Genomic DNA, 144,179 nt, shown 5'->3' on the forward strand with positions numbered 1-144,179 from the left:
AGCTTTCTTTTCTACTAATACACCATCTTGATTTGACCATGATTTCTCAATGTTTCGACTTTGTCCGGTATTGGGTGCTGTCCGGCACTGGGGGATCTCCCCCTATATTACCAATTTTGTAAACTGCTTGTCGTGCTTTGAAACAGAATTAATAACTGCTCTATTTTTTATATATATTACGTTGAGAAAATTTCAAATGGTAAACACAACTACTATGAAAACGCAACCATAGTCAGAGACTGTTCTGTATTATTCGTGATTTTATGAAAATATTGTAGTTCTTAGAGCAAATAGCCATTATAATTGTTGAGAAAGTTTGTTTTTTTTTTCAAAACTTAATAACGGTTTTGAAAAATAAAATCAATTAGCGATCTTGATAAATATGAAACAAGAGCAGAAATAGTATATTTTTAACTTACATGGTATTTTGTGAAAATATTGAAGTTTTCTAACGAAACTTCATCGGTTAATTCACACAAGCTTGCCAACTCTAAATGATAACATTTTATTTACCATTTTCAAATAATAAAATCCATGGAACATTGTGATCAATTTCAGGCTGTTATTACGATCTAACTTTTCTGGTATTTTCTACAGTTTTGTGTAGATGTTTTAGTTCTTTAGAAATCTCCAAAAATGTTCTGTAGATATACTTACTTTTATATATGAGTTTGCTCCAAACCCTTAAAATGATATGGTCTGGAGGCAATCAGTGATTTGCAGTTGGCTGACAAAACGTCGAAGGGACAAAACGTCGAAAGGTGGGAATTGGAAAAGAACGAAATGATCTTGGAAGAATTATTCTCTTCCAAAAGAATAAATAATTCGAATTTTTTTTTCAATGTGGTAATCCTTTGACGTTTTGTCATTCAACGTTTGTTGTGTTTTGATACATTCTGTCAATTTATATGTGAAAACCGTGGAGATTGTAAGCCAATGCGGCAATACAAATTTTAAATGTTTCTGTATTATACATAATTTTGAGCACACTTATTTTTCTTGAAAATTTACAACAATTTAGAAAATTATACAGATGATAAATTGTTCAAACTTCGGTAGCAACAGAATATTTTTGTATTATACGGTAATTTGTGAAAATATTGTAATTCTTTCAATAAAATTTCATCGATTATGTTGTGCAAACTTGACAACCCTAAATATGGGAATATTTTTAAATCACAAAACCCATGGATCATTGCAAAAAAAAAATCAAACTGTTGTTAGGATCGTATTTCTCCTGTATTATTCACAGTTTTGTAAAAATGTTGAGTTCTTTGAAAAACATATAAATGTTTTAAAATATTTTTATATTTATATCTAACAATTGAAGCATTGTCTTTAAATTGATAAGGTCTAGAGACAATCAATAAAATGCAAAAGAAATTTCAGAATTTTCTGTATTATACAAAATTTTGTGAATATATTGTAGTTCTTTGAACAAACAGCGATCAACGATGTTCAGGAAATTTGTTTCTCATGAACATGCGAAGAGTATAAATTTATAAAATTGATGAGTCATTGCGATAAATATGAAATTACTGTAGAAAACCTGTATTTTCCTGAATTTTTCACTATTTTGTGAAAATATTGTAGTTTTTCCAACAGAAATTCATTATCAGTGTTCTGCAAATTTGATGGCCTTAAATATGAGTCTTTTTTAGGATCATAAAATGTTTGGGTTATCGCGATAAATTTCAAGTTATAGTTGAAAATGCATTTTTTCTGTATTCTACGCAGTTTTGTGCATATATTGTAGTTCTTTGAACAAACAGCAATCAACGATGTTCAGGAAACTTGTTTCTCATGAACATACAAAGAGTTTAAAATTATAAAACTGATGAGTCATTGCGATAAATAAGAAATTACTGTAGAAAACCTGTATTTTCCTGTATTTTTCAATATTTTGTGAAAATATTGCAGTTTTTTCAACAGAAATTTATTATCAGTGTTCTGCAAATTTGATGGCCTTAAATATGAGTCTATTTTAGGATCATAAAATGTTTGGGTCATCGCGATAAATTTCAAGTTATTAGTGAAAATGTATTTTTTCTGTATTCTACGCAGTTTTGTGAATATATTATAGTTCTTTGAACAAACAGCAATCAACGATGTTCAGGAAATTTGTTTCTCATGAACATACAAAGAGTTTAAAATTATAAAACTGATGAGTCATTGCGATAAATAAGAAATTACTGTAGAAAACCTGTATTTTCCTGTATTTTTCAATATTTTGTGAAAATATTGTAGTTTTTCCAACAGAAATTTATTACCAGTGTTCTGCAAATTTGATGGCCTAAAATATGAGTATATTTTAAGATCATGAAATGTTTGGGTCATCGCGATAAATTTCAAGTTATAGTTGAAAATGCATTTTTTCTGTATTCTACGTAGTTTTGTGAATATATTGTAGTTCTTTGAACGGCTAACAATCAAAAATTCAATGCCAATTGTTTGGTTACACTAATACGATCATCAAACATTAAAAAAATCTATAGGTTATCGCGATAAATTCTAAGTTATCTACAAATTACTGCCGGTTAGAAATTTTTGTAGGACTTGCTCCGGTGTTTTAAGTACTACAAATCAAACGGTAGTTCCCAAAAATATTTCGAAAATCTGACATGAATCTAGAAGCCCATACATTTCTGTAGGTGCCAAAATTTTACAAATCGGGCTTAGGACAGCTGAGATACAGTGGGTTGAATTTAGCGTTCCAACTGATTTTGAGGCTTCGTCCTCGGTGTGTTAAGCAAACTTTTATCGAATTTAATCGCGAGATCCCATCATTAGTCGCCAAAAATGTTGGGAATCAAACACTACACGTGTGAACTTTACCAGTACGTTTTTATTACTCCAGATCCCTTCCCCTACATGTTGGTAGTCCCGCATCCAGTGCTGCCAGGATTCAGTTTTACACCACAACACTATCAATAAAACTTGCATCTTTGGCCGGAGCCCACAGTATCTACTTATATAATTACCCCATGTTTGGGATTGGTTCTACCCCGTTAGGCCGAATGCCGTTAGACCAAAATGTCGTTAGGCCAAAAATGGCCGATAGTTCTAATGAATCATAAGGTCGCATGGGTAACTAACAAGGGTAGGTCAGGATAATTTGCATTAGAGGAAGTCCTCTATGCCCGGAAACTTTTTGGTTGTGGATAATATTTCAAGTTTTACCGTTATTTTTTGTAAAGTATTAAAAATTCACATTAGTTTAAGTAAAAACTCACATGAGAACAACAATAAACCTTTACAATTCATTTCTATGGTGGATTACATTATGTACCAATAATTGTGTGCACTGAAATGCATCCTCTATGGCCGGACACTATGTCCTCTATGCTTGGACACTATGATTTTCACCATCAAAGTTTACACCAAACCCACAGAAAGGCCGAGGGATGCTTCGTATGTCAGCACATGCCTTGTGGGTTCAATCTTTACATGATGTACATCGTACGAAGCATATTAGCGAGATCATAGGCCAGTTTCCTAAACTCCTTCTTGATCAGCGCCATAGATCGATTCGCCATATGTATTAGTCTATGTTGCGCTAGTGGTTGCTCGTATTCAGATGAAAATGTCTTCGGGAATTCAACGCGTTCATATTTCTTTACAATTTCTTTGTCAGCTCGAAGGTGGAAGTGTGCTCTTAGGTACAGTCAACTCTCCCTTACTCGACCTCCGTATCTCAATATCTAGTTAGAGATCAATAGTAAACTTTGGTGTTCATGGCTACCTCGATGGTCGCTTGAATCGCATATTTGCACTGGTTCAGTTCTGTAACACGATATCTCCCTAACTCGATGGTCCCTTCACTATCGAGTTATGGAGAGATGACTGTACATCATATCCTGTGGCTGCTTCTCGTGCGCTCATTTGCCTTAAAAGCATCATGTTTACAGCACTTTATAAGGCCTCTTAGGACCGAAAGTTTTGTTGTTTATGGTTTATTTCTGTTGCTGTTTGTTTTTTGTACCCTACATTTACGAAAAAAGCGAATTATAAATTAGATCTCAGTTATTAGGCTAACGTTTTCACTGTCCGGTCATAGAGAACAAAAGGTGTCCGGCCATAGAGGTTGCTTTTCTTTAAAAATCTGCATTTGGCTGTCGGGCCATAGAGGACTTCCCCCTACCTACAAGCCACCGAATGAATTCCGGCCTAACGGCATTCGGCCCAATGGCCTTCAGCCAAATGACCTTCTCCCTACGAGATTGTCAAATTTTGAATGTATAATACTTTTATGCACCTTCAGGTATACTATCATTTCTCGCATAATCTGAGATAACGCCCTAAAAGCCATTGGTAACACCCTGTGTAGCTCGTTGTTTCTGAGTAAATGAATGGATAAGCAACCAAACCAACACCACTAGCAGATCGAGAATGATCCTTTCTTCAGTATAACGTTGTTAAATAATGTGAAAATCCATTCAAATGCTCGAAAACACCAAGCTACACACGTGGTTACCAATGGCTTTTAGGGCGAGATCATAAGTTATGCGAGAGTTGTTAAATAACTTGTAAATCCATTCAAATACTCAGAAATAACGAGCTACACACATGGTTACCAATGGCTTTTAGGGCGAGATCATAAGTTATGCGAGATTTCTTACTTACTTACTTCTACAAGACATAGCCTGCGCCACAATGTTACGCCAACAAACTCGGTCCATGGCTGCTTGCCTCCGGGATGCTTCGGTCTACCGGGATAGAACCGGGTCAACCACCTAGCTCGTTGTGCCCCTCTTCGTCTTGTACCGGACGGATTCGATTTGAACACCATTTTTGCAGGATTGTTGTCCGGCATTCTCACAACGTACCCAGCCCATCGTACCCTTCCAGCTTTGGCGACTTTCTGGATTCTAGGTTCACCATTGAGTTGCGCAATCTCATTGTTCAGTCTTCTTCATACGCAGTTCTCACATACTTCGCCAAAGGTCGTCCTAAGCACACGTCGTTCAAGAACTCCTAGCGCTTGCAGGTCCTCTTCGAGCATTGTCCTCATCTCATGCCCGTGAAGGACTACCAGTCTTATCAGCGTCTTGTACATGATACACTTAGTACAGTGATGAAGTTTACCAGAACACAAGGTCTTGTGGAGAACCCAGACAACCAAAATGTACGTATAACGAAATCACCTGGAGGCTTTGTATGTGCAAAATTTCTCTTATAAGATGTCGCGAAAAGGCCTTCTACGTACAAAAGTGGAGGCGATATGCGTACATATATTATGTGATGAACAATAGCATACAATGCGAGTGTATACATTTTCTACCGAACTAACCTGTAATCTTATGCGACTTAACTTATGATAACAAATGCTGATTTGACAGCTGCTACGGATTGATTCGACTTACTTTGTACGACTGTACGGGACGCAACAAAATGTACAAATGTACTCAGAAAAAAGCGTTTTATGCGAGGAAACTCATCAATCTGACGATTTTATCCACAGTATTTTGCGGGTTTGATGTAATTTGTATGAATTAACGAGTTATTACGTGAACTTTGATGCGACTTCTGGTTGTCTGGGAATCGCTGTAAGCTCGATTTACGGCTATTATACTGCCGTGAATCGCAAGTCAGTCCCATCTGTAAAAAGTAGGCATTGAGAAAATGGGGTGTGAAGTTTCCAAACTCGTTTTTCATACGAATATTCCAAAAATTCCAGAGGATTGGAATATGATCAAATCTTAATGATACTTTCACAATTGGCTTTCCACTACGATGAAAATGATGAAAAAATGATCGAAACACGGTCCATTTTTGTATTACACGGTGCGGAAATCTGTAATGGGACTGATATGCGGATACTTTTCATTATGGGACAATTTGACTTGCTATTTTTTCCTACTTTTTCCGAACCAATCTTATTATCTCATTAGGGTAGCTGAAAGAGCAGTGGAAGATATATTAAAAACTGAACTCAACTCAATTTTGACGAAAATGCAGATGGGACTGACTTGCGATTCACGGCAGTATACGTCTTCGAATTTCTCTGCTGCAGTTGTTATCCGACGTTACCAATGATCTGGTATAGACAAATTCATCCATAACATCGAACTCTTCTCCGTCGACCATCACACGTCTGCCAATGCGTGCTCTATCGTGCTCGGTTCCACCAACCAGCAGATATTTCGTCTTCGACTTATGCTTCACGTTTCAGCCTGGTATAGGGTAACCAATATATTTTGGACCCCCTGGCCCATTTTCCTGCAAATTTACCAGTTTAAATCGAAGCACCAACTCAATTCGCATGCCATTTGGAAAGATAGGACTATTCCGCACTTGCATCAACCGTTTGTACATAGAAAATGTGTTTATTTTATCTGGAATTAATTGAAATTGAAGCCGTCAGAAATTTTCCAAATGTAAACAAAAACTTTTTTCAAATTTCTGAACTAAAGGCGTATAATTTCTTCGGTTTTCCATTGTCGATCGATTGATTAGACTATGGGCAAGCATATTATACAACCAGTGTGGTGGACATTGCAGCCAAACGATAAAAAATGCAGAAGGTCCAAAATATATACTTTGAGGGTCCAACATGTATTGGTGTGTCCAAAATAATGAAAAGCAGTGCTTCACAATTCAATTATTTTCGACGTTATTTGAATCCTTTTTTTTTTTTTTGTTTTTTACAAGGGGGAAATCTGCAAACAGATCCCCTGAGAAGATAACTCAGGGAATGCGGGGATGACGCACCAACGACGACCCGCTAAAACCAGCCTATGCACTGTGCATGAGCAATTCATTTAGAATTGCTCAAGTGGTGAACAGTGCATCGACATGACCCTTGGACTCAGACCCTCATCTCCCCGGAACCACCTTACGGTATTTCTTCGGGAAGGGACCAGTGCATATAGCACAACACGTGTAGCAGAAGTAGCCTAGGCAAACTGCTTCTCCTAGCCGACTTAAACAATGTTACAAGGGACCAGCCTCGGCAGGGCTAATCCTCTGCAGTCAACTCTTGGTCGGCGCGCCATAGACGCTGCAATTCTAACATAATGTGAGTGACAGCCGTAGTTACTGCATTCCAGCACTCGGCATCCGCACACATTCTCTCTATAATATTGTCGGGGGACGTGTCCCCTCCGCATGTAGTGAGCATGCGACCTCTCACAACAATGAAACGGGGGCAATCGAACACGACATGCTCCGCTGTTTCCTCTACACCAGCACAATTGGGGCACGCAGGAGATTCTGAGTGCCCGAACCTATGCAGGTACTGTCTATAGCAACCATGTCCTGACAGAAACTGCGTCAGGTGGAAGTTCACTTCCCCATGGCTTCTACCATACCAATCTGACACATTTGGTATTAGCCGATGGGTCCATCTACCCTTAGTGGAGTTATCCCATTCCTGCTGCCAGCTTCTGAGCGTTTCCTCTTTACACGTGTCGCGGACTCCTCTGGTACCCCTTTGGTTGAAGCATTGAGCATCTTCCTTGATGATGAGCCCGATGGGCGTCATCCCGGCTATGATGCACACGGCCTCTTTAGATACCGTCCGGTATGCACTTGCTACTCTTAAGCACATTATCCTGTACGTGCTTTCCAACCGCTTTAGGTTTCTGTTCGTTCTAAGCGCTTTTGACCAGATTGGTCCTCCATACCTTAGTATGGATAGCGCCACGCTTGCCAGCAGCTTGCGTTTGCTGGCAATTACAGCAGAGCTGTTAGACATCATCCTCGAAAGCGCCGCTATAGCCGTAGATGCCCTTTTACAGGCATATTCAACGTGGCTAGCGAAGCTCAGCTTGTCATCAATCATTACCCCAAGATGCCTAAGGGATCGTTTGGACTCTATGGTGCAATCACCTACCGAGATAAGCGCCCGTTGCTCGGACTTGCGGTTGTTGACCACCACCACCTCAGTCTTGTGACGGGCCAGTCCTAGTTTCCTAGACTTCATCCATTCCTCAACCAGGGAAATAGAGTGCGCTGCTGTCAACTCTACTTCCTCCATCGATTCACCATAGACCACTAGGGTGATATCGTCGGCGAAGCCAACAATCTTAACACCCGTCGGAAGGGGCAGCCTCAGTACGTCATCGTACATCGCATTCCATAACAGCGGGCCCAGGATTGAACCTTGAGGTACTCCCGCGGTAATTCGAACGCTTTTCTGCCCCTCCTCTGTGTCATACAGTAGAATCCTACCATCAAAATAGCTTTCTAGAAGCTTACACAACTGCACCGGTACCTTGAGGCGGTGAAGCGCGTGTGCTATTGCTTCCCAGCTTGCGCTGTTGAACGCATTCTTCACATCCAGAGTGACAACCGCGCAGTAACGGATGCCGCTCCTTTTATGCTCGATTGCCACCTCAGCTGTTTGAACGACCGACTGGATGGCGTCCAGAGTAGATTTACCTTTTCTGAATCCAAACTGGTTGTTGGACAGGCCGTCCGCACTCTCCGTATACGGTACTAGTCTGTTGAGAATCAACCTCTCCAATAACTTGCCCGTCGTATCTAGTAGACAGATAGGTCTATACGCCGACGGGTCACCTGGTGGTTTCCCCGCCTTTGGTAGTAGCACCAATTTCTGTCGCTTCCATACATCCGGGAAGATTCCTTGATCAATGCAGCGTTGCATCGTGGTTCTGAACATGTCCGGATCCGTGTTCACTGCCGCTTTTAAGGCAACATTCGGGATACCATCGGGTCCCGGTGCCTTGTTTGACGCGAATGATTTCACGACTTCTGCCAGCTCTTCGTTCGTCACTCTCGCCACTTCTTCTTCTTCATCTGCCGCATACGGCGCTGGGGGCCATGGGCTTATGGGATGGTGCGGGAAAAGTACATCGATTATCGATCGCAGCAACTCGGGCGATTTCTCTTGGGGCGCTATGGCTCCTTTGGTCTTAGCCATTACCACTCTGTAGGCGTCACCCCATGGACTAGAATTGGCACTCTCGCATAGGCTTTCAAAGCATGCCCGTTTCCGACTCTTGATTTCCTTTTTGAGAACCAACTTTGCCTCTCTGAATGCTGCACCGCGTTCCTCTCTTTGTGCTTCTGTGCGTGCGCGTTGCATTCTTCGTCTAGCCCGAAGGCAGATTGCTCGAAGATTTGCAATTGATTCGCACCACCAATACACCGGCGGCCTGTTCTCTCTAGGAGGGGCTTTTCTCGGCATGGAAGCATCACACGCTCGTGATATCACAGCAACTAGCTCTTCACCGTTTAGGTCCAGAGTGTTCCGTTCGCGCCTCAGGGCTTCAGTGAATACTTCGCCGTCGAAGCGCGCTGTTTTCCATCCTCGGGCTTGGGTCGAGTTACATCGCGCTGCCTTCCGCCCGCCTGGTATTATACTATAGCGAATCGATTGATGATCGCTATGAGTATAACCGTCATCAACGCGCCAGTTCATGGTACCTAAAAGGTTAGGACTACAAAACGTCACGTCGATAATCGATTCTGCACCATTTCTGCGGAAGGTACTCACTGTACCCACATTTGCCAGCTCTACATTTAAAGCGGCCAGGGATTCCAACAATAGCTGGCCTCTTTGATTGGTGCAGCGGCTACCCCACTCCACTGCCCATGCATTAAAGTCGCCAGCTATCACTACTGGCTGCCGATTAGCTAGTTCGGCTATCATCCTGTCGACCATGTGTGAAAATTCCTCAATCGACCACCTAGGGGGCGCGTAACAACTGCAATAGAATACGCCGTTGATTTTTGCTATCGCAAAACCGTCATTTGAGCTAGAGACTACTTCTTGGATTGGGTATCGTCCTGTCGTCCCTATAGCTGCTAACTGTTGAGACCTATCCGCCACCCAGTTCCCGTTGTTGGCTGGTATGCGGTATGGGTCCGATAGTAACACCACGTCAGTCTTGGTTTCCGAGACTGACTGCCAAAGCAGCTGCTGGGCTGCATCACAGTGGTTTAAATTTAACTGTGTTACTTCCGTTTTGGCTGCTTTGATACTCCGCTTGTGCCCGGACATTTGGGTCCGCCCGTTAAGTGTCCGTTGTCTGCTCTGTCGACACATATTAGGCACTTAGCGATTTGCTTACAATCGCTTGCCCTATGGCCTTCAGCGCCGCATTTTCTGCACATCTTACTTCTGTCGGGACCATTGCAATTCCACGACTTATGGCCCTTCCCGAAACACTTGAAGCAAACTTCAGGAGGCTGTTGTATGCTCAGCCGGCAAACCGACCAGCCTACCTTGAGTATGCCCAAGTTCTTCGCTTTGTTGGCCTCTGCGACCGGCAGCCTGATCGCCGCCACCTGGGTGCCCTGCGGGCCCTTTCTAAGGTGGATGGCCTTACTGGCTATGTCGATGTCACACTGCTCTTTGAGGGCAGCCGAGACCTCCGCTGCATCGGTGACCTCATCCAGATTTTTACACTGGAGAGTCGCTTCAGCAGTAAGGGATCTTACATCAACCTCGTCGCCAAGTACTTCTTGTGCCAGTTGCTTATAGACTGCACCCTTTTCCTTGGCGTCCTTCTTTAAGACTAGAATCATTTCACCAATCCTAGTTCGCCTTATGCTTCGCACGTCTGCGCCCAATGGCGATAGCTTCTCTGTGCTTCGCATCGCCTTCAGAACCTCGGCGTATTTTGCTTCCTCCGTTTTGATAACGAGGGCTTCGCCTAAATTCCTACGTTTCGCTGTTTTCGGTTTAGCGCTCTCCTTGGGCTCCGTTTTCGGTTTCCTCTGTTTTTTTCTTATTTCCAACTCGTATCCACGGGTTGCTGTTGCCTTGCGCCCGTGGTTCCTGTGGATGCACTGCCTGGTTCCGGTTAACCCGTGGCTCCTTTTTCTTGGCTTTCTTGGCCTTAGGCTTGGTGTTGGCCTCTCCTTTGTTGCCATGTCCTCTTGATTGCGGTGCTTGGCTCGTGCCAGCTTTTCCGCTCTGGAGGACGGCCGCGTAGGTCACTTTTCCCTTAGCAACCATACGTCTTTTCGCCACGTAATCATCCCCGGAAGCTTCCCTCTTCCGCATCGCATATCGAATAATATCATCAGATATATTCGCGTTGCCTGTGAAGGAAAACACTTCGGTCTGACACGACCTAGTGTCTTTTTGGCCTTCTACCTTGCCAAGTTGTTCCTTGGCTTTCTCGTAGTCCTGCTTTGCAGCTAGGACTGATTGTCGCAATTTCAGTAGACTTGTTTTCAAGTCTTTGCTGATATTTGTTTTGCTCTTAACATACTCGATGATGACATCAAGTTGCTCAGCAGCTACCTGCATTTTAGGGAGGTACTCCCTATTGCAATCCATGGCCTCGATTAGTCCCGGGCCATCGGTCACCACACATGTTGCACTGGAGCGGCCAGTGCCTGCCGTCGTCACAGTATCTAGGCTTTTGCCCACACTGTTTTCAATAAAGTTGGTCGCCTCCTTCCTTGGCGGGAACCTTAGACGGTTACTGATAGGTCCAGAAGCCTCTCCTTCACATTCCGCTGGTTGTTTGTTTTGGTTGATCATCTCTTATGGGTCCCCCTAAGAGCCGCTATCCATCTCCGCTGGAATAGTCGCCTTTATGATCCCATGGTTATCTATGCAAGCAGGGAGGCCATGCTAGGGTTGACATAGTCCTTTATGAGGTACTATGTTCAGAGCCAGATCGGCGCAGGTCAGGTAATGGCATCTGAGCCTACTCCCGCCCAGTTGGAACAACCAGGCGACGGATTTGGAACGTACTCTAAGGCCTGCCACGGTTTTACGGGACGGGGGCAGCCTGCGCCATTAACCCACTCGCCGTTTCGGGCCAGTGTCACCCGACCCTACTAAGGGAGTAGAATGTCGCCGCTGTCAGCCTCAAAGCATATTATCCAGTACATATACCGTTACTTGTCCTTTATCGTGCGCTGCCAGTATACATAATTGGGGCCGTACTGGCGTTGGTCCCAATGTGCTCGAAGCACTCCTACTCGTAATTCCATGCCTTGTCCGTTTGTATCGCGACCAGTATGCCATAATCAGGATCTCACTGGCATCAATCCTGATGTGCCGGTTGGCACTCCTGTTAGTTTGGGCTAGGGTACTTTAAGCGGCACCGGTCGCTGTGACAGAGTTGCATTCGGATTTTTGTGGTTTTTATGAAGGTTCATCAGAGCCCACTGCGAACTTCACCACATCCTGGGCAACTCCCCAACTCGCAGAGGTCCTGGGGGGGGTCCGTTAAGCCCCTGGACTTTCGTCCCTGCTGCCCCAACAAAAAAAAAACGCATAATGCGAAGCCATAAGGGTGAAAAATTTAAACTAATTTACAACATCCTTATAATCCCACCCTTATTTAGCCTCAGGTTTGAGACTGAAGAAGAGAAGCCGATTGTCTCGGAGAAGCACAAGGTCACCTGCACCATTGCTCCGGGTAGCACAGGAAGGGCACAATACTGTAGAGGGCGCCCTGGTACTCCACAGGCTCCGTTTGCGGTTAGGTTTTTTTAGACCCCCCTAACCATTCATTCTTAGGCACGGTAAGCTTAAAGCGACATGAATTAGGGGTCACCTGTGAGATGGACTTTTACCACCGGAACAGGCAGTCCGTAGTGTTAATTCTTAGCCAATTGAAACAACCGCTACCGACACTACACGGCTATCTAGGCTGTTCGGGAAAAGGAAGTTAACATTGATGATTAACTCCTGACGTGCCCAAACAGCCGACTTATTTGAATCCTACATGACCGTATGGGCATTTTTATCTCGTAGAGGAAGTATTTCTCTACAGTTTGGCATGTTCTTTGACTCGGTTACGCTGTGCAATGAATTAATTGGGACAAAAAACTAAAATCACTTCCTTAGGGGGTCCAAAATACGACCGTTACCCTACTGCTCAGAAACCGCTTGAAACGTTCTTCCGTCAATGTCCACATCGTCAGCGTAACAGATGAACTGGCCTGTTAGTTAGTTAACATCTAAACAGATAACACTGAATCAACAATTTCACGCCACAATAGTCGGTTCATGGCCGCATCTTCCCATCCTCGGTTCTGCCTCGTCGTCACACACCCGACCCGAGGTTCAACATAGAACGAAACACGGTGGCGATTGCTTTTGGTGAGTACTTCAGCGTAGAAGGTGTGGTCCACGGAATGATAAGCGATCCCGATCTTTGGAATATGATGACTAACTAACATGGTGGTGCAAATAATGTCTGGCCTACAGCGCAACTGGCGAGAAGAGCAACGAAACGAGACGCAGAGAGCAGCGCTTGACGTCGGGACGTCAAACCGGACCGGAAGCCAAGCTCCCACCGGAATTGTCGGACTAACCTCGGCACTCGATAAGTCAGTCTGTTGATGAGAGGAGACCTTCGGGAGCGTTCGGAGTAGGCTAGATCCTCCGTCGGGGACTAGACCGAGTAGAACGAGCGTAACGTGTTATCGGTAATAAGTCGTCGAGACGCCTGTGAACCGGAAGTTTCCCTCCACCGGAATCGCAGGACCGATCTCGGCATCTGCCTGGCCAGCTTCGGAGTAAGTCCACCGTCGGGAACTAGCTGAGTAGATCGCGGAACATCACCGGCGAATGATCGTCGGGCGCCAGTGAACCGGAAGTTTCCTTCCACCAGAATTGCAGGATCGACCTCGGCATCTGCCGGATAGCATCGGTCCGGAAGGTTATCCGCCGCCGGGGAAATCTTTGTCGGAGTAGGATAGATCCACCGTCGGGGGGTATTCTGAGTAGTGCGAGCGTATGACCGGCTTGAGTCGTCGGAGCGCCAGTGAACCGAAAGCCATCCTCCATCCGGAATCTCTGGGCCAACTTCTGCACTCTACCGACCAACAACGGAGTATGAACAACGCGTAACGTTACCGGGTTCAGCAAATATTCCTCCGTCGAGGTACTTTCCATCGGAGTAGGCTAGCTGCACCGTCGGGAACTAAGCCGAGTAGTATCGATCACGACGAACCGCCGGCTTTGGATCGTCAGGGCGCTTGCGAACCAGAAGTCACTCCTCAACCGTAATCGCAAGACCGACCTCGGCATCCAACTGGTCCGCCCGTAGAGCATGACGAGCAGATTCATTTATTCAAGCGCACCTACAAAACACAGCAGCATTCATCGAAAAATTCTCACATGGCCCAGGCGCGTGGTCGGCCCCAAAATGTGAATGACGTTGAGGAGACAAATTGCAGCCATATCGAATAGAGCAAGAGGTGACGAAAAAGTGTAGAGTTATCAACAAGCCCTCTGCCTCCTGAAACAATACCATGAGGTAGTTCCAGGAGGACATCGGACTTGTAGCCCAAGCCAAAGAAAAGTGGCGTGGTACAGAGTTGATTTCCCCTTTTGACGTTGGATAACGTCTTACGGCAACATACTGGGGTACAATTTCGAAAAACGAAAAATCGCTCGCGTCACGAAAAGTGGTTAGATTTTGACTGTTAATAACTTAATAACGCCCGGATAGATTTTCAAGATTCTTGCACCAATCGATTGGAAACCTTTCTACGAATCTACTCCAACAATGAAAACTATTGATTCTCATGACTAAACTATTGAAAAATTGATAACCGGTTCGCGAGAGCCGCAACCCCTTCTTGTATCGATGTTCTTCGATCAGGCTGAAATTTTCAGGGAAAATTCTTCTATATAAAAGAAAATGTTTTGCACAATTTTAGATTTTTATATTAGGGGAAAGTGGGTCAAAATGACCCCCAATGATTTCATGTCACTAAGCATGCAAAAACCGATATAACTTTACAAAAAGTGCAAGGATTATGTTGAAATTTGGCATGATTACTCTACGCTATATAAACTTTAAGATAAGCATAGTATATGAATTTTGAAAGTGCTCCAAATCGAAAAAAAAAGTTTTTCATAAAAAAAAATAGTGATTTTAAAATCGATTTTTTTCTTGCCAACCGAACTAGGTCAAAAAACTACATATGACGTTTTGTAGGGCAACTCTCATGGGCTTTTATTTGAGGTGTAATCCAGATATGCCGTTTCACAAATTTTCGAAAAAAACATTTTTTTCGGCGTAGTGTTTGAACTACCGTAAAATCGGGTGTAATTGATCAGAAGGGTGAAATTGATCATCGTATCACACGGTTTTATTTATTCGTAATGGACCAAAAATATCAATGTAAGCTGCAGTAAATGAACGTTGCTTGTCCTAACTATTGTCGAATTGTGTGTTGTGAAGTGTTTTGCGTTATAGAATGTTTATTACTATGAAAATAACGTAAAATTTCAAAATCATGCACGGTGCAGTATTGACAAACACCTATGATCTTCTATTTATAAGCAAGGATTTGAACATGGTATAATCCTGAAAGTTTGTGAGGATGCTTGAGATATAACCCCAAACCAGATTTCATCACCAAAACTCGTACCAATTAGCTCATATGGTTGAAATAATTGAATTGCTGTTAGATATCATTGAATTCCTTAGAAAATTGCATACATTTAGGCGTTTTCCGCGTAATTCTTGAAATTTAACTATTCGTTATTTATATAAATATTGCATTGTTAAGAATTTTAAAAGCATATTCGGATTCAGGGAGCACAAATTTATCATATAGAGTTGTTTTGGAAACTAACAATAATGGCATTGACAAGTGATCAATTTCACCCCGAAATGAGATCCTCTGATTTTTTACTTTAGAGGTATTTGTGAACACTAAAATGACATTTGTAAGAAAAATTCGGTACAAAAGTCGATGAGGCTCACCTTCGTACTTGTTTTCCTGCATTTAGTTGTTTGGCATTGTTAACATTATAGAAAACAGACTAGAAAAACCGTGAAAAATTATCAATTTCACCCGAAATTACGGTATCTTTGTACTTACATTCCAGTACTATCGCGTTCGAAACATTTTTAAAAAATTGTCCACAGTAATTATATATATAAACCTACATCGTCTTTGGGCCACCTTTAAATCACCACCTAGAAAGCTGAAAATTTCACAGAACACTATTTTTATGGAAAGGATGGTAAGGAAGATATGGGAAATTGAATTTTCAAACATTTTTAAAATATGAACCACCCTAGTGCACATAAATGAGTGAACAAACTTTGGGCGAGAGGAAAATGGAAGTGCAAAGGTGTGTAACTCTAACATAAGATAAGATCGTTTTTTTGCGCTACGCAAAAAAAAAACGATTTGGAAAAAACGGAGAGGCCCTAAACAACGAGAACTAACAAATTTCTGGTATATTTGCTTGACAACGAATTGCACTCTTTACGAACAGTATGATACTGATCTAACATAATTTCTTCACTTTCAGAACCGCTTTTCAGTTTACAAAGTTCTCTGGGAGCGAGAAGCATCTAGACCCGGTTTACTGCTTCCCAAAATAAGCTCTGTAAAGCAGCATGTAGACACTTGTTTTTTTTTTAATTATGAATCGTGGTTTACGGCTAACCAGCCGAGTGGAAGTTTAACAACTACCGAAAAGCTAAACATTACATATAATTTGCAATTGTATTAAATGGACAAATTGATGTGAAGATTTGCGAAAAAGTTACATGTCTTCTCAGTGAGAATCGAACTCATGACTCCCTGATCTCTAGTTAGGGCGCATTACCCCTACGCCATGAGAGGACTCATGAACGCGGAAGTTAACCTGAATTCGATTTCAGCTCAATTATCACGTAGTCCTTTTTCGCAAAGTGCACCTCTTTCGAAAGAATTAGATGCCCATCCAAACACAACGCTTTCTATTTATATCCAATGCCTAGCCCGAGAGCGGTAATGAAGAAGACGTGTAACTTTTTCGCAAATCTTCACATCAATTTGTCCATTTAATCCAATTGCAAATTATATGTAATGTTTAGCTTTTCGGTAGCATGTAGACAACCACGTCACTATGAACGTTGTTACTGACAACTACAATTGGATTTATTCTACAACTGTCGTGAGGTGAGAATTGTCGGTGTCGTATAGCGAGGTGACAATTCTCGTCTCGAGTGAAGTGACTCTCCGTTTGATTTGGGCCCATTCACAAAATTCATAACGCTTTAGGGGGTGGGTGGTTTAGTCCTAACGTTGTTACGGCTCGTACAAAAAAAATGTAGAATATCAATACAAAAAGCGTCACGAGGGGGTGGGTGGGTGTTCAAAATGGCCAAATTTTAGCGTTATGAAATATATGAACAAGCCCTTTACGCGGCGAGTCACTTCACTCTCATCGACAATTGTCACCTCGTCATACAAGACCGACAATTGTCACCTCACGCCACTCGTAGAATAAACCCAAATAATAATCAAAATAAAAAGAAAGTCGGTAGGCATAGGCACAGATCACCGATCAGCACATATGACAATTTCGGGGGATCTACCAAGTGCCATTTTAGTCATTTCTAATTACATACGACACAGAGTAAAAACAAGTAAGCTTATATTCATGAATTTATTAGAACTTTATAGACCGTTGAAAGCAAACCAAAAATATAACGGCGGAAACACAAAAATAAAACTGAATCATCAATATAATAATATAATTAAAGAGCTATTTTCAATAAGAACAAAGAATAATTGTACATAACCTACAATACGATAATGAACATTGTAAAAGCTGCAAATATATTGACGTTAACCAAAAACTGCACAGATTATATATATTAAAACCTTATTTACATTTGCTATACATTTGTTTACCTATAACCTAATAACCAAAAAATGCTCAAGTACCCTTCAAACAGTCGTTGTGACGTCTAAAACCGCACATGATAAAATAATACATCCAAATTAGCGTTCCCATTATCCTGCTATTAGAAGGTCTATAGAAACTTTTTACATAGACTTGCGGAAAACTCAAATCAACTGCAACTATAATACGAGCGAAGTCACAAAAAAGAGAACAGATAAATAGATAATAACAATGAAACCATGTAATTCATTTTAAATGGATCCGCAAGTCTATGATTAAGTGTCCGTAGTGACTACGTCTCTAAAATTTAAGCATAATACGACGGAGGAATCGTTAAGTCACTCAGCACAGCCAACTGGTCTTCGGTAAACTTGAGCTGATGGATCTCCCAGTTATCGTGATGCGTTCGCTTGAAGTCACCCATAGTCTTCCTTATCGTTGCCTGGAAGAGAATGATAGATTAGAATCGTACAACGCTACTGTAGGAAGATAGAACGTACTGGAATAGGCTGCGGATCGTTCAAATGCGCTCCTAAGTGTTCGAACACATTCGGTACAAACTCATGCACTTCATATGGATACGCAGATATAAAGGCACATAAACCGAGAACGCCAGAATGGCGAGCACGGACGGCATTCGCTTCTCTGTAAAAAAAAAATAAATATTACTATGATCACTGTAATGGAAATTGAGACATCAGATAAATACCCTTCGATTTTGGCAACTTCGTTGGAGCAGCTCGCAGCCACCTTTAATCGCTTAGCTTTGATCATCTTCGTGCGACACTTTTCCTTGAACAATTCCAACAGCTCGTCTGTCGCCGTAAGGAATGAACAGTGAAGCAATCCGCAGAGCACTTCGGCAGCTTTCTCACGAACTTCTACGACATTGTCTTCCAGTAATCGCAGAACGATTTCCTGCGTTTTCATTTTCCACTTTTCGTTGCTCAAAATTATTGTCATGTTATAGAATACCAACACCTGGAGCACGTCAATGACTGATCGTCGCGCAGACCACGAGGTCATTTTGGAGATTTCGTCTATTTTAGTCAATGCGGCGTCCATACAGGGAACCAATGTGAGCGCCTGAGAGATCATGGCCAGTAGAGTGGTGCAAATTTCCGCCAGTTCTTGATCCTGTTCCGAACGTTCCAATCGACAAGCGATCGGCAACAGCTCGAAGTATTCTATCTCGTTGCCATTGGAACACCGATTGATTGCGCATGTTAGCCATTGACCCACTGAAATCAGTAAATGCGTGTTCAAACAGTATGCTAATTATTATTAGGGAACATGGGAGGAAGTGTACCAGCGAGGTGGATCATTTGATGTATGATTGAAAAATTAAACCAAATTTGTTTACATTTTTGACGCGGCTATTTGAATAAGTTTTCGAAAATTTACATTATTCACATGATCTAAACACCAATATGAAGTTATCTACTTATTTTTCTGAATCCATTTACCTCGTCGTACTTTATCTTTACTAAGGCGATTTTCAACCCGTGACCGGTTCTTTTACAAAACAATATGCTTTTTTGAACGATATTTAACTTACCAGTTTTAAACAAACGAACAGCCACGTCGTACTCGCTTTCTTCCTTTTTAGAATTCTCACCGGAATCTTCAGCCACTTCCATTTTGTCACCCATCGACTCAGTGGGACAGTCTTCCTTCAGCAAAACAAGCAGCTTAGGCTTTACGTATCCAATCATATCGCTGATCTTTGGCGACAGTTCTAGTCCTTGGACCCCTGCGAATCGCAAGTCCGATTCGAAAATGTTGATCAGCGTGCTACCAAGACGTTCCCGTACATTCTGGAACGAGTGATTCAGGTACGGTCGTAGATACTCTAGCAAGCGCTTCGCCACACTTGTCATTCGCCAGACATGCTGGTTGAATGCCCCTTGCAAACAGTACAATCGATTGCAGTCGATGAAGCTGGTCGTTTCTTGGAGAGGATCCTCCAAAAGTGCCTCGTGGAGCCAATATTGCTTCGAGGGGTCCATAAATTCGGCAGCTGTGGCAAAACACGTTCCCCAGTACACGTCGGTATCAACGGTAACGTTGTTTAACGCTAACCGAACCAAAGGGACCAAATCGTTGTACATGTTGGCAGTTTTGTCATACGGCCAATGCTTGGCTCCTCTCATAATGCCGGCCATTATTTCTGCGGCGCAACGGTGACTGCTTTCTGAAGCTTTGTCCTCAATAAGAGGACGCAAATGGGTTACAAATTTGTCAATGAAGAGATCACCAAACGCATTCATCAATCCCTTTACTAGGCAGAACCGATTCCGGTTGAACTTGTCACGTCCTTTTTTCTCTTCCAGAGCCCAAAATTTGATAAGTTTATCTACATTTTCCTGCTGAATAAAGAAAGTGTAAATGATCTTCTCACACTCATTCATTTCCTCGGGTGTTCGATCAAGCTTTGGTTGATCTGCACTAGGTGCATAAACGGAAAAGTTGGTGCTCCAGCCAAAGTAACCATCCGTTTTGTACATGTAACGAGGCTGGTCCCAATCTTGTTGATTTTTCGGTACTTTCTCAACATCATACTGTAACCAGAGATTATCTTCCCGATAACCAGGCTGAACACTTGATCCATTTGGTGGTGCTTTATCCGGAATACCAGCAATTTCATAGGGATTTACGACGATTTTCATATGCTCTCTTTTTTGTTGGCGCAATATGTGATTCAGCAAACAATTCGCCATCTTTCGCTCATGCAGCGAATCGTGAATCAAATTGTTAACTGCAAACTGCGCTACAGTGGGTGGAAAAGCGGTCAGTGGGTGTACAAGATTATACAACATCGACGTGGCCAGATAGTGGTACCTCCAATGGAGTTTGTCATTCTCAACCGAGGCAAGGATTTGTGCAATCAGTTCGTAGTAAATATCGAGATTTCGTTTGTTTTTGGCCAATCTGGCTTCACGACCAGCCTCCAGATCCAAAGTATCATTTCTGGTTCGCAGAGCTAAGCCATATTCAACGCATGTATCCGGAACGACCAATTCGGTTGTGGTCGTTGGATACTCATTGTTGATTACGTCCGTTACAGCGTCCAGCAGTTTCACGACCGATGGTTTTTCTGAAAGTTTGGACTGCAGCAAAGCTATCCATATTCGCTGCAGGAACTCCCAGTCGTGCTTGATGACGAGACGAGATCGTCGATTCGCTACCAGGATGTAGAGGATACCTGCGAAGGAGACGATTAAAAATATTATTAAAAATCTTTAGCTTTTCGGTAGTTGTCACATTATGATAATTATCAGAATTTTCAAATGACAGAAACTTCCTTATTTGAATGAGAGCGCAGCTCGAATTTTTTTTTTTTTTTTGTATGGTATTCAGTTGGAGCTGCCTGACAGCTTAACTTGTCAAGGCTGAACCCTCGGTCTGGCTTTTGCCAAGTTTCCCCTCTACCAGGACCAATACTCAGACGGACTAGGCAATGGCGCCCACATGAACACTGTTTTTATTAGTATTGTGACGTGGTAGTTTTTGAAAAGTACCCATATTCCCTTGCTTCTGAGAAAAGGAAGCATTATGAAAATCAGCAGCTCCATTAGAATTTGTTTGAAATAGTAGTGTAGAATTTGTTTGAAATAGTAGTGCATTACTAATACTGTCTAGTCGAAATGGTTTTGAATAATTTGTCATTCAAGTGCTATTCTGATTACTATTGTCTTTTACGTAAGATTAGAGTCTTAAATGTCAAGTGTCGTCAAGTCTTAACAAAATTAGGCTATTTAGTAGTAGTTCTAGTTAATTTCATTTTTTGTTGTTAAAAGTATTTATTGGTCATTACGTTCATATATCCTTAAAGAAAAAAGTCGCTTTCCTTGTCTGTTCAACAATTTTTTGAAACTAGCAAGTGTACCCTAATGATCGATCTCAGCGTCTTACTTTCCATAGTCATTTTTATAGTGAATATTGAAGAGTAAAGTTACCTTAGGCTTCTATTCCAGTCTCCTACAAGATTCACTTTTCGGTGGCAAATGCAATGCTTCACAACGCCTACTTTCTACTTGTAAATTTTGCGAAAATGAAGCTGGAATTATATTATTTATACCGCTGTTACAAAAGAGGTATTTCTTATTATGGCAATGTAAAAACCATATTAAAATAAGATTGTCGCCACTTATTTCTACTCAGTGAATCTACTAGTCATTTTCCTAAGAGTTCCTAAGTATTCCCTACGTCGTATATGATAACGATGTATCTAGCTAGCTAATAGTAAGAGTGGCTACGGATCATTCTGGTTAGCAAAAGGCAAACTGAACGTCACCAATAGTATTAATGTCCACTTCGAATAGATTAATTATTTGAAATGGGCATCAATTCTATCAATGACGCAGAATGTCCGTTGGATCACATCCGAGATATTATTGCGTCTATGCCATATGAATTATGACGCGGCTTTAAGCAAAAAATGCCAAAATGTGATACCACCACTACAGGTTACGCCTTTGGTTTCCATCATATGGGCTAATGGATTATGCCCTCCCATCGCGGCAAGGTCGCATAACCAAGGGGAGGGAATGCGAGCGCAGCTCGAATTTCAAGCAATAAAATGTCTCTTCTTATGATACCAGAAAAAGGTTATGGTTATGATTATTGCAATACTTCTAAATGGTCTATTACTGATAAACTGAAAAAATACTCACCTTTAAACTGCTCATGCTTCTCGTTGGCGTCCATCTGAAGGTGCTCTACAATTTTGTCCGCCAAGAACCGATAGCTGAACGAAAAGGTAGACAGCATTGTGAAGAGCTTATTTTGAGCGGTAGCGCGGACACTGCTGTAGTGTGACGTTGACAGTTCGAACAGATTCATCATCACCTCCAAATGGGTGGCAGTGAACAGCGGTTGATCGACCTCATCTCGACAATCCTGCTGCATGATGACCCTGGTTGCGACAACCGCACGAACATCCCGCTTATACCGGGTCAGCTTGTACGTTTGGAACTTTTTGGTATTGTTGAAATTTTTCACTTGCACGTCGAAGGCACTGTTGGAGTGCTTCCGTATGAAAATCTTTTCGTACACAAGGAGAATCGCTTTGAGAGATTTGATGTCATCTTCCGATTTGAGCAGGATATGGCGTTGCAAAGCGCTCAGAGATTTTATAATAGCTTTTCGAACATTTCCACCATCTGGCATTCTGATAATCAGATCGTCGAAGCCTCTTGTCACGTTGTACTTCATTTCTGAGCGATCCAGGCAAGTTTCAAGCATCTTCAATGGCTCCTCATCATCCCAGTTCGGTAGGAAGTTTGAGCACCTGATCAAAGATTGAATTATGGTCACGTCCCTATTGATATCATCACGGCTCATCTCTATTTCACCAGCGCAATGCTTTTGGAAGTTGTCCAGAATTGGGATCAAATACCTATGCATGAGCTTCTCACAGACCTTGCGCGATTCTTCTCCTGGGAAACACCAATCGATTTTCCCATCACAACCCATCTTCTCGCCCCAATTTCTTATGGGTAAAAATTCCGAAAGTGGCTTCTCAAAGCTATCCGGGCTATTTTTTACATCCAAGGTCTGCATGGTGGATAAGTTGCTCATCATGTTTGCAACCATTGTCGAGCCGTATTTATTCGCTTGCTTGCATTTAAACTTAAGTATTTGATCGATAATCGGCAGAGAATCGTCCACATATTTTACAATCTCCCCTGGATCTCCACGCATCATATTGGTGAGCAGCAGTAAGTAGTACAGCATTTCATCGCTCATCTTTTCCACTTCGGCAATATCGTCGTGATCTTCGATATATCGTTCTATCGTTTGCAGCACGTACGGCACCAAAGCCCGAAGTACTTCTTTACCATGGATCCTAGCGAAAACTCTGACCAAGCAACCAACCAGCTGCCCAGCCACTTTAGGTTCTAACAAGCGCGTCTTAACAAAATCGATCAGCTTCTTGGATGAGGAATTCAAAATGTCCTTCGAGCACTGTCCCAAGATACCGTGTGTACAAGCCTGAACCAATGCTTCGGAAATTGATTCCATTTTGGAGCGCATAGAATCGGCATCGGATTGCTCCATGCGAACGTTATCCACCGAACTGCTTTCGATTAGTAAGAAAATCCTATCCATGTACTGCAGTACAAAATCCTCAAAGTCTGCCGTCTGCTCGCACAACAAACGCTCGTCGTCCGTTAGGTCGTGATAGAGACCCGCCTTTGAGCAGTCCGTAATCGGTATCAAGAACGAGATCGAGGTCAAGAAATGGAATGTAATGGATGTCTTTTTGAAGTCATTTGGATCAATTCCTGGAAGGGTTGCAAAGAAAATCGGTATCACATGATTTCGTCCTTCAGTGTAGCCGTTGTGCCCGGAAACCAGTGCTCTCGATACGCTAATCAAACTTTGCAGTGCGGCAGTCATTTTGTGTGGCTCCGTCAGCGAATCTAAACTAGTGTAAACACGATCGATGATCGAAGGAATGATCAACTCCGGTCGCAAATCAGCCAAGTGTTGGAAGATTTTGCCCACTTCCTGAGGGTTTATTCGGGAATACATCGCCTGGAACGCCACTGGTTTCATGCACTCTACAAAAGCGGTTATGCATTCCTCTGTTAGTTTGTGACTCTCCGGAATAGGTCTCCTGTAGGGATGCTTTCGATATCTCTCCAGAATCAAACGATCGAAGAAATATTTAGGCAGCTGAATCAGAATCTCACCCAGCATAGAAACCCACTTCCCCATATTAGCCGGATGCAAGTATGACTCAATAGTAGCCATAAACTTGTTCAGATACTGCTGAGCGGAGCTCTTCGGGCCCAGTACCGCCACAATCCAAATGGCGATAGACTGCGGCGTCAAACCTTGAAGTTTAGAGCTCTTCGTGCTCTTGTAGCTGACTGGGAAATCGATTGACCGTATAATTCTGGCGAACATAGTCGGAATATAAGGTTCCCAGTCAATGTAGCCAATGTTTTTGAATCCGACCGTCGCGAAAATGATCATCATGTCGATACTCCACGGTGGATTGTGATACGCATCCCAAATGGTCATGAACTTGTCGAACCACAGATCGTAATCGTGTTCACAGCTCAAGAAGGTGTGCAGCAGTCCAAACGTGTCGAAACTTTTGCCCGTGTCCAGTGGCTGTAGCTTGGGTAGCAACTCATCGAGGATTTCTTGCGTAGCAGACCGGGGAAAGTAGCTGTCGAGGATAGAAATATTTTTTGTAAGAAATACGTTTTGAATATCACCAATGTAAATGAAATCTACTCACGGAGCGCAGTACTGGATAACAAACTGCAAGTTGGTCTCCAAGGATCTGTAATATAGGATAAAACAAGTGAATTGATTCTTTAGTGCTTTGTGTTCGCTCTGACAATATGGAACAAGCTTTCCCAAGGTGTATCTGCCTTTGCCTTGTCTATAAAATGAATCAAAATTATTCATGTAGAACGTAATGGTTGGCGCTATTAATGAAATCATTTGAAATTTCTTAAATTACTAATCCATCTCCATATATTTAGTTACGGTGAGCCACTTTAGATCTTTTTAAAACTGCTGTGAATTAACTGTACGTTTCTTGAGCAAATTTTTAATATCAACCAGGAGAATTCTGGTATAGGTACATATGAAGTTCTACAGAAAATCTCGGAATTTGAGGAACTCTGGGCGAGAAAAGCTGTAATCTGCATCAAACCAATAATTCAAGTTGCAACTAACTGGAAACAAAAGAACTTTGAAGAGCTCATGCCCCAAAAAAGAGATCAAAAGGCCCGCGGCTTCATTTTGTGCGGCCCGCGAAGAGTTTGAAGACAGCTGGCGCGGAGTTCGTTCTACCAAAGTAAGTGAGATTAATCTATTCAATTCTCACGTTATGCTCAATAATAATACATGAATAATTCGAAAATGTTTAATATCAAATAATATCGGAAATTTCATAACGATTATGTCTAATTTTATAAGGATCTAAAATTGTTTCCACTATTTGAATAAACTTCTGGAAACGTGAAACTTGAGCAAATGTTATTGATAGGAATCTGAAATGGTCAAACACAATCCCCCTGAATATTTCGCTAAATTTTCAAAGAACTTGAAACGGAACATGAACTTTATACAACTCTAGGAGACGCCCACCCATAGTTTTGGGCAGAGTTATGACAAATATTAGACGGAATAATTTCATACAAAACTTTTCGCACAATTCTGACATAATCCTAGGCATGATTTTCGTAGAAAACTTGGGAAGGATTCTCACAAAATAGTTTTCAAGAATCTTCAGCCTAGCAAGGATTACAATCAAATTCGAAACACAATTCTAACAGACTTCTAAGCAGAGTTTTTGCAAAAACCTTGGTAAATTTCTGACAGAGTTATAAGCAAGATTTCAATGAAATTCTGGACATTATGCTCAAGAGCTCAGGGCAGGATTCTCAACACTTAATACCTTTTTGTATTTTGTATACCACTGATGATGAAATCTCGCTTGTTGTAAACAGCATCACCGTGCACAACTAAAAGAATCCTGGGCCTTCTGACGTTATCCAGAGCAAAGTTTTCACAGTCTCCAGGACAAGATTATCACATAATCTTATTAGAGATTCTTTTAGAAGCCTAAGCAAGATGCTTCGCAAAAATTATTAATAAATGCTCGGTGGATGAACTTCGAATTGTTCGTGCCCGCCAAAAGTCTTTGTTGTTGTTGTTGTTGTTGTTGTTGTTGGAGTTTCGTTTTCCGTTTGGCCCGAGGGACTATGCCTCATAAATGCCAGTTGCTGTTACGGTTAGACGTTACCGTCTAAACCTTCAGTCTTGACATTCGAATAAATTTCAGTATATTTTCCAACTCGTCGATTTTCACTCCTTCTTTGTCACGTACTAGATCTTGTAGGCGTCTGTGGTTTTCCCAATCGAAGTGATTCCGGATGTGGGTGTATTTTATGCAGTGCAGTAACATATGTTCCGTCGTGATGATTACATTGCAAAGTTCACATTCTTCCGAATGAGCCAGTTGCATTTTAGCCAACCAGAATTGTGAATAATCGTGCCCGGCTAGTATTCTGTTCAGAGTTCGGACCTCCTCCCCATTGAATTTGGTGGCCCAGTACCACGGCTTTTCCGGGAAGCTGGGAAACAGTTCGTGGAACTTCTTCCCTTTATTTTGGAACATTACGATACCGTTGTACCATTCGTCCGTTGTTTCTGCAAGCTGTTTCTTGCATCGTAATACTACGTCGTTCCAGAGGAGCTTATTGACGATAACTGCATTGTTATTTACTCCTGCTTTGGCCAAAGCATCCGCTGCTTCGTTGCCGTCCAGTCCTACATGCCCAGGAATCCATTGGAGCACGGTGCCTGTAGATTGTAATTCCTTACAAATTTCTTCAGTCAGACTGTCCCATGTTTTGGATTCCTGGTGGTTCTCCAAAAGAAAACATGCTGATTGGGAGTCGGTGAGTATTACTGTGTTCTCCTTGGTTAATTTTGCGATTTCTTCCAGACCGATCCGTATGGCTATGAGTTCCGCCGTCATGATGCTGAAATGGTGTTCCATTTTGAGACTGATGGCTATGTTGTTTTCTGATTCGTAGACCCCGATTCCGCAGGCGTCCGCTGTTCTTGAGGCATCTGTATAAACCCTTCTCCATAGAGGATATTCCTTGTTCAGGTATTCCAGAGTTATTTGTCGCATTGTAGATTGGGCCATGTTTGTTTTGTTGATTGGCATGCCTTCAATTTGGTGCCGGATTGTGATGTCGAACGTCCTTAATTTTGTGTTTGAGCTCCCTTACGTGCGTACCATAGTTCAGATTGCTGTCTACGTAGATTCCTAGATGTTTGTAATACCTGACAAACTCTATTGGTACGTTTTTGATTTTGAGATCTAGCGTAGTCTCCCTTTGTTGAAAAACAATAGCTTTCGTCATACTTTCGTTGATTTGTAATCTCAAGCGGTCGCTGCATTCCACAAAACTATTTATGGCTTGTTGAGCCCTCACCCTGACCTCTTCAAGGTTTTTTCCGCTAATAATCTTTACGAAATCGTCTGCATATTGGACAGTTACGACATTTCCTTCGTTTGGTTCAGTTTCGTGTAACTCCGTGGTGTAAAGGTTGAATAGGGTGGGCGATAAAACGTCCCCCTGCGGTAGTCCTCTTGAGATTATAGTTGATACTAGCCCCTGCTCTGTACGCATTACCAACTTTCGATTTTTCAGGAAGTTCTCGACCCATATTTTGATTTCTTCTGCAAACTGCATTCTGGTCAGGATATCAACAAGGATGTCTACGTCCACAGTGTTGAATGCGTTTGAGAAGTCGAAGAATACAGCTATGCTTATCATGTTGTTCCTTTTGGCAGCCATTATGTGATTAGTCACGAACTCCAGGCAATCCTCGGTTGATTTTCCTGGCCTGAACCCAAACGACAACTCCGGTAGGAGCTGTCTCTCCTTTTCATGTTGTTGTATGCGATGAAGTACTGCGGTGTTGGCTGATTTAACGATCGTTGATAGACATGCAATCGGTCTGTATGATGATACCTCTGCTGAATCACGGCCGGGTTTTTTGATAGGAACTATTTTGATCTCTTTTAGCCTTTCTGGGATGTTGCCCGCGGCAAAGTAGGCGTTTATTTCCTGGACGATTTTTTGTTTTGTTTGCGTGTTTAGGTTCCTCAGAATTTCATATGTCAGGCGGTCGGTTCCAGGCGCAGAGTTGGCCTTCTTTTTCTGAATGATGTTGTTCCATTGTTCCAGGTTGAGCAGCTCTTCTGCAGGTGGCGCGTTTGTTGGTCTCTCTTGGTGTGTTGTTGGTTGTGTTGGCCCGAAGTGTCCCTCTAGGAACTCCGCTGCTTTCTCCCTCGCTGTAAGTATGATGTTATTCTTGTCCTTCTTGTCGTGATTGTAACGCAATCTCCTCACTAGACCCCAGTTTGCCTTCGTGTCCCTAGGATCAATATATTTTGTGATGGAGGCAAGATTTTCCTTCATGAGTTGTTTCTTCTTGCGTAGAAAGATCGCTTTGGCCTTTTGTAACTTCAAGAGATTCTCCTCGTTGGAAAGCCTGTTGAAACTTCGACGGCACTCTTCCTTTTCCTTGTAAAGCTGGGAGAGTTCATCGCTCCAGTAGTATTTTGGGACGAAATCGCTAAATCCGCTATTCCTATTGATAGTGTCGGTGACTATACGTTCCAGATCCGTGATTGACTCCAGTTGCTCTGCGCTGATGTGCGATACCTCCTGGTTAATCTTTTTGCGATTGTATATTGGTCGTTGCTTTTTGGATTGCGTCTTTGTTAGCTCAATAGCTATAATTAGATGCCCTGAGCCTCCAAATGTGGAATCCTTCACATTCCAGACCAGCTCGTTGAACAGATCCGGTGTGCATAGAGTTAGATCGATTGCGCTGGGGGTACCTCTTAAGGACGTAGGCCTGTACGTCTTTTCGCCATTGTTTAAGATCAGCAGTTCGGTACGTGTTATGGCCTCCAGTATAAGTTTACCTTTGCTATTCGTCGATACACAACCCCAAGCCTCATTGTGGGCATTAAAATCTCCTCCTATCAGCAAGTTCTTAAGTGCCTGTGTTTCAGCTAACAGTTTTTCTACACCTAACATCAGTTCTGATACTGTTATTCTAGGGTTTATATAGACCGAGACTATATTTAGGTTTTTACTAGGAATGTTAATGCCGATAACCTCGAACATTTCGCTAGTGGTCAATTCTAGTGGTATATAATTGTAAACCTCGCGAAGGTATATACCGACACCTCCGCCTGTTCCTAGGCCTGTTACTACCAATCGTGATTTGAGAATTTTATGATAACCTGTTATATTTGTTGAAGCTATAGTATTTTCGTTAGTCCATATCTCTGATAATAAAGCTACATCTACTATCTTCGCATGTAACTCATGCGCTAGTTCATTTTTATTCTTCGTTAGACTTTGGATGTTACTCTGCAATATCTTGAATGTCGCCATCTTCGATAGTGGCATTGGGTAAACCCTCGGCGGCACACCCCATGAGAACTGATAGTTGTCTGACTACTTCAAGAACTTTCCGGCTGTTTGGGCACGTCAGGACTTAATCATCAATGTTAACTTCCTTTTCCCGATCAGCCTAGATAGCCGTGTAGTGTCGGTAGCGGTTGTTTCAACTGGCTAAGAATTAACACTACGGACTGCCTGTTCCGGTGGTAAAAGTCCACCTCACAGGTGACCTCTAATTCATGCGGCTTTAAGCTTACCGTGCCTAAGAATCAGGGTGACCAGCATACCGGGAAATCGGGAAAACCGGGAAAAAGCCGGGAATTTCGAATCACCGGGAGAAAACCGGGAAATATACGGGAATTTCAATAGGCATCGGGAAAATTTTGCATACCAAGTAATGTTTTAACCAGCACGATCTATACTTTAGTGAATTTTTACAAAAGCTTCTTAATTCGAATTCTAAGTTAGTCAATAAAGTCAAGAATATATCTATATAAATAAAAATGGAATTGTGTCTGTATGTCACGAAATGGCTTACGAACGGGTCAACGGATTTGAATGATTATATCTTCGTTTTGTTTGTCAAGGGTTCCGACGTGTTTGTGTATATAAAAGGCTCAGGATATTCACCGGGAAAGTCGGAAAACCGAAAGTGATCGGAACTGTAATTTTGAGCGGGATTTACCTGGGCGTTTTTCAACCGCCTACTTGATGGCAAGACGAAGTTTGCCGGGACCACTAGTTCTTTATACAAATGTTACCACCAGAGTCTATGAATAGACAATTACGCAAAGAGAACTAGCAACAAGTTCCTCAATAACAAAGCATTTAATTATTCGGGCAACTTATTTTACTGTTCGCGCTTTCCAGTGACTTCACTCAAATGCACTTCTAGCTCGAATGTTTGTTTCCAAAGTGTCGAAGAAGAACAAAATTTAAATTAATCTTTGGTATTGTAATTAAAAAGTAATTACAATGATTGTTTAGTGGAGAATTGCAACAACATATACGAAAAACAGCATGTACTCAAAAACATGAGCTCGGATTCCTCGCGGTGAGCAACTGAAATAAAACAGTGAATTTATTTTGCCGCCCGACTGGGAATTGAAACAGCCGCATCTGCAGCGTATGTCTGGATTAAATAATTATTATATTGTTTTCAAACTAACTAATTTTATATGGTTTATTGAATTTCATCGTATTACACCGCATCTTAAAATGTACATATTTTTTAACTTTCGTCATGCTAGCAATACTCCTCTCGCCCCAAAACGCGTTTGCTTATTTTGCTCGATAGGTAGACGATTTTACAGTTTAATAGGTAGACTTTCAGTCTTCGTGCAACTCTCGATTCATAGACTGTGGTTAACACTTGCTCTAATCCAGTAAATAATTAGCCAGTAAATTAAAAACTTTTAATGAAGTAACATCTTGCGAAATGTTTTTCATATAGTTACATGAAGCATTTTATGTTAAAAACTACAATGTTTGGATGTTATAAATTGCTCTAAGCAAACTTCCAATTCACTAAAATCAAATTAAATGCGTTTACAACCTATGACATTCATTGAAGATTTGCCATTCGCTTCTTGTTGGGGCTTGGTAAAAATAGTATAAAATTCAAATTCCTTTCAAATTCATTCAATTATGACTGTTATTTTTTATCAGAAATAATTGTCCTGAGAAAATGTTCTAGATTTGTGGGAATAAATCATAATAAAAAATTCTACGCTGATGAACATGGAAAGACATTGTTATGTCTACCAAATATGTGACCGTTTCAAATTTAAACTATGATTCATTCAAAGATTGACTAGATCTCATCATATAAACAAGGGTTACTTTTTTAACACTGAACTTTTTCATAACAAATTCCACGATTACTTAAAATGACCGTCGTAAAATATCGTTTTGTAGATCAAACTGGAATTTAGCAAAATCAGTATAAGCCCAGAAAATTTGAATGCGCAGCAAAATATCTGATTTCCGTCTACCCCTCATAGAAATACTTTGGTTTATGACCAAAAAAACTCGCAATAATGTTTCTTAGCATATCATTAAACCGGGAATATTTTTGAAATACCGGGAAAAAACCGGGAGAAAACCGGGAATTCGAAATTGATTTTTCACTGGCCACCCTGCTAAGAATGAATGGTTAGGGGGGTCTAAATAAAACCTAACCGCAAACGGAGCCTGTGGAGTACCAGGGCGCCCTCTACAGTATTATGCCCTTCCTGTGCTACCCGGAGCAATGGTGCAGGTGACCTTGTGTTTCTCCGAGATAATCGGCTGCCCTTCTTCAGTCTCAAGCCTGAGGCTAAATAAGGGTGGGATTATTAATACGTTGCAAGTTAGTTTAAAATTTCCACCTCTATGGTTTCGCATTATGCGTATTACACAGTGTAGTCTGTGCTTTTCGCCTTTGGCGACTTTTAAGAGATACCGATCTGGTTTTCTCGCTGCTGGTCTTTTTCGTTCTGAGATTGCGAAAAGCCTAATCCTGCCTAGTTTGGGTAGTGGCTACGGTTAGGATAGCTTAGTCAGACCAATCTTCAGCATAAAATATCAGCAACGATTAATCTTTGTAGACTACTGCAAATGGTACAGTTCAAATGGCGCAAAAACCTTACTTTTGTACTTCTAGGTAACCTTGTGGATCCAGTTTTTGTTACTTTCATAAACATGAAATGGCAAACTCGCGTGCCATACCTCGTGCATGCGTGCTCGTAAATAGGGCTGACGTTGCTACACTCAATTCTGAGTTAACAACCAGAGATGTATGTGCTGTCACAATTGATATTTCTGTTGGTGACCTCAGTAGGAAATACGTCTTTCGTTTTGTGGTGTATTTACCACATGATGAACCATCCCCAATGGATGATTTCAAACGAGTTGTCGTTCACTGCCTATGAAAAGGCCTTCTGCTGATTTGTGAGTAGTGATGCTGAAACTCATCACATCATCTGGAGCAGCTCAGATATTAATTTGAGAAGCTCCAGTCTGATGGAATGCTCAAGTAGTTCAAATCTTGGATTACTTATTTTAGGGAATCGCCCAACCTTCATGGTATCTGCTAGAGAAGAAGTGTTAGACATAATGCTCTGCTTGAACAGAATCAGTCACGAGTTGACGAATTGTCATGTATCAGATGATGAATCATTATCTGATCATCGCTACATTTCTATATGAACATATGAATGTAAATTTGCAGACTTTGCATTTGTTATACTCCACAAACTGAAAATTGGTTGTGACCAAATTCTATGAATTCTCTCCGTCCATTGGAAATCCTAGTGATTTGAATGTTTCCATTTCCGGTGAATTGGGACACAATTGTCCTTGATTCGAGTGAAAACCACAATTGCTTGTCACTTTGTTACTCACAACTCCCTTTGCGGGACTAGTTGACGTCTGGTTATTTGTAAAGGAATATGTCAGATAGTCAGGCTGCTTTTAAAGCTCTTGCTTAGGCCAACTCAAGGTCTAAGCTTGTTATCGCACGTCGAACTCAATTTGAGGAACTGAATTCAGTGAACTCTGTAAAACTTATATGGGTCCTTGCTATTCTTCCATTGCTGGGAATGAATTGGCTTATGAATTAGCTCGCAATGGAGCATCGCATGACTTCATTGGCTCTCAGGCAGCTATTCCAATTTCGATGTGCTGGGTGAAGCTTCAGAAATTCTTGGGCGGCAACTCAGCACAAGCAATATTGGAATAATTTTGAGTCATGTCGTCAAACAAAATTGTACATTACTGAGCCATCCCAAAGGTGTATTTAACAAATCTGTCAAAGCAGAATTGCAGTCTCTTGGTAACAACCTTGACTGGCCACTGCCGACTCAACTATCACATGGCAAATATTCAGTGTGCTGATACATTTTTTGTGTGATAGTTGTGATTCCGATTATGGAACTTCTTATCATCTGATATGTAACTATCCAATCTTCGCGTAATTGCGATTCCAATTACTTGGTTAACACTTATTAAGTGAAACTGATTTCAGAAACCTGAATCTTTAGGACATTCTGTTATTCTTAACCCGCTGTGGTAATGAGCTATAGGCTCTCTTTACGCTCATGCGTTTTTGCAGTGTCCTTTTTAGGGCGCTGTTCGAACCCATTGTGGTATGGAGCTACATGCTCTCAATTCGCTTATGCGATTTTCCCTCTTCAAGGGACTCCACTCCTATTTCCTCCCATCTTTCCCTTCCCTTTCCTCTCCCTTCGGGTAGATGATGAAATAGGCTCAAATATGGCGATGGCACAAATCTCCCAAATGGCGGGGAACGTGCCTCTGAAGCCGGCTTTCTGATACCTGATAGATCGATTGCGCTGGGGGTACCTCTTAAGGACGTAGGCCTGTACGTCTTTTCGCCATTGTTTAAGATCAGCAGTTCGGTACGTGTTATGGCCTCCAGTATAAGTTTACCTTTGCTATTCGTCGATACACAACCCCAAGCCTCATTGTGGGCATTAAAATCTCCTCCTATCAGCAAGTTCTTAAGTGCCTGTGTTTCAGCTAACAGTTTTTCTACACCTAACATCAGTTCTGATACTGTTATTCTAGGGTTTATATAGACCGAGACTATAATTAGGTTTTTACTAGGAATGTTAATGCCGATAACCTCGAACATTTCGCTAGTGGTCAATTCTAGTGGTATATAATTGTAAACCTCGCGAAGGTATATACCGACACCTCCGCCTGTTCCTAGGCCTGTTACTACCAATCGTGATTTGAGAATTTTATGATAACCTGTTATATTTGTTGAAGCTATAGTATTTTCGTTAGTCCATATCTCTGATAATAAAGCTACATCTACTATCTTCGCATGTAACTCATGCGCTAGTTCATTTTTATTCTTCGTTAGACTTTGGATGTTACTCTGCAATATCTTGAATGTCGCCATCTTCGATAGTGGCATTGGGTAAACCCTCGGCGGCACACCCCATGAGAACTGATAGTTGTCTGACTACTTCAAGAACGGTATAGTATCCGTTTTCGTCCTTAGCCTCAATGGCTTGGGATAGTGTGTTGTAGGTTTTTCCAACTGTGGATTGCAGTTCTTCTTTTTGTCGCGCGATTTCCTTTATTTTGTCTTCCCATCGTTTCCTCAGCTCCAGATGTTTTTCCATCGTCATTACATTTGAGCTCTCTGGAGTTTTTTCCTGCGCCTTGCTTCCGTTGTCCGTCCTCCTCTTCTTGTTCGAGTATCTTACCGTTTCGAATCCATCTTCGGAGATTTCTTTCTCCTGGCTGTAACTAGTTTCTGGCTTTTTGCTCCTCGGATGCGAATGCTTCTTCACCGCTCCTAGATTCCTTCCCTTCTGTTCAGGTACTCCGTCGCGATTGTCGTTTGTTCTTGCTGGTGTCTGCTGTGTTGTATTTTTGCCGCCTTGGATGCTGGATTTTTTCAGTACGTTTGAAAAGCTTTCGTAGACCGACGGGAACTCATCTGCTGTCCCAAGCAGGGAGAATCCATTGCTCACGACTATCTTAAATTCATCTCGCGCTTCCTGGTAGGTTAAGTTCTTGCTGGCCATTAGTTTCTTGATGTCATTCTGCTTTTTGCGTTCCGGGCACTTCATGTCAAGTGATCTATGGTTGTTTTTGCAATGAACACACTTTGTTTGATTGGGGCATTCCTGGTCCTGCGGCAGTTCCTCATGTGACTCACCACAGTTTCCACAACGTTTTCGGCTCTTGCAGTTCCCGGCAATATGCCCGTAGCGCAGGCATGAGTTACACATGACTGCCTTCGTAACATATGGTTCCACCTTCGTTATGACCGAGTAAACTCTCACACGGCTTGGTAGCTTGTTGCTGCGGAATACTACTCCTAGCTTCTCGATTGGTACTCTCTTACCTGCTGCTGTCGTTCGCTGTAGTCGAAATACCTCCAAAATTTCTTTGTCCGTTTCGATATCCGGGATCAGCTCCTCTGGTTGCAGCTCTTCCGGTATTCCTGCTATTACTCCCTTGACCGTCACAAAGCTCTTCGGAATGAATGCTCTGAAGCGCTTCAGGATCAGATTTTGACACGTTGTTAGCCGATTTGCTTCTTTCCATTCACTGAACAACACCATCACTTTTGCTCTTCCAATCTTCTTGATGTCAATCACTGATTTTGAGAGGCCATTTTGTTTCAGCAGTAGTCCCACTGTTACTTTGTTGATTCCACTGTTTCGCTCGTCATTTCCAGCTGGTTTTTCTTCCTGCATTTTCGCTACTACTACTTTGTATGGACCACTGTCGCACTGTTTGTAGTAGTACTTTTCGAACACTTTTGCGCCATTTTGATAATTGCTTCCTCCGCTTTGGCTGTGCTGCATATTTGCAACCTCGCCATTTTGTGCTAACCCCGGTGCCCCCGGAGGGGCACCGCCACCATCACTCATTTCTCTCCGCTGCCTTTTTATTTTTTTTATACTACTAATATGTTGAAATTATTATCACTTAGCTTATTGATTAATAGGGTCCTAAAGCCCTGTCCCAATTTCAGTGCCAAACCCTTAATTTTAGGCTAAAAACACATGTTTACTCAATTTTTAATGTTTTTCGTTTGTTTAAGCCCAAAAACATTTTTTTTTTATGTTTTTGTTGGATTTTGTCACACCCCTTGGCTTTAACTCAAATTTTGGGTGTATTTTGTTTTCCGTGTCCCTTCTGAAATGTCAGATAGGAACAACCCCAGTGTTAAAACTAAAAGCCCTGTGGTGTTTTTGCCGACTAAGCGAACGTCAAACATGATCAGAAGTGTCAAGGTTCATTTATGGACTCAATTTTTAAATTAATGTTTAAATATGATATAGTCGTTATTTGAGCGGGAAAAATTGCTAAAGTAGTTGCAGTAACATGCTATTTCGTGTTATTAAATAAAAACAAGATTTCGTTAACCATTTTAGGACCCTATTATTGGGATTTGTTTTAGGGTTTTTGTAATAAAACTTTCGATTTTTTCTAAGCACTCTCTAAAACACTTCTGTTCTCGTGCACGATCACAACCGGAAGTGTTGCTTTTGCTTGCTTGCACACCACGACGTTTTGTTCTTTCTGGGATTTGGCCCGCGGCTCAACAAGTTTTGGCAGGCCTGTCATAAGGGAACCAAAAAAAAACAAAGAGTAATCGACTAAAAGGTGTCCGTCTATTTGGTCGAATGCCTTTTGGCCGAACGTCGTTTGGCCGAATGCCTTTTGGTCGAATAATGAAAAAAAAATCAAATTGCTATACCGCTGATACGTAGGATTCATAAGTGTGTCCCAAAAAATGGTAAGCTAATTAATTTATTGTTTTTTTTATGATGTGACGGGACGTCATGTTTGTCACTATTGTTTTACTATTTCATTTATTAAAGGTTCAATCGATTATTTGTCACTATATAAGAGCTCCAAGAGAATGATAAAATCGACCCGTTAATTGTGAACTCCAGACATCGCGTCATAACTCTGAGACGATGGTTGATTACCTCTGGGTTACCAACGGTGTAATAGGATTTCAAGTGTTTCTAATGATTTCATCAGAAATCATTAGAAACACTCTCTCGAGTTACACTGGTTTCGTTACTGTCTACAATAATTTAGATATTTTAATTGGGAATTTTACCTTATTTAAATCATCGGCATTTCTTTGTAGTTGTACTTATAAAACGATTATATGCATTACACTTGCTTAAATTTTCATAAGAGATTTTTCCTTTATTTGATCATAGGCCGTTCTTTCACGGGAAAAAATTCTGTGGTAAAAATAACTATGTTAGCTGACTACGCCCATTCTTAAAACTACCATGGAAATTCAGACCAATTTACTATGTTTACGGTACACCCCACCGCATTACTGGTACATTTGACAGAAATAATTTACAGCAATCTGATTCCAACTACAGACATGGTAAAATCAAGCGCATTTCTGGTCTGCTGAAAATTGCCGGTGCGAGCGCTTAAGTTAACCCCCTAAAATGGTAGTTTTTGCCGCACAATGTTTTTGCGTGTTCAAGAGAACTGTCAAAAGCTAACACTGATTAGATGCGAAAACATCTGCTGGTGGCTATTACCGCTAGCAGAGAAGTAAATACCTGAGAGAGACTCGCGAAGAGGAAAAATATCAATGCAAGAGGAAAAATATCAGCCCAGATTCCGCTGTCACGGAACGTCAAATGCAGTCCGTCGATTTTATGGCTGAAAAAGTGACAAGTATTGTATTCGAAATAAACTATTATTCAAAACCTCAGTTAGCGGAGCAAAGATGCTGCTAAATCTTAACATAAGACTAGTAATTCGTAATGTCTGCTAGGATTGCTGGCATGAAATTTCACTCAAAAGGCCGTTTATGCTTCGGTGTGATGCGAACGCAATAGTTTTTTGTTGAGATGTCCATGTGCAAGTTTGAACGACTTGCGCATGATTGATGTAAACACTGAGTGAAATAAGAAAAAAATCAGTAATTGCAGAAAAAGCTGGACAAACATTTCAAAAGGGCACATCGACATTGGTAAACATTCACGCAGAGAAATACCAGCTATTCAAAACAATAAATAACTTTATTGTTCTCAAAAAACTTGTTCAATTTGTTGTAATAAAAAAATAGTTGAAACAACAATCATTTTTGTCAGAATAAAGCAACAATATTGTTGGATTTACTAGGTACATTTTTAACTAGATTTATTTTTAAAACAACAAAAGAAAAACTTTACGTCAAATGAAAGTTTATTTGTTTCAATTTACATCATTATTGATTCTAATAATTATGCATGTAGCATAAAAACTATCTCGCCATTTTGTTCTTAGTAGAACCGGTGAAAAAGCGAATGTTTCCGATACATTATATTAAATTGAAGTACATGGCATTGTTAAAATGTTCGTGCGAGAAGTTCAGGTCATAGATTTTTGTACCAGTTTTGGAGTACGGAAAACCAGAATCGGATTTATTTCTGGTAAGTATTAACCATCTTTACTAAAATTTTCATTTCACTTATGCATTCTCCAGTATTGCAGTCAGCTCTTACACGAGCTTGTTATTTCATCCCGTCACTTTGTCGCGAAGCGGAGAAAGAACATTCTCCAGTTAAATGGATTTTGGTGCATGTTCCAATACTTCTACTTTCACAAAATAAAAGTAAAGTAGACGTTTCGTTTTCGTTGTTTATTGTTTAATTCTTAAAAAATAATAATAAAGGGACTAGGTTTCAACAAAACAGTGTTTTTTTTTTTCAAACAAGAACATTGTCACATCAAAAAGCAGTGTAATTTAATTTAAAAATGGAAGGTTTTATTTCAATGCAAAAATTTGTTGTTTCAAAAGAAAAAATAGTTAAAACAAAAAATAATTTTTTTTGCACACCGTTTTTATTTTTGAAATAAATCAGGAGTTATCATTGAAACAATGAAAGGCAATTATAAGCCGACAAATAATACAGATATATTGTTGTAATGATACAGAATATATTTGATATTAAAATGGTTTTCTCTGCGTGTTGGCTTTGCAAGACGCTATTGAGCCCAATTGGGTCCTAAAGCCCTGTCCCAATTTTAGTGCCAAACGCTTAAGTTTAGGCCAAAAACACATGTTTACTCAATTTTCGTCCTTTGGCTTAAACTCAAATTTTGGGTGTATTTTGTTTTCCGTGTCCCTTACGAAATGTCAGATAGGAACAATCCCAGTGGTCGAACTAAAACCCCTGTGGTGTTTTTGTCGACTAAGCGAACGTCAAACATGATCAAAAGTGTCAAGGTTCATTTATGGACCAAATTTTTAAATTAATGTTTAAACATGATATAGCCATTATTTGAGCGGGAAAAATTGCTAAAGTAATTACAGTAACATGCTTTTTCGTGTTATTAAATAAAAACAAGATTTCATTACAAATTTTAGGACCCAATTGAACTCGATCACGCTCACTAATACCACTATCAGGAAGAGCTAACACCAATCTTTCTGATAGTGGTGTTAGTTTGCGTGGGTAGGCCCAAAATTGCTCAACAGCAGTGTTTCTGAAAAAAGGCTCAAGACCTCTTGGGCCCTTTTCAAATGTTTGCCCAGAAAGAAGACCGTCTCCGCGAGTCTCGTCTCAGGTGAATACATTTAGGATGTTCTTCTTCCACCTTTCTGGCACAAAAGAGCTTATTATTTGTATGTCAATGATGATCTTTATCAATTATGATTCTTTATGAATAAGCTGAATAAGTTCTTTGAAATTCAGCTTTTGAAATTCATTATAAATCCTTGCTAACTGTAGTTAACTTTTGTTTTCAACTTCAGCCAAACGGCATTCGGCCAAATGACCCGGAACCGACTAGAAATCAGGAAATACTCCAAGAGGTTTTTTACGACATTATTTTGTTTTAATACTTCATGTCATTACGCCAAGTATTTTCTTATAATTTACTCCAGAAATTTTATCTACAACTAAATCAGGTATTTGTCTAAAGATTACTTCTCGACTAGGTTGGTGGTCTAATGGCTATCGCTTCTGCTTTGCAAGCAGGCGGTCGTGGGTTGAATCCCAGGGCCGCCTCTTTTACATATTTATAACATTCTTCCTGATAGCTGTCTTTCTGCCTCATAATGACGCAGAGAGATCATCAGTTCTATCTATCGCTAGAATTGAATATACAGTTAACTCTCCCTTACTCGATATTCCGCATCTGAATATCGAGTTAGAGAACCTTAGTAAATGTTGGTTTTCATGGCTAACTCAATGGTCCCTTAGATCGCAGTTTCACTGGTTTTGTGTTCTGTAACTCGATATCTCCCTAACTCGATGGTTCCTTCAAAATCGGTTAAGAGTGTATCACAGTGGAATTCATACGGTCGAATACCTCATCCATCACTAACAAAACACTCCTACTTCCAAGTTAGCTGTGGGAAATGAAGGAGATTTTCCGTTTTTTTAGTAACAACGACTATCTAATTAACATTCTTTCCTCGCCCCGATGGACATAAGGACGTGGCCGGCGCCGTTATCAATCTACAAATATCAAGGGTAGTGTGATTGTACATTGAAGATGGAAAGAAAAGCCAAAAACACAAGCTTCATCTGAGTGGTTCTCTATGCAACATTATCATCCTGATTGATCACGGAATAGCAACTACGAAGTGTATGTTTCATCAGTCGATCGTTGATCGTTTTATTTGTCTAAAGATTACTTCACGATTTCATCCAGTAATTCTTTCACGAACTCCACCAAACTTTCCTCCTAGAGTGTCGATCAAGATAATGTTAATAGTTCAATAAAAAAATTGATTATCTTCAGAAATTACTTCAGATATTGCTCCAAGGATTTTAGATTTATCTATGAATAAGCATACTTTATGGAATTCCATGGATCAGCATACTTTATCGAATTTCGAATAGAGTGAATAACTTTGTTTCAAATTTTACTATGAATTAATTGATATGTCATAATACGTACAAGATTGAACCCATTTCATTGATTTTAAATTTTAAAATAAAAAGATAGTGGAGCGCAATAATGTTATGTTGTTCAACGCTCCGTCATCGTAATCATCGTCATCATCAAAACTTCAAAAGCAGTTTTTCTGTTCAAAACTAAAAATTATTAAATGAAAATGTTTTCACTGTGTTTCGGTTGGAGAATAGAATAGAATGAACACATTTTCCTGTAAATTTTCTTGATTTTAAACGAAAAAACTGCTTTTGAAAATCCGAAATCAATGAGGGATCCTGCCCCCTTAACATCGTTAACATAGGCAAATGTGATCATTCGAACAAGCTACAATACACAGTAGCTCTTGTATCACATGTCCCGCACCTAACGTAGCCAGGCTTGATAGAAACTCCTCTGCGAGGCAAAGAGGAGGCGATTTTGCCGTTTTTCTGAGGAGAAAAAAATAAACTCAAAATTTTCAACACAGATCCTCAAGCGATTCGAGTGAGAGTGCAGAAAAATGCGAGGATTTTTTCAGACACTCTCTCTCTCTCGTTGCGATGCTCACCATCACTCACACTTCAAACGAACTCTCGAGTCTGCCGCCCGAACAGACAGTCCTCGGGGAGTTGTGAGAGCACCCTTTTTTGATGGAATTTAACTCGTTTTTTTTTTGTGCTGCATCTTCCTCGCTCATTTTTTGTTGCCTCGCTGCTTAGCATTTTTTGGCTCCCTCGCAAAGAGGCACTGGCAGCACGCTGCTCTAGAGTATGTCACCGAACTCTGATGATGTTGAGGAGAATTATCAAGCCTGAACGTAGCAAATGAATGATCCGAACCGAATTCCGCAATGTGATGAATGTGATGAAGACAACTTTGAATAATCCATACAATCACCGAACTGTTATATACACCTCCCCACACCGCAGATAACAAACCCAATTGAGATGACTAAACTCACGGTAAATCATCATCATCACCGACATTATGGTTCGCGAGGAAGGAAGAAACATCGTAACCCATTTCGCTGGCAGCTTTAAGTAACATGGCCAGTGGAGACGTGTTCACAGACTTGCTCCTATTCGTATCCCATCTGAGCGAATAATGTTACACATGTCGTATCAAAATCTCGCGAACTTTTACTAGATACTAATGATTAGGATGGAATACTCACGCAAAATAACGATACAGGTCACCCTTGCTGCTGTTCTTGTTCAAGATCAAATTGCAAAGTCTGTAGAGCGGTCGCCAATCAATCTGGATGTCATCCGGGCTGAGCCATTCCGGTTTCCTAAAATAAAGAGAATACAGAGAATGGATCATTGAATGTAGTTTTTGCAGGTGCTCACCGCATCAAAACAAAGGCGCCACTGTATATGGGATTTAACATTGTGACAGCATTGCTGTTCTGTCAAACACACAAGGCTACGGTGGCGCTATCTATGCTTTCCATAGCGACCGTTCTGGTTATTTTAATGATCCATTAAAGAACTCTAGCGTACAGTCAACGCCAAAATTAAGTGCCTACTTCATCATTTAAAAAATTCGTATATCAGTCAAGTCAAATCTATTATTGAAAAATAAGAGCTTTTGGCTATATATCAAATAAACGTTAATTATGAAGTATATTTGCATACGATTTTTTTTCAGTTTGAGCACTTAATTTTGATGTTTATTGTAATTTTGTCTAAAAAAAATCTCACCTCAATAGACTGGTAATCGCGTAACAAAACTTGTTCACCTTATCCGGCTCCAGATTCGGAATGTTAATCAGCTCTAGAAGCAACTTCACGAATTTGATGTGATCCTCCTTGGAAAATTTCATCCCATACAACTTGATGTACCTGCGAAAAAGCGGATCAAAACAAAACATGTACAAAAATAAACAAAGGACACTAGCGCCAAGCTCGTTGAGTGGCGAGCACCGGCACTAGAGCAATGACAGAACATTATGACGCAAACATGACTGGGAAAAATAAAACGAAGAATCGAAAGTCGCGAGTGTCACAAAGGTCTCGAGCAATTACATCAGGAACGAAAATGTGAGTACAAATTTGCATTCCAAATCCAACAAAACGTCCGCGCACTTACTTCATCAGTCGCGAAACGTAGATCGAAACGCCTGGCGTGATTTCCCGCATCGCGGCCGCCTTGCCGAGATTGTTCTTGATGTTCTCCAGCATGGCCTGCGACTCATCGTCCAGCCTGTCGGCATACGGAAGGAACTTGTTACAAAACAGTTCCTTCTGCGGACGGAATCCCAGCTTTTCGATTCGTTCATTCCGCTTGCTCCGGCTCAACTCCAAGCTGTCACTACTTTCATCGTCCATGGCTCTCAGGCTCTTGGCGCTCTTCCTCCTTCAAGCTAACCTTTCCACGCTTTATGTTCCTCCGAAAACAATTTTCTAGCACTTCCAATAGTCAATCCACAAGCGCCAAGTCACTCTCCGGGAGGCAAAATGTCTCACGAGATCTGTTCAATTTCTTAACCCTATTCCTCCTTCTATTGAATCGTTTTTCTAAACACTACGCAGCCCCGATGTGGAGCACCAAAACACAATGGAATTTGCACTTTCTTCTCTTCCGTCTGGGTCGATCTGAGTCCACCTTTTCACAGGCCAATTTCCCCGTCCGGACGGCCACTACGATCCCAACCTTCTACGGCGTTTGCTTCTCGAGCATTCACTGCACCACAGGATTGCACTCAATTGCACTGATTATCGAACTAAATTGGAAAAATTTGCATTCAAATTCACTGGCTGCAGCTCAAACTGTGGCAATCATTGCAATGAAAAGAAAAGTCATTACGTCCGACATTTTAGCAGTGTTGGCAGATGTACGGGAGGGATTTTCCTTAGCGATAGAGAAGCAGCCCTGCAGTGAGCATAACACTGTCATGATATTTTAGGTGAAATCGTGAAAAAAATAATTATTTTAATTTATTTTCAAAATTATGTATTTATAAAATAATAATTGCGGATTAAGGCATCATTCAATCATCAGCAACCATTTAACATTAAAAACCATACCTTTCAGTAGATAAAAAACCGAATAGGGTCCTAAAGCCCTGTCTTAATTTTAGTGCAAAACGCTTAAATTTAGGCCAAAAACGCATGTTTACTCAATTTTTTAATGTTTTTCGTTTGTTTAAGTACAAAAAAAAACATTTTTTATGTTCTATAGATTTTGTCACACCCCTTGGTTTAAACTCAAATCTTGGGTGTATTTTGTTTTCCGTGTCCCTTACGAAATGTCAGATAGGCCTATTCACATGACGTCTCAAATCAGCTGATCGGGAAGCACTTTGACAGTTCTTCTATGAAAATGACAGGCCCGTGTTAGCACCGGTCTTCCACCGATATAAACAAATGCATAGACGGATCTGTCATATGAAAAGGCCTATAGGAACAACCCCAGTGTTAAAACCAAAACCCCTGTGGTATTTTTGTCGACTAAGCGAACGTCAAACATGATCTCAAGTGTCAAGGTTCATTTATGGATCCAATTTTTAAATTTAAGTTTTAATATGATACATCCGTTATTTGAGCGGGAAAAATTGCTAAAGTAGTTGCAGTAACATGCTCTTTCGTGTTATCAAATGAAAACAAGATTTCATTAAGCATTTTAGGACCCTATTCATCGCGTTTATAGTTCTTCACAATTTCTTTGTCAGCTCGAAGGTTGAAGCACAGACAAACAGACGTAACACTCTAATTATTTTCATCGTTCAGCAGAATAGCGCCCAATTCTAATATTTGGTAGTTGGCCGACGGGCCACTCGTGGCGCTCGCATAACTTTTGTTAGAGTTTGACGTTTGCTCACTACCGCCACCTAGTTCACGGTTGGCCAAATGAAGTATTTTTAGCATTGGGCGTAAATGTTCACGTGACTATGCTTTAAATTGATAATTGTTCTAGCTGCTACGTCTGTTTGTCTGTGGTTGAAGTTTGCTCTTAGGTACAGTCAACTCTCCCTTACTCGACCTCCGAATCTCAATATCTAGTTAGAGAACCATTAAACTTTGGTGTTCATGGCTACCTCGATGGTCCCTTGAATCGCATATTTGCACTGTTTTAGTATTCTGTAACACGATATCTCCCTAACTCGATTATCCCTTCATTATCAAATTATGGAGAGATGACTGTACATAATATCTTGTGACTGCTTCTCGTGCGCTCATTTGCCTCAAAAGCATAATGTTTACAGCGCTTTATAAGGCCTCCAAGGACCGGAAGTTTTGTTGTTTATGCTTTATTTTTGTTGCTGTTTGTTTTTTGTACCCTACATTTATGAAAAAGCGAATTGTAAATTAGATTCCAGTTATTAGGCTAACATTTTTACTGTCCGGTCATAGATAACAATAGGTGTCCGGCCATAGAGGACAATAGGCAAATGTTTCTTGGGTTGCAATGGTTTACAAAAAATGTTGCTTTTCTTTGCAATTCTACATTTTCTAATAAGTTTTGCATTGTGATTGATGCAAAACTTACTGAAGTCAACGTACGGAGACAATTCAGTTTAAATTATAAGAAACATTTGTGGCTACACTTGTATGAAATTCACATCACTTGTATGAAATTCATCGTTTCACTTTTTTTTTTGCTAGTGTCAGAGTGAAACTTTTAAGGGGACACGGGAGACCGTGTTATTTTCCCTATCTTGCGTCTCACTCTAACAATAATCATCAAAACTTTGTGGAAGCAAATCTCGAGTTTTAGTGAACCGATAAAGCTGAAAATTTATCGGGTTGTGCACTACATATATATAATCATAGTGATACATTTTCGCATCGATATATGGAGTGGTTCTTGAGATTTGCTTCTTGAAATGGATAGGGTGATTATGATGACGTCCCGTGCGGCCTTAACAGCTACTGTTCGTTTAAAACCATGTTCCCATATCACCCAGGGTAAAACACTCTCCATATCCAATTTATTTTATTTTGATTGCACCTCAAAAAACATATTTAGTACCCTACATTTAATTTCTGCCTTCTAAATTTCAGCTAACAAACAGCCTCCAACATGTTGCGAAGACTGTTCTGGCAAACGTTTAAGACGTTTGAGACACCTATCACAAATCGAGCCCTTTCCGTCTCGTCTCAAGTGTTGATCAAAGATTTGCAACTACAATCTTCCGGCAATACCAGCGCCACGATTCAAACGCAAACCGAGTCCTACTTGAACCTGCTAAAGAACGCTAACGATGCCAAAGAAGTTTTGGAATGCATGCCGACCTTAGATAAGCGCAAAATTGATCGACAGGCCGTAACACTGAACGCCTTGAAAACCCTCTTCGAACTGCACAAATTGGGCAAGAGCAGCATGCAGCGGCAGGATGTCCTGAACCATCCACGTTTCGCCGAACTGTGCAAAGTACTGAAATACGAGGCTCGTGGTTTCCTGATGAACGACATCACGGAGAGTTTGAAAATTCTCACATACTTCGGGGTGCGGTCCAACAGTGAGATAATGACCGTATTTCTGCAGTTGCTTCGCCATCAGATCAACGACGTAACTTTGGAACACATTGTGTTCCTAAATTTCATATTGAAAAAGATGGATCGCAGCCCGCTGGTGGAGGCATTGCAGTTAGCATTGCCAATGCTGTTGCAGATTCAAATCACCTACAAGATGGACCACGAAAACGTCCAGCAGTTGGTCGATCTCATCGGGTTTGTCTCGCAGCATCGAGTCTCCGATCGCTGCGTTATGAATGTGGTCAGTGCATTAACTCTGCACGGCACCAGCTTAACCGGACATCAAGCAGCGGATGTATTGAAAGCTCTGGTTGAATTTAATGCTTTGGAACCATTCCACGTGAAGCTGCTGAACAACATGTTCGAAACATTGATCGAGAAGATCGACGAGGTCAATTTCAAAACCATCGACTTCATCATGAAAAAAATCGTGGAGAAAAACTTGGACAAGTTCCCTATGTTCTTCAATGATGCATATTTTAAACGGTGCGCTCAATTTGTGGTGGATCACGATATGGGCATAATGAATGCACTCTACTTCCAGAAGAAATTAAACAAGGTCGCCTACCTGCACATTCCGCTACTCGACTACATAGGCTCTCAAGCGGACAGTCTCTCCATTGTTCCAAACTCTGGTATAATCACCATTGTTGCAGCTTTCTCAAATGCCGATTATCGACCGCGCAATTGGGAAACCATCAAGTCGGAAATCTCCAGACACTCTTTCATAACGAACCCCGCCATTCCCTGGATTCGCTATAACTTGGAGCTACTGTCGTTGGACATTTTCAACAAGCAGCTAATAGAGCAGTATTTAGATCCTGTGACGCTGGAACGTAGCATGCACCGAAACATTCTTGTCGATTATCTTCAGCTGTTGGAACTCTCCCGAACCCTCCAGCTGCTCTTCCCGGAGTATGATGGTCCGCTACCGGACAAGCGTTATATCGAAAAAGGAACCGCTGTGTTGCTGCAAAACAATGAACTTCCGCTGCAGAAACCATTGGAGATGATTTTCGGTGGCGAAGGAAGCATACTGTCGCAGGTTACATCCGACTACGGCCATGTGTTGGATCACGTGCTGGTGTTCGATCGGGAAGGCCGCATAATGAAGCAGCCCATTCTGTCGGATGACGAGGACCATCAAGCGGCTCGGATAGAGGACGTTATCGTCAGGGGCAATCGAGTGTAAGTGAAGAATTGGTACAATCTTATATCCTTGTCAGGAATCTAATGCTAGTTATCTTCTTTTCCAGTGTGGTCGTTATGTGTTTACCGAAGAGTTACTATGCGTTGAACATCAATCGGTTACGCGGTCGGTTTGCTATGTACATCCGAACGATAGAAGCACTGGGAGTCGCCGTAGTTCCCGTTCCGTATCAGATGTGGTCAAACCTTCCAGAAGCCGAGAGATTGCCTTTTCTAGAAAGGGAAGTGCGAGCTAAAGTCAACATTGTAGAATGAACTTTCGGATCGTAGCAATAAATCACAATTCATAAGTGCATTTTAATGGTGTTTTATTTATTGTGATCCTCAGATTAGTTACAGGAAAGAAAGCACTACGTCAATGAAGATGCTACAACATGTGAAAAGTACGTTTTAGGATTTTATGTGCTTTCTATGTTTTTCTCATTACACGCAGTTTCGCGGAGAGCATAAGAGGGATTGAAAATACTATCAAAAGAAATTTCAAGAGAAGATCATTTATATTTAATTTGATCGTAAGTACTCGGTGATGTGATTCAGTTTCCACCGCGTAGACGAAGGACCAAGTGAAGGGTAGACTCCTTTTGAATGTTGTAATCGGATAGAGTACGACCATCTTCTAGCTGTTTACCGGCGAAAATCAGACGCTGTTGATCTGGAGGAATACCTTCCTTGTCCTGGATCTTGGCCTTGACGTTCTCGATGGTGTCCGAAGGCTCGACCTCCAAGGTGATGGTCTTGCCAGTCAAGGTCTTCACGAAGATCTGCATACCACCACGCAGACGCAGAACCAGATGAAGGGTAGATTCCTTCTGGATGTTGTAGTCAGACAGAGTACGGCCGTCCTCGAGCTGCTTACCAGCGAAGATCAGACGTTGTTGATCTGGAGGGATGCCTTCCTTGTCCTGGATCTTGGCCTTAACGTTTTCGATTGTGTCCGAAGGCTCGACCTCCAGAGTGATGGTCTTACCAGTCAAGGTCTTCACGAAGATCTGCATACCACCACGCAGACGCAGGACCAGATGAAGAGTAGATTCCTTCTGGATGTTGTAGTCTGACAGAGTACGACCATCCTCGAGCTGCTTACCGGCAAAGATCAGACGCTGTTGATCTGGAGGGATGCCCTCCTTGTCCTGGATCTTGGCCTTAACGTTTTCGATTGTGTCCGAAGGCTCGACCTCCAGAGTGATGGTCTTGCCAGTCAGGGTCTTCACGAAGATCTGCATACCACCACGCAGACGCAGGACCAAGTGAAGGGTAGACTCCTTTTGAATGTTGTAATCGGATAGAGTACGACCATCTTCTAGCTGTTTACCGGCGAAAATCAGACGCTGTTGATCTGGAGGAATACCTTCCTTGTCCTGGATCTTGGCCTTGACGTTCTCGATGGTGTCCGAAGGCTCGACCTCCAAGGTGATGGTCTTGCCAGTCAAGGTCTTCACGAAGATCTGCATACCACCACGCAGACGCAGAACCAGATGAAGGGTAGATTCCTTCTGGATGTTGTAGTCAGACAGAGTACGGCCGTCCTCGAGCTGCTTACCAGCGAAGATCAGACGTTGTTGATCTGGAGGGATGCCTTCCTTGTCCTGGATCTTGGCCTTAACGTTTTCGATTGTGTCCGAAGGCTCGACCTCCAGAGTGATGGTCTTGCCAGTCAGGGTCTTCACGAAGATCTGCATACCACCACGCAGACGCAGGACCAAGTGAAGGGTAGACTCCTTTTGAATGTTGTAATCGGATAGAGTACGACCATCTTCTAGCTGTTTACCGGCGAAAATCAGACGCTGTTGATCTGGAGGAATACCTTCCTTGTCCTGGATCTTGGCCTTAACGTTTTCGATGGTGTCCGATGGCTCGACCTCCAGAGTGATGGTCTTGCCAGTCAAGGTCTTCACGAAGATCTGCATCCTGCAAGAATAAAGACAGTGGTTACGATGATGATAAAAATTGATAACTATCAACTATTTCAGATGCCCATAAATGCATAACTGTTCCATATGGATTTACGAACCAACACCTTTTTTCATCGCAATATGTATAGTTTAACATACACTGAACCAAGTAATCATGTCGGATTTATCTGAAAACACATAAGGTTTTTTTCCATGTAGTTTTTCACATACGGTTCATCAGATTACAACATGAACATTTGCGATTTAATTTTGATTACATTCATCAGATAAAACACATACATTTGATCTGACAAGTTAATATGAGTTAAAGGGTTGTTACAATAAATTATATGCAAAATTCAGATGGAAATTATTGGTTATGTTCGTGATTCTCATATGATCATTTAATAATTTATTTTTTATTTTTAGGGATCCTTACTTTATCGATCCTACGTGTTAAGCAGTGAATTCTACACGTACCGCTCTGTACCAACTCAAATTTTCACTTTTAGAACGTTTAATTTCCGGATTTACAAAACGACGAAAGTAAGATTTTCAACTTTCGCAACATAACCACTACTTTCGCCGCCCCGCTGTATGGAGAGACAAAGTGACTTAACCACGAATCAAAACAAAACAGTACTTGAGTCGATTTTACACTGGTAGAAAAACGTCGCATGTAACTGAATAAAACGGCTTATCATTTTGTCATAAAATTCATGTGTGAAATAATAGGAACTCCATAGTTTTTGAACGCGAGCTCATTGTATGTAAAATTTAAGAAATGTACAAGTCGAAAAAATGTTAAAAAGGTTATTCATTTTAAAACAGTTTTAGAAGACAGGTTGTGATTCTTCTGAATTAATTTTCTCAAAACCGTATGAAAGTTACTTACGTCGATTTGAAAAAGTAATCGAGAATTATTGAATATTTTCATAAATATTGTCTCGTTAAGAATTTGGCAAGCATATTTGGATTCAGGAGGCCCAAATTAAGTATGTAAAGTTGATTTCGAAACTAACAATAATAACATTGACAAGTGATCAATTTCACCCCGAAATGGGATTCCCCGATTTTTAATTTTAGAGCAGATTTTTGGCACTTACATCACATTTGTTAAAAAATTTCGGTACATGAGCCAATGAGGTACACCGTCGTTCTTGTTTTCCTGCATTTAGTTCTATGGTATTGATAACATTTTAAAAAGCATACCAAGAAAACAGTGAAAAATGATCAATTTCACCCGAAATTACGGTACTAATTTTCACATCTGCGAATCACATGATAATTATCGAATAGCATATATGGCTTTTGTTCATATACAATTCACAGTACAAACCAATAAACATGATGGGGTATTGTAATGAGGTTTATGTACTTTCTACATAAATTGCAATGGATACATATAACATTGATAGGATTTCCATTATTGTAGATGTATGTGACGTTTTTAATACTTTTTATGATATTTCTTGGTTCAGTGTATGCTTCACTACGTAAGGTACAGTGGGGGAAGTGTATCAGTGTAGTATTCGCACCATTGCTTCGTTTTAGGTTATATTCTTACGTCCACACTGATACTACAGTCAACCCTCCATGAGTCGATATCGAAGGGACCATCGACTCATGGAACAGCAATGCTATGGAAAGCCGTTTGAGGGGACCATCATAGTAACCATGAAATTTGATTTTCAATATGGTTCCATGAGTCGATATCGACTAATGGAACATCGACTCATGGAGGTTTAACTGTATTGCAAAACTTTTAAAATTGTCTAAACTCGAATACTAATAGTTTTTTCGACACATAGTGAGCATTTCAGTACTATTATATGAATCACAATGAAAAACATGTGATTTTTTAAATAAATACAGTTTTATTGTACATGGTACACTTACCCCTACTTTTTAATGGGGTGGAGTAAGTGGATCGAATATTATGGGTCCATTCACAAATTTCATAACGCTGAAGGGGGTGGGTGGGTGTCCTCGTGATGTTACGGCTCATACAAAACTTGTAAAATAATCATACAAAAAGCGTTACAAGGGGGTGGATGGGTGTCGAAAATGGTCGTTTTTAACGTTATGAAATATATGAATAAACCCTATTATCATTTATTGGCAGACTGCTCATGATAATTTTAATAAGTTTTTATATCCGCAAATGTTGTTTTCCTTTAATATTTTGCATTCCCAGCTTAAATTTGTCAAATTGACTATAGAGAATTTGAATTAATCCACCTAAAAGTTCTTTAACCTTTCTGGTATAAAAAAATATAAAAAATAATAATTTCATAACGCACACGAAACGTTTCGTGGTTTATCTAAGCTGAGTTGCAAAATATTTTTAAACCACGAGTATTTTTCGAAAAAAAAATGTTGAGAATAATGGATGAATTTTCTCCAAGTTATTCTAGTTATAATGGTCTTTTTTTGTTGTTCGAAGTTGTGTAAACTAATGTATACATATTTTTCAATATATTTGTATTAAATAAAGATACGGGGCCCAGATAGCCGTAGCGGTAAACGCGCAGCTATTCAGCTAGACCAAGCTGAGGGTCGTGGGTTCGAATCCCACCGGTCGAGGATCTTTTCGGGTTGGAAATTTTCTCGACTTCCCAGGGCATAAAGTATCATCGTACCTGCCACACGATATACGCATGCAAAAATGGTCATTGGCATAGTAAGCTCTCAGTTAATAACTGTGGAAGTGCTCACAAGAACACTAAGCTGAGAAGCAGGCTCTGTCCCAGTGGGGACGTAACGCCAGAAAGAAGAAGACGTTTTAATTTTAAAGTATTAAAATGTACCATTACTAGCACTAATAACAAGAACGAGAGTAATATCATTCTTACTATACATAATTGGGTCCTAAAATGTTTGATAAAATCTTGTTTTTATTCAACAACACGAAAGAGCATGTTACTTCAACTACTTTAGCAATTTTCCCCGCTCAAATAACGGCTATATCATGTTTAAACATTAATTTTAAAATTGGATCCATAAATGAACCTTGACACTTGAGATCATGTTTGACGTTCGCTTAGTCGACAAAAACACCTCAGGGCCCTGCAGGGGTTTTAGTTTTAACACTGGGGTTGTTCCTATCTGACATTTTGGAAGGGACACGGAAAACAAAATTCACCCAAAATTTGAGTTTAAACCAAGAGGTGTGATAAAATCTAAAAAAACAAAAAAATGTTTTTCGGACTTAAACCAACGGAAAACATTTAAAAATTGAGTAAACATGTGTTTTTGGCCTAAACTTAAGCGTTTGGCACTTAAACGGGGACAGGGCTTTAGGACCCTATTACATCACATTTGTTTTGAGAACAGATTTTTTTCTATAAGTGATCCACTTACCATGGTGGGCCAAGTGGATCATTTCGCACGAATTTTGAAGTCCCTTATACTAAATACATAACAATCGATGATTTGGGTTTATTCATATATTTCATAACGTTAAAAACGACCATTTTCGACACCCATCCACCCCCTTGTAACGCTTTTTGTATGATTATTTTACAAGTTTTGTATGAGCCGTAACATCACGAGGACACCCACCCACCCCCTTCAGCGTTATGAAATTTGTGAATGGACCCTTTGTATATTAGTCCCTCATTTGTTATCCACAGAAAAAAGTTTGAATAACATTATTCACGTTAGCTGTACATAATAATGAAGTTGACTATTGATTTTTCTGTATACACTTACCCCACGGTACCTCATATCAAAACTAGTGGACCCGGCAAACTTCGTCTTGCCATCAAGCAGGCTATTGAAAAACGCTATTGATCGTCCCATACAAAATGACAGTTTCGTTTACGCTCAGGGTTGCCATTATGCCAGATTAATCTGGCACTGCAAGACTTTTATTCGGGAAATAGACAAAAAGACAAACTACTCATTTTGCAAAACATTTTCAAATTCAGCCAGACATTACAGACCGACGGGTAGCCATACGTATTTTAATAACACAGACTTTAGAATCTTTCTCATGATTGGTTACTCGCTTTTCAAAACAATAGCCTGGGGACCTGATGTGTAAAAATGAAGCAAATTGGTGCAATCGTTTTTGAGTAGCTAGTATTCATGTGTTTGGCTCCACATCATTTTGTAATTTTTAGTTTTCTTGAAGATAACTCAAGCGATCTTTATGATTTTAATGAGATAATCTCCTTAGAACCTGATATTGTGTTTCCCATGTATTTTTTTTTATTTTGATAAATTGAGTAAAAACAAAATTACGGCCAAAGGAGTTTTATATGGGGAATGACATTCCCCCCAGGAATTCTAGAATATATTTAAAACCAAGTAACCAATGATTCAATATCGATACAGATTTCTGCTAAACTATTGATATACAAAGAAAAAATCGTTAATAAAATATTATTTTGTGGTAAGGTACCGTGGGGCAAGTGAGTAATGGAATTCGCATAGTTGAGATTCTTCAAATTCTAGAGACTTTAAATTGAAACAAATGAGGTCGTGTATATTTTTTAGCTTGACTCCCACCAAATATAAGCTGAAATTGATTTTTATGAAAAATTAAAGAAAAAAATACAGAAAAAGTTTTTGAAATATGTCTCCTTACTTTTCACTTGCCCCAAAAGTGGGGCAAGTGAAAAGTTTACCGTTTTGAATAATCAATTCAAAAATAAACAGTTATATCCACGATTTCTATAAGCTTTAACATTTGTTAAGGCTTCCCAATGAACAATAACATAAGTAATATGTAAACACAAAGAAAATGTTATTCTTTTCACTTGAATTTTCTTCTGTTCAGTTATGTTAGTTTAAATGATTCGACAACATTATAACTGCAACATTTCCAATGTTAGTTCTTACATTATAGGAGAGCAATTGCATTTCTGCTCTGTATAATTCCCACCGCTCGTTATTTGTTTTTGAGAAAGTCGGATATGACGTCGGATAACTCTTCGGGAGAAATCAAACGGAATCCTTCAATAAAGTATTTAGAATCTTTTTTATGTGGATAGACCTATATCCCATTTTTATGTTTTGAACTAGCTTTACATAGACATTCCACGAGATTTCCGTGTGTTCTCTAATATTGCAACTTTTCAGTCAACGTCTTCCTTTTAATTGGCTGCCCCAAGTAGACATATTAACACAGAGAAACAGACGTAACACTTAGAACAAATCGGGACCAAAATCAAAGTCGTGAAAACTTGTGCGCCCAATGCTAACAACACTGTAGTTGGCCGATGGACCAACAGGTGGCGGTAGTGTGTAAACGTCAAATACGAACAAAAACGATGCGAGCGCTGCGGGTGGTCGATTGACCACCTACCAGATATTCGAATCGATCGTTAAAAAGTTGGTCTATGGACAGCGTTGAGAGTGTGACGTCTGTTTGTCTGTGATATTAATATTGTAATGTTTGGCAACATCTTTTAGAGAAGTTCCATGATTTCTAATAGCTTTTAACGCTTGAGTATAGTGTTTCTTGAATTATCAGCACGTTATGTTTTTTTATGATAATTGCGAACCATGTTTACTTATGGCGACTTAAAGAGAAAACACAAATTCAATCTCTAATGATAAACTTTTCACTTGCCCCACCTGATAAGAAAATTGACGGTGTTTAAATTTAGTTATTTTTAGGTCTACGTCGAATTAATTCTAAAACTATTTTTATTGCAGTTTGAAACTGTCACAGAGGACAACTAAGAAGTGGTACAGGAAATTGTTTTCCGCAACTTTTTTCCACTGAAAATATTAAAATAAGATTGTACGCTGCCAACTTAATACGGAGTAACAGTTAACAATTTTTCACTCTATGCAATAATGGCTGAAAAATCTCAAAAATATCTTACCTATCATAATGTTCTCAATGGCCTCAAAGGTTTACGCATGAGTTCAAAACGTTATTTCACATATTCAGTGAAATATATCAATTGTTTTCACTTACCCCATTTACCCACTTGCCCCGCGGTACTTAAAAAAATGATGATGGCAGTAGAGGGGTTATATTAACAAACAAACAAAATCGCTCAAAATCCAAAACCTACCCTTGGTAAGTAAAAGAATGAAATGTGTGAAAATCAGATTTCTATCTGCATTAGTCTCGAAATGACAGTATAGTAAAATCGTGCCCATACTTCCTGGGACACTCTATATTGCAATATTTCTGACAATTCGGTCGAGAAAAACCCTTAATGCGAAAGTGAATCATCCAAGTGTCCAAGTAGGTTTGCACCTTATGTGGAAAAATAATCCCTGGACAATTCCTAGAAGAGACTAGAGTAAAAATCTTGAAGAAATCTGTATAAAAATGACTGGAGACATAACTGAAAAAATCTGGTTCTGATAGGGTTTTTTTAATCCATTAGTTCCTTCAAAAACTATTAAATAAATCGTAGATTTTTTCGGAAGAATACATGTCGAAAATTTTAGAAGATCTCATGGTAACTACTGGAGAAATCAGTGAAAGAGTTAGTGCAATAATCTTTGATAGAAATTGCTGTACGAATTTCTGGGAGAATTGTGTGAAGGAATATACTTCAAGAGAAATTACTGAAAAAACACTCAGAAGAACTGAAGCTTTCCCTCAAGGAATCTAAGAGATTACGACAAAAACATACGAAATAGTCGCGTAGGAGTCTGAAGGTTTCATTGGAGTTTTTAATATTTTATACCATAGTTTACTACAAGGAAGTAAAGGAAAAACAAGTGGATTCATATACGATATTGATTGAACAAGAAACTTTTTAGAAACTTGCACAAGGTAAGTGAAATCAGCTGGAAAAAGAAAAAGACATTCAAGGTCGTTTCAAATAATCGACTAACACAACGCAAACAAACAGCTGGTCGTTATCGGAAAATCATTTATTATTTCCTTGATCCACAAACACCGTTTCCGTTAGTTCAAGTACATAACTGCAACTGGGTGTTTTACGATGGAGCAGAAATCAGCCATCTTGGAACCCCAGTTCTTTGTTCGCTTGGATGAGCAAAAGGTTTTCCACTGATGGACGCCATCTTGGCTGAGTCATGAAAATAAGTGAAAATTTCCAGAAAATCGACAAAATCTGCATAAATACATGAAAGTAGATGAATTTAAAGATACCGAGTATATTTTGCTTTCCAATTAGACCTAGACAAAGCAAATTTTTAGGCGTTTTGGATCAATTTTGACCGACTACGATTACTCGAAGTTCAAGCAGTTCCAGAATCTTTAAAAACTTATTACTCCAATTTCTTACCTCTATCGATACTTTTGAAGGAAGATATTCACACAATATTTGCAAACTTTTCGTTGGAAATCTTTTTCACAGCAGGAATAAAACTACGCACTTTTTCGCTCAGAGCTCCGATGAATTCACTACCGTTCTTCACGCTAGCAGAAAACTGAATGATGGTCGGTCGTTTAACGAAAACCGCACAAAGTAGTGCAAACGCTTGCAACAGCTGGGCTTTATTTTGCCGTTTTGCCGCGCGTTGTTGAAAACGGATTCAAACGCTTAAAACATACACTCAAGAATAAAATAAGTTTTTTTTTAATTTCTCAACACTAAAATGAATTTTATTGTAGAAACTACTGAATCCATGGTAAAATTAAGAACTGCACCAACGATTTTCAACCGACTACATTAATCTGTTAACTCTACCATAACATAGTCAACAAGAAAATATATTCTGTTTATTTAACCAGAGTTGTAGTATTTATGACTAGAAACATTCTAGATTTGACAAGTTTGGCATTGTACTTTTCACCGCACCGTGTTGTACGGTGGGTGTCACGGATTGAAAAACAATTCTTTGTAGTCGAGGCCTGGGAGGGAGAAACCAATACGAAATTTATGTACGTCAAGGTGAGCCGAGATTCTGCTGTCACGAACTGTCACTGTGAGCCCAGATCTAAAACAATGGACAAACATGATAAAAGCGCGTAATTGATTAAAACTAATTTTTGCATTTTATCAAATGTGACAAAAAATCGATTGAAAAGCTATTCATGCTTATTCAAAAGTAATGTCACAATAGCACCTTTTATCCTGATTGAATATAAAGTGTTCAAATACGCATTATTTTACTTTTTCCAATAAAAACGAAAATTAAATGCTCAGAAAACTTTGGCCCTTTTTCCATGTTTGTCCAGAACGATCGAAGGAACACAACAAAAGAAAACTAGCGATTTTCATCAAGTCTGCCTTGATTGTCGTTGGCAAGCTGGAGTTTTCTTGCAATTCAAAATAACTTTGTGTCATATTTCGTATGTAATATCGGTGCCTCCCTCCCAGGTCGAGGTTACTATGGACATAGTCACATTTACTACACTGCTCAGTGATTTTTACCAGATTATATTGCGATTTTTTTACCTACTTAGACTTTGTTGACATGAATTTCGTTGCTCTCATATTTCGATCTCGATTTCGCTCTCATACCACCCACCTTTTTTCCCAACGCTTCTTGATCCGATTTGACAGTTCTCTGTGCAGCTCGAAATACGTTTTGTTTATTTTTCACATCGTGGGTCAGATCCAAAATCTGAATCAGCATCGATAATTTCAACAAATTGAGCCGTTCTGGATTTAATACAACAGAAAACGTAAGTAGTTCATTAAGTTTGTGGTGCAATTTTAATAAAACATATGTTTTGGTAACGTTCTAGGAGCAACTACGCTGAAATAGCGTGCGGAAGAAATGGACAGCTCCACGGAGGCAAGTGTAGCAGACGATTGCGATGGGGAGATTCTGTTTGAAAACATTGAAATGCTGGACGATATGGAGGCGGAACTCTCGGCGGATCTAAGTAACTTTCATGATGAAGAGCTAGAGGAAAATCCGATTGAAGAACCCACGGTAAACGAAAGTTTTTACGGATGTCGCCTGTTAGCATTTGTTCGCGAGTTTAAGGGTCAATCTTCTGGTGCTCATGTTGCCTACTGGGACATACAGGCAAAATCGGTCAATGACTTCAAAAATAAGCTTTGGGATTTAGCTAGATCTCACTTGCTACGGGAAGTCATCTTTGTCCAGCAAGCTGATGGGACCACTGTTCCTGTGTGGTCTGATAAAGATCAACCGGAGGAAAGCGATTTTGGAAAATTTGCCATTTTCTATGAGAAGCAGAACAGAAAGTATACCCAGTTGGATAAATTGACTGCTAACGTGCTACATCATTGGAAAGGTAAAGAAATCCACATTTTGCTTCATGTGTACTCCCTATCTGTGAGCTCGAGGAAAACAGTCTTCCCATGAACCGAACCGAAAGGGCAACTTTGGTTTGAACATTGCAACTTGTGTTGAACCACAAACGCGCTTCGTCTCTGTACCATTGTATCAAACCGAACCCGGTACATGTGTACTTCGGTTCAAACTATGGTTCAAACTTGGGTTCAAAGAATGGCACAAAGCAGACAGACAGAGAACGGTTGAAATGCACGCGGATAAATTTCTACGATCATATATGGAACTTCTTGGTTCAAATCGCAAGACCCTTGAGGCTTGAATAAATGTTTTATTCAAGCAGATCAATTGAGATCAATACTTTGAGTAACATTCAGTAATAACTTTATGAAAAAACCAAGGATTTTACAATATCAAATAACAAGACACGATAAGTAGAAATTGATAATCGTGGATATCAAAAATTTTCTGTCTCTCCGTTTGTGTCATCGTTTTGAAGCTCGAATGCAACCGAAGATTTGCACAAAAATTTGAACCGCGGTTGCAATCGAGGTACAAATGGACCGGTTTTCGAACCGGCGTTTGCGCCGATGTTCACTTTACACATGTTTGGATTTAGGTTCAGATTCGAGCGTTTCGGTTTGTACACGAAAATAGAGTACAAGGAGAGTACCGAAACCGTCTGAACCAACGTGTTCGGTGTTCGTTTGGGTAGACTGGAGGAAAATATTTTCAACGGTCAAAGAGCATTTGATTGATCCATCAAATCGTGATAAATCTGGCGCGGCTACAACTCAGGTAGTGGATGAGCTTTCTCGAGAGCTACGAGTTTCTCATGGTGATCGGTGGGATGCTCATGAAATCGTGTGGTCAATGTGGGCCTCAGCAATATTGTCATCACCTGCTCATATGCGCGATGCTATGAAAAACTCTGCTCCTCCAGAACATTTGCAACATCTTTTTAAAGCAAAAGAGAGTGCGAGGATTCAACACATTAAGCGAGGATTGATCATTGCTCATAATGTGAATGGTACATTTCGTGAGGAAATTGCAGCTACCAAAGAGGCATTTCTAGCTGTGCAGGTTATTGAAGAAGAACTGCGATTGAAAATGTCACATTTGAAGATGCGGATCGAAGCATTGGAACAACGGGAAAGATTGGGAGAATCGTTTTTGAACGCAATGGACACATCAGTGGCAGTGTCCAACAGTGAATTCACTGAGAGTATTGCCACAAAGGTAACCAATATGGCAGATGTAGACCACGACTGAAATGTATTGTAAACTAAGTGCGCTGTATGTTTAAAATGATATAACGGTGATTTTCTGTTAAATAAAACATGGAAGCATTTATTCGAACGTTACCGGATTTATTTCAAATAAGGAAAGGGCAAATATTTATCACATTTCACAACCTTAAGCCTCACATTTTTCATCATTAATATCATAATCAGTACTATCGAAGTTTTCAATTTTTTCAGCAACAGAAGGGTCAAACTTTCCACTTCTTAGATAACCACATTTCTTAAATAAATTTGACATATCGTAGTCCCTGAAACTGCTCATAACTTCAGCGATAACTACTTTAATATCTTGTTTTCCTCCTTCCTGATACACAGCTTGTGTACGTCGTTTACACAACCCAAACACTATTTCAATAGGGTTGAAAAACGGGCAATGCGCTGGTAAAAATATTGGATAAATACCAAGACATCTGAGGTAGTTAATTATTTGGTCACAGCAATGAATCTTCGCTCCGTCCATGATCCAGATTGAGTGAATTCCAGGATAGCGATATATATGATTTGTTTCTAGGGCCAAACGTTTACAACACTCGAAAAATAGCAATCGTGTGAACGTACCATCAGTGGAATACGTATCAATCATTCCATGTTGGCCAATAAAGCACAAAAGAGAAACACGAGCTTTCCTTACGAATTCACCCCGGAAAACTAGTCGCTTGCCACGAATACCATATCCTCTAGAACGAAGCATCGATCTGTTATCAAAGCTCACTTCGTCTAAAAATACCAAATTAGAGTAGTCCCACTAAATCGAAGAAATTTCGTAAAAAAATCTGATGATATCATTTTCTTTGATCTGAATCGCCCGTCTCTCTAGATATTTTAAAGTTAAGGGTCCATTCACAAATTCCACAACGCTGAAGGGGGTGGGTGGGTGTCCTAACGATGTTACGGCCCATACAAAAACTGAAAAAATATTCATACAAAAAGCGTTACAAGGGGGTTGGTGAGTGTCCGAAATGATCAATTTAAGCGTTATGAAATAAATGAATGAGCCCTAACCCTGCATGATTTAGAATTCTCCAAATAGATGGAACTGAAATTCGCATTTTGAACTCCTGTTGGAAGTGACCTTTCGCTTCATCAAGAAACAATGTAGGATTCTTCATATATAAATCAACCAACCATTGTCTCTTATCGGAAGTGAACTTTGAGCAATCTCGTTCATATCTCCTTCTTGAAAAATAGCCATCTTCCTCGTATCGTGAAATCCAGCTCGAAATAGTAGACTTGTGTTTCTTGTACAGAACAGAAAGTTTGTCTTTGCTTAGGCCCAAAAAGAAGTATCGGTACAGGACATGGTACACAGTATTTTCAGATGCTCGTTGGTGCTGAACCACTGCTACTATATCTGCCATTATTCCGACTAGAGAACTGTAAGGAAATTGAAATTTGTATTTATTACAAAATAAAAATATAAGAGAATATCTTTTAAGTTACCGTAACAATTGAAAATTTTGAAATACTTTCACTGCCCATAACTGCATAACAGTCACATTCGACATTTTTGACAAATTGGAGTTAATACCGGGGAGAGTCATCAAATGATAAATACTTTCGATCAACTTACTAAAATCTGTGAGTTTGTTTTAGAAAATTCGAAAAAAATACCAAGTTGTTTTGTCACACTGGCAAATGTAACCGCATAACAGTCACATTGAGATTATACATGAGCCTCATAATGTAGTAGCAACGAAATTTATACCAGAATAATTTTCTGTCTATTCACCCAATATGCGGTATGAGTCGTGCAAAATTTCAGCCTCAAATAAGCTCTATTGAATTCCTAATGATTTTTTGAAATTTTAGTTTCCTCCCATCTTCTTCTTCTTTTCTGGCGTTACGTCCTCACTGGGACAGAGCCTACTTCTCAGCTTAGTGTTCTTATGAGCACTTCCACAGTTATTAACTGAGAGCTTACTATGCCAATGACCATTTTTGCATGCGTATATCGTGTGGCAGGTACGAAGATACTCTATGCCCTGGGAAGTCGAGAAAATTTCCAACCCGGAAAGATCCTCGACCGGTGGGATTCGAACCCACGACCCTCAGCTTGGTCTTGCTGAATAGCTGCGCGTTTACCGCTACGGCTATTTGGGCCCCTCAGTTTCCTCCCATACTGCAGTAAAATACAATCTTGGCACCCCATTTACTCAATGCCTACTTTTGTCGAATGTTACAAATATGCAGTTATGGGCAGTTCAAAGTAGTGTGCTTTCTATAAGTCAGCTTGTTTGTTTTGGCTCCTTTAACATTTAGCTCAACATATCAAGAAACATACACAATCAAGGTGACTGAGTTTGTCAAGTGATAAGTTATTTTGACATCGATGATTTCGTCGTGAAAGTCTAAATATTCATGAAAAATACAAATACAGTCATCTCTCCCTTACTCGATATTCTGTATCTCGATATTTCCCCTAACTCGATGGAATGCGCGGTCCCTTCAATCTAGTATGCTTTGATACCTCTGCAAGTCGATACCTCTCTAACTCGATGTTCCCTAACTCGATGCTATCTGTTTCAGTTTCCCAAGTAAGTTTACCTCTCTAATTCGATATTTTCATGAAAAGTTCCAAATGTCCTCGAAAAGTTAATAAATTTCATGAATTTGATTCTTAGGATTAAATTTATAGTAAAATTAAAGTTTACTGCCAATTTCTGGGTGTTGAAATTTTTAATTTTTGCTGATCTGTAAAAAAGTGTCACAAAGGTAAATGTGGTAAAATTGTTTTGTTTTTCACGTGAAAATAACTATTTTGAATGTATTTTGTCAAAATAATAAAAAGTTTAAAATTTGAAAAATATGTGTTCTGTATCTCGATACCTCCCTAACTCGATGGTCCCTTCAATATCGAGTAAGGGAGAGTTAACTGTACTTGAATAATTAACTGCGCAGAAGTATGCACTCATCCGTACACTATTCCTTTAGCACAATTTTTCGGCCCATACTGTCGTGCCCACACTTCGCTCGCAGCATTTACATTCGGCTTGTCCCTTTTGTGTCCGAGTGGTGAGGCCGCATATTGATGTTCTCGGGGATGGAAATCTTCTCACAGCGCTTGATTTTTTGATGTGGGCTGGAGTTCAGGCTGCAATATGAGAGAATAGGGTCCTAAAGCCTTGTCCCAATTTTAGTGCCAAACGCTTAAGTTTAGGCCAAAAACACATGTTTACTCAATTTTCTAATGTTTTCCGTTGGTTTAAGCCCAAAAAACATTTTTTTAGATTTTGTCACATCCTTTGGCTTAAACTCAAATTTTGGGTGTATTTTGTTTTTCGTGTACCTTACGAAATGTCAGATAGGAACAACCCCAGTGGTCGATCTTAAACCCCTGTGGTGTTTTTGTCGACTAAGCGAACGTCAAACATGATCAAAAGTGTCAAGGTTCATTTATGGACCAAATTTTTAAATTAAAGTTTAAACATGATATAGCCATTATTTGAGCGGGAAAAATTGCTAAAGTAGTTACAGTAACATGCTTTTTCGTGTTATTAAATAAAAACAAGATTTCATTAAAAATTTTAGGACCCAATTGCAGGATAAATCATTAGGTAATTTATATTAGTGAAAAGTTTATCTTACCTTAGTATACGGTAGAGGGAAGGCGATTCTATTAACAAATGGCACTGGTATTCATCCGACTGGGATACGCATCGGAACAGAATCGAAGGAAAACTTTTTTGATTTTTCCGTTTAGATCTGATCCGAAACAAATTTTTGCTTGTTTTAATCCGATTTGTGACAGTAGCACAACGACCACGAAGGCATACACGCTAGAAAATTTTTCGATAGGGCCGGTGCTAATTTAACTTTTTTTAAGCACAAACCGTTCGACAAAAGGTAATTTCACATTGCCACTATTTGTCACGAGCTAGCATTCCCAAATAGTTTTACAACACATGAACAGCATAATGTATTGTCAGCATTTGGCATGCATTACTCAAATAGCTTTTAACCGTTCTCAATTTAGGGTACTATATTGTTCAACAAAAAAGTAACCGTTTGTGATAGACTAACATTAATGGGTAAAAGATGTTTAATGTTTGGATAACAAGGCGAATTGTATTTTACTATGTGGGTTTAAAAACAGATTTTTCAAAATTTAACCTCACATTTGTGTTAAAAGATTTTTAGCTCAGTGCAAAATTTTGATCCGTTTGCTCCGTTAATTTTGTTTTAAACGTTTGCCCCGCCGACGGTGTCATGTCAACCCTGCCTTTGTCGTTAATCCCGCTCTTCCAACCCTAATCCCGCCTAGTTCTGATTGTTTCTAGAGCAACATAACAAAAAAGCGTATACATTTTTGGTGAAAACATACGATTATATCACTGTGGGGCCTATCCTAATCTACCCACGTGCACGACTTTGCAAGTTGAGCGATGTTAGTTTCTTCAATTGTTTGCATTGGTGCACGCGTTGCTAGATCGAGTTGAACCCGCGGTGGAAGATACGTTTTCGCATAACTAAAATTCATTGGGCTATTTTGATAAGTTGCTCCATGTTGACTTTTCCTGCACCGAGCGAACTGTCAACCGGCATCGAACAAAACAAACATCGGTTTTCGAATTAATGCTGCGTGCGTGGGAATGTTTTTGACCAAAGTTTCCAATCGATTACTGATCGTTCGTAATTTACGCCGGCAATTTAAAGTAAGTGACCCTACCGAGTGTTGAACACGGATAACACCTGGACTGATTAATCGTAGAATTGCTTCAGCCAAAGAGGAAACGAACGGTGGTCGGAATTCATCGCCAAACGAAGGATGGAAGCAAGTGCAATCGCTCGACCGGATCCGGTAGTCATAAAGATCGATTCGCCGGAATTTCGGTCTATTTTCACAAAAGAACTCGAAGATTTGATTGGTTTGTTCAAGAAATATAACTACGAGATTCGCGTTGCTGGAGGAGCTGTAAGGTAAGGGATATTTCAATCACAGGGCTGGTAGCAGCTTTGATTGAAAACTAATTTTGATGTTGAGATATCGTATATGATAACTTAATATAGTAATATTCTGATCGTGTTAAATGCAATCATATCAAAATATAAAAAATACAAAATTTATTATATCATTTTGATAGTTTCTTAAGTTTTTTTTTCACTAAAATGGTCTTTGAAACCACTATTTATTTTCGATATTTCAAAGAAATTCGCTAAAGGTTTTTCCAGAAATCACTACAGAGTGACAACCATAGAAATGCAGAGATGATCTCGGTCTCTATGGACCTATGGATCAATGCACGAGTTCATTATTTGACGTTTGGCACCGCTCAAACGTCAAATTAATGAACACGTGCATCGGTCCATGGACCAGTGCATGAGTTCACTATACTCCACTGCATCAAACGTCACGCATCAATTTTGACAGGTACTGGTCCTGTTGTTTACAGTTTGGACTTAGTACTTTTTTCGAATCATTCTTAATTTCGTGAAAGTTTGCTGCGAGGAGAGGTCAAATCCACTACAGATACCCACGGATCGTATTATTCTATCTTCCTACCGTGGAAAATCGTCACCATCAGCATGCTGGTGATAGAAATGCGAAGATGAAAAAATGATGGAAAAAACGACTAAGTCCAAAACGTAAACAACAGGACCAGCAGCTGTCAAATAAGTGAGGTTAGGCTCGTCATATGCAGCGCTCTATGGACCAATGCACGAGTTCACTAATTTGACGTTTGAGCGGTGACGAATTCACTCGTTAGGGGCCGTTCATTAATTACGTAAGGGGTTATGGGGGGAGGAGGGGTCTGAGATTTCTTACGCGCCATACAATTTATTTTAGATTTTCATACAAAAAATCTTACCATGGAGGGAGGGGGGGGGGGGTTGAAAAACCCTGAAAATTGTCTTACGTAATTAATGGATCGCCCCTTACCATGGTCACGTAAATAACACGGCACCGCTCAAACGTCAAAGAACGAACTCATGCATTGGTCCATTTGACGTTTGAGCGGTGCCGTGTTATTTACGTGACCATGGCAACGAGTGAATTCGGCACTGCTCAAACGTCAAATTAGTGAACTCGTGCATGGACCGATGGACCGATGCACGAGTTCACTATCTGACTTTTGAGCGGTGCCGTGTTATTTACGTGACCATGGCAACAAGTGAATTTAACACCGCTCAAACGTCAAATTAGTGAACTCGTGCATTGGTCCATTGACAACGGATATCACACAAAGGTGATAGTAGAGAACAGAATTGACATTAATGTATGTTTCAAATTTATTTTTCCATGCCTAGGCGCAATCGGGATGGGTTTCTTATTGGTATACTATTCTAATAAAACCAAATTTGTTTTGGTGTCCATATTCCATGTTAATTACGCCAATGGCATAGAAATACATTTTAAACATACATTAATGTCACAATAAATACTAAAAAAATATGTTTGTGAGATTTCCAATTAGCTTAATAATATAATCTACGTACAAAATCGTTCCTTTCAGATCCCCTCCTGGCTACAGCACTGGTCCATCACCCGAAAGGCTTTGGGGTTTTTCATATTTCGACATGTAGAATCTAACAAAAATAGACCGGTTGAAAACCCCGTGTAACACCATCGTGACCTTCCCTTGTCAGAATACGTTTTACTGCTTCCCAGTGTCGTTGTCCTGGATTACTGCAAAATTGGCTTACCATATTGACCGCATACGCAATATCCGGCCTAGTTACTTGAGCCGCGTACAAAAGGGAACCAACTGCCTCCTTGAACGGAACGTCTTTCATCGCTTCTGCTTCTTAGGGATTACTGGGCTCATGGTTTTATCAAGCTTCAAACTTGAGTCCGCAGGGGTCGTCACGGGATTACAGTTTATCATGTTGAAACATTTCTAAATGTCTTCAATATAATTTTGCTGGTCGACTAGGTATGTACGTAAATCTTGCCTTTTTTTCGATCTCTTGGAAGGTGGGACTTAGAATAGTCCCAAACAAAATTTTGCTTCGCCTATATCCTTCATTTTGAATCGACTGTTGAGGAAAGATTTCAGCTTTTTCTTCATCTCAGCATCATTTGTAAATATCAAAAAATCATCTACATATACAGTTACAAACGTCATTCGTCCTCCTTAGATGATGAAATACAGGCACGAATCTTGTTTCGAACGTGTAAGGCCGAATTCTTGTAACGCTCCGTCTAACTGGGTATTCCAAACTCTGCTCGATTGTTTGAGCCCATACAACGCACGTTTAAGCTTACACACCTTCCTTGGATCACAAGTGAAACCTTCAGGTTGCTCCATGTAAATATCTCCATCTTTCAGTTTTCCTTGTAAAAAGGATGAATCTGCGTCCATTTGCTCGATGTCCAAGTTGAACTGCACTGTCAAAGCCAGAAGGTAACGTACCGTGGAATACCGTACAACCGGAGAATAGAATTCGGTGTAGTCAACTCCGGGCTGTTGTGAACATCCCTTTACTACGAGCCGCGCCTTGTGCCTATCAACTTTGCCATCAGCTCCACGTTTGGTTTTGAAAATCCATTTTGATCGAATCGCCTTCCTGCCAGGTGGTAAATCGGTCTATTCCCAAGTTTCATTCTCCTTCAGAGCTTTAATTTCTTCCTTCATTGCTTCCTCCCAGAACATGTGGTCATCTCGCCCTAACGCCACTGTTGTTGGGTCATCATAATTAGTCGCCATATCCAACTATTGGTAAAAATCTGGGGCAGCATTTTGACTATAACAAACAAAATCTGTATACTTGCCTGGAAATGCGCCTCAACCCTTGCTGCTGTTCAGCTGGTCTTGTAAATTGCGGTGGGAGCGCAAGATCAGGCGGTTCATCTTGATGACTAACGAAGTCGGTACAGCTTGCCTGATCGTCGTGTTGAACCTCGGATGTAATTCCGTTGGCTTCAACTTCAATCTTCTCTTCTTGCTCAATCCAAGTGTAAAGTTCATTGAACTAAACTGGTTGCTGCTCACACGCCAACAAAAAAAAAAATGTTGCAAACTGCTCTTCGCTCACTATTACCACATCTCGACTAATGATAACATCTTTCAGCTCCAGGTCATACATTCTGTACCCTTTTGAATTCTCAGCATATCCGATGAAGATTCCTTCTGCTGATTTGGAGTCGAATTTCCTCCGCTTCTGTTTTGGAACATGATACATTGCCTTTGATCCGAATACTTTGAGGTGTTAAAGATTCGGCTTCCTTTGGGATCACGCCTCTTCTGGCGTAATTGCTTCCAGCGATCTAGTTGGACATCGGTTGACTAAGTGTCAATTTCTTCACCACCGCTCAGGCCCTAAACCTAGTTTAACTATATGGGTAAACGTGGTTTACGGCTTAAGGGGGCAGGATCCGTCATTGATTTCGGAATTTTCAAAAGCAGTTTTTTCGTTCAAAATTAAGAAAATTTACAAGAAAATGTGTTCACTGTATTCTATTCTCCAAACGAAACACAGTGAACACTTTTTCATCGAATAATTTTTAGTTTTGAACAGAAAAACTGCTTTTGAAGTTTCGATGATGACGATGATTACGATGACGGAGCGTTGAACGTTAAGGGGGCAGGATCCGTCATTGATTTCGGAATTTTCAAAAGCAGTTTTTTCGTTCAAAATTAAGAAAATTTACAAGAAAATGTGTTCACTGTATTCTATTCTCCAAACGAAACACAGTGAACACTTTTTCATCGAATAATTTTTTAGTTTTGAACAGAAAAACTGCTTTTGAAGTTTCGATGATGACGATGATTACGATGACGGAGCGTTGAACGTTAAGTGAAGGTGAAGAAATCGGCCCTAAATAAACAAACCGTAGAAAAAACCTCCGCCCAAAATTTCTTCGGTAGTCTAGCATCGGTTAACATCGATCTTGCTTTTTCAACGAGAGTCCGGTTCATTCGTTCCGCGGCCCCGTTTTGTTCGGGCATGTACGGACACGATGTCTGATGAACAACTCCATCACTGCACTCCAACTGCTTCTCATTCTCGAATTTACGAACTTTGTTCCGTTGTCAGTCCGTTGAATTCTCAGTTTCCGGCCAGATTGACACTCCGCCATCGATTTGAAATCCTCGTACTCTTCGAACACTTGTCATTCAACCGTCAGGAAGTATTTATGTGGTTTCTTTTGGTTCAAACAATACAGTCCATCTACTGTGGTTCTAGACGCGATGACATTACCTCCATTATCCAGGACTTCATACCTTTCCGCATTGAAAACCATCTGGCCTTTCTTGCAGATTTTATTTACAGATAAAAGATTGGTTGCCAAATCCGGAACTTGCAAAACATCTTGAATTTCTAGTGGCCCTTCTTCAAGCTCGAGTTCCACCTTAACCTTTGGCAACTGAAGCGATCGATTGATTGTTGGCTGGGCTAATCGAGTGCACCAGGTCTTCTTGCTTCGAAAAAAATTCCCATCTCCTCGTCATATGCGAACTTGCTGCAGAATCGAAGAACCAAGCATCTTTTTTACCGCTTTCCACGGTTAGCATTGTACGCCGTCTTCACAACGTCCGCCGATAGTTCGATTCCGGATGCCTAAAGTCCCATAATCATTGGGTTGTAATATTCGGGGAGTCCTTTCATCAGCAACGACGCCAGCCACTGGTCATTAACTTCAAATCCGATCTCGCTCAAGGTGTTCGTTGTAGTGACAAGTTCGTCCACATCATCCTCCACTCAAGCGCACTCTTCAAGCTTCACGGATGTTAATTTGTCCAGCAGGCCGAATCTTCGCATAAGACCGTCATCCTGAAATACATTTGGAAGCGCATCCCATGCCTCCTTTGAAGTTTTCGCTCGTTGTACTAAGCTGTAGTTGTTCTTCTCAATACCTAGGCATATTGTCGCCAACGCTCTTTCGTCCAATTCCGGATCGATCGCCTGGTTTTGTTCCGGTTTCACCGCTCGCCAAGAGCCTTTCGTATCAACGTCATCTTCATCGCAAACGCCCATGATGTGTAGTTTTGACGCCCTCTCAATCTTTCAATGGCCGGTAGGTTCACTGGGTTTCCAAAAGCACGCCCATTTGCACCAGAACGCCCACTGCCTCCTGCAGCTGCTCCGGGATTCACAGATGTCGTCCTTATACTTCCGCTTCCGTCAACTTGTCCACTTTGGTTGCGTTCGTTGTCTCTTGGGAGAACCATTTTCTTATGTAACTTCTCGTTAACTTCAGATCTTCAGATTTCTAATTGCCAGCACTCCTGGGCCCATAACCACTTGCAGTGGAAATACATTCGTGTAGAGTGTGCAGTGTCTGAACAAGTAATGAATTTATTTTTTATCTGTTTACAAGCTATTAAGGTGAAGATGAATCGAAGCCAAACCTTAAATTTTCAAGAGCACGAATCTGGAGCAGCAAATAACTGGAGAAATTAGTGAAAAAATTCGTAAAAAAGTAACTGGAGAATATCCTGGGATTGCCTCTAAGAAAATTTCCAGAGTATTTGCTGTGGAAATTTCTAAAAGCAGTGCTCAAGGAATTCCTGTAGCAAACTATAGAAAAATTACTTTAAGCATTTGTAATTTGTAATTGTAATTGTAATTGCTCAATCCACACCCTGGCAGACAATTATCCGCCCATCTAGACACGGGCTGGGTGAGGACCTACCAAGCCTCCCCCGTTAACATGTCCTATACCGTTTAGCACACCGGGATCTTCCACAAGCAGGCGCCGGAATTAAAGCGGTCCCACAAGCTTCAGATACATTAAATAGATATAGTCCCTCTGGCACTAAACCGAATGGCGCCCTCCGCTTCACCACTAGTACTGCTTCCCCACACGCCAAGCACAATATCGAAAGTAGCGCGTTGTATAGCAAATACAGTACACCACCTCCGACACTATGCCAAATGTACAGGAAAAACAGCACCAGTAAGAAAGCGGAAGGCGCACCATTCGGTTCAGTGCCAGAAGGACTATAAGTATAACGAAGAAGAAATGAAAAGATAGTAGAGTTGGTTCGGTTATTTGATTGCTGAAACGAAAAAAACAGAAAAAACAGAAACAAAGTGTTAACATTAAAACGGGGTTTTATAATTGATAAATGTATCGATAGTTTCTCATCTGTTACGTTTCCTTATCGTAGCGCTGTCGATTTTTTCCATCTCCAGGGTGTTCGTCTCCGCTCGAGCAATGAGGACCATGATGAAATGAGAATATAAAAATGTGAGCATTAGTGTTGATCTAGTAATAGATTAATTTAAACTGCTTTTCATGTGCTAAGTAACTTGTAAACTCCTACTCAATTATGTTTTGTTGGCCTACACGTTTTATTTAGACACAATTTTTATTTAGAAAACTATTTGGATCCGAGATTTTAGGTGCAGATTGAGCATGTTTGATAAAACAAGCATCCTGTTTTCAGTTAAAGAATGTTCAAGAAGTTGATGATTCTGTTATTTATACTGGCTACATACAAGAATTCACTATTGATGTAATATATGGATATTGAAAGTTCCAACGCGCGATTATAATACTTCAGTTTTCGTGCTGTTGTATTGGTGTAAGCAGAGTCTATGAATGAAGTGTGTATATAAACTCTGGGTGTAAGTAGTGGGAAACCAATCAGTTTGGTGATTCTAACGGTAACAAATAGCAAGACGAAAGGAAAGTTGATAATCTATCATCATTATGATTTCATTCCTAATTTCATGATCCGTTTTATAAATTCCGCGTATGATTCGGCAATTTTAACAATTTATACATGTGTATTCGAAGAAAATAGACTACGAGCATTTATTACCTTGCAACACATTCCTCAGTGATCAGATATTTATCATTTTCTACAGCCTAATTTAATAATACCTACATTGGGTTGTAACAAAAATTTGATCTTGGGATGTTGATTTGCCTCCTAATCATAGTTTCGACAATAGTCACATGCTTACTATCCCTTATGGCAGTGTTGTTGATTCTATTGTCTATCGCTCATCAGTTTCGCGCCACCCGGCAGGGACTTGGTCCTATGTACCCAATACTCTACTGTGTCTTAACTTCACGCAATACATTCTGTAGATGTGTGATACAGTTTGCGGAATATTATGATTTATCACTTCGTTCAGATGGAAAATTCTGTTATGGTACCATATTCATTTATCAGATAACTCCCACCTGGAACGATGTAATACATCGGAGACATGTAGATTCAGATGTATGTATACGATCTATGCCTAGTTCGGCTCTGATCGACAGGCAATCAGTGTATTCAGTTTTTCAACTAGCTTGAAGCGATGAACGTTTCAAGACAAGCTCTCCACTATATCTGCTAGCAATCACCGGTCGTCGATAGACATTTCGGTTCTTTTCTGCTAAAGATAGATCCGATTGTATGCCAAAGACTATGGCTCATGCTTTTCAATACAGCTGGAAAAACAAGAACTACACCCAGCACCAAATAGTACGTAACTATGAGGCGGACCGGAAGGTTTGATGAGCAATCCCCACCATAGAAAAATTACTTTAAGCATTTCTCGAAAAATCGCTAGGGTATTATTGGAAACTGGGAGTGAGCCAAAGAACGAACTACTTCGCTTAACGGTTGAAACGAAAAAGAAAGAGTGTATTCACGATGCAAAAAAATTCAAAAATGCATAACCTACTATAGTGGTTGCGTTAGGGGATTGCTTGACATGTCGCATTCTAACAAGTATTTTTGGGAGACTTGGTGGAGAATTCTCTAGATGTATTTCTAGAGGGATCCCTAAAGATTTCCCATCACTGGAGAAATCACTAGAAAAATTTCTGCAGCTTTTCCCTGTGGATTCTCATAATAAAATCCTGAAGAATTCACTGCAAGCAGAATAAGATAAACAGTGTCTTCCGAAACCATTTCAGCTAAAATAGGGACTTTAGAGATGTTCAATTTAAAATAGAGACTTTCAGACTAAGTCTCTTCAACAGACCTGCTACCAGTCTAGTTAGACGAGTTAGATGTACATTTATGTATAATTAACAAATTTTAACGATTCCGACAGAGACATCCTGATGGGAAAATGTCCAAAAGACATAGATATTGCAACCACAGCCACGCCAACGGAAATGAAGGAAATTTTCAACAAGGAAAACATTCGAATGGTCAACATGAATGGAGAAAAGCATGGAACCATCACACCGAGGATTAATGATAAGGAAAATTTTGAGATCACCACCCTCAGAATCGACGCCGTGACGGATGGGCGACATGCTGAGGTGATCCACACCACCGATTGGCTGTTGGATGCCAATCGACGTGATTTGACCATCAATTCGATGTTCTTGGGTAAGTGTTGTAGTAATAGGGTGTCCCAAAATAAAAACAATGTTTCGAAAAGAATGGATGTTATGTTTATTTAGAGTGTTTTATAGAACATTTGTTTCTGGTACACCCTAATTTTGTAACTTAAAAAGCTAAAATAAACTAACATATTCTGCAGGATTCGACGGCAAGGTATACGATTACTTTTACGGTTACGAGGACCTCCAGAAACGCCGCGTGGCGTTCGTTGGCGATCCGGATTTGCGAATAAAGGAAGATTACCTTCGTATTTTGAGATATTTCCGGTTTTACGGAAGGATTGCCGAAAACGACGATAATCACGACGAAGAAACCTTACGGATAATCGCCAAGAATGCTGCTGGGCTTGCCAAGATAAGTGGCGAGAGAATTTGGCAAGAATGGAAAAAGATCCTAACTGGAAATTTCGGTTGCGATTTGACAATCCGGATGATAAACTGCGGACTGGCTCCACACATGGGTTAGATCTCGCAAAGCACAAAGAAGCATTAATAGATAATAAAAATGCTTTAAATTTTGGTTTCAGGTCTGCCAGATCAGCCGAATACTGACGAATTTAAAGCAGTATTCAAAAGGGTGGCCGTACACAAAGATGAAATACAACCGATTACAGTTCTTTCGGCTTTACTTCTGGTTCCAGAGGATGCCATTACGCTTAATTTACGACTGAAATTTACAGTCTTCGAAAGAGAGCTATCCTATTTTCTCACACAAAATCGGGAAGAATTTAAGGAAGTTGATGAGCTACTGTAAGTTTTATATTAGTTTTATGATATCAATCTTCTAACTCATACTGTTTTTCAGACCATATCAGCAACTAACTCTTCATACACTCGGAAGTGCTAAGCTTAAGAAAGAGTATGTCCTGGAACTGCTACGATATCATGGAAAACGTGATCTGTACAATCAGCTTAAGGAGTGGCAAATTCCGGCCTTTCCAATCAAGGGCAATGCTCTGATCGAAAAAGGTGCACCGAAAGGCCAACAACTGGGTCGCGTCATGAGTGAGCTGAAAATGATTTGGGCTGCCAATGAGTTCAACATGAGCGAATCGGAACTGTTGGAACATTTGCCAAGTGTGTTGGAGAAGTTGGAGATTTCGAAGAAAGTGTAGGAAGCTGAGTTTATGTTACCTGAAATATGCTGGTTTATGTTATTACAAAATATTTTCCTAGTTTTTTTGAATATCACATCTTGGTGGGTCTACCCGGTTTGGCATAATGTCATTTCGCATAACAGTTGTCTGGTATAGTTTAAAAAAATGCTGCAGTAGTGGTTCGGGACCATGAGGTGCGTCATAAAATACTATGTTTCTTTACTTTTGAAATACATTAGCCGATGAATACTTTTTACCCCCTTCTTAGGGGCCGTCCATAAATGACGTAGCATTTTTTCACTGATTTTTTACAGCGTTTAGTCACAAATGATGATACCCCTTTTAGAAAATACGTAGCATATCATGCATCCCTAAATTTTGAATTTGTTTTCCTCAGCGATTGGGCTAAAACGAAACATTAAATTCCGGAAATTGCTACACTAATATAGAGATTAATTGGTATTAAACACTGAACCATCAGGATAATCTGACGAATGATACCGTAAGGACGCCATTCACCGCTCATGCTCCATTCACCGCTCATTGAATTATTTTGAAAAATCTGAACAAATTTTCGCAATAAAAGTTATTTGCATATATTAGTGTACCAAAATGGATTGTATCAGAATGAAATCCGTATGATTTTATATCATATTTTATTTATAAAAAATAAACTTAGGCTGTTTAAGGCGGTTAACATGAGTTTGACAATGATTTTATTATAGCAGATTGGAAAATTCTTCTTAGCTGCCACGGTTTAATATGTTGTCGTAATATAGTACAAAGATAACAACCAGCTAAAAAAAGTAAATTATGTCCAACTAGTACTGCATACAGGGCCTCATACTTAGGATGTGCGGTGAATGGCGCCCTTAACATGTATCATTGGCATACATGTCATTCGGTACCATTATACATTTTTCACATTTTATCTTTTTTCCTACAAAAATAAATGTTTTATCTTGCGTCTAGCGCAAAAACTTTCGAAAAATACCGAGCGAATGATTTTTAACCGAATTTAACATGTTAAAATGCTGTTAAATGAGCGGTGAATGGCGTCCTTACGGTAGTTTGATATACCGCAGCACTAAAAATGCTTTGGAAAACAGTTTAAACAAGCATATTTCCTGTTTAAGTTACATAATTTTAATTCCCAGTAATTTAATTGTGGTACTTTTGCTGTTGTTAAAACTTAAAACAAGTTTACAGCTGAAAATGTAGAAAAAAGCTAAAAATCTTGTTCGGATTGGGATAAAAAAAAATTATAATATATTGAACAATAGTTTTGTTACATAATAGGCATTTTTAAAATTGTTCGTAGTGTAGAAATAGTGAATATGATCAACAACATTCCATGATTTGGAATGGATCTTCGTCATTGTTCTCTAAAATCAAATCCATTCAGCAAACAGTGGCCAGATAGAGACAAAATAACAATTTCAATGTTTGGAATGTTTTAAAAATTATCGATTTTTATGCAACCACCTTTATTAATATTTCAGCTAAAATTCATCATTACTGAAATATTCTAACTCAACTAGTTATGAAATAATGAAATAGTCAAAATACTCTTTCGTTGAATTACCGAGTGATTTAGAAATCTGAACGATAGGACAATTTTGATAAAACTCGAATTTTATGTCCTCATTATTATCCAGGCTGTTCCATCAAGAGCATTGATGTATCAAAACAAACGATGATTTGACTGAGTGGAGATCTCCTGCAACATATAACGCACTGAATAAAATTTTTGTTTTACGTGTTTTACTTTAATAACGTTAATATTTGCCTAAATGAGCATATTGTATTCTTTTGAAGAATTAATGCTTCAACAGAAAATATGAATGAAACCTTATCGGTTGATTCTATGTCTTGTTAACAAATGGTAAATATTTTCCCATGTCTATAAAGCATTGATTTTTACTTAACTTATTAATCTTTTAATTTGTTTGTTTATAAATAAAATAGAATAGACACGAATACAATCTAACATTAACATAACTATTTAAAGCTTCATAAAATCTGTTTGATTGTATATATCAGGAAAATTTTAAATTTCTTGACAATTTTCAACCTTATTATATTGATGTTTTGAAGTTGAATTTCGTAACCCAAGTTTAATAAGTCAGATAAAGAAGTTTGATAGAAAAAAACTGCTTGTCAGTATATTCAGTGCAACTCTTTTTACCAAAATTATTCAAAGTGCTACGTCCACTAGTTGGGACCCCTCCCTCCCCCTCGTCAAACATCGTCACAAATCCGTGAAGACCCCTCTCTCCCCTAAAATGCTACGTCATTTATGGACGACCCCTTACAACCATAAGAAGGGTATAAAGATCGCTTGAAAAATTGACTTTTGATCCGAGGCCCGGAGAACCAAATCTCATATACCAATCGATAGAGCTCGACGAACTGAGCACATGTTCGTGTGTGTGTGTGTGTATGAGCGCGTGTGCTACAATAATGTCACTCAATTATCTCAGCTGTTTGTCAATCGATTTAAACACTTTTAGATCCGAATGAAAGCTACAACATTCCCATATAACGCTATTAAATTTCATTGCGATCGGACTTTTCGTTACAGAGTTATGATTTAAACAGTATCGCGAAGTACTAGAAAAAGTATATGTGCTTATTCTGCGCGGCGTGTGAGGTGAGACGAATGAGGTGACAATTGTCGACTCGCTCCCATTTGATTAACATTAGTCGTCTCACGTCACTCGCGGTGAGAGCGACTCGTCTCGACTCACATGCCGCGCAGAATAAGCACAATATTCTAATACCTTAGTTCTTTTATCGGCCAATGAAAGCTCTGATATTCATTCATAACTCTTCAAATTTTCAAATCGGATCGCAAATTTAGTTACAGAGATATCGATGGAAGAATTTTTTTTAAATACTGAAAAAAAATAATAGTTTTTTTTAATATTCAACTTTTTACATTTTGATCAATTTCTCAGCTATTTTTAATCCGATTTGAGCTCTTCATCTTTTGAGTTTTTCATCGATTGAAAGCTCTGACATCATTCACAACCATATTGCAATCGAATTATAATTTATAGAGATAAAAATCGATTTTTTCAAAAATCTAAAATTTCCCTTTTTTAATTTAAACCTGCACTTAAATCTTTAAAAAATCGCTGGCAAAATCATTTTAGGACATACATTTTTCATTTTTTAGTATTATTTTACAGGATGGTAACATGGGTTTATAGACCCTCTTAAACTATGATAAAAAAGCGTATGAAAAGTAATAAAGTTTGAAATCCGCCTTTTGACGTGCAGTTTCCGGGACTTTCTCGCAAACCATTTAAGTATTAGGGAGATAGAACATAGTCACAACTACTAAAGTTTAGTTATTCTGATACAAGGTTCCAAATTAATGATGAATAATAATTATCTCAAACCAGTATGGAAATGTAAGAAGGGTTCAGTCTCACCATCGGTGGATTAAGTCAGGTTTTTTTATTTGTTAAACATGCGCTAATATATCCTCGACATCATCAGCGGCGATGAATGATGGAATTCCATAATCAAAAGAGCTTCATCACATATTGTTTTCTTGACAAATAACTGACAATATAATGTACGATCACTATCAATTTATCTGCTATTTTTCAATATGAGAGGATTTCAAATTTATGAGATGAAGTTATGTATTCTCATTTTTAACAGAATTTACCTTTCAAAAATCGCATTGACAGAGAATCGACATCCTGGAAAGTCCAGAAATGTTAAGGAATTTCATTTCTGACCTGGAAAGTCAGGGAAAAACATGGGCAATATTCTAAACGAGTGTATATAAGCCAGATAAGAATGGTTGATTTTATTTTATCTTGTCTGTAATTTATCCATTTTTTGTTGTTTGCAATTTATCATTTTTTTTAGAAATTATAATTCGCAAGAGTTACCAATAACAACGTTTTAACTTGGAGAAATGCCGGTTAAAGTTCACTTGAATCTTGCGACGGGGAATATTTATTTCAATTATGTTGTATTTTTCGAAGACGTGAATACCATGATAAATGGAAAACTGATAATTTTGACGAAATTCCTTGGTGGAGTAGTAACATTATACTCCTTGAAGATTTGTTTTCTTCAAATCGTTGTGTTGTGAGGCCTTCCTTAGCCGAGTGGTTAGAGTCCGTGGCTACAAATCAAAGCCATGCTGAAGGTGTCTGGGTTCGATTCCCGGTCGGTCCAAGATCTTTTCATTATGGAATTTTCCTTGACATCCCTGGGCATAGAGTATCATCGTACCAGCCACCTTCAGCATGACTTTGCTTTATAGCCGCGGACTCTAACTACTCGGCTAAGGAAGGCCCTTAAAAACTTTGTATAATCCAATTGATATCATATTCTATTTGGGGCCTTCCTTAGCCGAGTGGTTAGAGTCCGCGGCTACAAAGCAAAGTCATGCTGAAGGTGTCTGGGTTCGAATCCCGGTCGGTCCAGGATCTTTTCGTAATGGAAATTTCCTTGACTTCCCTGGGCATAGAGTATCATCGTACCTGCCACACGAGATACGAATGCGAAAATGGCATCTTTGGCAAAGAAAGCTCTCAGTTAACAACTGTGGAAGTGCTCATAAGAACACTACGCTGAGAAGCAGGCTCTGTCCTAGTGAGGACGTAATACCAAGAAGAAGAAGATCATATTCTATTAACTACTTGATATGGAGTTTTCTACATTTTTCCAAAACAATTAATTTAAAGTTTTTTGAATGATTTCAAGGTTTTTATACTAAAGAACGGTAACGAGAACCATGCTTAATAGATGGGAACCACATCACATGCAAACATGGCTTGACCGATAAATCATAAAAAAAATAATTTGATTTTTTAGGCTCATGCGATAAAACATATCTAATTGAAAGGAGCTGGACTGAAAATGGTCGTGCGGTGAGTGTTACCAAGCATTAAGCCGCATCGAGTCAAAGAGTATGGGTTCGATTCCCGCTTCAGTCCGGACAACTTTTCGCCAGGAAGGTTTTTCGACTGTGCCACGTTGCATGCTAGTCTAGTGTGGTGCTGTGAACAAGTGTGAACAAATCGTTCACTGAAAGCATTAACGTATCGGTGTCTTAAAAAAAAAATAAACAAAAAAACTGCAATATCAAATGTTTTAGTATCCGATAAATTTCATTATATTTATTAAGTTTTTAAATTGTTTTGTAACAAGAACTGATTTCTGTTTTATTTCATCAGTTACACCTTATTTTGCCATTATAAATTTTGTTGGTAAAAAATGTATGAAAATTCTGTTGGTATCGACTCAATATTTGCACGGTGAATGGAGCGCGTAAGGTTACTGATGGCTTGATGGTACTAAGTACTAGTCTTGTTTTAGAAACATACAATAAAAATCTCTAGATATAATGCAGAAATAATTAGATTTTTTCGAAAAGCTATCACAGTTACCCCGTTTTACTATACTTTAAAGATTTTCTGCTAAATGAAACTTTGTGCATTCGTAAGATCGCAGCAAAGACAGTGTGTATTTATCTGTACTTAACATTCATACAAATCGTAAGTAGATAACTATTACTTCTGCCACAAAAGTAACATTGCTATTTAACATCATGCATTTATGGTTATCCAAACCATTAGATTTGAACTTGTCAGCTAAAACAACTCATTCACCCTCCCTGCATGATTTCGTACGAACAATTTTCAACAAGGTGTGCAACATTTCTACATCTACCGTGCAAGCATAGGCAGGTGTTCGGTGTGGTTACTGTTGATTACTACCCTATCGTCCAATCTATCCAATTGCTGGAGCGACCGCCACCCTCACTTCAACATAGCGAACCCAATAATGATCACCCTCCTCACAGAAATTGGTCGGGTCAGGAAAGAAAAATGGCACTCTGAATCCAACGTGAATTTTGCAGAGCACGAAAATTGTTTCAGTCGATTAATTTTACTACTGGATGTAAATGTATTTTCTTTTCTCTGCATAATGAGTTGGCGAACAATCCGTCGTAGGCAGACAAGTTTGTTAGGCAGCACCACCCACGAGACCCAACGCGTGTTTGTTTTGTAACAGTAAACAAAGGGATTTACGATTGACTGATATGCAAAGTGAAATGTTCAGGAAGTTTTGTAGATTTACTCATCTTTACTATTTGTAATGATATTGTGCATATATGGCACGAGCTGTTGAGAAATAAGAGATAAGATAATATATTTGAAGCTGAAGTGAATTTAACAAAAATACCAGTTTTCAATGTTACGTATTTTTTAAAATACCACTTCCTTTAACAAAATTTCCTTATTATTTTTCTTATTTTACTTTTTACTACCAAACATTATTATGGAGATTGATAGTAGAAATATTACTCCCGTAATCGCAACATACGTTATTAAAAATGATGAAAACAACGGCATATATTCAAGTTATGTTCTATGTTTATTATAGAATCAATCAATTGCAAAATAGGGATTAATTTTGTGTACAATTTGAATACAAATTTAATAATGATTGAATGTTGAGATAATATCAATGATTTGGAGGCATGGACAACATGGTGTAGGGTAGTTTGTTGTAAAATAAAGTTCGTAGTTAACATTCTTTCTGCAGATAAGTTTAAAATTAACCTTTCTCTTAAGTTTAGAACATAAATTTGGTTTCAATTGATTGAAATAACATTCGACAAAAGTTTTGAAGTTGTGACATAACAAGTTTCTAACTCAAAAGAGATTAAAACTGCTTATGATTTCTGTAAACTGAATACATTTCAACCAAAACTCTTAGTGGTATTTTTCATATTTTACTTAAGTTTTATATATGTTCGCTTCAGAGCGTTGTGTTAATCATAATACAAATTGATGATTATGGTATTTGAAATCATGGTAAGTTTTTGATTTGATTTTTTCTTTATTCATGAATAAAATCTATTATTTTCAAGTGTGTGACGTAGCCCAAGGCTCCAAGAAAAGAGAAATGCTGTCTCTACTGACCACCGAAAAGCTTCCGTCAGTTGCTTCAAGCTCAACATGCAATCATTGGCGGTTACAGCGGGATCCAAAATCCAGCATACAAAAACCTCAAACGTTGGTACACTAATGAAATCTGGTGATATCGTTTTTAGTACTTCATATTATGATTTTTAATCTAAATTTATATACTATGATTTTTTAATCATGTTTATAATTTTGCTCAAGTATGTTTAAATTGATGGAAAACAGTATGCGGTCCCTGTATAGCGGGAGAGGGGCAAAATGAGTTTTCTTCTCGTTTAAGAGAGCGAGCAATGGCGCTTAAACCAAGGCTCTAGAGCCAGGACAATGGAAAGAAATGTTCTTGTCCCATCCCAGGAGTACAACAATGGAGTGTGCAATAACTTTCTTAGCATCGCCACTCCCAATAATTTTACCTATAACCCTGAATTGAAACGGTTGTCCCCGTTTTTTCTTTCATTGAATTGAAGATTTTGTGTCTATCAGTTTATTCATACAGTGCGTGGGCCTGGCCATTTTAATATTTGTATCATATCGCTGATATTCTGCAAATATTAATGCTGTCAAGAAAATACCTGACTAAATTGAGGTATTTCCAGGATGCTTGCCAATATTCGCTGTGCAAGCGCTTAGATCAGATTAGGGAAGGTTGTTCCTTTAAAATACGTAAGCATCGAACAGAAGTTTGAGGTTTTTTCATTCTTGATCATTTCGATATGCATCATCTTCAAATATTTGCATATTGTTAGATGATTCACCCTTCTTTTAAAAATCAACTTATTTGTACAGCTTGCCATTGCTGAACAGCTAGCTATGACTACAAAGATGCAACTTTTCTTTTAACATTTTAAGATGGGTTCTCCAAATGGCCGATCGGGTAATGGTTTTTCCGGTAAATGTTTCATTGCGGCAAATTGTATTCCGGTAAATGCATTCCAGGTAATGTCGGAGAACCATTTTAGATAAATTCACAACTTTTCCATTAATCTAAGGATAAATGTAAATGGAAACAGTTTATAATTGTCGAACTATAGATGACACCTGTGATTTTCATGATTGGTAAAGTATTTGAAACTCAATATATAATTTAAAAGTTTTTTTACCAACTTAATGTACATACAGTGTCCTGTACGAATATAACTACTGTATATACATTGATCTCGAATAGAAATAAGGTACCAAGAAAAAAAATTGATAATAGTTATAGAAAAATTAAAGAAATATGCTTATCTCCTACATCTTGTTATAATATAGGGTCAGGGAACAAATGTGCTACAAGCATTTTATAAAAAATGGTTGGCAAAAAAATAAACATTTATTTCACGTCAATTTATCCCATGGTTTCGTCCTGGGATATACTCCTCTATTTGCAACAGACATAGTCTAAACTGGCGCGTGTGCCAATTCATCGATAAATTATTGGACTTCGTTTTTATGATTTCCTGCCTTTTCGCATTCAACGCACAGGATTAAATGTTGGCAGTTGGTGAATTGCTATTCTTGTTGCGCTTCTATTTTCGCCTGCACCTATGAAGCTGATTTCAGAACAATAAAGAAATGCGAACAATCATCTGCTCGTACGGATTCAAGCTTACAGAAATAGAGGAGGGAACTGCAATCCTTCAGCATCTGTAAAGGCACTTGAATGTTTCGTCCGAATTTGTTCAACCGAACTGCACCACAATTTATGCACCGGCATGGAGCTTGATTGAAAATTTCAGTCGATAAGAAATACTTTCGCACAGTCATATACTATTCATGACAAACATTGGTTGATTTCCCCCTATATTGAAAGATCTTCTCGGTTGGTGGCAGACAGGAAATGGGTATCACCACATGCACATCCCTTTGTTTTCCGCTGCATTGCTGCTTGCTGTCGCATCTATAGATTCTTCTCCCACAATTCCGATACCGACGAGTGGTGTTTTCGGTTGATAGGAATTGCTTCACGAAGGGATAATGGGAAAATTTATCCCTCGGCGTAATTTGGGGCTCTTCCCTTCCGTTATCGTTCACTAGGGCAGGAAATATCCATGGAAAAGGTTCTTCCTTCTGATTGCGTTCTGATCGCCGAGGAACTGTAGCTCGAGATGAATACATAACTGGGAAATTGATTTTTTTTGCCTTAAGGCAAGGAATAGTGAGTGACACGCATGGGGATTAGGTGAAATCAATCAAACTACGGAACATACTGTTGTCGATGGAGAGCCTTGATGAGTAATACATGTAGGAAAGAGCAAGCTGTAATGCATCCCCCATAGGAGGGTTTAGTTCAGCTTCGATATCAAAATAGAATATGGATCAGATTTTGTCAGTTCTATTTTGCGATATTTTTGCTATCCAATCAGACTTTGTTAAAATCTTGTCTATAATTAAGATACGAGTTATATGTAGTTAGCTAAGGAGATATAACACATTTTTTTTGTCAGATAAGCCATTGGTTTATCTGAAAAACGCAAGGAATACCTATGGTTGTTTGAGTGTCAGTAATAGTTCCAGAAAAAAAAAACTTTAAGGATTTCTTTAAAAAAGTTCTATGAGCATTTCCCCATTTCTCGCGTAACAATTCTAAAGGGCCAATGATCAAATTGTAAACAAATCGGGTTTTGATACCATTCGATAGCATCTCCCAACACCCACAAACTATGCAAACATTGTCAACATAATCATAAAACTTACCGTTATAAACTCGGTTTTCAAAACGGCTAATAATCGCTTTTTTCCAAATCATTCATTGGCCCCCGCTCGAAAAGGCCAATGATTGGTTCTCGCTCCATCAAGAGGGCCAATCGGAAAATTTCGCAAACTGTCATCGGCCTTAGCATGGTGAGAGGCTAATGACTCTCTATGGCTCATTCATTGAAAACCGAAAAGGCCTAGCCTTGGGTCAAGAACGCTAATAAAATTCAATTTGGCCAATAAAAAAGGCCCATGCCTTGATGAAAATCGAAAATGGGCCATCATTTTTTCAACATTTTTGTCAGTTTTCAGAATAAAATCGATTATTAGCGTGTAGTAATAGTAAATCGTCACTCAACTAGCAAGAAATCACATTGATTGATTTGAATACTAAACAATTGGAATTGAAAATGTGGTGAATAATATTCAAATCGAATTTTCTCAGAGTCAACGATCGGAGGATTGGCCCTTTTGAATTGTTACGCGAGATGTATCGACTGTTTTGCGATAGCAAACGACGATTTTGCGATAGCAAAGATTAACGGCATGTTCTATGGCAGTCCCAAAAGGTCGAAAGGATGATAGCAGAACTAGATAATAGGCAAATATAATGCGCCACCATCATAGAGGTCGCTGGGGATGAAGGCGAGAAATGTCACTGAAAATGTTTTTTTACGTCCAAAATTTTATTTTTCAACCCAAAAATTAGGTCATAATCAATTAATTATTGAACTATTTTCCATTGGCATAATCATTTCAACCCTTCATTCTTGCAATACGCGTAATTTCACAACAAATTTAACCACTAACAAAGAATCCGGAAGTTTATAACCTATGTTGCCAAACACCAATTATCCAATTTTATCCCACTAATCGTACATGAGCACTGGCCGAATCTGTACATTTTCGTTGGAAAACAAGTTTATTATGTTTTTCAATGCTCTTTTATCCTCTACAAAATAACTATTCCGAGAAAAAGTGTAAATTGTGTGCTCCTTCCTATGCTGCACACGGTGCGTTCTCAACCAAACCTCTTTTTTGAAGGTTCTTCTACTAGTAACCAGATGTCGGAGTGATCGTTTAGCTTTGAAAACATTTGCCTATCGGCAGTTAGTAGTGAGAGCTGGTGACTTTAATGCATAGTGGTTTCTGCCCTCGTGTACATACACGTTACATGTCACCAACACTACTTAAAGATTGCTGGTTGAAAATATAAACAAAGATCAGCTGTTCCCAGCAAAATCAAATGACAGTATTTTCAACCAGCAAATTTGCGCATGTGTTCGTGACACCGCTCGGCGAGAGCTCAATGGGCAGTGGAGTGGGGTAGCCGCTGCACCAACTAAAGAGGCCAACTATTGTTGGAATCGCTTTCCGCATTAAATGTAGAGCTGGCTAATGTGGATACAGTTTAAGGTGAAGCGGCGTGTAACTCAAAGAATCATTAGAATCATCATTGATGTAACAGTAGTAGTGTCGCCTTTCCATGTATATTTTCAAAACAAACAAACAAAATATACAACATTTGCATACAGCATATTTTTATGTAAACACATGGGAAATTTAGTAGATTGACGAGTATTGTAAATCAAAATCAACAAAATCAAGCCTAATTTTTCAAATCGGCGTATCTAACATTTGGATGGATTCGAGAAAAATGCGATGCAATATATTGTAAAGCATTTTAAATCCTATTTAAAATGTTTTGCATTTTTTTTATTGTTGTGTCTTCTACAAGTTGAAAAAAAGAACACTGTTTCTAACCACTATTAAACAATTACGATTCGTTTTGAATTAGATTGAAAAACTGGTGAAATTATCGAATAAACCCTTTTGCTTTGTGCTGCTCACATACACCATGATGATTCGTCGATACCATACCTTGATTGATACATACACCTTGCTTAATGCGTCGGTTTGACAGTTCATTTTTCACATGCGTCACGTCATATACACCAGTATTGTTTTGAAGTTGCACATACACCGATTTGCAAATTCCCTTAAAACCTAATAGAGTTCGTTAATTCGACAGTTTCTACGTTCAACTACAACGAACATTGGTTTGCGAATGTTTCTAATTTCAACTCGACTAACAGGAGCACCGGACGGAGCTGTGAGTAACAAAAGTAGATGGAGAACAGTTCTTGTGAGAAATTTGGTAAGAAACATTGTCTAGAACTGAATACTGATGATGTTCCACATCAGTTTGCCGACGCGTCAGCTAGCTACAATTGTAGGAATCCGAATTTCTCGATTTCCAACATGTTTAGTGATTCGGAAACGGTATGACGTATCTGCTGATTCAAATGTTATGTTTTGATTCGGCATATAGGTCGCTTTACTATGAGCATATGTACGGTGTATGTGCTAGCATGAAAATGTTGACAGTTGAGTCGCTTTACAAACACAGGGTGTATGTAGCCAAATTAAAAACACTGAGTAAAGTGCACATAGGGCAGAATTAAAATTTATTTTCAAAAATCGAAAAATGGTTTTAGGAATACTTTTGTTGGCTCAATAAGTAGATTATGAGTTTGTCAAGCCCATGCAAAGCAAATCTCGGTTTGTTTATTTTTGCAGATACGTCGGATTGAAGAATTATGCTTGAAATCAATCGTACATATCAAAAGAAAACATTACAATTTAATGAAGGGCAACGGAATTTCTCTGTTTTTTATTGGATTTATCGCATAATTTTGTTATGCATCGGTACGGTTTATGTTTGCAAGGGATGACGGTGTTGCCAGGTTATTGATGGCAGATTTTTCTAGCAATTGTTATATGCTTGTTTTCGGAACATTTGCTGCATATTATAAAATCTTATCATTTTGCAAATAGTTTTCCATCATAAGATCACCGATTTAATAAAATTTTAATGATTTTTGTGATCAATCCACATTAAATGCTATGATTTCACAGATAGCAACTCTGACATCACTGCGCTCAACGATCGCGATGATTGTGCACACACGATAGACGCGTCCCGACGCATCCCGACGCATCGCACTGTGGAGCTTTTCAATTATTTTAGGTGGTCCAAATTGATAAACACTTGGTATGATTTTATGCTTCGTAGAGATGGTTTCTGTAATTTGAGAGAATCGAAAAACAAACAACGTATGAGTTTCAAGTTTCTATGCTTTGCCCAACCTTTCCGCACTGAAAATTAATACAACAGAAAAAAAGTTGGATATTTTAGACTATAAACACAGGCATGTCTCAGTGTGCGGTGGCGGAGTCGATTCGCAACAAGTGAAAACCATCGCCATAATAGTTTTGAGTGATGTGGTTGATGAAACTTTATAAATATTGAAATCCCGGTGGAAATGTGTTCCTTTAAGGAAAGTGAATAAAAGATTTGTTTAGTGGAAGTGTAGTGAACGCAATATGGGATCCAAAACACAAATGCTTGCCGCTGAATTACAATCGAAAAGGTAAGCACCTTATATTTACAAGTGTAGTGTGAGGCAATGAAATGCAGCATGAAATCGAAGATTTTTTTGAGAATATAAATCTCATGTATATTGTCGCTAAATTGATAATGTTGTATCTGAAAGTGTTGATTAAATATTGAAATACCACCTGAAGCATTTTTCTTCGCATAAATTATCCATTAAATCAGGTGATAAGCATTTATATTTCATCGATGTTGCAAATACCAATACTATCATAACAATATGTTAATGATTTTGGATGAAGCCATTTTGTGATGACGCACCAAAAGGCCTTAACGATCGATGACCGCGCAAACATCGTTTGATTGAAGTAACAGTTTGTGAACTATATTTTTTAGCAAGTTTTAACCATATGTTTTTAGGAGAAGATATTTCAAAAGTTTGTGAATAAGTCTGGAATATATATTTATCGGTGCTTCTAGAGACTGTCCGGGATTTCGAGCCAGTGTTTTAATATCCGGACATCTTCTAAAAGACCCTGGTTTAAATAGTGTAAGTGAGTTTTGTGCAAGAAAAAATAAGAGAAAACTTGAATAATAACTATTGTAAACTTTGTGAGTATTCAACTTTTAACTCGATGTGAAAGAAATAGTATTAAACTTTCATAATAACAGTTTGATCCGCACCGACTGCAGTTCAAGCCACACGCACCTCGGCTCAGGTAATCAAACCACTAATATTACAAACGTGCTATTCTTTTTGACATTATAGGGCAAACGCAGACATCAAGCTTTTTAAATATCTATATTTTATTGTGTATTGATATGATTTTCATTAAAATTAAACGAATATCATGTGCTATTACACAGATGTCTGGATTTTGATCATAGGTGTCCGGATTTAAATACACCATTTGCATCATTTGTCCGGATTTATGGACAAGACATGCTTAAGTATTTGAATGATTTTCATGTTGAAATCATGATTTTTACCAAAAAGTTTATAAGTAGCGTGAAGATCTTGAGTTAAACATGCTTTGAAACAATATTACATTAAAGGTTTTCTGAAACAACCACTTGATTTTAGCATTTGAACATTTATGTCGACTTAAGCGTCCGGATATTGATGCACCACGGTATACCACGGGAGCACCAACTCGAGTAACGCCTACAGAGTGGTAAAGACGTAAAGACTAAGGCCAAAGGTGCCATAGCGACCCAAGAGAAGTCGTCCGAGCTACTGCGATCGATAATCGATGTAGTCTTCCCGCATCACCCCACAAGCTCCTGGCCCTCGGCGCCGTATGCGGCAGATGAAGAAGAAGACGAAGTGGCGACTGTGACGAACAAAGAGCTGGCAGAAGTCGTGAAATTATTCGCGTCGAATAAGGCACCGGAACCCAATGGTATCCCGAATGTTGCCTTAAAAGCAGCAGTCAATGCGGATCCAGACTTGTTCAGAACCGCGATGCAACGCTGCATCGATCAAGGAATCATCCCAGATGTATGGAAGCGACACAAATTGGTGCTACTACCGAAGGCGGGGAAACTACTAGGTGACCCGTCGGCGTAAAGACCTACATATATGTACACTAGATACGACGGGCAAGTTGTTGAAAAGGTTGATCTCCAACAGGCTAGTACCGTATACGGAAGGTGCGGACGGCCTGTCTAACGAATAGTTTGGATTCAGGAAAGGTAAATCTACTCTGAAAGCTATCCAGCCGTTCAGACAGCTGAGGTGACAACCGAGCATAAAAGGAACGGCATCCGTTACTGCGCGGTTATCACTCTGGATTTGAAGAATGCGTTGAACAGCGCAAGGCATCGCCTCAAGGTACCGGTGCAGTTGTGTAAGCTTCTAGAAAACTGCTGCATGACACAGAGGAGAGGCCGAAAAGTGTTCTAATTTTCGCGAGAGTACCTCAAAGTTCAATCCTGGACCCGATGTTATGGAATGCGATGTACGATAACGTACTGAGGCTGTCCCTTTCTACTGGTGTTAAGATTGTTGGAATAGCCGACGATATCACCCTAATGTCTATGGCGAATCGATGGAGGAAGTAGAGTTGGCAGCAGCGCGCTCTATGCCCATAGTTGAGGAATGTATGAAGTCTAGGAAACTAGGATTGTCCCGGCACAAAACTGAGGTGGTGTGCTCAATAACCGCAAGTTCGAGCGACGGTTGCTTATCTCAGTAGGTGATTCCACCATACAGTACAAGCAATCTCTAAGCATCTTGGGGTAATGATCGATGACAAGCTCAGCTTCGATATCCACGTTTAATTTGCCTGTAAAAAGTCATCTACGGCTTTAGCAGCCCATTCCAAAATGATATCTAACAGCTCTATTGTAATTGCCAGCAAACGCTATCTTCTGGCATGTGTGGCGCTATCCATACTGAGGTATAGAGGACCAATCTGGTCAGAAGCGCTTAGAACGGCCAGATACCTGAAGCGGTTGAAAAGCACTCGGAAATTTGAGCACAGTAGCAAGTGCATAACGAACGACGGTTTCTAAATCATAGCCGGGATGACGCCCATCGGGCTCATCATCAAGGAAGATGGTCAATAGAGTGGTTCAAAAAATCGTTTTTGCTCCACAACGCTCATTCGATTTAAGATCAAATTCTGAGGGTCCTCCCAAAATTTGAGCTCATTCGGATGAAAACTGAGACTGCACAAGTTCTTTTAAGTTTATATGGGAATAACTATGGGAAAAGCACGCAATTAGTTCAATCGGTCATAGTGTTTGTCCATGTGCTCTTGGGGATTATAACTACGTTAATACTGTGAGATACAATAATGAGCTATAACTTTGCCGAAGAATGTTTCCAAATCGGACGTCTCAATAATTAGTAATTGATTTTTGTATGAGTTGTAAAACTTTGGCTATAATAATTGGGCTGATCTGCAGGCATCACTGGATATATGCAGTAAAACATAGTAGCCATGATTTGTGTGGGTTATTTTTCGCGCCAGATGTAGCAATGTTGCCTGTTCAGAAGTTAAATGAGCATTGTTTAAGAATTTGTGACTGGATATAAATCAATAACTAATTACTGAGACGTCCGATTTGAAAACGGTCTTGGGCAAAGTTGTAGCTGATGCATGTATCTCACAGTATCAACATAGCTTTAATCCCCAAGAACACATGGGCAAACACTATGACCGGTTGAATGAATTTCTTTCTTTTCTCATAGTAATTCTCATACAAACTTTAAAGGGCTTGTGCAGTCTCAGTTTTCATCCAAAAGAGCTCAAATTTTGGGAGGACACTCAGAATTTGATCTTGAATCGAATGAGCGGTGTGGAGCAAAAACGTTTTTTTGAACCACTCTAATGGTCAATGCTTCAACCAAAGAGGTGCCAGAGGAGTCCGTAACACGTGTAACGAAACAACGATCAGAGGTTGGCAACACGAATGGGATAACTCAACTGTCCACAAATACGAATCAATCTGGCCACAATTTATGAAATTAAACATATGTTTATGAGGACAGAGCCTAGGACAACATAAAGGATACTCAGCGGAAGACCGGAACCAGTTCCGAGAACTCAGAAGATGAAAGTTAGCAAGAGACTACTGCGAAATTGTATCATTAGGCATATAAAAAGGGCATATAAAAAATTGGCATTGATTAATCTAATCTTAACCTTATTACCGTTTTGATTCATATTACGGACACTAAAAACTAATCAAACAGCATATAAAATAAATCAGTTTGTATGTTTCCTTCACGTTATCGAGTCTTGAAGACACTTAGCTAACACAATGCAGTTAGGTATTGTTAATTTTCATAGATGTCGATAAAAAATGCTTATTAAAACAAGCCACGAAAGTGCGAACTTATGAACGGAAAAAAATTGAAACATTTCATGTGAAATGTTTCCCATACAAAGAAGAGTGTCCGGAATTAAAAGCTGTCCGTAATATTTATCAAAACGGTACATAGATCTGATTTTTCCGTTGTTGGTTAAGTTGGCCAGTACAGTCGAAGTTTGTTATAACGACATCGCAAGGGACCGTCGTAATAGAGAAAAAGTCGTTATAGAGAATAGTTATAAACATTAAAATATTTTTCAAGGGACCGAAAAATGTCGCTTATAGAGAGCTTTTGTCACTATAAAAGTTTGTCGTTATAACGAGCTTTGACTGTATTTCAAGGATTTGTAAGCTACAATCCCTGTGCACATGTATTTGGTAGACTAGTATTCTAGTAGTAGTTAAGCCTGTTTTTCTGGTCGGAAGTTAATCCAAAGGAACGTACGTGCAACAAATGCGATCGCAAAAAGTAAAGAGTCATAACTTATGACAAACACCTGATATCAATACGAATCAGGATGGAGCAGACCTGGGAGGGAGGCACAGATACTACACACGAAATATTAAACAAAGTTTGTCTCAAACCGCAAAATAACTCCAGTTTGCCAACGACAATCAAGGCAGACTTGATGAAAATCGCTAGTTTTCTTTTATCGTGTACCTTCGATCTTTCCGGGCTAACATGGGAAAAGGGCCACAGTATTCTTTGCATCCAATATTCATTTTTATTCGGAAATGTAAAAATATGCGTATTTCAATACTTTGTATTCAATCATATTGAAAGGTGTTATCGAGACATTACTTTTGAATTGATTTTCGTTTGATTTTTGTCACCTTTGATGAAATGCAAAAATATGTTTTGATCAATTTCGCACTATTATCATGTTAGTCCAGTGTTTAAGATCTGGGCTCACAGTGACATTTCGTGACAGCAGAATCTCGGCTCACTGTGACGTACATAAATTTCGTATCGGTTTCTCCCTCCCAGGAGCAGACCAGTGCATTCCTTTCTCATTCGATACACATGGTTCTTTTGCAGAAGAAACAGAGTGTTATTCTACCAAGATCAGAAAACCCATTGAGATAATCTCTCACTTAACCCCACACTCTGTAACAATTATGATCAGCAACACATCACGAGGACTTGTTTATCATCTTCTGCTTCAGCACTGCTTAGATTGGAAGGATAACAGTGATTTATCATTCACACCCATCAAAACAAGCTCCAAACCTGTGGGACACTATTGCTATCGGATGTTATAATCCCCTATATGATACCTATATGACCCCCAATGATAAATGATCGAGAGAAATGCATTTTATCATCGTTCTCTCTTTCGGGCTTTCAGTTCGCTGCTAGTATTAATCAAGCTTGTTACAACTTACGAAACATTATCAATCACAGACCGATTACAGATGGGATGTTTTCTTCGTTTGCATTAATCGTGCTTCGAAATCAAATGAGAATATATCCTGCAATGCATGATCATGACCATGCTGAGGGTCGTGATTCCGAATCCCGCTGGTCTAGGATATTTTCGAGTTGGAATGAAAGACAGTTTTGGTCAGTGGTCAATTGACAAAAAATGATGTCAGTTAATAACTGTGCAAGTGACTAGTTGACAATCAGTTGATAAGTAGGCTCTGGAGCGACAATTTGTTCAACTTAATAAAAATGTATTATTTTGTCTAATATTCATGATTTGTGAACGGTCGAGAATCCAAGTTATGCACTCTCATCACAAAATTTTATATTGAAAGTCATAATAAAATAAAAGTTGGTTCTTGAAATTTCGAAAAAAGAACAATTCTTTTTGTCACATTATAATGTTTAACCGCAACACTGTCACACTGGGAACATACCCAATTAATCACAAGCATTATTTTTGTTAAAATCTTATGTTATGTTTTACGTTATTTTGATATAAATAAGGCTCTATTCATTTTTATCACATCATTAAAATACTGAAGATGAGCTGAGTCAAGACTAAGACTGAGTAACACATAACGTAAGTAGTATAATTACCTACATGACAATGCGTTTTAGAATTTGTCATAGGGTGGAAGCACCGGTTTTGGCCATACGCCAGTTGTAGCCTTAGTGGATCATACACCGTTTCACATGGACAATCAGCATGAAATCTTTATTGTTCAGTAGATCACATTCATATGATAGAAATATATTCATTTACTCGTCCGAATTGATTCAAAATATAGGAAAAATCATTCATTTTCCTTATAATTTTACTCTCATACACCAAATTTGGCCTGGGTACTCCTAATTTGGCCACTCTAATAATAAATCAATATGATTGGCCAATTCAAGAATCGAAACTAAATTACTGGCCAAAACTGGTACTGGTCGCCTGTATTGACCAACGAGATTTCCAAAGCGACAAAAAGGGTTTTAGCTCGGTTCTGATATTTTACATACGTAATATGGATTGAAAGCTTGCATTTGACATATTTGTAGTATAAATAGAGCTTCCCATGTAATTTGCATTGACATTGTCTCTTAGGCTGGCCAAAACCGGTGATTTTACCCTATAAAAAAGTGAAATATTACGTCAAAGCAATGGCACCCATTCAAATGCTGCTACTCGTAGTTGAAATTCAATACGAATTGACATAACGCATTTTATGTGCAACCCAAAGAATGTTAATATTTTTCAATTGTGTATTTATAGATGCAAAAAACACCAATTGATTGAAACCAAAAAGAACAACATTTTTTTAACAAAAGGATAAAAAATATCTTGAAATGTCAACAAATGTCTTATTATTTCCGTGTTATGTTTAAGATTTCTTCATACTTAGATTCACTAGATCAGAGGAAATCTAATAATTTTAGTCAATATGCTCGTAGGCATTTTTTAATTTCTCGACATATTGCTACAATACCCTACGCTTTTAGTTTCTATTCAACTATTTTTTATATTTCTCTGTTGACAATCCCTAACAGAAACAATGTTCCCTATAGCCGAGCAAAATTAACCAACACAAGAAACTGGAAATTCTGAAACTGTTTATTTTGTGCACGTTACGTGCAGTTGAAAAAACTGCAAGCAAAACCACCCATCCAAGAAGGGTGCTACGAGCTTAATGGGATGAGAGATTTTTTCCTGGCTATTCATTTACTGCCGCCACCCTCCACCTTGTAAAAGCAGACAATGAACTTGATGCTATTTGCCTGAACGGAAAACGCACCCCACTTGGGTTGGATGGAAAGAGGGTGGTTGAGGGCGCCGATGATGATGATGATCGACCAAATGTTAGAGCATGCGATGAAAACAAGCCGACATTGCTAACGTGAACTTGGGATTGTTGCTACTTCTTCTTTCTTCCTTTCTATGTTAGTCGGAAAAACTCCGATTCAGCCGTCTCTACTCTTCCCGTAGTCCTATTTTTCGAGTTCGATGGAATACGTTATTTTCCTGTCAGTAATGGTAGCCGCCGCGGTCGAGCTGAGAGTGCTTACTTTCAGAACCCAACAGAAGAGGGTCACGGTTCAGTGAAATCATTTTCAGATTACGTCCTACCTCCTGCGCTGGAACTACGGAACACTAAACCACCCTTTGCTGTATACAACTGTTTGGCACCGTTTCGAAATGAAGTGCATTTCCTCAATTTCTGATTACGGGACAGAAGCATCTCCATCGCAACGTCCGTCACGTCGACGGCACTCGCAATTAAACGGGTTTCCGCTTATCAAACAACCACGAATAACCGCTTCAACCCACCACCCGAATTCGATGCGTGCTCGTATGAACGGTATGAACAACACTCATGAAGGGGTAGCTATTGATGTCCTTCCCCAAACTTCGATTACGCCCATTTCCTGTTATTGTGAACTAAACAACGTAATTACAGCTGGTGCTTCTAAATTAATTCACTCGTCATGAGAAAATATATTGTAAAATCACGTCAGGGAAGATCACGGGAAAAATATTTATAGAATACTTCATGCGAAATTTACATCTTTTTCTCAGATAGAAAACTCAATTTCATTTTCGTACGGGGCACTGTTTTCAAATCAAGTTGGTATAAACTATTGGAAAACTGCCATTTGTCATAGTTTTACCTAAAATTCATATATGTCCGCTAATAAATTGTCCAAATGTACCGAAAAATCGGGTGATTGATCAGTAGGATGAAATTGATCACCGTGTCGCACGATTTTATTTCTTCCTAATGGAGCACAAATATCTATGTAACCTGCAGTGAATGAACGTTGTTTGCCGTAACTATTGACGAATTGTGTGTTGTAAATTTTTTTACGTTAAATAAGGCTTATTTCTATGAAAAATAATGAAAAATTAAAAATCATGTACAGTGCAGTATTGACAAACATCCATAAACTTCTAGTTCTAAACAAGGATTTGAACATGGTATGAACCTGAAAGTTTGTGAGTTTGGTTGTTTGGTTGGAATAATTAAATTTCTGTAAGATATCACGAAATTCCTTAGGAAATTGCATACATTTAGGCGTTTTCCGTGTAATTCATGAAGTTTAACTATACATTATTTCTATAAATCTTGTATTGTTAAGAATTTTGCAAGCATATTCGGATTCAGGGAGCTCATATTTATTATGTAGATTTGTTTTGAACACTAACAATAATCGCATTGACAGGTGATCAATTTTACCCGAAATGAAATCCCCAGATTTTTTTATTTTTGAGATATTTCTCTGCACTAAAGTGACATTTGTTAGAAAATTTCGGTACATGAGCCAATGAGGCTCGCCTTGGTATTTGTTTTCCTGCATTAAATTGTTTGGCATTGTCATTATTATAGAAAACAGACAAGAAAAACCGTGGAAAGTGATCAATTTCACCCGAAATTACGGTACTTTACTACATCTGAACATCATAATAAAGCACTTCAGCAATTAAAATTTAGTTTTGAATATTGTACGCTAAATTTTTGATGGTGTACAAGTATGGAATTTGGTGGAGACATAAATTTCCATTACTTTTCCATTAATCCAAAGATGAATGTAAATGGAAACATTTTGTGATTGTCAAATAATAGATTTCACCTACTACCTTCAATATGGATAGAGTATTTTAATCTCAATACATCATTTACCATGACCCCACAGTTATGGATCAAATAGTGTGGAGTCCAACCTATAAAATTCAATAGAACGGCATGGAAAACGTAAAATTGTAATTCAAAAACACGAATTGATTCGTTTTAAGATGGAACCTCGGTTAGTAAACTGTTTTGAATGTAATATTTACATAGAATTGCATAAAAATTAAACATTGTATCGGCTTCTGAAAACCATATTATGGATCAATTTTCATATTATGGATCAAATTGTGACATATTACGAATCAGTGCGCAAAATCATAAGATTTTCAACTCAATGCATCTGTATTGCATGATTTGGCGAAAGTTAACAATGTGTCACATATTTCTGCAAAAAATAGCAGTGTTAGAGCTGGAAACAAGGGTAAAATGCCATTTTTTTGGGATACTGTGTTGGAGTAACTGAGACATGGACTGTTTTCGCTCCACACCAAGTTTTCCACCCATTTTTGTCTGCTAAAAAATAAAATTTACAAACCATGATGGTTTATTAGTTTTATCCTTAGTGCTATTGTCTGCAAATGTCGAATCCAATGCTTAAAATAGCAGAAAGCTACATTCTTTGGAAGTGATCCATAACCGTGGTAAACAATCATTTTCTGGTACATATTATGGATCACTAGTTAGAAGTGCTAATATTCGGTATTTAGAATCAACAATCAAAGAAAAATGTTTTCGAAAGATGAATTCATACTAAATCAAAGCGAACGAGCATGTTTTATAGTATAACATTTGAATTTTACCATCTGTGGGAGCTTATGAATGCTGACGGCACTTCTTACAGAAAACGACCATATTATGATAGCTGCACGGTACCAACTAAACATTTGTCAAATATACCGTCATTTAGCGGTTGAATGTTTTGCTTAACATTACAAATGGTAGAAGACAAATAGTATAATATGGGAAAAATATGTTTTACGTCAACGTTTATGTTTTGAGCGAGTTATCCGATGTTGAACGCAAAAGTGATCCATCACTGTGGGTGATCCGTAACTGTGTGGGCATGGTAATTGTTTTTTTACTATTTTTTTTTTATCTGAAAACAGTGTCTTGTACGAATATAACATTGAACCACTGTAGGTATAAGCTTAAGGTGATTATAAAACTAAGCCACACCTCAAATTTTCAAGAGCACAAGACTTGAGAACCAAATAGCGCTCCGCGTTGAAAATTCATCCCATTGGTCTTCACCAGCAAGCAAGCAATTTGATTGATTGTCAACGCGAACTGTTGACAGATTCTCCAGTCTTGTGCTCTTGAAAATTCAAAGTGTGGCTTCGTTTTATAATCACCTTAAGTTCAGATGTCTACACTGAAACAAGCGTTGCAGTAATGAGAACCATGAACGTGTTTTAAAATTTACTATTCCAACTAGAGTTACTGTGCACGTGCTGTTGCCTTAGGTGCAGGAGGCTCATTGCATGCTAGCGCACGGGTGCGCTGTACATTGTGAGACCTTTTTTGGTGAGCCTCATTTTTCTTGAGATGTGTCTCAATGCGGTCTCATGCGCTCCGGCACATGTGCTGTTTAAAATTAAGCGCAATAATTGAAATGATGACAAAACTTTCCAACGAGGATCGAAATTGTAACTCTTGGATCGCGAGTCCTCGACCATGTCATGTAGACCATCTAGACACCTGCATAATGAAGCGAAAAAAATCGTAGAGTATCTTCGTTTCTAAGCAGTTGTTTCACAACTTGGATACCGATGGTGAGCCGTAGCGCCGAGCAGCGCATGAGACGAGTCTCCCTGGGAGCACATCGGCTTGCGCGCGCTTTTAGAATTTTCGTGAGCCTCCTGCTAGCGCAGCACACTAGGATTCCGATGAGCTGAGAGACGGTTTGGTTGGAGGCTCGTCAGTACATTTATGTGCTCCTGAGAAATATGCAACTCTAATTCCAACCACGATTGAGCTATCATGAACGCTTTTTATTTGCGTTTTATTCCCTCTCAATCCAACCGCGTCGATAGCCGAGCGGCTAGCGTTCGCGCTTGACAATCCCCAGATCCTCGGTTCGATTCTGGTCTGCTGCAAGTTTTTAACCATGATATCGTCATTTTTACTATACAAATGGTGCCATGGTAAAATTGAATGCACAAAATATTCTAAATAAATGCGAATTTAGTCTGCACAAATCAAGTGGCGTTGTGTATTTAATTTAACCCTCTGATATAGTATTTTCAACCGCAACGCTGTTTGTTCTCAGTGTACATATTTCGTAGTTGACCGGTGTTGCTGCCAACGCTGTTCTTTCCTAGTTGGCTACGTCGTCTATTGGTAGAACAGTAGAACGCCAGAAAAACTGTTACTTTACCATTTCGATCCCGAACGATTAGGAACGTATAAAGTGTATTGAAAGAAGTTCACGAAACAAACGTAAAACTTATATCTAGACGAAAAATAAATATGTGGAAAGCCACAAGAAAACCATTTTGAATCTAAAATTATTGTATCACAGAGTAAGTTATCACAGTAAGATTTCTTAAATCTAATTGAACTTAATATAACCTGAAACTATATCACAGATATGTAACTATACGAGCATCGAGGTGAAAAAGAAGATGAATTTGCAACATGCTCGAAACCGATTGTTGTAAGTATATTTAGATAATTTTAACAAATAGGGAGTCGATGCCGGTTATGGACCCTTTGCGTATTATGGATCCCCTACAGAAAAACATAAAATTAACACTCAAAGCAACTTTATTCCTATGAAAATCCACCAGGGGAACTTCGATTACATTGTTAGTCAGCAGTTTCAGGCAAAATATTTGGTTTGAGACGCATAAATATAGATATTTGAACAGTTTTTTAAATGAAACCACACAAGAGGGTCCATAATACGCATTTCCAGGTTGGTCCATAATAGGCTCGTCGGCAGCGAGCCGGATTACATGGGAATCAAATGGAGGGTCCATAATACGCAACGTCAAATTTGTAAACAATCCTATTATGGACCCCGGGAGGGTCCATAATAGGCATTCGGACAACAGTTTTTCAAATGCATATTTCGCTGAAAAAATCGAATGATTTTGTATGTTTCATAGACGTACTATAAAGTAAAGACATTGAATTTGTTGTTAGACTCCACAAAACGTATATGCGTCTGAGATATCATTGCGGAAAAGCGTCTAGAATGAATTTCAGCTACTAAGGGCTCCATTACTAGCATTGAAACCCTACGTTCAATAAATAAATCTGTTTCAGCTTAAAGCTGATTCGCACCCAATAACGGAGAGTGCGTCCTGCTAAACGAAAATCGGCCTTAAGTCACCTCGATGCTCTCTTAACAACCGGAATTATCGAAATTCTTTGCATGTTTCTCATCCAGATGGCGTCATTGAACATGCGTCCTGTTGCTGACTAACAACTTAGTCAGCTGAAATGAGTATATTTTAGCTGAATAAACTGTTGTTCTGCTGAAGATGTTACTAGGGAACTCAGCTTATTCGTTTTAAAAGTGATCCAGATTTTATTTTATACTTGTTTTCCTTCAATTAACCTGTCTGTGCGAAAAAAGTTACATTGTATGTGTTTTGGGGACATTTTGATCCCAAATTCAAATCGTCAAATTTGAACGGAGCAAACTTCAAATAAATCTCTGCCGTTGGAATTACTTTGTGAATTATTCCATGACCGATGTTTGGCATATAGGATTTAATTCAAGTTAATATCTGCTCAGTGATGGCCAGGCCTTTTGCCGTTTTGGGATATGTATTTCGTTTGATAGACGCAAAGATAACCTATAGGGTTTGCATGGGATCTAGCGAAGTTCAAACCCAGCTTGGACTTGCTGAAAGCTGCGAGTTCACCGCTACGACAGTTTGAGTCCCCAGATAATGTACACGTTTGGAAAATTCTATTAACCCGTATAGGCCTGAGTGAAAGAAAAAAATCTGAAACCCTCACCGCTCAGCGAGTTCTCAATAGATTCAAATGATTTTTTGTCTGTATACTGGCACACATATCTAGTTTCTGGAAGTGGACAGAGGAACGCGGAAATATTTCTGTGGTCGGAGTTATTCCGGTGCATCACTGGGTCAGGTCAGGTGAGATGGGTACTGTGCGTTTGTGCCCCTGGAGGTAGGCAAACTTCAAGCCACAGATAATTTCCGGAATCGGTTATAATATGGCCACTACATGACGGAATTTTGAGAAAATTGCATCAGTGTAAACCTTTTGAGAAACGATTGAATTGGATAACTATGAATTTTGCATTTGATTATTCCTATTAATGACCATTTTCGGGTCCCGTGACGCCTCAAACTTACGAAAAAGTGGCCAATTTGTATCTGAACATCTGTGCCAAGCTTATGTGAATGCATTTTAGTGCACAATTACGTTTGATTTCAATTTTTTGAGTATTGAAACGGTTTAGTATCCAAAAAATCTATGGTCAGTTCTTCCGGGCATTACGTCCGAATGGCCACATCCGGTATATTTTAAACGGTTCAAAACCCTTCATTTATAATGTTGAATAACAGATCTTAATGATTTATGCAAATTAAAATGATTGTCATTGCAAATAAATAGAGGTAACTTGGCATGTCCCAAAAACTAACCCTTTTTTACCTGACTTGACCCAGTGACCCACCGGAATAACTCCGGCCACATGAATAATTCCGAGTTCCTCTGGCCATTTCTAAAAACTAGATATGTTGGCCAGTGAACTCACAAAAAATCATTTGAATCCGTTAAGAATTCTCTGAGCGGTGAGGTTTTCAGTATTTTTGCTTTCACACAGGCCTATACGGGTTAATTCAGTCCCCAGATAATGTATACTTTTGGAAAATTCTATTAATTCAGTCAGAAACGGCATAGCTCATGTCCTTACAGCATCGAGAAGAATAAATTGGAGTGATAGTTATATAATAATGATATAAAGATAGAGATAACACACAAATGTAATGTTTTCTATAATATTAATGAAAAGGGACAATAGAAATTTGCGTTTTCGCAGAAGCCACGAAATTTTCCGAATTTGGGGAATTTATATGACAATCGGAGTGAATTTTTATAATTTTAATATTTTGCACATGAAAATTGTTTACTCAAAATGTTCCACCAAAAATGTTCATATTGTCTAACTTGAGCTTCTTTCTGGTATGCATATATATTTTTTTCATTTAACGCATTTGTTGTGTAAAATTTGTCCAACAATTTAGGAACGCGACAAAACCGCGATATTTTGATTCAACCGAAAAAAAATTAAAAGTTTTGCCGTGAATATATATGGTCCCAGTTTAGTTCTGCACGCACACGCTAAACGTAGAACCTGTCAGTTTGTTGGACGTTTCGCAACGTGTGCGATAATTATCGTTCCAACCTAACTCGATGGGACTGCTTTGAGTGGGGTGTTTCCGCTTCGTACAATATTATTCGGAGGACCTTGCATGCCAATTATATTATTTTCCAATTCTATTGCAAATTCTTGATGAGAAGTGGGTCTACACTCCAGCATGCAATCGATGAGTAATGCTGTTTGGAACTTGACCAAAGCCTATGTCGTATATGAGTGGGTGGCAAGCTATGTTACCCAAACTTCAAGAAATTCAAGGGGTGAATATAACTTGCATTGTGGCACATCACGTCACCCTCCTCCCATTCACAATTGTTTCGCGGACTTTGAAATCCGGTATACACTTCGCCGATTCAATGTTGAGCATTTCGACCAATCGAAGGGGATCGGTACGGAGCAAACACTAAAAAAAATAACACAAAACCATAATTATGCCCCTTTGTGGGGCGCTGGCATATTCTACCTTTTTCCTGGTAATATGAATACGTGAGTAGCTTGTGTCTAGTCCGATTGTCGCCACCACCGCTCTCAGGATTGGAATCACCGCCCAGCGTGGCCACATGATATCTTGATATCCCCCCATTCCACGGTAAGGACGAGCCTCTGCACTCGTGGAGGCCAGTTCGTCAACAATGTTGTTTCTCTTATCGGTGTTGGTGTGAGTACATGGATTAATTCCCTTTGTGGTGCCCGGGAAGCACTGCTATTAACTACTATGATTCGAGTGTTGCCTTACGGACGGGCATGGGCGTAGCCAGAGGCATTGGGAATTGGGTTGACCGACAGAAAAAAAACTAGTTTGCTGGGAAGGTTTCAAAATGACGACTCCATGGAGGATTTCAAGGTACGCTCCGAGAAGCGATTTCTGTAATAAACCCTGGGGTAATTGTTGAAGAAATTTCTTAAACAATCGAAAGGAAAACGTCCTGAGGAATCCCTGGGGAATATGTGAATCTTACACATTGTCCAGAATTTTCACCTGGAATTCCTCAAGATGTTTTTCTGAAAATTGTCCCTCGGCGAGTAATTTCTCCAAAGATGCATCAACAACACCACCAGCAGTTATGTAATGGAATGTTTTTTTTTAAATCCGGCAAGAATGTTCTTCAAAATACAAGAAACTGCTCCATGCAATAATTCAAGTGTTCTAGCAAAGAACTAACTGAAAAATTTGTAAGGATTCCTCCAAGTATTCGTCTAAGATTTTTTTTTCTTTAGATTTGTTTAGTTATTCCTCAAAATTTTGCTCTAGAAATTGCTTCTGATAACTTTCTTGGGATTTATGAATATCTACTCCTTTGAATATTTTCTCTGAATACCCATGGTGAAATGCAACCATACCTCTGAGATCGCCTTAAAGAACAATTTCAGTGATTCTTACAGAAATATCCAAGAATTTACACCCAACTCACATCCATATGATCATTCTGAGATCATTTCAAGAGGAATTACTAAGATTATCAAAGGGATTCCCCCAAGATTTTTCAAGGATTCGATCAGGTATTTCACTAAGAACATTTCCAAGCATTGCCAAAGCAAGGATTGCTAAAGCTTCTTCAAAGAAGTTTGCAGAATATCTTCGACAATTTGTTTAGGAGATTCTCCTGTATAGCTTTATGTCAGATATAATACAAAAATATACTATGGCAATTAATTATTTTTTTCCTGGCAAGTTTTCCCAGAATATTCAAACAGGAATCCTTACAAAGAAGCAGTTGAAATCATTTTAAAGATTTTTCTGGACTTCATTTAATGCATAATCCAAGTTGTACTCGATAAAACCGAAAAAAAAGGATATTTTTCAACATATTGCTTCATGGACTCCACAAGCTTCTGCTAGGAATATTAGAAAAAAAAATCCTAGGGAAATCCATTGAAGAGTCTCTGTAAGTATTTCTAGAAGAAATTACAAAAGAAATTTATATAAATTTTGGAGTAAATCTTTCAATCAATGTTTTAAAGCTCTTGCGAAATTTGTAGCTACTATTTTTGATGAGTTTCTAAGTAATTCTTAAGAGAAATTCTCATATTAATCTCTGTAGGAATGTTGGTGATCTGAAAGAAATTCTTAGATTATTGGTGTAGTTTGTAGTTTATGAGAGATGAACCAGCCTATGGCTGAAAATCTCGATAATAAAGATAATAATAATAATAATTGGTGTACCGTGATGAATCAAAATCCGGACGGCACCAATATCCGGACACTCTATCAATATTCATTATTTTAACAATGAAAATCTACAATTATCTGGTAATATTTTTTCACGTATTCATATGTTTAATCTAATTGCACCATATGACAATAATTTGCAATCTAGTAAGCTTTGCCAAAATATATTAAATATAAAAACAAATTCGCAGCTTCAGTTCGGCATTTTTCCAACGTCGTGCAAGTTTTAGTTGTGTAGTTTTGTACTAATTTACCGGCATTGGTTCATTCGTGAAAATGTGGAAAAATGATAGTTTTTCCTACTAGTTGTGTTCGGTATGGTGAATGTGATGATAGATTATAAAGTTTTACAAGTGAAAGTTGTGATTATATGTGTAATTTAATTATTTTAAGAACAAAAATATGCTGTCCGGCTTAGTGAGCCAGTGGTTATATAGCCGGACATAAGGTGATATCATCATAAATCTGCAGTATAAACGAATATTTGTGAAGTATATTCGTAGAAGAATTAAATTTAAAGTTAAAAACCAATGTAATCAGGGATAAGGCAATAATCATGCACATAAAAACTGATAAAACACATGATTATTTCAGTCGCGCTGCAACATAGATGACGCATCGAACTGCAGATAGGGAATACAGGTAAAAAAAATCAAATTATAACCAAAGTTGTGCTGTTATAGTATATGATATAGCAAGTGCAAGTACTGTGTTCTCGGGAAAGTAATTTTCTATTGGATACAAAGTTTATTCAAATGAGTTCCATATAGAAATGATCAATTTAATTGAAGCTGTCCGGATTTTGATTCATAAGTGTCCGGCTTATCGATTCATGTATCCGGGTTTAAAAACACAAAATACGCTTCAATATATTCGCGATTTACATGCTATTTTTGCGATTTTCGTTAAAATTTCCATCGTTTTCATGAATATTAGAGCCTAAACTAAATGTATGAAAATCACACTATAATTAGATGAGACAATAAAGTGTCGACAGTTAAGTTGCAACATTTGATGCCTCTTAAGCGTCCGGATATTGATGCAGCACGGTAGTTGTCGATGTTAATCAATCATGATTAAATTCTAGAAAGTATGTCATGGAGAGTTTCTGTACGGAATGTACAGAGTTTTACTCAGAGATATATTTGAAAAAAAAAACTTTAAATAAAAAAAATCTCTGGAAGCAGGTTTATGGAAGAATCATTTGAAATGGAAAATTGAGGTCCCAGAAAAAACAAACCAGAAATAATGTCTAAAGAAATATCTTGAGAATAAAGTGAGGTGAGACTTGAAAAAAGCCTTCAATTTTTTTTTTGAAAAAACTGGAGTGATCCCTGAAAGAAATGTTGGTAGAATCTATCTTGGGGAATCTTAGAGGAAAAATGAAATTTTCATATCCCGTTTCAATGACTAGCCAGGCAGAATTTTCCGGTGAACAGAAAGTCTATCTATCGAAGACTTTTTCCAATCTGGAGTTTTCCTAGGCGGTAAATGGACCTGTTACTCAGCCATCAAATAGAATCAAGACTGACTTCACTTTGCTTACTGTGAAAAAAAAAGTGTGGACGTTAAGTTTATCGTTAAATGCTAAAAGGGTGCAGAGGTTGCCTATAATGATCGTTTAACGTCGTGATAGAAACTTTTAAAGTCCCTCTGTAATAGAAATCCTGGCTACGCCCATGCGGACGGGAATCGGGTGGTTGACCAACAACATTGAGTGAAACCTTGCATGTTATCCAAGAGTTCGTCGCATTGAAAGCCGCCGCACGCGAGGACCCAGGATAACAACGGCGTCAGAAATTGCTGCACATGAATGTTTGAAGGCGATTTCCCTGGCAGATTCCGAGTGGTGTGGCAGTCGCAAATGGAATAGAATGTTCGATAATTTTGATGCATTTCATATACTGATGAAAACAGAAACCAGCGTTGATACATCACGTGCGCTATTATTTCAATTATACAAATGCATGATGAACTAGATCGTTTTTCATGTTTAAAAATCGTTTCATGTGATAAAAGACAACAATACAATTTGTTTTTTTTTTTTAAGAGGACAACGAATTGAAAAGCTTTCCGAACTGAACTCGAAATCGAACCTACATTCTTAACTTAGTGAGCCTAAATATCTGAAAATATCAACGGCAAGGCTACGAGGCCCAAAAATATTCATTGCATGGTTAGCATTTTCGTAAAACTGACCAACCAATCATTATTCCCCCATTATATTGTTAGTGGGAAGAATTCAGAAGCTACAAAATCTGGATTCACTTTGGTAAGTGATGTGACATCTTGTAACCTCAATTGTATTGACAAGATGAAGACTAAATATTACCTGAGGGGTGCGGTGTTGAACATTTTGGTCGCTCAATTTGAACACATTGTTGACGTAGAGCTTCGTCTTTGTTCTCTAAACAGGAGTGAAATTGGAATTTCAAAACCAAGAGCGTTACGTTGGAATGAAATATTTTAAACGTTTATAACTTTTCTCTGGCTCAACGAAATTTCTTGATTCGCACCTCAATCGAAAGACAATACATCAAAGGTTCATGTCGTTTACTTACTGAATCCCACATACCTGTCCGAATAGTTTAATAACTGCTTTAAAAGAGAACGTTGATTTCAAGCAAATCTATAGATAGGGGTGCTAGATAAAGTTTGACGTCATTTGCTTTTCACTCGCCGATTGGCTCGCAAGTTTAGTTAAAGCCATCACCGCTGCCGCCGCCAAGAAGAAGAAGAGAAAGCAGTCCACAGGAGAATTTGCGGTCGAACTATGAATACGGTCGGGCGAGTAATTCTCGCTTTGCGGTTCACCGCTTGTTTGCGTTCACCCAGCCATCGTGATCGCCGCCGCAAATTTCATCGGCCGAGGAGCTGTTGACCCGCGCTTCAAGATTTTGACTCGTGATAAAATCAGCATTGGTGGTCAAGAAGCAATCCCGTTAGGAACAAATACCAGAAGCCCCGTGAGTTACTGGTCCAAGGAGCTGCTAATCGAGCGTTGGACTAGTGAAATCGCTCAAGATTTCAAGAGTGAGCAACGTTTCCAGCCACGAAACATTAAGCCGACGAAACATGTTCGTCGTATAAGCAAATAACTTGCTCAAATTTAGCTAACAAAGCCATCGGCCCTTTTCAGAGCCATCAAATTAGTGGAAAATAGTAAAAAGAGAAATATTTCCGGCTTTATTTATAACTTCTTATATTCCTAAATCAATTTCACAGCTTCATACAAAATTTCATTTGTCATGAATAATTTATGACTCAAAAATTTGAGATTGTACTCGCGTGCCCTGTTGCAGTGCCGTCGGGGCGAGTGCTCAACATTTCACAACGATTGTTAAATAGAAAGGCATTTCCAACAGCGCCTTTGATGTTCCATATTTAATGGGAACACTTTGATTAGGAAAATTATCACATGTAACAAAATTGCGACATATTTAGAATGCTTTTGAAAAGACATTCTCATTGAACAATTGTAATAATTTTGGCATCCATGGATCAGAAATTTACCTTCATAATAGAGAAAACTATTGATTATCAATAGCTCGTATTGAATATTTAGTAAATGTCAATTTACAGTTGTAATGAGCATCTATTGAGCTGACATTTCTCGACATGTTAGTTTCAATAAAGAAATCCATTGCAAATGTCCCAAAGCAAAGCATTTATATTAACGCTTGTATTGGGTTTTGAATTCCGATTTCCATAACTTTTACGCACATTGATCAGAAATATTTAAAATGCGCTCGAAGGCAAAGCATTCGTGTTTTTTCATTTATTGTAAACTATTGAAATAATGTTTTATTGTCCATCCGAACACGTTCATGAATTTGCAAAGATATGTAAATCCCCCACCAAGACATCAACTTCATATACCTTATGTCCCAGATTGATCGATCAGAGGAAGGCGAAGAATAGGAAAGGGAGGAACATCGTCTGCTATTCAAATTGTGTAAAACATACTACTCTCGACTGATTCGGTTCATTTAATTTAAACATTCGAACTAGTAGCAGCTCCTCGTGATAGTCACAGCTTTGGTACAGTCAAGATACAACCCCGTTAGACACCACTACAAGAAGCCCCATGATCGGCTGATCTGAAAAGCTGCCAATCTTCGGGTATGTGGAATTGATCAAGATTGAGCAACGTTTCCAGATTTCGACTATTAATCCCTGCGGTTGTCATATAGCCTAATTCCCAGATCAGAAAGCGAAGAAATAGGATAAATAGGAAATAAGCAATATGAAATTGATGTCTTGGCAAGGGATGTACAAGATGAGCATTATGCCGGCACTGCAGCAGCGTCCTCGGAAACATTCTCAAATTATCTTATTGTCGATTATTCGTAATAAATCAGATATTGTATGATGCTACGAGATGAATTAAGAGATTATAGCAAGTATGTAATTTACACATTAGGAAATATTACACAAATAACTCTTTAGCACACACTTGTTGGCCCTGAAAAAGGCCGATTGAATTGTTGAATTCGAGGAACACATTTTGACGGCGCACTGGTTGAAATCCTCCTCACCCGATGAGGTTTGCGATAGCGGTCTTCTTCTTCATCGCGTCAGTCTTTGGGTGGGGTTTTTCTTAGGAACTTCTTTTTCTCCTCCTCCTTCTTGGATGCCAGCCACAGCCACAATTTAGAACTGCGATAGCGGCCACAACCATCTCATTCTCCTGTTGACTGCTTCCTCTTTTTCTTGGCAGCGGTAGCGGTGATGGCTTTGGCTTCGGGCGGCATCTTCTCTCGGTCGGTCGACGGTCAGTTTGATTTGAGCAAAGCAAGACAAACGGGGGGAGGGTCCTTCACTATCGATGTTTGTGCCTGAGAAGCACTCCCGGTAAGAGTAAGCTGATCTGTTGCCTGCTGAGATGCGATCCATGCGGAGAGTGAACAGCAAATGACGTCAACTTTTCTCTAGCACCCCTATTTATAGATTTGCTTGAAATCAACGTTCTCTTTTAAAACTATTTGGACAGGCATATGGGATTAAGTAAGTAAACGATATGACCCTTTTATGCCTTGTTTTTTGATTGAGGTTCTAATCAAGAAATTTCGTTAAGCCAGCAAAAAGTTATAAGTTTTTGAAATATTTCATGCCAACGTAACGCTCTTGGTTTTGAAATTCCAATTTCACTTCTGTATAGAATATTATTATTATTTTAGTATCAAACTGAGCAGCATAACCAAATGCAAACGCATTTAGTTTCTGGTGGTTAGTGCCTGACCCAGAATTGATCGAAGTTGTTCAGTGCCCTGTTAGTTTGTTTGCTTGTATCGCTTTAAACCATTTTAAATGTGCACACTTAAAATGTTTCACACTAAGTTTCTGCAATTTGATGAGGGTAATAAGTCCAATAAATCGCTGAAACAAATAGTTTATTACCGTATGTTGGTTTAAATATATTTCACAAAAGTTCTGAAAATATTACGCAACAATAGTACCAAGTAACTTTCTTCAACAGTTGATTATTTCTGTGTCACATAAAATGTATAACATTTTTAGCGTGATGAAATAATGACCGCACACTTCTAGGCATACTCGGATCATTTTGATGAAAAATTGGGCTTGACAGCAACCTGGCTGCTTGTTGATATCCAGTTCGCCCCCCTAGAATATAACATATGTAGGCACCTATGGTGAGGGAAACCATTCAAAGATTTTGTAAATACAAAAACAAACATGTGTGTTGTGTTTTATTATTACTGTGTCAGGTAAAGAGACGAATGAATAAGGGATGTGAGTTTCCGCTTACTCTCGCTGCAATTTTAGCAGATCTAATATTATTGATCAATAACGGCGCCGGCCAAGTCCTTACAGTCAGTTGGGATGGGGAAGGAATGTTAGGGTGTAATGATTGTTGCTTCTAGAGACCGAGAATACCTCTGCGTCTCCACAATCACTACGGGAAGGGTGTTTATTAGTGAAGGAGGAAAAGATCTAGGAGTCACCTCTGGTCGGTGATGCGATCCATGGACAAGGGGGAAATATACGACTTATATTTAAAGCTAGTTTTATATTTTTGTCTCGAGAAGTTTTTGGAAAAAATACGTCAACATCTATAATGTCGAACAATTCAAAAGACGTTTTTATTAATGACGAAAACTGAAAATTACATGTATATATTTTAAATTATATGAAACAGGAATAATGTCGACACTTGTAGTGACGAACCATACATAGTTTGATTGAAAATTACATATGAGTATTACTGTGCATTTTGTCTCGATATGGTAGAAGTTTTAGAAAATACGTCAACATTCACAATGTCGAACAATTCAAAAGATAATTTTTAATAAGCAAGACGCTCCAGAACAGGAAAAAAATTCTCCGGCAACGAAAACACGCGCGAAATCGTCAGCAAAATCTATCGGACGCCGCAAAACTGAACTGTCCTGCTTGGGCTTCACGAAGCACTCTCTAACTAAAACTTTCAATTCGAAAGGCAAAAAGTTAATGTTACTTCGTACGTACATAAGCGTTTGTTGAATTTTATTTACGAAATTTATACTTAAATTTGTGTCATTTTTCAAGATATACACTGACACAGCAAGGTTAATTTTCTCAGTATTTGATCGACCAAAATTTCAAATCAATGCGTCAATTGAACTGTAATATCTTATTTTTCGAAGAGCACTTTCAAAATTTTGACAGAACAATCTTAAAACTATGGAATAATTATAATGTAGCTATTTAATATTTAATATTAATAAAATTGCTATTCGTGCAAAAGTTTGTGATCACCCCATAGTATGATTTATGTATCGTGTGAAGGTTTGGGTCCACCTGTGCTTTAGGTAAGTTTTAGTGAACTCAAAGTGTTCTCAACTCAAGTGAACTCAAAGTTTTAGTGAATCTCAACCGGCTGGAGGGTGCCAATTGCAGAGGAATTACCCTGCTGAATTCGGCGTACAAAATTCTTTCGCGCATCCTGTTTAACAGATTGAGACCACTCGAGGAGTCCTTCGTCGGCGAATACCAATCTGGTTTTCGTGAGGGCCGTTCGACAACGGACTAGATGTTTAGCTTGCGAATGATCCTAGACAAATTCCGGAAGTATAACTTGCAGACTCACCATCTGTTTATTGATTTCAAGGCGGCGTACGACTCAGTGAAAAGAAACGAGCTTTGGCAGATAATGTCTGAAAATGGTTTTCCGGCGAAACTAATTAGGCTGATACGTGCTACGCTGGATGGTTCGAAATCAAGTGTTCGGATCGCAGACGAGGTGTCAACCTCGTTCGTGACGTTATACGGATTGAAGCAGGGAGACGCACTTTCGAATTTGCTGTTCAATATTGCACTCGAGGGTGCTATTAGGAGATCTGTCGTGCAAAGAAGTGGCGCTATTATCACAAGATCGCACATGCTCCTTGGCTTTGCGGACGATATAGACCTAATTGGAATCGATCGCAGGTCAGTGGAAGAGGCCTTCGTGCCTCTGAAGAGGGAGACAGCGAGGATAGGCCTGACCATTTATTCTACCAAAACGAAGTACATGGTTACAGGTAGAGATAGAGTCAGGTATGGTGGTGTAGGTGCTTAGGTAGTGTTTGATGGGGATGTGTTTGAAGTTGTTGAAGAATTTGTTTACCTTGGAACACTTGTGACATGTGACAACGACGTTTCCCGCGAAGTGGAAAGACGTTTTGCGGCTGCGATTAGGGCCTTTTACGGACTACGTAACCAGCTTAGGTCCCGCAGCTTGCAAACGGAAACAAAATTCGCCCTGTATAAAACATTGATTCTTCCGATGGCTCTCTACGGGCACGAAGCGTGGACGTTGAAAGAGTCAGACCGGAAAGCTCTCGGTGTTTTCGAGCGTAAAATGCTGCGGACAATACTCGGTGGGAAGCTCGAAAATAGTGTGTGGCGTAGACACATGATTCACGAGTTGTACAAAGCTGCGAATATTATCAAGCGTGTAAAATACGACAGAATTCAGTTGGCTGGTCACTTAGTACGAATGTCGGAAGAAAGAATTGCGAAAATACTATTCAGCAGGGAACCAGGTAGAGGTCGGCGGCTTCGGGGAAGACCACGAATACGCTGGCTGTACGCAGTGGAAGAGGACCTGGCGACCCTAAACGTTCGGGGCAACTGGAGAAGTTTCGCCCAAGACCGACGAAGATGGAGCTCTACTATACGCTTGGCAATGGCGTGACGCTACGCTGTCATATTTTATTAGTATAAAATAATTTTCTGATTTTTTCCGCAAAAGGAGTGCTCTTTGAAAACTATAAAATTACGGTTCTAATGACGCATAAATTTAAAACCTTAGTCGATCCTAAGCTGAGAAAGTTAACCATGTTATTTTCAGGTGAAGATGAATCGAAGCCAAAGTTCAAATTTTCAAGAGCACGGATCTGGAGAACCAAACATCCGTTTGAGCTGAAAACATAATCGATTGGTCACCACCAGCTAGTGACCAATCGATTATGTTTTCAGCTCAATCGGATGTTTGGTTCTCCAGATCCGTGCTCTTGAAAATTTGAACTTTGGCTTCGATTCATCTTCAACTTCAGTGTGTATTTTAATCGTCATAACTTTAGGTATAAATTTAATAAACAAAACTCAACAAATGAGTGTACCTACGAAGAAAGAACATCTCATTGTCATTCGAATGTGCCATAGAGAATTTAAATTAGACGTGTAATAACAGCGATATAAACAAAACGCTATGTGTGTATTGAGGGGATTAATCCAAACTTTTGTCCGGGATTATATCATAGTAGCGTACAAAACATTGCACAATGGTCCGCATCCACAATTTAGCAGGAAAAAAGTCCTTTTTCTGTTTTGATTAGAGACGTTCGATGTCTGTGAAGTTATTCGTTATTGAGTTTTGCTTCTTCTAAGGAAAAAGTTGAATAGGGTAGTCCTTACTTGAGTTAAAATTTTGACACAAACTTTTTTGTTTGATGGAATTTTTGGCTGCGCTCTTCTGTAAACTTTAAGATAATGTTATCTTGAACAACTTCATCGAAGACACTATTGATCTTTTGATAACTTAGAGTGGAAATCAGTTATTTTGGTCTAACTCTGTTTGTTTTGAGTTTGACGTGAATTGGTCTTCAGAAGAGTTGTAGAGGAAGTAACGATACAAATTTTTGATGAACATTACAAATGTGTAATTCTTGTAATTTTGAAGTTATAATCAAATTTAAGTGAAAAACTATGAAAGCTTTCAGAAAAACGGAAAAGTTCAGAATTTGGGCTAAGGTTTTAAGTTTCAAATATTCTGTCGGTGAACATTTAATATGGAACATTTAAGTTGGAATTCAATTTTCCACGACAGAATACTTTCAAACTATCAGGATGTGAAAGTTTTGATGGGGTACGTATCCTCGTCGAAAAAAAAAACTGAGGTACATGCAACTTCGATAATAATCAAAATCGATGAATAAACAAAATGAGGAATATTTCACGAGTTTCAACAATTCCGTCCCAATTTTAGTACCATAACACAAAACACGTGTTTACTCAATTTTTAGTTGGTTAAAAAATTAAATTATTTTTTTCCAGTTTTTATGATTTTGTCATATTTTTCTGATCTATTCTATCCTAAGCGCTTGCACAGCCAATATTGAAAAGCATCCTGGAAATTCCGGATTTTCTTCTCAGCATTAATATTTGCAGCAAATCGGTAATATGATACAAATATTGAAATGGCCAGGCCCACTGTGCAGTCTTTGTATTGAAATACTTATCCACGGTCAAATGCATGCACAGTGGCGGGCCTTCATACAAAGGTCGGACAAAACCTCAAATACGTCCCAAGTCGCTTGATAATGGTAATATATGGACTATCTTGGATACCTGATAACATCCCGTTGGAAATAACTGTCAAAATGAAAATTCAAATTCTAGTGAAATTTATCAAAATTAAGTTTTTTCATCCAATCGAATAAAAACACGGAGGAAAACCAGCTTAGTTTGAAACAACAAAATTTTTTGTTGTTTCACAACCTATAAAATTTGTTTTTTTTTTATATATTGAAAATGGTTGTTTCAAAAAAGCAACACATTTGGTTTGGAGTTGACATCTGGATTAGGTTGTTTCTACCAATGCATTTCACATTGAAATAACCTAAATTTGTGTATAGATTTAATCAACATTTTAGTTGTTTTAAGAAAATATTGGTTCATTTTTACCAAACATTAGGTTTTTCATTATTGAAGCATGATCAGCCAAACAAACTAATATTTCAGGTTGATGCGAACAATAAAACGCTTAGATTCAACTTAATATTATGTTTGGAGAAAAACTGACTCATAATTCAGTTTGAAGTTAACTAATAATTTGCATTGTTTATTTTTTTCATCACGCAGTTGTAATTATTTTCTCAAATATTGTCAAGGCGTATCTTTAAAACGTGTTCGGCATTTTCATCAAACATCGTGCTCTTATGTAAGTTGAACCATTTTTTATTCCATTCTCATTTTCATCTGGAAAATGAAGCGGAGTCATTCGAAAATGCAAACTTCGAAGAAATTGCTGTATGGAACAGGTAAAGCAGCTCAAAATAAAACAAAAAATGATCTTATTCAAATCGTTCTTTGCTTTTCTAACAGCCTGCATCAATTCAACCGGTGTCCTTTCAAAATTTCAGTAAAGTTTTAAACGAGTTATGACACATTATAAAGATTTGAATAATGAAATGGATAAGCCATAATGAAAAATTAAAATTATATTTTCACCTCTAGGGGAAGATAAGAGCAAGATAAACAATTGTACGTCTGTTGATGTGGTTAATTTGCTGCTTCATAATTAGTGACTCATTTTCCCGAAACATTTCACATGAAACGGACGAAGATTTGAAAAATTGAACAGTTTGGAGGAAGATTGTACAAAAACATAGTTTGCTACAAATAAAAAAAATATTATGTTAAAAATTATGTTATTACAGCCAAATCAAAACGAACCATAGTTGATGAATTTTAATCAGTTCAATTTCGCTAACTTTCCCACACTTACGATGCTGTCAAGAATCGAGAACAAAACAGATCAATCTCAAATTTTGGGAAATTGTCGCTCAATGGTATAGAAATCTATAAAAATATTAACAAGTGATTTCAAGAACATAAATTTTTGAGTATTTACGAAAATTGTAGCAATTTGTATGGTAAGCCAGAACTCTAAAGCAACGAAATTCAAATTTTTCTACGCAAACTGTGATTATGTCATACCTTTTGGGTTAAACTCAAATTTGTTACTTTGTTTTCTCCGAAATGTCAGATAGTAACAACCCCAGTGTTAAAAAGAAAAACCCATGTGACGCCTTTTTCGACTAAGTGAACCTAAAACATGATCAAAAGTGTTCAGGTTCATATTTGCACCTATTTTTGGAATTAAAGTTTATACATGATAAAGCCGTTATTTGAATTGCCAATGTAATAGCAAGAACACGTTTAATCATATTATTAAAAAAAAAAAAAAAAAACAATATTTTATGAAAAATTATAGGATTCTATCATGCATATTTTCAAGGATGCTGATCTTGCGGTTGACCCACTTCAACACATTAATAATTGCCTCAATAAAGAAATATTTTGCTAAAGAAACTCGTTGAGTTGTTTAAATAACAACAAAAGTTGAACAATTTTCCTACCGAAGCAATTCTGCCGTTTTGAAGCGAGTTTTTTTTTTAATATTTGACGAAAAACCAGATACAGTTTCATATAGATGTTTAATTTGAAATAAATCAGATGCTCAATAAAATAAACAAATTTTTGGTTTCGAATTAAAATTAAAAATTAATGAAAATAATGAAAGATTGCCCAATATAAATCTTACTTCACGATTTTGTGTAAAAAAACAGATTTCAAGCGGAGTGATTATGAAAAACAGATGCTCCGCGTAATAATTTAATTCAAAAAGTGTTCCGACAGCCAAAAAGGCTGAAAACCCCTGTTATATGACACAGAAGCTCTGAAATACTAAGCATCTCTGTGCATCGTGAAGTTTGACAATACAATTTTTGTTTCAGGTTTGTGTGAAAGTAACACACATAGTGTGTGGGTCAAGGAGAGCTCGATTTAAAGTTACACAACATCGGGCTCTTCTGTTTTAGAGAAAAAACGCTCGCTATGGCATTGTTTCGGTGACCCTACCTTTTTTTTCAATATTTCATTGTAATAAAGATTTTAGCACTAACGCTAAGGATGTGCATCAATTATGCGATTATGCGAATCTTTACTAAGCACCTTGTCTAACCATATCATAAAGTTTAGTCGTACATCTTATGTCGTCATGTTAATTAATTCAAATTTCCTTTGGTCACATAAAACGTCAACTTTTGCACTCATTTCGAAAAGAAGCGAAGTTGTGACAATCTAAACGTGATATTGGCTAGATTAACATAAGAGATAAAAGCTGTGAAGATAATATCGACATTGTGATCCTGGACATCTTCTCGTCTAAGGAATAGCACACAGTTATTATTCAGATCTTACAAAAGCTAAATATGATATGTCAATGCAAGGGCTGTTAAGTTTCATGACCGACTTGCAACACTGACGAAACGAGTTTCCTCACTGTCACTAGACGAAGCTCATTTCGTCACGTCTCGATGACGGGCTTTCACGAGAGCAATTTTAATGTTGTTTTGCTTTTAAAATTACTATCTCATTTTGGAAAATTTTGGGAAGTAAATGTGTTTGATAAGTTGAGTGAATATCCTTCTATGATTCCAGCGATATGAATAACAATTATACATTACAATGAACTAAAAATTATCAAGTTCACAATTCCGTCACAAGCCGTAGCGACGGAAAAACGAAAGAGAGTTTGAAAAACATCTCTGTCATTGTCTCGCCGTCCGATGACAGCGAGGGAAGCATCTATGTAAAAGTCGCACGATACTTTCTATTTACATTGACGCTCTCCAGCCCTGGTCAATGCTATCCCAGGAGTAAATTTTGGATTTCCAGATCTTTTATCTCTTATATCTATCCCTTTTAGCTATCCATATCAACATTTGCTATTATTACGCTTTTTTCGCCTGCTCGGGATCTCAAACATTTGCTAGGCAAAAAATGCTGCCCAACTGAGGACTAAGTTGTAAAATATTACTTTACACGCATCACAGTTGTAGTGAAGGATTTCATAATTCCGATTGAACAGTTATTACTCTTTCATTCATTCCAGCCGTTTGCTTTTTCACATAAGTCTGCTGTATCCCATCTTACCAAACCGAGCAGATGCATAGCCAATCGAGAAAAAGGGGCGACTCATCGGCTGAAAACAAAGAGGTGAGAGGCATTTAAATTTTTGGTTTTGTGGTTCATCAAACACCAATGCGTCGTCGTTGGACGCCTTCGACGAGGGTCCGGTAAAGTTCAATATCCGATCCCCCAGTAGTGCGGCGGAACGCATGTATCATTCTACCACGCATTAGGTTTCACGTTTTCACGGTTTGGTTTGTTCTTTTAGAAAAAGGACCGGATGGGCGAAGTGTTTAGAGGACGATTCCCCGTTTTTGGTGTACACCCCCGCTTGCGCGTGAAACATCCCGACGGGGCGTTTAATAATCGATTAATATTTTTCTACTTTCCTTCCATCGTCATTTTTTTGTAGCTACTGGACAACAATTTTAAAACAGCTGCAGTTTCATTACGAAACGTTCAGATCCTGTGCAGTAATGGTGTACGTATCTACGGGTGCGCTACGTGAAGTGATGATTCGAAACAAAGCAGAGCAGAGCAGATCATCATCGCCACATCTCTCCCTAGTCTTTTGTCAGTAGGGTGTCCCAAAATGTCACTTTGTCAGGAAACTTGGGGTCCCAAAATGCTACCTAGAGAAAGACCAGCTCTTACAGGAAAATTCAGACATGGGGTTCTGATAATTGACCTGAAGTGTACAATTGAACAGATACGTTTGGGTTGGGCTAACAGGATTTAAATGTGATTTTAAAATTGGTACAACCTTTGCATCTTACCATTTGTCAGGTAAATAAACCAACTGAAAACACTTGTCAAATATATGAACCACATGATAGTAAGTTACTTTTTGGGAGTTTCTTGATGAGAATTTAAAAAAAAAATCCATCATCCCCAGATTTTTCGTTTTTGAATTCTTGAATAATTCTCACTTCTTCCTAATCTTCCCATTCATCCGATTGAGAATGCTTTCGAAATCCTGAATAACTGAATATTCAACTGGACTAGTGAGTACTAAATTAGAATTGTGCACGCTTTCAAACTGCATCGCAATTGTTTGAGCTTTTCGTAATTAATTAGTAATATTATGTCTTCCTCTTTCAATACCGTAATTGGCTTTTAAGGTATTCACAAAATTTTAGATTATTATCCTTGGTTATCATATGGAGGGCAATCCTCGAAGTTCTCTGCCAAAGTGCCATTTCGGGACACCCTAGTGTCCAGCAGAAGCACCCGATGATGATGATGCCAACAGCTAAAAGTACCACGCAGCTGAAATCGTTCCGCGTACATTGAACCAAATTAATTTGATGTAATTCAATATTTCTCTCTTCTTCAAACACAGCCGTATAAACGGTTTCTTCCACGCATAGCAGGACTTGATGGGCTGCTTTCATCTGCCAGTTTATAGTAACGGTCCACCCTCCCTATTGTTTCCGGCCTGATCCCGTATCGAAGGGCGACTAGTCGAATAATGCATGCCTACCTACTGCAAAAGGATTGGGATTCGGTTGCCTCTATTTGTCGGATCCCATGCTGACTTTTGGACGTCACAGTTGTGCGACACTCGCGATAGCAACCCTTAGCTCGATTCAGCGAGGATAGATGATGTTGATGCTGGCTTTGTTGGGGCACATTACCATCGTCATTTTGACGGTAGATTTTGTATTATAACAGAAGAGCATATAAACGGAACTAATGCAGTTTTTATGTTATGGAATTTTCATTTTCGGGATTATTTTAAGTCGATGCAGAATGAACAAATTGGAGAGTGTCCTGAATCTTGAAATTGTGATAAATCATTTAACATTTATGTAAGATGCCCCCGAGCAAGAGCAAACTGAAAAATGGCAGCTCAGCGAATTGTTGAATATGTTTTCTAAATACAAATATTTTTCAAATCAAACGGCTCAGTTACCTTATTGCAGCAGATTTGCTGATTTTGGAACGAATGGGAAATAATGGTTACGAGTTGATGGAAACTTTAGCAAAACGTTGTTTTAAATTATTTAAATTAATGATTAAATTTTATACAAATCATAAAAAGTTATTGAGAGCATCATAAAACTAGCCAATTCTTCTTCTTTTTATTGGCATTACGTCTTCAATGGGACAGAGCCTGCATCTCAGCTTTTGAGTCCAGTGTTCTTTTGAGCACTTTCACAGTTATTAACTGATCGCTTCCTTTGCCAATGTTACCATTTTCGCATTCGTATATCGTGTGGCAAGTACGATGATACTCTATACCCAGGGAAGTCAAGGGCGATGCTCTAGACAAATTTTCCGAACATCAAATCGAAGCAGTCTCTAGTCCAGGCTCTTTGATTCAAGTAACGAAGTAAAGAGTGCCGCCAATCGTGATCAGTTTTTCCGAATTTGGGGGATTCAGGCAGGAGATATTGAGCTCCATTAGGGGAATCAAGGTCTCCTTCCAAATCGCAAAAAAGGAGACTGTCGCGTTTTGCCGGAAACTCTTAAAGATCGCGAACTTATTCTCAAACATCTTGAAGAGAAGAAGCACAAGTTTTTTACTTATGACGACAAAACGTTTGTTCAAAGTCGTATTGAAAGGTCTTTCAAGTGACTATAAGTCACCTGAAGAGATCAAGTGTGGAATAAATGATTTACTTGGATTTTTCCCAGTCCAAGTAATCATTATGAAAAAGAGAACCGAATCTGGCATTGTTTGGAATATTATTTCTCACGACTATTATTTAGTTCACTTTAACAAAAAAGATCTAAATAATATTAAAGCTTTTTAAAAAGCTAAACTTATGTTCGAAATCCGTGTGACATGGGAACATTTCCAGAAACCTGGAGGAAATTACCAGAACCCCACTTAGTGCCATCGGTGCCAAAAGTGGGGTCATGGTGCAAAAATTTGCCGCATGGATGCTAAATGCATGATTTGCGGAGGTTCTTCTCACGCTAAGGACGTCTGTTAAGTGAAGGAAGATACCACCAAGTTTATATGCTCGAATTGCGGGGGCAATCATAAGTCAAATTTTTGGTCTTGCCCTTCGCGTAGGCAAGTTGTCGAGGCTCATGCCAGGCAGATGTATAGTAATATCCGTTACGATAACGGTCGTTTCCGGAATTTGCCTGGTAGAGTATCGAACAACAGGCATTGCAGAATTCGCTCTCATTTGAGTATGAAGCACGATCAAAGCAAGCAAAGAAAAACATCCCATCTGTTGCGGTCCACGATCGTCATTGTATCGCAAGGTGTAACAAGTCTGATAAATGAAAGCAGCGAGCGAGAGCCCCAAAGAGAGAGCGATGATAAAATCCATTTTTCTCGCTTGTTTACCGTTGGGGATAGGTGTTTTTCTTTACTGGCACGATAAACAATCCACGAACTTTCAATAGCAATAGTGTCCCCCAGGTTTGGAGCATGTTTAGAGCGGTTTTATCATTTACTGCTATCCCCCCAATCTGATCAAAGTTGTAGCAGTATACGATAAACAGTCTCTCATAATGTGCAGCATGTTATGATAGTTACAGAGAGCGATACGTGAGAGATTCTCTCAATTTTCTCAGGATTCAATCCCTGTCGAACAATGCTCATTTTTCAGTTAACGATCGCTTGATTAGGAATCATACCCCCCCTTGATTAGGAAGACCATAATCATGCTCATTCACAAACTAATTTTAATCGGTCGTAGCCGTTCGAATCTTTTGAATTCGTATGTACCTACCCAAGGAAAATCCTTTGCCGATATCGTAGCAGGTAATTTGAACTCCTCCCCTTTACTAATATCAGTACCCGTTATAATGGTTTCAAATCAAATGAAAAAAAAAAAAAACGCTGCACCCACAGGAAATTTCTACTCCGCCTCTTCGTCTACCGAAAATTCTAACGGAAAATCATCAACTAATAAACCCACTTCAAGTGATGTGTCTGCCTCTGGCGAAAAAGCGCAAAAACTTGCTATGCAGTTTGAAAGCGTGCACAATTTCAATTTTGGACTTACTAGTCCAATTGAAAATCAAGTTACTCAGGACTAATTAAAATTAGTATTCTCAATCAAGAGAACGTTTTCGAAAATTTCTGAGAGACTGATTTGAAAGAAATAAGAATCATTATTAAAGAAAATCAAAAATATGAAAGCTCCTGGCTCCATCATCGCTTTTTTCTACATCCTCATCAAGAAAGTAGCTTATCATTCTTAGTTGATATATTTAACAAATGTTTCCAATTAGCATATTTTCCTGACAAATGGAAAAATGCTAAGGTTGTACCAATTTTAAAACCAGACAAAAAGCCTGCAGAAGCTTCTAGCTATCGTCCTATCAGTTTACTTTCCTCCATCAGTAAACTTTTTGAAAAAAAATTTTTGAACAGAATGATGGCCCACATCAACGAAAATTCAGTTTTTGCCAATAAACAGTTTGGATTCCGCCATGGACATTCAACCACTCATCAACTTTTACGTGTAACAAATTTGATTCGTTCCAACAAATCTGAAGGCTATTCTACTGGTCTTGCTCTACTAGACATAGAAAAAGCATTCTACAGTGTTTGGCATGAAGGTTTGTTGGTAAAATTAAAAAAAAAACATTAATTCTACAACTTGCATTGTTAGAATAATTCAAAATTATCTGTCAAATCGTACACTTCAGGTTAATTATCAGAACTCCGAATCTGAAAGACTGCCTCAGGGATGTCAAAAATCCTTGTTTGCGAATGACACAGACCTCTTCGCCAAAGGACGAAATCTGCGTGTCATCTGTAGTCGATTGCAAAAAAGTTTGGATATTTTTTCTTCATACTTGCAAAAATGGAAGATTTCTCCTAATGCTTCCAAAACTCAACTAATAATATTGTCACATAAAACAAAAGCTCTTTATTTGAAACCTTCAAGTAGACATGTTGTCACAATAAGAGGGGTTTCAATAAATTGGACAGATGAAGTTAAGCATCTAGGGCTCATGCTAGATAAGAATTTAACTTTCAAAAATCACATTGAGGGCATTCAAGCCAAATGTAACAAATATGTAAAATGTCGTCACCCCCTTATTAATATAAAATCAAAACTTTGTCTTAAGAACAAGCTTTTAATATTCAAACAAATTTTCAGACCAGCCATGTTGTATGCTGTACCAATATGGACTAGCTGTTGTAATACCAGGAAGAAAGCTCTGCAGAGAATTCAAAATAAAATTTTGAAAATGATTCTGAAGCTTCCTCCCTGGCATAGTACCAATGAGTCACATAGAATATCCAATGTTGAAACATTGGAACAAATGTCAAATAAAATAATCAATAATTTAAGGCAAAAATCGTTACAATCTTCTATTGCCATGATTAATGCGTTATATATTTAGGTTAAGTTAGGTTAAGTAAATTGAAAACATGTTTTTTTATCTTATAAGCAGGTGAAATCAACTCACCTGTAAAAAATCTGTACTGCTACGGCAAATGAAAAGTAATAGTTGGCAACAAAATGTTAAAAAAATCTTAAATTTGTTTCACTAAATTAGGATGATAGTGATGTCTAATAACACAGAACACCTAGATATAAAAAATGAAAGTTTTGTTTGGAATAATACTAATAAAGAAACTTAAAAAACACCAGTTGGCAATATTTGCCAATACGATATTTCGCATGGAAGGGTGCTATAAGAATTTTAAATTTTCTAAAATTTAGATATTTAACAGCATCAGAAATCAGGAGAGTTATAATGAGTGGCGGATTAATTCAGAGTTAGTCAAAAATAGAACGATTCGAAGATCGTAATTTAAATGTTGGCTATTAGAAAGCTAATCGTTTTCGAACTTTTAGATAAGTAGAATCAATTCAATAGAACATTAGTATGCACGTTTTTTGAGAAATCGGGCAAAATATATCAGGTTAACTCAACTTTGATTACTGAAACGTAGAGATTTTATTTAAAACAATAACAGATGTCAGTCAGACCTCAGACCTATATGATCAACTCTCAATTGTATCCCATGTGAAAATGGTGTCATCAGGCACATAACGTTCACCCTCGCCCATACAAGATGTGATACTCTGACCAATGTGTCTACTCCCTACGCCACTTCTTACAAAAGCCCTACACTTTGCTGCGCACTGGATAAAGATGATTGTAAACACTCCAGCAGCAATCCATTTTATGCGTTTTCACGTGGTGTAGGACCATTTATACCTACTTGTAACGCGACGAAATGCTTCTTGAAAATTGTTCCGTCGAAACTCGCCGGCAACCAGGTCATCATCAATTACGGCAAATGTGTCTATTTTTCCGATCTATTTAGATAATTGATGTACCGTGGCTAAACCGGAGCGTACCACTTCATATTTTCGGTTATTGATGATCGCGTGAGAAAGCACTATTTGCAGGAAGTGTCAGCTGGGTGCTTTACAGGAGTGTTTTTGGGGAGGAGCGCAAATCATTGCGGAGGAATTCAAAACCAAATGCCTCCTAGCCGAAGCTAATATAAATCATGCAAATGTAAAGTGCCTTATCTCCCGGGATTCAACTGTGCAAATGTTACACTTTATTATATAGCATTCAAAACTGAAACCCTCAAATGCTACTTGATCCTGGGTTGAGATTCTTTTAATTACTGTCCTTTGAGTAAACAGTTGTTGCAGCGTAGGCGGTTAGCTAGTGATTTATTTTGGTTTTTAATTATATGCTAATGCATTCGTATTCACCGACAGCTGGAATCTGTACATGTATTACCAATATGTGTATCACACTAAATGATAAATTTCAAAGCTGTCATTGACAGTGCCAATATTTGATTAGGATTTGGATATACAATGCTAAAGATTAGTTTTGCTGGTAGGATATTTACCGAAATTGTATTAATTTTATATTCACGAACTACCCATAGAACTGGGAAATGGATGTTCTCTGTCGCATACATATGTATAAGTATGTGACATCAAGAGATTCTCTAAGTTGAGTCTATGCCGAATAAATAATCTTTTTGCACTGGACTCGGTACTGGGCTAAAAGCTGTTCAAAATGAGAAAACTTTTCTCATAACTGTCACTGTAACACTTTGTGTTTGCAATTTCAATAAATTACATTTCAAAATTTGCATCACTCTACTGCCCATACTTTCATAACAGTCCCATTTATATAGGAAATAGAATAGAATATGGGACTGTTATGCGAGTATGGGCAGTATAAGAAAAACGTAAAATAGCCTGCAGCTATAGGTACCAGGAGACTGAATTGCTATAAAAACTATTCATATTAATATTTTTTAAATTAAATTGAGCTGTGAATCTTTGGTACTTATATTGATAGCTTCTGATTTTCAATTAGAAAAAAAATTGCAACGCTTTATAGCAAAACGGTCGTAAGAAGCCACTAGAGTGGGGGACTATTCAGGGGACTGTCTGCCAAGGGTATTATTTTTTGTCTTAGTTATCTGAAGTTGTTAATAACGATTGCATCGTGATATGCTTTTAAAATACAAAACTATGTCTTGGTTGCTATAGTAGATTTAATACACTGTAGGTGAAGAATTTTTCTTTTGTGTGAAATGGGAAATTATTTTATTGTGGTTATTCCAGTAGAATGGATGACATTAATTCTTAAAACATTTTGGAGACCACATATCTTAATTATTCTAAACAAGTTGACCCGACTAACCTTTTTTCCCAAAGTAGGTTGTTTGATATTACGAAACAAAACTCTACTACAAAGGTGTCAGTTTTCCACCCCTGTTTTTTACAAATTTCCAGTTGATTTCTTCGACTTTTTGCACACACTAACACGTCGGAACATTTCAAGAACCTAACTTTGCAAAAATCAGGTAAATCCGTTGACTCGTTTTTATTTCATGACATTCAAACATTACTCCATTTTTATTTATGTAGATAGAAGATAGAAGATAAGATAGAAGATAGAAGATAGAAGATAGAAGATAGAAGATAGAAGATAGAAGATAGAAGATAGAAGATAGAAGATAGAAGATAGAAGATAGAAGATAGAAGATAGAAGATAGAAGATAGAAGATAGAAGATAGAAGATAGAAGATAGAAGATAGAAGATAGAAGATAGAAGATAGAAGATAGAAGATAGAAGATAGAAGATAGAAGATAGAAGATAGAAGATAGAAGATAGAAGATAGAAGATAGAAGATAGAAGATAGAAGATAGAAGATAGAAGATAGAAGATAGAAGATAGAAGATAGAAGATAGAAGATAGAAGATAGAAGATAGAAGATAGAAGATAGAAGATAGAAGATAGAAGATAGAAGATAGAAGATAGAAGATAGAAGATAGAAGATAGAAGATAGAAGATAGAAGATAGAAGATAGAAGATAGAAGATAGAAGATAGAAGATAGAAGATAGAAGATAGAAGATAGAAGATAGAAGATAGAAGATAGAAGATAGAAGATAGAAGATAGAAGATAGAAGATAGAAGATAGAAGATAGAAGATAGAAGATAGAAGATAGAAGATAGAAGATAGAAGATAGAAGATAGAAGATAGAAGATAGAAGATAGAAGATAGAAGATAGAAGATAGAAGATAGAAGATAGAAGATAGAAGATAGAAGATAGAAGATAGAAGATAGAAGATAGAAGATAGAAGATAGAAGATAGAAGATAGAAGATAGAAGATAGAAGATAGAAGATAGAAGATAGAAGATAGAAGATAGAAGATAGAAGATAGAAGATAGAAGATAGAAGATAGAAGAAGATAGGATAGAAGATAGAAGATAGAAGATAGAAGATAGAAGATAGAAGATAGAAGATAGAAGATAGAAGATAGAAGATAGAAGATAGAAGATAGAAGATAGAAGATAGAAGATAGAAGATAGAAGATAGAAGATAGAAGATAGAAGATAGAAGATAGAAGATAGAAGATAGAAGATAGAAGATAGAAGATAGAAGATAGAAGATAGAAGATAGAAGATAGAAGATAGAAGATAGAAGATAGAAGATAGAAGATAGAAGATAGAAGATAGAAGATAGAAGATAGAAGATAGAAGATAGAAGATAGAAGATAGAAGATAGAAGATAGAAGATAGAAGATAGAAGATAGAAGATAGAAGATAGAAGATAGAAGATAGAAGATAGAAGATAGAAGATAGAAGATAGAAGATAGAAGATAGAAGATAGAAGATAGAAGATAGAAGATAGAAGATAGAAGATAGAAGATAGAAGATAGAAGATAGAAGATAGAAGATAGAAGATAGAAGATAGAAGATAGAAGATAGAAGATAGAAGATAGAAGGTAGAAGATACGTGTTTATACAGTTATCATCCTTCACCATTTTGCATAGAGCCTCTCTAGAAAAAGATACCGCTACCTTTTGGAGAAAACAGTTTGTCACCATTAAACTCTCAAAAGCGCGCCCCTTAATCAGGCTCGGCCACTATGCTGGTTGAATGATACCGATTTTGACCATGCATCGGTACTCTAGCGTATCAAATTATCCCAAGCAGCACAGTTTGTTTCAACTCAAGAATAAAATAATCTCTTGAAACTAATCCAAGTTGTCAATGGTTGAAAATATGACTTTCAATTGCACTGAATAGCAACGCAAAAAGCGCAAGAGGTGGAGTCTGTTTGCAACATATTTAAGTTATATCGAAATTGCTAATTTGTGGCACAATACTTAAGAGAAAAAAAATAAAAACAAAAATATGAACGAGAACCAAACTTCCGTCCTCAAGATCACCAAACTTTTCCTCTACTCACTACTCCACCAGCTCTTCGAACAATTGCTACGCCATTGCACTATATAAGCGACCACATGGCCCATTGATCAAAGCTTGTTGCTTATAACCTTACTGCACCCTACGGAATACAAGTTCATTACTGTCGAAATTAGACCACACCTGAAATAATCTAAACTTTTTGCAAAAACTTCCGCGCAACATATGAGAAACACCATACAAACAAACAAACCGTTGCTAGACCATGTTTTCGTTGTTAGATGATACGTAAGGTGCAACTCAACCATATTGCAACTCGATTCAAACAAACAAACTTCTAGCTGTCATACACGTAGTTTAGTGCAACTTGGTCGCAACTGGGATGAATCTTCTTGAGTTGTGGGTATGGAAACGAAAATTGAATGCAAGTTGCGGATGCTTTAAATGAAAGTAATTTGAAACATAACATTAAAACCGGCATTTTGGGAGAAGTTTCAAGAGTTTGTTTGAAAAGTTGCTGAAAACATCTTGACAAACTTGACTTCATTGCTATTTGCAAAGGACATTTGCAGCAAATCTTGTCGTTTCAAAAATGTTGAACGTCAAACAAGAAGTGAAATGCGTGTTCATTGGAACGGAAATAAAACTTTATGAGCCTTGATATTGATATGCGACCGAACTAGAACCATGTAAGTTACAGATGCTTTTATTGATACGCGATTGAAACCATTTTCGAAAAGCATCTCTTTAGAAGATGTTTCGTGTGCTACTTGGGATTGCTTCTACTTATAAGGTTCAAAGTCGTTTTTTGTAACTGAGAACAGGTTTCATCTCATTAGACATTTAGATTCCTTGAAACAAGAAGCTTGTTTAGAATGTAGGAGGTCTGCTACTCACCTGATTCGGAATCGTTTTCCTCCTAGATAATCAAAAATATGCACTTGATCTTGGAAAGAACTTGTTTCTTGAATTGAAACCAGCCTCAGATGCTGATTGAGTCATTTATCCACTTCGACCTCCTCATCATCTAGGACAAATAGGTGGGTCTTAGTGACTAGTTACTCTCTTATGCTCTTCCGACCATAACTTATCAGTATTAACAAGAACAGATACAACAAGAGTACAATATGGTTGATCTTACCCCGTAACGCACCTCGAAAAGGTGATCTATTACGGGAGATGGATACTTCTTAAAGTAAAGCGAAATTTCCGTAAATTACTGAAATTGCTCAGAAAATAAAGATTCTACTATATTACTAAACACTCATTATTCAAACTAATTACAAGATTTCAATGGTATCATATCCCCACCGCTACCATCATGAAAAATAACCCAACAATCAACTAAAGCACAATTGCACATTCATAGACCACTTGAAATGAATATATGCTCATTTGTTTTCCTTAATACGCCCTTCGGCACCGAAGGAACGGGGCCGACAGGCATCTTTGTAGCCGACAAGGGAAGCAGAATTCCGAAATAGGGGTTCAATGGTGTACAACCGCACTTTTCACATACGAACTTCGCCCCTCGCCAACATCCGTCAATGGTGCAAAGAAAAGAAAAATGATTTTACAGAAATTATCAAGATTATGCGTCCGTGCATGCACTGGGTAATTAGAGAGGGAAATTTCAAACGACAATAAGAAACACTTTCAAGTGCCATTCATACGTCCTGGCTAGCGCACAATCGAAATCCCTTCGGGTACTTAGGATCTTGATTAATTCCTTGTTTTTCTTCGATTAGGTGTCTCGGAATCGTCGAAGGAGAGCGAACAGCAGGGGTTGGGATGCGATTAATCAAAACGCTCCCATCGCCTTAGTTTTGCGGTGAATGGACTAACACGCAGCGAAAATTGGCACTCAGTTTGAAACAGTTTTTCCTTTGTGAGAACGGAGAAATCTCAAGAGGTACCACTATATCACTTATGGATTGCCCACAAGGTAAAATTACAGCCTCAGGGTGCCATGGTCGGCGAATTCGCGTTTAATGTGGGAAACAAAGCTCTCAAGGAGGTAGTTTTTGCCCTTATACGATTGTATCGAGAAGAGATTTTATGAAAATGATATCACACTTATGGCTTGCAAATGAGAACTGCTTTTGTGGTGACAGATTTTCAAGTGGGCATTGAAAGAAACTAGTTTTTTGTACAATAACGCACACATTCCCTCATAACGCATAAATTGAAATAGAAGGAAAAATATTGTTTCAGCTTTGACTAGTTAGAGGAAAGGTTTTTATATAAATCCTTTTATATATTAGCGTTGGAATACAGTACAAGACGTAAGGTACCCCGGGACAAGTGGGACATAAAAAAAACGATTACAAATTGTTAAATAAAATTTTCAAATGTCAATATTTCTCAAATCCAACAACATAATCACATTTTGGCAACATATTTGCTGGTGTGTGCATGAATTTGATCGAATAATTTTGAAATTGTAAAAACTTTAAAAGAAAGTTTTAGAATGAGCCATTAGACGCAGTTAACTCGCTAAACGGGGCAAGGGGGAAACATCCAGTTTCATGCGCCAATCCCCATCAGTGAGTCAACCATTACAATAAAAGAATCGATAAATCATAGATCTTCAATTTTGAGTACATTGTTGATGTACAAAAGGGATCAATCATTAAATACGTAACGTAACGTAAATTTGGTAAAAATAACAAATATTTTTTAATTAAAATAGAAAAGTGATGAAACATTTCAAATTTCATCTCTTTCTTTGTTCAATTTTGAATTTGTACTTCAACAATAAAAAAAATGAAAGGATTAACATTTCTTCTTCTTTTTATACAATTACGTAATTTGAGATTGATCTTTTTTGATAAAAAACATTTGTTTGAATGTTTCAATGCTACTCTATAAGAAAATGTTTGCAACGTGAAGGAAAAGTTTTGTTTCTGGTTGTTGTTTTGATAGATCTCACTTACCCCGGGTATAAAGATATTTTGGGATAAGTTAGACCATCAAACATTTCATATGAAATGAAAATAAAATACCGGTTTATCGTTAGCAGCTTATAATAATACTTAAAATTGTAGCTTACTGATGGATATTCGATTTATAAGTTGAAAGTGGCCCCCTTGGGGGCATCCGCAAACACTCAATTTTCGAATCGCTGCTTGACGCAATGTCGAGAAGAGATGTGGGTTTTTGAGCATTTGATGAATCCAATTGGCAATTATTGTAGGTAGCCCATGGTTTCGTGCGGCTTCCAATATGGCATCGAATGACACGTTATCGAAGGCACCATTAATATACAAGAAACACCCAAACAGGATTCCTTCAGAGTGAATGTTTCTCGATATCGTATACAACTTTGTGTAAAAGAGTCACAGTGGTCTTTTTAGTTTTGTAAGCATGATGATCCACATGAAAAAACATGTTTGCCAAATAAACATCACGGGTGTGATGATCGATAATGCGTTCCAGACGTTTCAGAAGAAAAGAGGTCAGACTGATTGGTCTAAAACTCTTCGCTTCGTCATACGACGCACGTCCTCCTTTCGGGATAACATTTACAGTAATATCACGCCAGGATCTGGGTACATATCCGATAGCAAAACTGCTTACAAGTAGCTTTTTCAAAACATGTTTGATAAATTAAAATACCTTTCGGAGCAGACCAGAACAAATCCCATCCGCTACTGGAGATTTGTAAGCGAATTCCGTTCACTTGGAAATCCTTAGATTTTGAAAGGATTTGGTTCAGCCAACTATCTCCACTCAAACTGGAAACATTTGTAGAATGGTTTTTCCAGCTGGATCGTTCGACTCTAATCCAGCTGAACGGCGTCTGTCCCAACTACTTCTACATTGTTTCCTGAGTCTGGTCAGATTGGAATTCCACCATATGGTCCCTCTTGCAGTCTTCAAAGACCGCAGAGGACATGCTTCTTCGAAAGCTTCCATAATGTTGGATGTTGTAGTATCAACGGCATCATCCAAATCACTTGGGTTTTCAATGAACGGAGAATATCCATGAAATTTGGTCGCAACCAATTCAGTATAGAGTTCCCAGTTTGTTGACCGGGGATTCATAAAACGCAAAGTCTGCGGAGTTACATTTGGATGTTCAAAGAAGATGTAGCGATGATCAGATAATGATTCCTCATCTGATAAATGTGGGTTTCGTGGCCGTGCGGTTAGTGTTACCAAGCATTTAGCCGCATCGTGTCAAGAAGTGTGGGTTCGATTCCCGCTTCAGTCCGAAAACTTTTCGTCAGGAACGTTTTCCGATTGTGCCACTGGGCGTTGCATGCTAGTCCGTTGTCTAGTGTGGTGCTTCCTTCAAAGGACATGACCGTCCACTGGAAGCAATAACGTGTAGGTGTCTTTAAAAAAAAAATCGTCGTTAACTCGTGACTGTTTCTATTCGAGCAGAGCGTTATGTCTAAACCTTCTTCTCTAGTAGATACCATGAAGGCTTTTTGTTCCGCAGTGTACGACAACTCGTTTTAAATTATCCGTTGGGGATTATTCATCATGTGGTAAATATACCGAACAACTGACGTATTTCCTATTGAGGTCACCAACAGAAACATCGATTGTGATAGCACATACATCTCTGGTAGTTATCTCAGAAGTGAGTGTAGCAACGATTGCGTTATTAAAGAGCAAACATGCGCGGGGCATGGAGCGCGAGTTTGCCATTTCAAGTTTGCTGAAAGTAGCCAAAACTGAGTCCACAAGGTTACCTAGATAGAAGTTCCCCTCACGAAAGTAAGGCTCTTGAACTAGCGCCACGTGTGCCATTTTGCATGAGTCTGCAAAGATTGATCGTTGCTGTTCTTTCATGCTGATCTATTAAAAGTCGCAAAGGCAAAACAGCACAGGATACACTGTGTAAAACACATAATGCAAAACCATATAGGTGATAATTTAAATTAAATAGATACATATTCATAATCCCACCCTTGTTTAGCCTCAGATTAGAGACTGAATAAGGGCAGTCGATTATCTCGGAGAAACATAAAGTCACCTGCGCCATTGCTCCGGGTAGCAAAGGAAGGGCACAATACTGTAGAGGATGCCCTGGTACTTCACAGGCTCCGTTAGCGGTTAGGTTTTATTTAGAGCCCCTAACCATTCATTCCTAGGCACACTAGTTAGCCAATCGAAACAACCGCTACCGACACTACGCGGCAATAAAACCTGCTCGGGAAAACGAGGTTAATATTGATGATTATCTCCTAACATGCAAACTCAACTGTAAACAATCTGAACTGCTATGGTAAATGAAATGTCATATGTAAAATATTAATAAAAGCTTAATTTAATTTTAATTAACTAGGATGATAGTGTTGGCTAACAGAGAAATGAATACAATGTATAACATGTTACAAATAAAGGAATTAAAAAAAAACATGAAAGAACAGTTTGGTTTAAATCTTGACCCAGCCGATGATTTTTTACAAATGTTCCTGTGACCATTGCGCAAATAACATCACCGTACATCATAGACGTATGTACCATTTTAGAGGCTATCACAAATTACTACTAAAAATATTTATTATTGAAGATTTAGAAAATTTTAGAAATCGATGGAGTGGTACCAACTTGTTTGAATCATATCGATAAATTTGAAAGTTTCAAGAATATTTCATAAATTAGAAAAAAATAAAAATAATTAAAACAATAGTTGAGATTTGCCCAAAACAAACTCAATTGAAAAGAATAAAACACAATTTAAAATTTTTATTACTGTGATTTGGAAGACTTAACGACATTCAAATAGATTTAAAATGACTCAAACTTTGGTAAGTTACAATAATGAACCTCTCTCTCAGATTTGAAGATACTACATGGGTATTAACGGATGTCTACTGCATGCGTAGAGTGAAAACCATAATTTCGGAATACTTCGGATGGCCTAGATTATCTCCTTGATTTTAAGATAAACTCTGCCTTAAAATACTAGAAAACCATCAAGTTATGGCATTTTTTAGCAAAATAAGATCACCTTGAGTATTTACAAAATAGACAATGTGAATTTTGTACTAAACTCCATGTACATAAAATCTCCCGGTTCAACGTTGAGATAAAAACCGAATTGTAGTATGCAATGAAACAAGTTACTTTTTATCTTTCATCATTTTTATCAATGTATTTATCCATCCACTTCAAACTTTTGTGCGATCGATTGAAAGTTGAACTCCTGTTAATTAGAGTATCCATTTCCCGGCTGTTTTGCTTGTCCCGGGATTCGGGACAAAAAACGAAGCATGTCTCGGGAAATCACGGGATTTTTCAGATTTTCTGTAAAACAAGTATTTTTGATGAAATAGTCGGTGTTAAGTCAAACTGGACCAAGAGCTTTTTAATGATTTCAAGAAAACGTACTCCAAGCATTTGAAATTACCGTATATTTGCATTGTTTAGCGTAAAATTCCTATTCGATGAAACATCTATATCAGAATAGCATAAGAAAAATCGGAATTGTTGAAGTTCATGAATTGTCTTTACAAGGCCAAAATATCATCCTGTCTGGTCTGTCTGAACACCGGCCAAATGAAAGTAAGATCGAGTCGTTTCCGAGTCGAGTCTAGTACACGACACTCAAGACGGCCTTACAGTTGAGGTCGAAATATGCGTATCTGTCAAAGGATACAAACCCTAGTGGAATTAAATGGTATAGTACTAAATTCGTTTTTTTTTTCATTTACTTATGTCTGTGATGCCAACGAAGTATTAAGCATCCTTGAACGGAAATGCTGTTTAGTACCGATCTGATCAAATTCACCCCAGTGATCAATTTGCCCCTGGATTACGGTATTTGAATTATTTGTGGTGAGCGCAAAACGATTAATCGCGTGAGTGCCTTTCTCTCAAACTTTAAATAGGAAACACCACTCACATTGGTTATGTGCGGTAAGAATACTTTTTTGACAATAATTCCCCAATAATCCGTTAATGTTGTGTAATGTGTCTTTGTATGATCTTTTAGTTAAAAAAACCTCTGTAAAGCGAAGTAATTCCATGTAGGCTGTGATGTTTTTCCGGTTTCGAAATACCTTCAAACTAAATAAATATATTGAACGTACAACACCGTACCCGCATGTTACGCGATACTTGATATTATCGCCTTTTCCATCCAGGACATCAAATCATTTAGGAGCACATGTGCTAACATTTCAATTTCATAGCTACCCAGCCGCGCCTGTTTCCTCCGTATCGGGGTTAGTCAGATGAGTGAAAACGAACTTTTGTCGTTAATCACGTCCCTGGAGAATGGGCATTCAACGTCTATCGATCGGACCAAATCAGCACAGATTGTTGGGCGTTTCCGTTTTATGGATTCCCCTGGATGTAATGTTGGAGAAAAACGATTTCTAAGAGGTGATTCACATAATAGCTAATTCCGTTCGCCCGTATGCACAATGTAGGAGAACAAACATGTGTACTTTCAAGCTGCCAGTCTTTATGACGCATATAAACTGGAATGGGGTTTGAATCGGAAGGATGTTGCTCTGAAGGCATGTTAGAGTTTATAAATGTCACCCACATATTCGGTGAGAAAAATTACGATAGTCATAGGTATTGACAATAACATGAGGCTCAGATTGGTAATTTATGTGTATGTGTAGTTTATACATAGGACATTTTTTAAACATCAATGTATCGACGCTCATTATTAAATTCTTGAAGAGGCATATTTTCGTAAGTTTATGACTCATGCATCTTCCTCCATTGTTCAGAAAAGAAGGATTAGTCAGACACAAAGCGTTTTCCACCTTGTTACATGGAAGGTGTATCATACTATTTTAAAGTGTGACTCATGCATCATTCCAGATATGGTTTCATTATGTTCACCTATTTTTTATATTATCTAAAACAATGTTCATAATAAACTATCGTGCATTATGATTGACAGGTTTCATAACTATTATTACTTTAATTAAAACAGTGTATCTCAGTTGTCAGACATTAACTCAAAAATGCTGTCACTGAAAGCAAACGAGATACCTATCTAGTCCTCGTATCGTTTTCAAGAATTCATTAATGTCGCCAGAGCGTTCAGTTACTTGTGTGTCACTATTCCCTCGAGATTTTGACGAACAGTATCACACCCCATTTACACTACCCCCTCCCCGACTGAATACAAACTGAAATAATTATATTCTCAATAGAATCAAAACTGTACCTCCGTTTCCTATGCCTTGCGTAATATAACGTAACGTTGAATCACACCACGTCTTCCCACGGCAAACGGGCCCATAAAAGCGTGTAGAATGGGACCAAAGCTTGGCGATAGACGATGAACCCACGCTACTAATACCGTGCAACGATGATGTGCACAAATTTATCAGTGTCGGGCGCAAGCATCAACTTTCTCACCATAAAACCGTTGAACTAGGGAGAATAAATATTAAATTACTTTGAGTGCGAATCAGAATTATTTCCAGGCTGGTATTCAATATTAGCACATAAATTGACGAGAATTTATATTTTTAATTATATTTTTGACTAGTGGTCCCGGCAAACTTCGTCTTGCCATCAAGTAGGCTGTTGAAAAACGCCATGCAAGTCCCATGTAGAAAATGTCAGATTAGATTTCTCCCGTTTTCCCCACAATTCCGAAGACTTTCTTAATTTTTTTCTTCGCACAAACACGTCGGAGCTCAGGACGAATTCAACAATGAAAGAATCATGTAAGTCCAATCACCCGTTCTCAAGCCATTTCGTGACATACAAACATAATTCCATTTTTATTTATATATTTTTATTTATATATAGATAAGTGCATCATTTACTCTTCTACTATTAAGGGCTTAAAACTTACGCACCAAGGGTCCAAGAAAAGTCGGAAGTCAAATTTTGATAATGCATATTAATCTCACCAGTTTTATCTGGAGTAGGCTTACCAGATGGATATTTATAGAAGGAGCACATTCTGACATCTCCTCAGGGTCTTTTCCCGGGATTTCTCTATGGATTCCACCAGCAAAATCTCTACAATGATTCTTCCTCGGATACCTCCAAGAACTCTCAAGGGATTCCTCTAGATATGCCTCCAGCACTATTATTTACTCCAAGTTGACAAAAATGTCGAAAGTGAAATATTTGCTATTATGGGCAGTACAGTTTCTCCACAGACTGCTCTCGGGATTACTCTAGGAAAATTTATTCAGAGATTTTTCTTCAAGAATTCCTCCAAGGATTGCTGTATCTTTTATTGAAGTATGCTTTTCGTCTACGTAGTCTTTATTATAAAATAGTCGTTAAAAAAAAGTGCGTAGCCGCAAAGCATATATTATGTTCCAGGGATCAGAAATTTCCTCGGGAATCCTTCTATCTGCTTCTGTAAGGATTTCATCAAGATTTTTTTTTCAGGAATTTCACCGTGGATTCCTTTAGAGATTATTCTATATTTTTCCAATAGGTTTCTTTAGGAATTGCTGTAGGAATCCCTCCAAGAACTTATTCAGGGATTTATAAAAAAAAACTTTAGAAAAGGAGTTCCTGGAGGATTCTCTAAAAAAGATCGCCTTGGAATCCCTTGAGGACTTCCTTTTCTTTTTAATGAAATCGCTGGAGGAATTAATAAGTGAATTTATTTTCTTTGTGGGGATTTATTCTCTCTATTCCTACGAAGAGAAGAATTTTTAGAGGAATCCGGTGGGGATTTCAAGGGGAAAATTCTTAAAATAATTCATGTAGTGCTTATCCTGGAAGAATTTCTGAACGAAACTCTTGAGGAACCTCAATAAGAATTTATGAAGTTATTTCTTGTAAAATCCCTAGATGAAATTTTGGTGGAAGAATTCCTGGAGCGATCTATGGAGAAAATCTCAGGAATAATTCCTGGAGGAATCTCTAGAGGACTACCTAAACAATTTCTGAGAAATCTCTGTAGAAATATCTGAACAAATTGTCGTAGAGAGAATGTCTCGAAGACATCTCTAAAAAAAATCCCTATAGAGATTTTCCTAAAGAATTTCTTTGAGGTATTACTGGAAAAAAATTTGGAGAAATATCAGGAAAACTCGGTTGAAGAATCTTTGGAGGAATCTCTACAAGAGTCCTTGTAGTAATCTTTGCGATAATTCCTGGAAAAGTTTACTGAACCAGAAGAAATCTCAGTAAAGATTACATTGGAGGAATCTATGATAATATCAGTGCAATGGAAGCATTCCGGCAAAAACACCTTCAGAACCTCCTGGCAAAATCGCTATAGAAATATCCTTGAAAAAAACTTCTGAAATAATCCTTGGAGAAATTTCAAAAGGAACGAAATTTCTGAACGAATTGCTGAAGGTATTTCTGGAGCCCAATCGGAACCGGTCTAAAAAATCTGGTAATGAAAAAAAAATCTTTCTGGTGGAATCTCTGACAAAACCGCTGGTGGAAGCCCTGGAGAAATCACTGTAGGGATTACGATAGAAATTATTTTGGAGGAATTTCTGGTTAAATCCCTGGAGGAATCTTTGCAAGAGTTCCTGGAGAAATCACTGAAAGAGTCTCTAGAATTATTTCGAGAGGAATTTTTGAAAGAATCTCTGAAAGTTTTCCTGGAGGAATTACCGGAGACCTATTTGAACTGGCGATAAAATGTAGTTGTACATATAGGTTCTTCTTCTTCTTCTTGGCATTAACGTCCCCACTGGGACAGAGCCGGCTACTCAGCTTAGTGTTCTTATGAGCACAACCACAGTTATTAACTGAGAGCTTTTTTTTGCCAAATTTGCCATTTTCGCATTCGTATATCGTGTGGCAGGTACGATAATACTCTATGCCCAGGGAAGTCAAGGAAATTTCCTGCACTAAAAGATCCTGGACCGACCCCATGACTTTGCTTTGTAGCCGCGGACTCTAACCACTTGGCTAAGGAAGGCCCCTGTACATATAGGTAAAAAACTTGAATTATGATTATAATTTTATGTTTGGGAGGCCCATATAGCCGTAGCGATAAACGCGTTGCTTTGCAGCAAGACCTAGCTGTGGGGCATGGGTTCGAATCCAACCGGTCGAGGATCGTTTGGGAAATGAAATGTTCTCGACTTATCAGAGCGTAGATTATGTTCGTACCTGCCACACTATATACACATGCATACATTATCAATCAGCAAAACAAGCTCTCAGTAAATAACTGTAGAAGTTCTCCTACGGACACTAAGCTGAGAAACAGGTTCTATCCCGGCTATGGTATAATATCAGAAACAAGAAGAAGAATTTTAAGTTTTATTTTTGGCATGGTGGCTTGGTGTCTAATCATGAATTTTGAACTGTCGCAAGATGGAACTAAATAAATGATGGTCTGAAAATGATCACATCACACCCTACCAGAACCAGTTCCGAGATACTCCGACCGAACCTGGAAATAGTTGTAACACAGACAAACAGACGTACCACTTAGAACAAATTTATTCAAAATCCTTCGCCCAGTTTACACCATCATCATCTGGTGAGCATGTTGCACGAAAAGGTGTTTCGTGCAACAAGACCGGCAGACGGCGGTAGTGTGAAACGTCAAACGCGAAGAAAAACGATGCGCGCGCCTCTGGTTGTGAGATTTATAATATAACGAATTTGAAATGATCGTTAAATGAGTGGTCGATGGAAATTTCGTCAGTGTTACGTCTGTTTGTCTGTGGTTGTAATCTAGTTGTAATCTGAATGAGAATTGTAAATCGGAATGAAAAACCATGAAATTTGAAACGTCATATCATACATGAGTATAAATTACTGAATATTATATGTACCAGTTCCTTCTGAAACAGATTCCTGGTATCCTTGTGCCATTGTGCTCAGAATGGTCTTACTCACAAAAAATGTCTTGGAAACTCTACAATAAGTTCCATCTTTCATATGAAGCCGAAAGAACAAAAATCGGTTCAAATATGGAGTTTTGAGAGCGTTTCAAAGTCATGGGTATTTTTGAGCCTTGATGGATAATGTGTCCCTTTTTTTTTGTAGCGCTTCTAGAGGACGCTGAAAGCTTCTTTCAAAAATTTTAGATTCGTATATCTTTGCTCTACCAAGTTACAGCTGGCACGGTAAAGGAGCTGTATTACCATCTGGTAAGCCTAATCTTGAGCGCATTTTTGACACGAATCACACAATAAAACAAAATACAAAGCGATAATATGTAGTTTTTTAGACATTAGCTTGCTTGTACAAGTCCAGTAATAATGTTGCAAAAATAAAATTTTTTGATCATCTTTAACTCGTATAGGCCTGAGTGAAAGCAAAAATACTGAAACCCTTACTGCTAAGCGAATTCTTAACGGATTCAAATGATTTTTTGTCAGTTCACTGACCCACATGTCTAGTTCCTAGAAGTGGCCAGAGGAACTTGGAATTATTCCTGTGGCCGGAGTTATTTCGGTGGCTCACTGGGTCAAGTCGGATAAATAACGGATATTTTTGGGACATGCCAAGTTACCTTTATGTATTTGCAATGACAATCATTTTAATTTGCATAAATCATTAAGATCTGATATTCAACGTTATTAATGAAGAGTTTTGCACCTTTTAAAATATACTGGATGGTGCCATTCGGACGTAATGCCCGGAAAAACCGGCTGTAGATTTGTTGGATTCTAAATCCATTCAATTTTCGAAGAGTAGAAATCAAACATAATTGTGTACTAAAATGCGTTCCTATTAGCTTGGCACAGATGTTCAGATACAAATTGGCCACTTTATCATAAGTTTGAGGCGTCCCGGGCCCCAGAAATGGTCATTTGTAGGATTAATCAAATGCAAAACTCATAGTTATCCAATTCAATCGTTTCTCAAAAGGTTTACACTGATGCTATTTTCTTAAGATTCCGCCATGTAGTGGCCAAATTATACCCGATTCCGGAAATTATCCATGATGAATCGGACTCATGAATCCATTAAGAATTCGCTGAGCGGTGAGGGTTTAAGAATTTTTGCTTTCACTCAGGCCTATACGGGTTAAAAAAAACTCAATAAACTACGGAAAACCCTTTTACTTATTAATCAAAAAACAAATTTATGACATGTAGTGTTTTTCGTCGTAAAGAAGTGCAGTGAGAATATGTTGTCTATCTTCTATGTTTCGTCATTACTTCCCTACTGGGACAGTGCGTGCCTCTCAGCTTATTTGTTCTTATGAGCACTTCAAATTATTTATATGTGTTGATTTCAAGTTTCTGTTTCAATCGGTTTTGGAATAGAATTAGATATATTTTGAACAAGAATATTTTGTTCGAATTAAATGAAGTTATAAGAGCATTGAATACATTTATGTAGAAATATTTGGGCATAAACTATCTTTGACCTTTTGTCTCTCGGTAAACGCATGCGAAAATGGTGTATTTAGTAAAGGAAGCTCTCGGTTAGTAACTGTGGAAATGCTCATAAGACCAGCTCTGGAGCATGCTCTGTCCCAGTAGGAACGTAACGCCATAAAGAAGAAGACAAATTTTCTACAATCACTTAAATAAACTCAGAGGAATTAGGTGAATTTCATTAACTCATGCATAAAATTCTGTATCAAAAGTTATTGTAATGTTAAAAATTATCGTTAAAACAACAAATCAGAGTGAAATTGATCGTGTATCGAAACGTTTTTTTAATTTTTTTTATTAGTATTTCTTTATTAGTATCATTTCAAACATTACATTCATTATTTCTTATATCTAGGTGTTCTGTGTTATTAGGCAACACTATCATCCTAATTTGGTAAAACAAATCTAAAATGTTATTAACATTTTGTTAACAACATATTACATTTCATTTGCCGTAGCAGTTCAGATTTTTTACAGGTGAGTTGATTTCACCTGCTTATAAGAGAAAAAAAAAAACGTTTTCAATATACTTAACCTAACTTAACCTAAACATATAACGCATTAATCGTGACAATAGAAGATTGTAACGATTTTTGCCTGAAATTATTGATTATTTTATTTGACATTTGTTCCAATGTTTCAACATTGGATATTCTATGTATCGTGTATCGAAACGTTTTTTTAATTTTTTTTATTAGTATTTCTTTATTAGTATCATTTCAAACATTACATTCATTATTTCTTATATCTAGGTGTTCTGTGTTATTAGGCAACACTATCATCCTAATTTGGTAAAACAAATCTAAAATGTTATTAACATTTTGTTAACAACATATTACATTTCATTTGCCGTAGCAGTTCAGATTTTTTACAGGTGAGTTGATTTCACCTGCTTATAAGAGAAAAAAAAAAACGTTTTCAATATACTTAACCTAACTTAACCTAAACATATAACGCATTAATCGTGACAATAGAAGATTGTAACGATTTTTGCCTGAAATTATTGATTATTTTATTTGACATTTGTTCCAATGTTTCAACATTGGATATTCTATGTAACTCATTCACGGTGTGCCAGAAACCGTTATTAACAGAAAAAAATGTCCATGAATTCGGCACCTACCATTCGAAAGATATAGTATTCAAGCATCTTCTCCGTGAATTTGAAAATATTCTAACGAGGGAATCGAAAGTTATAGTGATTTGAAGGATTTAAGTTATTTTGCATGGGATATTCACATGCTTATAAATATTCCTTAACGGTGCATCATTATTAACTTGTAAAAAAGCCAAGTAACCATCAGTTTTGCATTAAGCATTCAAAACATGTGATATCCGAGCATCTTCCCTGTAAATTTGAAATCATTACGTCGAGAAAATCAGAAGTTATAGTGATTTGTATATTTACCATTATTTCTATGAAGTCTAAATTAGAGCTTTTTTATGGCTTTTTTATATTAGTGCACAGAGTTTACAAATAAAAATGTACATATGACTGGGCGGGGCCCAGATAGCCGTAGCAATAAACGCGCAGCTATTCAGCATGACCATGCTGAGGGTCGTGGTTTCGAATCCCACTGGTAGAGAATCTTTTCGTAAGAAGGAAATTTTCTCGATTCCCAGGGCATACAAGTATCTTCGTACCTGCCACACGATATACACAATGTGTATGTGTGTGTATTACACATGCAAAAATGGTTAATCGGCAAAGAAAGCTCTCAGTTAATAACTTGTGGAAGTGCTCATAATAACACTAATCTGAGAAGCAGGCTATGTCCCAGTTGACAGTGGACGTAACGCCAGAAAGAAGTAGAATATGACTGACACTTGGCATTCAAAAGATGATTATTCAAGCATCTCCGCAGCTAGTTTAAGAATACTTTATCAAGAGACAACAAAACTAAAGTACTTTGAAGTTTTGGACCTATAATAAAATTAATTTTGAGTATTATATTACCACGTTCAATGTTTTTACCACTACTAATTGCAACAAATTCTTATCAATATGTTGATCAATGTGATTCAATAGCGTGAATGACCGCCTACTGTTGCTTCTCCGTGATTACAAGAGCAACTATACATGCACAAGGAACCAACGGATGTTACTTAGGATTAGTCGCAGCACTCTCAGTGTGTAAGTAATGAAATTCTCATTCCTTATACTAAGCAATACCGCGTACTGCTGTGTCCTAATACATGTCAATTGGGGTTATGGAATAAATATTTATGTGATACTATCTTTGAGGAAGCCGTTGGAATCCTTTGCACTTCCACGAGAAGTCAATGGGAGTTTGGAAATTGGGAAGTGGTTATATTACAGATTCGTCTTGGTAAACAAAACGCTTAATTACAATAGTCTTAGGGATCATCAGATCATTTTCACTGGTTATACCCTGTTTTACCTCTTTTAAAACATAATGAATAAAACAAAATAAATAGTAGTCCTTTTATATGCACAAAATATTACTGAATCAATATGACGATACCTTTGATGACGAACTATTCAAAGATTTAGCATGATGCAAACCATGCAGCATCAATCCAAAAAGTAATCTATCAGTATCTAAAGGAAAAGTCGACGCTTATAGTATCCAATAATTCTATGAACTAAACAAAGTATAAGGCTTGTTGCATTTACATATTTCGCAAAACATGAAACAAGGTTAATTTCTACAATAAACTCCTACTAACTATTATTTGAACAAACACATATATAAACGTATCCCTTTCGCTATCATGAATAAAATGTGAACCATCATATTTAACTTATTTAAAACACTAGCATAAAACGATCTCTTTAGTTGATAAACCAACTTCGACTGAGCAACATGGTGCCACTATCAAATTGTTCAGGTTCACCAATATGCTTATTTGAGCCATAACGAAACACTGCTCCACAAAACGCGCAGAAATGAAACAAAATTCACAAAAAACGAACCCATTTGCTAGTGATTTAACGAAACACTGCATTTCTTTAATGTAAGATATAAGTTGAATGCAAATCTGTTAAGTTAATTTGTGTCGAAATTATATTGCGAACACTATTTTAGACGATTTAAAAAAAAAGCTTAATGACTCCAAAACTTCAAAGTACTCTAGTTATGTTGTCTTTTGATAAAATAATCTCAAACTAACTGCGAAGATAATTGACTACTATATCTTTTGAATGCCAAGGGTCAGTCCTATAGACATTTTATTTGTTGATTACGTACACTTTCATATCAAATGCGTATAAATCAGCCCTAAATTTAAACTTCACAGACGCCTATGTCTAAACCAGCAGATTATGCAAATCGAATGTACCTCGGATTTTTTCCGCTAGAGCTCAGTATTTGGGTTATATTTTCATAATCGGAAGGTTTTAAAATATTCCATCGGTGATATTTTGATTTTTTTTTTCACTTTTAGCTATTTTTACATATAATGACTATGAAAATCAATGAAAATCACGTTTCCTACACATTTCACCACATACAAAATTTATGGGAAAAATTTCACCGATGGAATATTTTGAAACCTTCCGATTATGAAAATATAACCGAAATACTGAACTCTAGCGGAAAAAAATACGAGGTACATTCGATTTGCATAATCTGCTGGTTTAGACATAGCGTCTATATTTTCATAATCGGAAGGTTTTAAAATATTCTATTGGTGAAATTTTTTCCATACATTTTGTATGGGCGGAAATGCGTCGAGAACTTGATTTTCATGGGATTTAGTATGAAAAATGGCCAACAATTGAAAAAAAAAATCAAAATTTCACCGATGGAATATTTTCAAAAATTCCGGTTATGAAAATATAACCCAAATACTAAACTCTAGCGAAAAAAAATCGTCTGGTTCAGACATAGCGTGCGTGGGCTATCAGCAATCATCATGTTCAAACTCTTGTTTGAAACCAGAAGTTTCTAAATGACTGTCAATATAATACATAGAAATAAACAATCTTAACACCAAAAAACTTCATAATACATCATTGGGCAACAGTGAAGACGAATATCGTTCATTTATTTCACTGCCCATGTTCGCATGGTCGACGTAACCAACAACACTATCATTGCTGGAAAAATGCGTTTTTGTTTTGTGTTTCCAACTGCATTCTTGAATCTCTCAACAATTTCGATCAAATAATCTATGAATTTGATATAGATTGAAATTCAGAAGTTGACTGGACTTTTAGACTAATTTCTTTGTTTTGTCATCTGCAAATGCATACATCATTTTATCCGTCTAATCAGTGAGCTTGATGGACGATTATATGGATGAATTGACGTAAACACCAGATCACTGTCATAGCAACCTGGTTTATACAACTACCGAAAAGCTAAACATTACATATTATTTGCAATTG

General features: G+C 38.4%; 4 protein-coding genes and 1 long non-coding RNA gene across 6 annotated transcripts; 3 read left to right on the forward strand and 2 right to left on the reverse strand.

Moving 5' to 3' along the window:
* Positions 1–17,491: 17,491 nt before the first annotated feature.
* On the reverse strand, positions 17,492–43,751 carry LOC5566848 (proteasome activator complex subunit 4B). 2 transcript variants are annotated; one of them, XM_021855284.1, is made up of 10 exons: positions 43,030–43,751; positions 42,642–42,782; positions 42,113–42,229; positions 41,900–42,031; positions 24,840–24,884; positions 22,258–24,767; positions 19,140–20,786; positions 18,291–18,822; positions 18,082–18,226; positions 17,492–18,023 (listed from the first exon to the last, which is right to left on the reverse strand). In XM_021855284.1, exons 1-10 carry the CDS (start codon positions 43,266–43,268, stop codon positions 17,889–17,891), a joined length of 5,643 nt encoding a protein of 1,880 aa, XP_021710976.1. In that variant the 5' UTR covers positions 43,269–43,751; the 3' UTR covers positions 17,492–17,888. The 2 variants fall into 2 exon arrangements, with proteins under 2 accessions (XP_021710976.1, XP_001651267.2); XM_001651217.2 differs by lacking the exon at positions 41,900–42,031 and having other exon boundaries at positions 43,030–43,722.
* LOC5566846 (FAST kinase domain-containing protein 2, mitochondrial) lies at positions 42,870–48,085 on the forward strand. Its single transcript, XM_001651219.2, has 3 exons — positions 42,870–42,980; positions 45,945–47,606; positions 47,675–48,085. The coding sequence occupies exons 2-3, from the start codon at positions 45,964–45,966 to the stop codon at positions 47,880–47,882; spliced, it is 1,851 nt and encodes a 616-aa protein (XP_001651269.2). The 5' UTR covers positions 42,870–42,980; positions 45,945–45,963; the 3' UTR covers positions 47,883–48,085.
* On the reverse strand, positions 47,919–56,907 carry LOC5566847 (polyubiquitin-C). The gene is made up of 2 exons (XM_001651216.2): positions 56,749–56,907; positions 47,919–49,535 (listed from the first exon to the last, which is right to left on the reverse strand). Exon 2 carries the CDS (start codon positions 49,532–49,534, stop codon positions 48,161–48,163), a length of 1,374 nt encoding a protein of 457 aa, XP_001651266.2. The 5' UTR covers position 49,535; positions 56,749–56,907; the 3' UTR covers positions 47,919–48,160.
* Positions 56,908–64,489: 7,582 nt separating this feature from the next.
* Positions 64,490–74,386, forward strand: LOC5566845 (CCA tRNA nucleotidyltransferase 1, mitochondrial). The gene is made up of 6 exons (XM_021851353.1): positions 64,490–64,631; positions 64,688–64,896; positions 72,922–73,205; positions 73,360–73,680; positions 73,747–73,969; positions 74,025–74,386. Exons 1-6 carry the CDS (start codon positions 64,569–64,571, stop codon positions 74,332–74,334), a joined length of 1,410 nt encoding a protein of 469 aa, XP_021707045.1. The 5' UTR covers positions 64,490–64,568; the 3' UTR covers positions 74,335–74,386.
* Positions 74,387–98,572: 24,186 nt separating this feature from the next.
* On the forward strand, positions 98,573–99,621 carry LOC110679585. Its single transcript, XR_002502608.1, has 3 exons — positions 98,573–98,738; positions 98,805–98,872; positions 99,487–99,621. It is a non-coding gene; the product is annotated as an uncharacterized LOC110679585 (long non-coding RNA).
* The last annotated feature ends 44,558 nt before the right edge of the window (positions 99,622–144,179 follow it).

Source organism: Aedes aegypti, chromosome 3 (assembly GCF_002204515.2).
Source record: "Aedes aegypti strain LVP_AGWG chromosome 3, AaegL5.0 Primary Assembly, whole genome shotgun sequence".
Lineage (NCBI taxonomy): Eukaryota > Metazoa > Arthropoda > Insecta > Diptera > Culicidae > Aedes > Aedes aegypti.

What these genes read in the sequence shown, in the direction of transcription:
- LOC5566848 (XM_021855284.1), bottom strand. Translation starts at nt 43,268, where the DNA reads ATGGACGATGAAAGTAGTGACAGCTTGGAGTTGAGCCGGAGCAAGCGG. An exon ending in GCGATTACCAGTCTATTGAG is followed by an intron (nt 42,230 to 42,641) that starts GTGAGATTTTTT and finishes TCTTTATTTTAG; the next exon opens with GAAACCGGAATGGCTCAGCC. An exon ending in TGTTCGTTTGTTTAAAACTG is followed by an intron (nt 18,823 to 19,139) that starts GTAAGTTAAATA and finishes TACTGATTTCAG; the next exon opens with TGGGTCAATGGCTAACATGC.
- LOC5566846 (XM_001651219.2), top strand. Translation starts at nt 45,964, where the DNA reads ATGTTGCGAAGACTGTTCTGGCAAACGTTTAAGACGTTTGAGACACCT. An exon ending in ATCGTCAGGGGCAATCGAGT is followed by an intron (nt 47,607 to 47,674) that starts GTAAGTGAAGAA and finishes CTTCTTTTCCAG; the next exon opens with TGTGGTCGTTATGTGTTTAC.
- LOC5566847 (XM_001651216.2), bottom strand. Translation starts at nt 49,534, where the DNA reads ATGCAGATCTTCGTGAAGACCTTGACTGGCAAGACCATCACTCTGGAG.
- LOC5566845 (XM_021851353.1), top strand. Translation starts at nt 64,569, where the DNA reads ATGTTTTTGACCAAAGTTTCCAATCGATTACTGATCGTTCGTAATTTA. An exon ending in CATCAATTCGATGTTCTTGG is followed by an intron (nt 73,206 to 73,359) that starts GTAAGTGTTGTA and finishes CATATTCTGCAG; the next exon opens with GATTCGACGGCAAGGTATAC. An exon ending in CGGACTGGCTCCACACATGG is followed by an intron (nt 73,681 to 73,746) that starts GTTAGATCTCGC and finishes TTTTGGTTTCAG; the next exon opens with GTCTGCCAGATCAGCCGAAT.